The 133,066-nt window shown below is 52.2% G+C and overlaps 4 protein-coding genes and 1 long non-coding RNA gene across 11 annotated transcripts in view; 1 reads left to right on the top strand and 4 right to left on the bottom strand.

Moving 5' to 3' along the window:
* TMEM275 (transmembrane protein 275) overlaps positions 1–5,894 on the bottom strand; it is a 6,082-nt gene extending 188 nt beyond the window's left edge. The window contains exon 1 of the mRNA XM_051999803.1: positions 1–5,894. This exon is cut by the window's left edge and continues 188 nt beyond it. Within this exon, the coding sequence (XP_051855763.1) occupies positions 5,295–5,840 (546 nt within the window). The 5' untranslated portion in view covers positions 5,841–5,894 and the 3' untranslated portion in view covers positions 1–5,294.
* A 29,187-nt stretch (positions 5,895–35,081) lies between these two features.
* KNCN (kinocilin) lies at positions 35,082–41,196 on the bottom strand. Its single transcript, XM_051995274.1, has 4 exons — positions 40,642–41,196; positions 37,394–37,462; positions 35,708–35,782; positions 35,082–35,496 (listed from the first exon to the last, which is right to left on the bottom strand). Exons 1-4 carry the CDS (start codon positions 40,790–40,792, stop codon positions 35,387–35,389), a joined length of 405 nt encoding a protein of 134 aa, XP_051851234.1. The 5' UTR covers positions 40,793–41,196; the 3' UTR covers positions 35,082–35,386.
* Positions 41,197–54,835: 13,639 nt separating this feature from the next.
* On the bottom strand, positions 54,836–98,341 carry MKNK1 (MAPK interacting serine/threonine kinase 1). Of its 3 annotated transcripts, none has more exons than XM_051999802.1 (13): positions 97,535–98,341; positions 89,414–89,542; positions 83,101–83,202; positions 79,088–79,185; positions 76,866–76,945; positions 75,130–75,203; positions 73,683–73,787; positions 69,751–69,806; positions 64,002–64,097; positions 58,516–58,710; positions 57,663–57,827; positions 57,124–57,164; positions 54,836–56,088 (listed from the first exon to the last, which is right to left on the bottom strand). In XM_051999802.1, exons 3-13 carry the CDS (start codon positions 83,198–83,200, stop codon positions 55,860–55,862), a joined length of 1,239 nt encoding a protein of 412 aa, XP_051855762.1. In that variant the 5' UTR covers positions 83,201–83,202; positions 89,414–89,542; positions 97,535–98,341; the 3' UTR covers positions 54,836–55,859. The 3 variants fall into 3 exon arrangements, with proteins under 3 accessions (XP_051855762.1, XP_051855760.1, XP_051855761.1); XM_051999800.1 differs by having other exon boundaries at positions 57,124–57,167; positions 97,535–98,340; XM_051999801.1 differs by lacking the exon at positions 97,535–98,341 and having other exon boundaries at positions 57,124–57,167; positions 89,414–89,561.
* Positions 98,342–99,026: 685 nt separating this feature from the next.
* Positions 99,027–101,890, top strand: LOC127563375 (uncharacterized). Its single transcript, XR_007953952.1, has 3 exons — positions 99,027–99,337; positions 99,421–99,896; positions 101,370–101,890. It is a non-coding gene; the product is annotated as an uncharacterized LOC127563375 (long non-coding RNA).
* Positions 101,891–102,806: 916 nt separating this feature from the next.
* On the bottom strand, positions 102,807–118,739 carry MOB3C (MOB kinase activator 3C). 5 transcript variants are annotated; one of them, XM_051999794.1, is made up of 5 exons: positions 118,479–118,733; positions 112,257–112,403; positions 111,248–111,700; positions 105,472–105,674; positions 102,807–104,805 (listed from the first exon to the last, which is right to left on the bottom strand). In XM_051999794.1, exons 1-5 carry the CDS (start codon positions 118,696–118,698, stop codon positions 104,776–104,778), a joined length of 1,053 nt encoding a protein of 350 aa, XP_051855754.1. In that variant the 5' UTR covers positions 118,699–118,733; the 3' UTR covers positions 102,807–104,775. The 5 variants fall into 5 exon arrangements, with proteins under 5 accessions (XP_051855754.1, XP_051855756.1, XP_051855755.1 ...); XM_051999796.1 differs by lacking the exon at positions 118,479–118,733 and adding an exon at positions 112,542–115,061; XM_051999795.1 differs by lacking the exon at positions 112,257–112,403 and having other exon boundaries at positions 118,479–118,739.
* Positions 118,740–133,066: the final 14,327 nt, after the last annotated feature.

The raw sequence follows: 133,066 nt of genomic DNA, 5'->3' as shown, positions 1-133,066 counted from the left end.
AAATCCTTTCTTCCTAAAGTTCTCTTTTGACGAGTTGCTCGGTTAAGTTTCCTGAATACGCTTCTCTCCAAAGTCAGCTCTCTTCTCTGCTGCCAGGAATCCTTTTCCTCAAAGCTACTTCCTCCCTCTCTATATTCTTGTCTGTCTGGGAATGCTAGTATCCGTTCCTTGCTGGAGGCGATGTCTCCTACTGGTCAAGTAATTTCCCTTCAAAATAACTTGATGGAGGAGAGAAAAATTCACTCCTTATGTCTTCAAGAGGCTCATTCATAGGCAGCTCCCTACTCTGTTTCCAACTCTCCATCTCATTAATAGGCAGAACTGTGGTAACTTTTTGCTTAGGCAACTTCGTTATTCCCTTCTTGACTCAATCTGAGAGACATTCACATTTCATCCAAGGGTCACAGGGTGTTATACTTGATTAAAACTTAATCCTCATTGATATGTGACTAAATCCTATACATTCTATCAGCTATTGTCTGAGTTGGGATGGGAGTCAGTCTCCTTCCTTATGCATGAAGAGAAATAGTTTTTTAGTTCCTCTACCTTCTCAGCTATGCTAGTGGAGTGTTTCCTTTGTCCTCCATACTTGCTGAAATCTCTGGTTCTCAGTGGTGATTCCTACTAATCCTTGTTGCAATTTCCCAGTATTTTTGTTATGTGGGGGGCTCTTGAGGAACTCCTTTTATAATGATATTTTCTCTCCTTTTTTCAAGCTACATGACACACTTACTTAGGTTCTTTTGATTTACACAAGTATCTTCCTTGAATTTGGATCCCTTAAAATGGGTGCTCTTTGGGGTGTTAACCTAGCCACCTTCCCTCGTGCACTCTCCTTCATTTCCGTAGCTTCAGCTAGCCCTAATCTCTCTTAGGAATATTAGTCCCCTGTCTCTATTTACCTCCTGGAAATCAGTGCCATCTGGACTTTTCCTCAGTTTCTCAAACACAACATGGCCTGAGTTGAGTTCATTATCCTGCCTTGAACTATTTTCTCCTTCTGATATCATAATTTCCTTCTGTGGCACCAACATTAACCAATCTCCCACATTAAAATCAAACCAAACCAAGCCCTGGGGTTTACCTTTGGCTCTTTCTTCTCCCTCTATCTCATACAGTTTTAAGCAGCAGAGCCTTTCACTTGCAAACACATGAATACATTCATGGTGACTAACAGGAGAGAGACCCAGAATCATCCCGATGATTATATATTCCATTCAATATCTGCTTAATGGAAATGTCAAGCTCTTTATGGTTTTCACAGAACTGGCAAGATCCATCTCCTCTCTCCACCCCCACTTGCCGTCACTCTCTGTGTGTAGATTTGTTGGATTAGTCTCTTGACTCAGCTTCCACCTACTGGAAGATGATGCTTTTTTTCCTTGCTTAATTTTAATAGGCCCCCATCATATGAGTTTGGTATAATGGAAATGGGATACATGCATGGTTTCAATATTTATAGTTCTTTCTCATAACTAAAGGAGCAAAAAGAATAAAATAAAAGATATTTAAAACAACTAGCTGATAGGCTGCATAAATGTAGCTCTTCCCAGCCTGAGGTGGTCCAGGCTATGGGGAGGTCCAAATCTCACAAGTCACAGGGATACAGTTCAAGTGCTCAGACTCAGATCGCCCCATCAGTGTGTCCTCCTAGAAGTTCTCAAGCATTCCTAATAATATCTCATTTGCAGCCTTTCAGAAAGTCAATGTCATTCATTCGAGGGAGCTCAGGATCCAAGAAACTCATTCTTCTTCTGCACTGATTTTCCTCACTCTTTTCTCTGTTTGTGGCTGAGATCTCAGCCCCAACTTGCACCTGCTCTCCCAGAGGGCCGATTCCTCAAACAGGCTGAATAGAACTCTTGAGTTAAGCCTTGAGATTTGTTCATGACTTCTCAGAAGAAAAATTAAGCCATTCATCTCTTTTGTCCTTGAAGTCTCTTCAGTCATGCTAGTTGTGTTCTATATCATTTCTACGCTAGGCCTGTTAGTTCTTTTCTTACCTTTCTCAAAAGCAGAAGCTTGGTGGACAGGGCCTATAGATTTATGGCAAATCCCACTCACTCTCACGCCTTCCTTGACATCACGGAGGAAAGCAAGGAGATTATCTCACAATCAATTACTAACTCTTAGAGATGTCATCTCTGTAACATCTCTCAGAGCTTCCCCACACCCATCACTCTCCACTCCCAAGGCTTCCGCCCTGGAGGCCCTCAGAAGCATTCACTTGCACTGTAGCAGCAATCTTCTAATTGGGCTGCTTCAGTCCCTCCTGTCATGCACCCTTCATGCCTGACTAGATTAATCCCGTGCATTGATCAAGATCTATGTCAGAATTCTTTCCTCAAAACTCACCAGGGGCTTCCTATTGTCTGAGTTCAAACTCCTCAGTTTAACTTTCAAAGCCTTCCTCGGTTGGACACTTCACTTTGTCTCAGCCTTACCCTGGCGTACTCCTTGCTCCAGACTCCACTCTCTGACGAACTAGACTGTTCTTTGCTTTGGAACCCGCTTTAGGCTACTCTTTGCTTATGATTTGTTCCTCTGTCTGGAATGCCCTTCCCTCCTCTTCTTCATCAGTTGAATTTCTAATCCTTCTTTAAATCCCACCTCGACCGTCCCCCTCCAGGAAGTCTGCCACAGAGCTTCCTGGCTGGCAACCAGCCTCGAGATCTCATTCGGAATTTTGTTTTGTAACTCTAATGCATTTGCTGTTAAATATTGCATCTTCCCCACCTCTGTGCATGTGCTCATGTCATTTTCCAATTCAGAACTACATGTGCCCCTCATCTCTGCCTATCAAAATCCTTCTCTTCTTTTAGGGCTCACATCAGGTGCTGCTTCCTTTCTAGAGCTTTCCCTGTTTTGCTCACTGAACGGCTTTCCTTCTTCCTCGGCTATTCCTGAAACCCTTTCTCTTCTTTGTCTCCTTCTGGAACCCATCACCAGTATGCAGAGACAGCCTGTATCATGGCTGACAGCTAGGAGTGAGCTACCTCTCTCTCCAGTTCCAGCCTCCCAGCATCCACTTCCACAACAGCTTTGAATGCAGTCTTAAAATGTTTCAGCATATGCACGTTACAAAATTTTGTCAAGTAAGAGACGGAAAAGAGACCTGAGCATTTTGCTCATCCCAGGGAAAGAAGAGGGACTGAGAAAATGGCAGGTGAGAAACAGCAGCAAGAAGCTGACCTAGAGGACTAAAGAAGGAATGAGAGGTGGATAGAAGTCTGCTTCCGCCAATCAGAATCCCAGAATCTCAGGGGTGGAGGGGGGCTCTGAGGCATACAGCCCAAGTCTGAATTGAACAAGAAACCCCTCTAGTGCATGTCCAAATAATAACCCCCCAGCTTCAGCTTGAAGACATTCACGGAGGGGGAACGCCCTGTGATCTATGGGGCTGCCACAGCTGGATTTGGCAGCTCCCATTGTTACAAGTCTATCCTAACTTTCAGCCTCAGTCGACCTCTCCAGCTCCCCCTTGACTTCTGGTTCTTTCCTCTGAGATTGAGCAGAACACAATTAATTCCTCCTCTTCAGGACAGCCCTTCAGATACTTGAAGACAAGACTCTTGTCCCTCCTCAAGGCTTCTCGTGCTGATTGTTCCTTCAGCCATTCTTCCAATTCTTTCTGTAGGGTCTCTTCCCCTCTGGTTGCATCCCCTCCTTGCACCCTTCTGATTCCTCCTCTCCCCGACCCCTGCTCCAGGGAAGAGAGTGCGAGAAGGGCTTAGAAGTCAGGGAAGGGAGGAGGGAAGGTTGCGCTGTTCCAGGGATCAGAGCCTTACGTCTATGGAGTTGGGCCAGGGAGGGCCTTAATAGTTTATAATGGAGGACCCCCTCCATTGGGAGGAAGAAGAAAGGGAGATGATTCTGAGAAGGAACAGAGATCCCCAAGGGTCCAGGAAATACAACTTCCTTGACGGCAGGGCCCCATGGTCTAATGGCAGGGTGACAACCAAGATCCACAGACTCACTGTGATCTACTGGCCAGCTGGAGAGACGCATAGATCAGTTCGGGGATTAACAAAGAAGCTTCAGGACACAGAGGCCGGCAGGTTAGATCGGTCATGGACCCCCTAGATGTGCCAGGGAAAGTGACAATTCATCCTGGTAGAGCAGAGGGCAGGCAGATAGTTGTGCTTCGTCCCCTCCCCCACAAAGCAGCCTGTAGGATTCACAGAACAGTCAATGAGATCCATGGATCTGCTCGGAAGAGGGAGGGAAAACTCAAAGCGGTGACCCGTGGGTCACTCATTCATAGACTAAGAGACCCTCCCAATCGATGGGAGGCAGGGGTTATTAGACAAAGATGAAGAGCCGGATGCAAATCAATGGCCACAGAGGAATTGAAACGAGTATATCCACGGACTCTGATGGAGATGGATCTATGCAGTTATTAGCAGACCGGCAGAGAGGCAGAGGAGCCCCAGACTTGGGTGAGATCAAGTGGTCAGAAACCTGGACTCAGTTTCTCTGTGCAGATGGGACCACGGGTCCCCCATTTCCCTATAGAACAATTGCACTGGAACTGATGGGTGAAGATGGCCAAGGACTGTGTATGTTTAGATGTGGCGATATTCTCTAAGAACGTCTCTATGTACACAGAAAAGTCTGTATGGGTTTAACTCCTTCCCAGGCTCTGAAGGTTCCCTCCTCCAGGAAGCCTTCCAGGATCCTTACTCCAAGATAACCGTCCTCCCCGTGGGGTTTCAGGCAGTAGTCACTGTGTGACCTACAACCGCAGCTGGTCTTTCTGCTGGCGTCATAAAAGGATGTGGGACTGGATGGGACCCTGACTATCAGCGCTAATTTACAGAGGAGAAAACAGATTGAAAGAGAAAAGGCTTTGAAGACAAGACTCTCAGGCCCTCAAGGCTTCTCCTTTTCCAGCTAACTGATCCTTCGGCAGTGCTTTCTGTGGGTACGGTGTCCAGAGTCCTCTGACCCTCAAGCCTGGGGTCTTTGTCTCTCAGACAAGAGGTCCTGCCTCAGAGAGATAGGAAAAAGTTTTTGTGTCCAGTCTCTCTGCCTTTAAAAAGAGGAAGGAGTAAGGTGAAGTGAGGGGATTCACTTTATACAGACTCAGCCAGAGACAAGTAATAAATAGTAGAAATAAGTTTCTAACCCAGGTCTGGAGGTTCCTGAATAGTCCTAAATCACCAAACCACGTGGTCCCCCTGTTTCCTCTCGGGTGTCCAGGTCACTTCACCTCCCACCTCCGACATCCTTGGAGGGCCCTCTGTACAATGACTCTTGGCCAAAGTGCAGCTGGTATGTTCCCTAGGGCGGCCCTAGGAGGTGGAAAGCTCCTGAGGCAGGTTCAGCTGGACTCCCTCTGTCCCGGGTGCATCACCGGCTCCCACCGGCTCCTCAGGTTCCAGAGTGAAGAGGCCGCAGGTCTGAGGACCCCTTTCGGGGGCGGGGCTGGAGCGGCGGGAGGAGGCAGGGGACGGAATGGGGCTCAGCTGCACGGCTGTGGTGTCTTGGACCGTGTGTTCACTGGTCTCCATCTCAAACGTGGCCCGGCCTAACCGACCAGGGCCCGGCCGACCGCCCGCCTTGGCGTGGCGAGCCCCGGGAGCGGGCGGCCGACGGCTACAGATGCAGCAGGCCCCGAAGAAGCCCAGAGCCAGGACGAGCAGGACCGGGCCTATGATGATGGGCGGGTTGTGGCCCGGCAGGAAGGTGGCAAAGGCCCCCACCAGGGTGATGTTGATGCCCGCAAGCATGATGCAGAGGCCACAGGCACAGCACAGTGCAGGGGAGGGGAGACCAGCCGGGCGGGTTTTCCTCAGCGCACTGGGGGCCTGGCTGCCCAAGCTCTTCTCCCCGGCCATTGTCCTGGGAACACCAGTCACACATCAAGGCTCTTCCTCCCCTTCCAAGGCCAGGGGCTGGAGGGCTCCTGCAGCAAGAGTGGGAAAATCATAGGATCGCACAAAGATAGTAGTAACCTCAAGACTACCAGCAGGAGAGCTTCCCACCCTTTTTACATCATGGATACTTTTGGCAGCATAGCAAAGCCTGTACTCAGTATAACATTTTTATTTATTTGTTGTTTTAAAAACTTTTTATTTTTAAAACATATGCATGGATAATTTTCCACATTCACCGTTACAAAACCTTGTATTCCAATTTTTTCTCTCTCCTTCCTCCCCACCTCCTCCCCTAGATGGCAAGTAATTCAATATATGTTAAATATGTGCAGTTGTTCTATACATACTTCCACAATTATCATGCTGCACAGGAAAAATCAGATAATGAAAATGACAACACTACCTAAATTATTCTACTTATTTAGTGCCATGCCAATCAAACTTATTTTGCAAAAAGAAGATTTTATTTTACAGATTATTTTGCAAGATCTAGAAATTATTTTGCAGATCTAGAAAAAAATAGTAATAAAGTTCATCTGGAAGAACAAAAGGTCAAGAATTTCAAGGGAATTAATGAAAAAAAAAAGACCTAAAACTTTATTATAAAGCAGTGGTCATTAAAACCATTTGATACTGGCTAAGAAACAGAGTAGTAGATCAGTGGAATAGGTTCTGTTTATAGGACAAAATAGGCAATAACTATAGCAATATAGTGTTTGACAAACCAAAGACCCCGGCTTTTGGGATAGGAACTCACTATCTGACAAAAACTGCTGGGAACATTGGAAACTAGTATGGAAGAAATCAGGGCTCGAGCCACACCTAATACCCCATACCAAGATAAGATCTAAATGGGCTCATGATTTAGACATAAAGACTGATAATATAAGCATATTAGAGGAATAGTTTACCTCTTAATTCTGTGGAAAAGGATGGAATTTGCATCCAAAGAAGAACTGGAACTCATAATTGAATACCAGATGGGTAATTTTGATTATATTAAGTTAAAAAGTTTTTGTACAAACAAAACTAATGCAGACAAGATCAGAAAGGAAGCAATAAATTGGGAAATCATTTTTACATGTAAGAGTTCTGATAAAGATCTCATTTCTAAAATACAGAGGGAATTGATTCAAATTTATAAGAATCCAAGCCATTCTCCAATTGATAAATAGTCAAAGCATATGAACAGACCATTTTCAGATAAAGAAATTAAAATGATTTCTAATAATATGAAAAGATGCTCTAAATCACTATTGATCAAAGAAATGCACATTAAAACAACTCTGAGATACCACTACATACCTCTCATATTGGCTAAGATGTCAGGAAAAGACAAGGATGAAAATTGAAGGGGATGTAGGAAAGCCTAGACACTGATACATTGTTAGTGGAGTTGTGAACCGATCCAGCCATTCTGGAGAGCACTTTGGAACTATTTTTAAAAAGTTATCAAACTGCGTATACTTTTTGACCCAGCAGTGTTTCTATTGGGCCTATATCCCAAAGATATCTTAAAGGAAGGAAAGGAACATGTGCAAAAACGTTTGTGGCAGTCCTTTTTGTAGTGGCAAGAAACTGGAAACTGAGTGGATGCCCATCAGTTGGAGAATGGCTGAATAAATTAGGGTATATGAATTATGGAATATTGTTCTATAAGAAATGACCACAGGGTGATTTCAGAGAGGCCTGGAGAGACTTACAGGAACTAATGCTAAGTGAAATGAACAAAACTAGGCAACATCAATATCATACAATGATCAAATCTGATGAATGTGACTCTTTCCAACAATGAGATTATTGATGCCAGTTCCAATGATCTTGTGATGAAAAGAACCATCTGCACCCAGAAAGAGAGAGGACTGTGAAATGAGTGTGGATCACATCATGGCATTCTCACTTTTTTGTTGTTGTTCACTTGCATTTTATTTTTTTACTCATGTACTTTCTTTTTTTGATCTGATTTCTCGTGTGCAGCAAGATAATTATATAAATGTTTTATATATATTGGATTTAACATATATCTTAACATGTATAACATATATTGAATTGGTTGCCATCTAGGGAGGGGGTGGTGGGAAGGAGGAGAAAATCTGAAACAAAAGACTATGCAAAGGTCATTGCTGTCAAATTATCCATGCATATGTTTTGAAAATAAAAAGCTTTATAAAAAAAGAAAAAAATCAGATCAAAAAGGAAAAAAATGAGAAAGAAAAAAATGCAAGCAAACAACAACAAAAAAGTGAAAATACGATGTTGTGGTCCACATTCAGTTCCCACAGCCCTCTCCCTGGGTGCAGTTAATTCTTTCCATCATAAGACTATTGGAATTAACCTGAATCATCTCATTGTCAGCATCACATTTTTAAATACATAAAAATAACCAGGATTAGGAAAGAAACCAATTATATTGAAATATAGTTATCAAAATATACTAAAAAACCCCATGTTCATGGACCATAGTTAGATCTAAATCAAACTCATTTTGTTGAGGAAAAACCTGGGGCTCAGACAAGGGGAAAGAACTTGCTGAAGTTCACACTAGCAAATCTAATGAGGAGAACAACAAGAGGGCAGGATTGGGAGCCTATGTATTTGGTGGATATGATTTCAAAGAGAGGTCCTGGCCCCTACTTCATAGCCTGTGCAGGTATTTGGTGATTTTCCCATTTTGTCCGGTGATTGGTTGATGAACAAGGGACCTTCCATCTACTCAGATGGGCTGATGAACTAAGACTGAGAATGCCTAAAAAAGGCTCTGCTGGAGCCTCTGCATCTCAGAGGCATCCTTATGTCTTTGTGATCACCAGGAAGGAAGAGAACATGAGTTGGTATTGGCTCAGTCGCCACCCCTCTTCACCATGGAGAAAGCAGACAAGACACCTCATTGAGTAGCTGCTCATGCTCTGGGCTATTCCACTGGTCAATCGCACACTTCCACAAGTGGGATCAGCAAACTCCAAAAGCTTCTGGGACTACAGCTGTATTTTTCACCTTCCCCCTTACATAAGTAACTGGAAACTGAGTGGATGCTCATCAGTTAGAGAATGGCTGAATGAGTGATAGGATATGAATGCTATAGAATATTATTATTCTATAAGAAATGATCAGGAGGATGATTTTAGAAAGGCTTGGAGAGACTTAAATGATGACATTTATGTCTTACATGAGACATAAGTAAGCAAATCATAAAACAATGACAACAATGAGTTTTTAAAAAAATAAAGTAATATAAAATATCTAAAAAGCAAGCAAATCATAAAAGCAATGATGATAAGTTTAAAAAACTTAGAAAACTGTTTTGGAATAAGCAGACTTTAATCACTTTATCAGATAATGACAAAGATGGATAACAGATACATACCATCATTTTTGCTAAATACATATATAGTGGTTAACTTAGAATAAAAATAACTAAGATATGAGAATAGAATCAAAAGTTTCTTTATGGATGACAGTCACATGAATTCAGTTAATAAGTATATCAACAAAAAAGGAGTTTAGGAAATGACTGAATGATACAGATTTTTGGTGAAAATAGAAGTTTATGATAGATATTCAGAACCAGATCTATCTGAATTACCAGAGATTTCAGAAGCATTAGTCTTAAGGGACCTCAATTTAGCAATTAATGAAGATAATATGAGGACATGGATGAGACTGTGGATGACAACACTAAAGAGTGTAAAAATCGAGCACCTCCTGAATACCCACAAAGACATGACCTGATGATTAGATTTCTATCTGCTAAACTTGTTATCTTTCATGGAAAAATGACAAATCCCCAATTTATAAATGTCCAAATGTCCTGGAGAACTCAGTCGATAAACCAGGCCATCAGCACAGACTAAATTGGTTTGCTCGCTATTTCCTGAACATAACATTTATTTACAAAAAAATTTAGTAATAGCTTTCTTAGTAGATGTCATTAGCTTAAATATTCACTGTCTTCCCAATCTAGTCCATCATCCACTTAGTTGTCAAAGTGATTTCCCTAAATTGCAACTCCAACTATGTTACTCCTCTATCAATAAAATCCAATTGTCCCCAGTAATGTCTAAGATCAAATACCAGATTCTCTATTTGGCATTCAAAGCCCTTCACCATCTAGCATTCTATTTCTTTTCTTTTTTTTTTTTTCTGAGGCAATTGGGTAAGTGATTTGCCCAGGGTCACACAGCTGGGAAGTATTAAATGTCTGAGGTCAATTTGAACTCAGGTCCTCCTGACTTCAGGGCTGGTGCTCTATCCACTGCACCACCTAGCTAACTCCCTATTTTTTTTTAAATAATAACTCTTTATTTTCAAAATGCAAGTAAAGATGTTTTCAACATTTACCCTTGCAAAACCCCGAGTTCCAAATTTTTCTCCCTTTCTTCTCAATATACCCTTCCCCTAGACAGCCAAATAATCCATTATAGGTTAAACATGAAGCACCCTATTTTCTTTCCAGTCTTTATATACTTTACTATTAGTATCCCCAGCTTCCATATATACTTTCATCTAATGACAATCTTCGTTGCTCTTCCTTGAACCAGGCACTCCATCTTTTGGCTCCAGACATTTTTCCTGTCTTATGCTTAGGAGGCTCTCCCTCCTCATCTTCACTTCCTGGCTTCCCTCAAGTCTTAGCTAAAATTTTATCTTTTATAGGAGGACTTTCCCAATCTCTTTTAATCCTAGCACCTTCTCTTTGTGGGATATTTCTTGTTATCCTGTATATAATTATTTGTATATAGTTGTTTGCATGCTGTTTTCTTCTTCTTCCTCCCATTGGGGGTAAGTGACTTGCCCAAAGTCATAGAGCTAGTAAGTCTGAGGCCAGATTTGAACTCATTCTTTTTGACTCCCTGCTTGGTGCTCTAGCCACAGGGCCACCTAGCTGCCTCCAGCCTTTTTTTTTTTGTCTCACTAGCACTTACCATAGTTTGGCACATTGTAATTGTTTAATAACTGGTGCTTTACTAAATGATGATAGTTGACATTTAATTTAGAAGCCCCTCACAACCTGGTTCCAATCTCCCTTTCATATTTATGAAATTTATAAAAATTCAACCAAAGTGGCCTTTTTTCTGTTCTTTAGATGCAGCATTCAATTTCCCACATCTAGGGATGCTCTTCTTCCTTTGAGAATCTCTATTTTCCTTCAAAATTCAGCTCAAGAGCCATTTCTCCTGTAAGAGGCTCTTTCACGATTCTCACAGAAGCTCCTGCTACCAAATTATTCTGCCTCAATGTTAGAGAATACCCTTTCCCTCTCAGGTGCGACTCTGTGCTTGGAGCAACTCTGGCTGGACCAGCTGAAGTTCCACTTCCTAGATGGCTTTCACTTGATATCCTAAGACAGGAGAGGCAGTAGATAATTGGTCTTCTGAGGAAGTCCAAGATTCAAATCCTGTCTCGAATATAGACTGCCTAAAATCCCACATGTACAGGAAGCCTTTCCCAACTCCTCTTAATGTTAGTACTTATCTATCTTGTACCAGTTGCTAATCACCAATTTATCCTATCTATAACTTGGCTGAAAATAGTTATTTGCATGTTGCCTCCCCCCTGTAAGCTGTTTGGGTGGGGGGGAGAGGGAAGAGAGACCGTCTCTCCTTTCTTTGTATATTCCCGGTTCTTAGACTAGTTTTCTGCCATTTTTTCAGTTGTGTATCTGACTTTTCCCAACTCTTTGTGGGATTTTCTTGGCAATGCTCGTTTTACAGCTAAGAAGGCAGCTAGATGACATAGTGGATAGAGCACCAGCCCTGGTGAGACTTCCAAAAAACACCCCCAAAAGCTAAGAGGAACAAAAAAGACAGAGGCATTGAATGTAAAGGTGAAGAACTTCAAATGTAAATAATAACCTGCACTTTAGAAGACTTTGAGGTTTGAATAGTTCAATTGTTTGAAACCCAGAAAAGACAATGAAATTGCCTCTGAGTCACAGGCCGCATTCGTACTTTCCCCCTGGACATTCTCTGGCGTCAGATTCCAAAGGCAGGCTGGGAAGTGTAACTGGTTGAATCAGAACTGGTCAACATAAACCTAGGAAGAGTTCCTGCCCAATAATGGTTCCAAAGCAAAAAGGATTGTCATGGAGAAGCTTGCTCTCTCCCTTCTCTGGATTGGAGGTGACAAACCCAAGAGCTGACATTGTAAGGACTTTCTTAAAAAGAGGAGAGGTTTCCGCTATTCTTAGGTGGACCCATTGCCTTGGCTGGAAGAGAACTGTAGCACTCCACCTGAAAAGAGCACTCTCGTTGAAGACAGCACAGTACCTCCCAGCCAAGACAGTAGCAATGGGTGGATGAAAGACCACAGCTGTCTATCAGATGCCCAGGGATTCTATCAGATCAACTAGGTGGCTAGGGCACTAGACTCAGTATCAGTGGGCTCCCCCCCTCACCAATGGCTTCCTACAAGTACGAGGAAGACCTGAATTCAAATCCAGATTCAGACAATTACTAGTTGTGTGAACTTGGGCAAGTCTCTTAACCCCTGCCTGCCTCAGTTTCCTCATCTGTAAAAGGAAATTTCTCTCACCTATCTCTCAGGGTTTTTGTGAGGATAAAATGAGATAATATTTGTAAAACTCTTTGCAAACCTTGTAGCACCACATGAACGTTAGCTATTGTTATTAATATCATCATCAACTCCTTTTGTAGAGATGCCATGTCCTCAAGAAGGGCCCTGTAGCTAATGACCTTCCTGGCCATGGCCCAGCAGCAGCTGTACCTATTTGCCAAGTGTCCTGTCCAGATTGATGCAAAAAGCAGCTGCCCAATGGCAAATACCCTTCTAGGTCCCGCTCAGCAAGTGCTATGCCCAGCTGTTAAGGACCATGCCTAAGTGAAGAGCCAGGGCAATTCTCCAAGAGCCTCCACAGTTGTGGATCATAGCACTTGAAGGAGTTGCAAAACTGCCTTTACTAATGTAGCTGTTCCTTGTGGATCGGGATTGAAATAAATTGGAGGCAAGAGGGAAGAGGAGGGAGGTCAGAGAACGCAACTGCCTCTCAGTCTCTTTGTATCGTCATCCTCTCACATGAAGAGAGCCGTTCTACAAGTCTGAGTTAGTCCTCCAGCAGCCACTGTGTCACAACACAACATCCAACAGCAACCCACCCACTCCAGCTCAGTAATCGATCAACTTATCCATTGAGATGCTGTGCTCACTAGGGAGCAAGCTCAGCTGAGTAATGGGATGACTCCTTTCCCACTAGAACTATGCCCCAGAAAACTTCATTAGAACTCTCCAGAGAAAGATAGAACATAAAAATTGATGTTTTAAAGATAGGACTTGTAATTCCCTATATAGGCCCTTCACTACAATTATACTTTGTTAAAAAATTTTTAAAGTAAATTTTATTGGTATTTTCTGTTACTTATATTACCATAGTATCTCATGCATTCTTTCCCCACTCCTTTCCTGAGCGCCATCCCTTATGACAAATAGTATTTTTGAAGGTTGGGGGGGGAGTCAATACAACTGATCAGTATATTGAGAAAGTCTAAAAATATGTACAATGTACTAACAACTATGGACCTTCCACCTCCACCAAGGGTAGGTTGGGCTATTTTCTCATTCAAGTCCTGCTTGAATAAAAAAAAAAATCTAGGTTATTTTGTTATATCCACTTTTGATTTGTTTGAGATGTCATTGTTCTTTCCATTTACATTGTTGCAATGACTATGTACACTGTTTTCTGGGTTCTGTTTACTTCACTCTGAATCAGTTCATATAGATCTTTCTATGCTTCTGTATCTGTTACATACTATCATTTCTTCTAGTACTCCATTATATTCAAGAACCACAATTTGTTTAGTAGATGGGCATCTACTTTGTTTCCAACTCTTAGTTATCACAAAAAGTGCTCCTGTAAATATTTTGGAAAATTGTGGGCTCCCCCTCTCACCAATGGCTTCCTACAAGTACAAGGTACAAGTAGTCATCTAGCTTTGGCAATCTCACCTCCAACTTCATTTTACCAAAAACTGCTTTCTCCAAAGGCCCAATGATCTCTTAACCGATAAATCTGATGGACTCTTCTCAATACCTTAAGTTTTGTAAAGTATTCCACACACATTTTCTCATTTCATCTTCACAGAAACTCTGGAAGGAAAATAGGCAGGTCTTTCATCCCACCTTTCATCTGAGGATGAGAAAGCCAAATCTTCAATACAGTGACTTATACAGGGCCACAGAGATTCCTTCCACACTAACCTGTGCCCCAACCTAGGACCCAGGAGTCTACAGGAACCTGATCCAGAGGGACAGAACAGCTTCCTACCAGTTTATTTTAAGACCTGGCTGTGTTTAGGGATGGGACACCATCATAGAAAGAGAAATGAGACCCTTCCCCAGTGGGATCTAAAGTTTTTAGAAAAGACCAGGCTTCTCTTTCTGTCTCATGTTTAAAGTATGCTCTCTCCCACCACCCTGTTTTTCATGATTAGAGTATCCCTCAGATACTCCTCACCAATATTTTAGCTCCCAATATAACTACCCATAAACAAGAGCGGTACTCCCATAGGTCTAATCTCAGTCTTTCATGTTTCTGTTATTAGTGGAAAATGTATCATCCTCTATCTACTAGGAAGTCCTTGTGGACTGACAGGAAAAGAAATAACAGCAATCTCCAACACAACCCATGGGGCCTCCTCAGCCATTCCCAAATATTCTCTTAACTAGATAGTTATCTGTGAGTCTGGGTGGGTTCTTTAGTCTATTGTCTTTATAACCACAGACATGTCTATGGCTTCATGTCACATCTGTGACTTCATAGCAGATCAGGGACTCCTTTGGAGTAAGAGTCAGCTTTCTCCCTCACCTGGGGATTACTAATTTCTCCTTTTTTTCTTCTCCTTCTATCCTCCCCTCCCTATATACCTCCTTTGCCAATCTGTCAGAGGAGAAGCAACCAATCATGTCAGTCATAAAAGGAGAGAGGTGTGGCTTGTGACTTAGTTTTTGTGCTCCCTGAGAACATTGCTCCCCCTTTTTCCGCTTTAGAAGTGCCTAGCACAATGAATGTTTATGGCAGACCTCTTTGTAGTGACCAGAAACTGGAAACTGAGTAGATGTCCATCAATTGGAGAATGGCTGAATAAATTGTGGTACATGAATGTGATGGAATATTATTGTTCTGTAAGAAATGACCAACAGGATGATTTCAGAAAGGCCTGGAGAGACTCACAGGAACTGATGCTGAGTGAAATGAGCAGGACCAGGAGATCATTATATACTTCAACAACAATACTATATGGTGATCAATTCTGATGGAATTGGCCATCTTCAGCAATGAGATGAACCAAGTCAGTTCCAATAGAGCAGTAAAGAACTGAACCAGCTACACCCAGCGAAAGAACTCTGGGAGATGACTATGAACTACTACATAGAATTCCCAATCCCTCTATTTTTGCCCGCCTGCATTTTGGATTTCCTTCACAGGCTAATTGTACAATATTTCAGAGTCTGATTCTTTTTGCACAGCAAAATAACAGTTTGGTCATGTATACTTATTGTGTATCTAATTTATACTTAAATATATTTAACATCTACTGGTCATCCTGCCATCTAGGGAAGGGGGAGGGGGGAAGAAGGGGAAAAATTGGAATAAAAGGTTTGGCAATTATCAATGCTGTAAAATTACCCATGCATATAACTTGTAAATAAAAAGCTATTAAACAACAAAAAAGAAGTGCCTAGAACACTCACTAAGCCCTTAAAAATTCTTGTTTACTGACTGGTTAGCTGATTGTGGTGGCTGACTTTCTGTATAATTTTGGTCAAGTCAGTCTCCTCATCTATAAAATAAGAGGTCAGAAGTAATTGATTTTGAAGGTCCCTTTCAGTTCTGAATCTCTCAGAATGAATAGATGCTTATTCAGTTGGTCCTGACCAGTGACCTCTCCAGCTATTTACAGCAAGAGAATGCTTTAATTCCCTGGCCAAGTGCTCCAGTATGATTAGAGTGACTCTTTAATGGCATCCTTGAAGGATCTTGGATTCTAGGAATGATTCCTTCTAGAATTTTAAGGGCATCTTCTTGGAAATTAAATAACAGGACTGAAAAAGTCCAGGAATTATGAAAGTCAAGGAGAAGTGGGTGGGCGGGGAGGGCCCTGGTAATTGGAAATTGATTTGACTTCTTTTCACTGCAAAGCCTTCTCATCTGGAAGGGCCTTTCACCTGCCCAGAACTCAAGGCCATCCCCTATACAGCCCCAGCTGGAAGCAGTAAAGAGCAGAATTCTGGCAAATAGGAGTTCTGCTAAGTGTGAAAGCTTCTGGGCAGTCAAGAGCAATAAGGAACCCTTTCGTGGTGATGTTTACGTCCCAGCTCTTTCCTGCTCCTCTCTGGACTAGCAAAGAGAAACCAGGGGGCAGCGTGATTATCAAGTACCTAAGATTACCCTCGTTTATACACACCAGTACTCAGTGGTGGAGCTGGATTTGAATTGAACTTCTCAGACTTCAAAGGAAACTCTTTGCTCTGGATCCTGTGGCTTATTCCAGTGTTCAGCTTGTTCAGTTTCTTTTCAACCTCTCTGGGCCAGCCCTTTGGATCTCTCCTGTGGCACTTCTCATATTCTACATGGTAGCCTAGGCCCGTGTGTCTCCATTGTGTCCTAGTAGACTGCAAGCATAGTGAAGGCAAGGCCTGGCCTAATAGCCCCCTGGAGCTTCCTCTCTTTGCCATGGATTCAGTAGATTGTGGGCACCCTGAGGGCAGGGTTTGGGACTGATGCTTTACCTCTCCCTTCTCTTAAACCCAACACAGGCCCCTGAATTCAGCAGGTGTTGGCAATCTCCGAATCTCAACTTGGGAAAGAATTTATCCAAGTTATAAGGCTGAGCTACAGATTCAGTTCTGGAAAGAGTGTTACAGCTTCATTCAAATCCCAACCTTGCTACTTACTGTGTGACCTTGGACAAGCTACTGTAATCTTGGGGCCTCAGTTTCTCCATCTGTAAAATGAAGAGGTAGGACTGGACAACCTCTAAGATGCTTTCTAGATCTAAATCTGTGCCACCAGGAGAGTTTGAGGGCATCTGGATTATTGTTGTCAAAAGGTAAAACAAGGCTGGACTTCATGGAGTCCTTTCCTGGACCCTGTCTCCATGGCTTTCTCTAAACCTCTGGGAAACCTGGTTCTCTTTTTGATCAACACAGGGGTTGGGATCCACATCTGCCTCATCTCTCCTCAGGATTAGGGGAGAACAGGGGAGGGAGCTCTGGACTAGGAGCTGGGAAGCCTGAGTTTCAATCTGCTGGAATTCTGGATGATTTCCCCCTCTCCAAACCTCAGTTTTCTCTTCTGTAATTAGAGGGCCTTTCCAGCTCATTCATTCAGTAACTCCATCTCACTTCAATTCTGTCAAGATGGATGCATTATGAGTCATTCTAATTGAATGGGCTACACTGGCACTGAGCTCATATCATTCACTCCTTGGGGAGTATTAAAGCTGTTTTTCCCAGACTGAATCCCTGCTCCCTGAGGTCTGAGAAGCTGCCTGTACCTTCCTTGCACCCAGTGACTTGACCCCTAGGGATGATTGGTACTGGGGGAGAAGGCAGTGACCAACATGAGCCCTTTTCTGTATTCATTCTGACAGCAGAATTCAAATTTGAAGGCTGAAGTTCTGGCTTCTAATTATGATTTTAGGTTAAGTCACAATATTTTAAAGATTGAAAGCTGAAAGAAAGTTTCATTCTGTATCTGAGCAAGAATCTTTCTCTGTAACTCCTACCCTTCCTCTCTGTCACACAGGTCCACAGGCAGACTAAAAGAAGGCACAGTCAGTCTCTCCCATTTCTCTCTCTCTCTCTCTCTCTCTCTCTCTCTCCTTCTGTCTGTCTGTCTCTCTCTGTTTGCCTGTCTCTCTGTGTCTCTTTCTCTGTCTCTCTGTCTCTCTGTCAGTCTCATTAGTGAGAAACACAAGAAAGACAACTTGGGGAGAAACATGGAGATTTCTGAAGACCTGAGAGAAAGCAGCTCTTCTCTGAGGGAAAATGATTGACTGAACATTCCTTGATCACCATCTTTGGATGTGACTGGTTTTAGGACTATGGCGTTTATTGCAGAGAAACTGTTTGGGAACTATGAAACTATCGAATAATAGCTATTTGTGTCAGAAATGATAGAAATAGGAATTGGGAGTTATTCAATCTATGTTAGAAATGAGTCACTACTTAAAAAGCAGCCTTAATTTGGGGCTTTAGAAGCCAGTGATCAAAAATTGAGAAACCAATCTGAGAAATCAGAGAAGCTAACAAGAAAAACTGTTCATGCAGGATAAAAAATAAAAGCCAATGGTGCCAAGCACAACTGATGGCTGATATTGACAATAATGTGGTGAGTTGATCTGTTTGGAGGAAAGCTACGATGCTGGGAGCTGATCATCAAAGGAAAATCCCATGAGTTATAAAGAGCTGATTGATAGGGGAAGAAGGATAAATAGTGAGTGGGGTGTTTTTCTCTTTAGAATCATCTATAGGAAAGGGGGAAAGGAGCCTGCCTATTTTATTCTTTACTTCCTTCTATGGTTCTAGAAGGGGGAAACCCTTCAGGGTCTACTTTTCACTGAAAGCTTGTTATATTGCCTCAGCATCTTATTAAAGAAGTAGACCTGCGAAGCCCTGAAGATTCCAGGCTTAAGGCTTCTATTAGATGAAAGAGTAGAGTATTGATTCAGGAGGAGAGAATTCCATAAGGGAGTAGAGAGACCTGAAGAGGAGCTGGTAACACATGGTATAGACTGTTCTCTAAAGAGATGGCAGCATCTAGGCCTGCAGTCTACACTTAAAAATTGCTCTTGGCATATGGATGTCCTTCCTGCTTCACTGCTATTTTCTTCAAGTTTCTTTTTAATTTTCTTCCATGGATCCTGTGGGAATTGGGGAAATTGTGATCCAGGTTTATGGTTAAACTTTTATTCTTGTTTTTGTCTTTAATTTAATAAATGTTAAATTATATATTTTTTCTTTTTCTATCTTGTTTAATCAACATTTTATGTTGAATTGATGGTTTCGTTGAACTTGTGTATTTCTTTAAAAAAATTGATAGTGTCATTATGAATGATTTGTGGAAAATGTCAGAGCTTGGGAGTTAGTCATTAATGTAGACATGTACTGACACCAGGGTTACCCTCATGACCTTGAAAATGAGTTGCATTCATGACAATATCCATAACCATCCCTTTGGGAAAGCACCCAACTGCCAACATGAGTGCAGGGTGGGGATGATCCCAGCCCAGGAAAAGAGAGATCTTGGAGAGAGTTGAGGAGTAAGGGTCACATCCTACACTAATAATTTGAAAGAAATAAAAGAAGAATGGGCAGCTTAGAGAAGCAAGTGAACTCCCTTCTAAATGGAGCTCTTCAAGCGGGGACTGAATGACCATTTGTTGGGGATGTTACAGAAAAGATTTTTGTATTGATGTCTTTGAAATCATTCAAAGTCTGAGATTCTGGAATTTCTTGATGAGGCAGCAGTGGAAAAAGATGGATTGAAGAGTAAAGAAACTGGAAGTAAAGTGACCAGCTGAGAAGCTTTTACCTACACTTTGATTAAAGATGCTCCAGGAACAATGGAAGACCAAAAGAGGGCTATGACATCCCTGATTGTATGGACTTAGTCACTATCTCAGTGCCACTTCCCTCTATTCCTGCAAGCTCTTTCTCCTATTGATGAGTTCCTCCTGAAACCTCCATTTTAGGGAAGGCCCCAGACTAGCCATGTCTCAGTCTCTGGACTTAGCCATTGTGTCTCAATTCTGCTCTTGTGGGTCCCTTCTCCTATTGATGAGTTCTCCCCAGAACTTCCATTTTGGAAACAAACTTCAAACTATTCCTGATTCTCTGGACTTAGCCACAGTTGTAGGTACTTTCTGCTACCTCTTTCTGGTCCTACCCCATTCAGCTCTTCTTTTATGTTGTTTTCATTTACTTTGGACAAACTCCTTGAGAGCAGAGAATTTCTTTTTTTTTTTTAAACAATTCCTTTTTTTTTTTATTTTCATGCATGCAAAGATAGTTTCCAACATTTGCCCTTGCAAAACCTTGTTCCAATTTTTCTACTTCCCTTCCCCTCACCTCCTCTCCTAGACAAAAAATAATAAATGTTAAACATCAATTTTTCTCTACATATTTCCACAATTATCATGCTGCACAAGAAAAATCAGATCAAAAAGGGGAAAAAATGAGAAAGAAAAAAACCCCAGGCAAACAATAACAAAAAAGGTGAAAACACTATGTTGTGATGCACATTTAGTCTCCCTCTCTGGATGCAGATGGCTCTTTCCATCACAAGACCATTGGAACTGGCCTGAATCAGCTCATTGTTGAAAAGAGCCACGTCCATCAGAGTTGATTGTCACATAATCTTGTCATTGCTGTATAAAATGTTCTCTTGTTTCTATTCACTTCACTCAGCATCAGTTCATGTAATTCTCTCCAAGCCTTTCTGAAATCATCCTGCTCATCATTTCTTATAGAACAATAATATCCCATAACATTCATATACTGCAACTTATTCAGCCATTCTTTAAATGTTTTTCCCCTTAAATTTGTTGAGTTCAGTGTAATGCCCTAAGTAAATGCTTAGGAAATGCTCCATGAGCATGTTTCAGGGTGATGTGAAGACCTATTAGCCCTCTGACTGAGATCTGGTCAATATTGTAGAGCTCTGACTGAGGACAAGGAAGCTTGCCAATGCTCTTGGCACAGACACAGCCGAAGAAGTGGAAGTTATTAAGTATCAGGAGCTCAGGAAATTGAGGTCAGAATCAAACAGGACCCTACCACACCATAAAGAGGCAAGGAGGGAATAAAATTTGCCTATGACACAATGTCTTGAGCCCTGAGGCTAGAGGTGTGTAAGTAGAAGGCAGTAAATGCTGTGGGAAACATATAATGGAGCAAATGATGCCCAAGAGATGAGTCCAGAGGAATTATTCCACAACCAAAGGCAGAGTTTTAGAGAAAACCATGACTTGGTTACAAGGAATATAATAGTCATTGGGAGGAATGACTCAAGAGATTAAAAAATGGAGTTGTAGGTGAAATGAAAACTCCAGATAAATCAAAGCCTATAGGAATGAGTTAGAAGAAGAATAAATAGCTAAAATCAAAGGATTTTCTCCCTTACTCAATTAGTGAACCCCTCATGCCATTAAAATGAATCAGAATTCCTGAATTCCATGGGAAAAAGTGGTTCTCCATTAGAACAAAATCAAAATTTAGAAAAATAGAATAAATTTACTATCAAAGATATATGACTTGGAATAAGGATGGTTAACTTAGAAGTCACTAGAAGTCTCATGATTTTAAAAAGCCTGGATACCATATATCAAGAAATCTTAAATGAAAATTGTTCAGATTATACAGGATTTGAAAAATGGAAATTGCTTCACTAGCCATCCAATCCAACCCATACATGAAAAGAATCCCCTCTGTGACACATATGGCAAATGGTTGTCCAGTCTTTGAAGATATGATTAAAGATACTATTCCTTCCCCGCCTCCACCAGGGAGGAAGCATCTTGAAGCAGTTGCTTATATTTTGGGACAGTTAGGAAGTTTTCCTTGACATCAAGCTTAAATTTGGCACCAAAGAAATGGGAAATTTTAAAGAAGGGACTGGTTGAAAGCGAATGCTTACTTTTATTTATTTTATTTTACTTTTGTGAGGCAATTGGGGTTAAGTAGCTTGCCCAGAGTCATAAATCTAAGTTAGATTTGAACTCAAGTTCTCCTGACTGCACCATCTAGCTGTCCCAGTGCTTACTTTTAGGCATATTGAATTTGAGGCGACATCCAGGCAGGAGTATATTAGCAAACATTTAACAACAGGATATCTGGGGAAAATGCACACAGGATTCACTTTTATATTTAATCTGCTCTTTTAGCATATTTCCTATCACTTTAAAAATTTAGATCACTGGAAAAACAATGAATTGAGCCCTGGTTTTGTTTGCCAATTTCTGAGGGGTAAATGCTTACTGAATTTCAGCATACTCCTATATCCAGGTAAATATGTTCAGCAAGTAATAGAGGGAGGAGGAGGAGAAAGGAGGGGAGAAGGAAGAAGGGGAAAGGGAAAGAGAGTGGGAGTGCTATTAAGGCTGAATTTAACTATAGAGATTTGGAGCCATTTTTCTAGAGATCTGTGCTGCTGTCATTATATCCAAAGTATACAGATGGGAGCTAGATAATAGCACAAGTAAATGGACTCTAGTAGTAAGTAATGGTAAGCTTGGAAGGCAGTCTCAAGAAGAAGGCTCAGAGATCAATCAACCAACAAGCATTTATTTGGTACCTACTAGGAGTGCTGAACCCATTTAGGATGTTCTATTGCTCAGATAGACAAATACAAAAGTGAGATTGTGTATGCCTTCAGGGAGCCGACATCCTATCAGGGGAATACAATATGTTCAAAGGTAAGTAAATCTAGGATTTATGCAAAAGAAAAACCCAGTGATGGAAAAGGCACTCAGTCAAGTGAATCAGTCAAGAATTCTGGGAGGGGATGACATTTGAGCCAAGCCTTGAAGGAAACTAGGGCTTCCTTAAAGAAGATTAGGGTGTGAGGAAGAGTATTCCAAGGAGAGAGGATAGACTGTACAAAGGGAAGAGGCAGGACACGGAATTTCATATATGGGGAACAGAAGGAAGGTTAATTGGGCTGGAACAGAGTGCATCATGGGGAGTAATAGGCACCCAGGAAAGGGAGGCTCTAATCAGACTGCAAAGAGCTTTAAAAGTCAAAGAAAGAGGGTTATGTTATAGCCTACAAGTAATGGGGACATTAAGCATGAGAAGGACATGGTTAGCCCTGTACTTTAGGAATATCAATTCAGGGGCAGCTAGATGGTGCAGTGAGTGGATCAAGAACTGGGAGAACTCAGGAATCAGGACTTGAGGTCAAATCTGGCCTCAAAAACTTACTAGCTGTGTTACCCTGGGGAAGTAACTTAACCCTGATTGCCTCAAAAAAGGAGAAGGAGAAGCAAGGGATATCAATCTGGCAATTCCGTGTAGTAGGAAGAGGCTTAAAGCAGGGAGGCTACTGCAGTAGTTTAGGGCAGAAGTGGTCAGGGCTTGTACCAGGATGATGGCTGGGTGAAAGGGATTGTGAAGGCAGGTGCAGATGGAAGTGACAGGGTGTGGAACTGTGTTCCCTTTTGATCTGTAAAATTAACACTCTGAAATTCTGTCTCTTTTGATTCCTGACCACCCCCCGCAGACTCCAGAGAGTCTCAGAACATATCTTCCTGGCTGGGTCATTTCTAAGGCAAATCACCCCCACTGATAGCCAGATCTCCATTCAAATTCAGGCTGAAAAAGCCTTCTAAGTAATTTCAATTGGGAGATCCTGGTCTGATCATCTCCAACTGCCCCCAGCCCCCACCAAGATCTGCTCATAAAATAGATTTCTGTTTGCAATGTCCAAAGTAGCATGCCTTGCCTCTTTGGCAGAGCTGCCGGGACTCCTGCCCGCTGTGAAGACATTCTCTTCTCAGTGCCAGCCTCCATTTCCCTACTAAGACTTTGTTACTGAAGAAGTCAGTTTTTCTAGCAAAGCTGACTTCTCATCCAACAATAAACTTCCATTTTTGCCACTTAAAACTCTTCTGGTTCGTGAATTCTTTCACAAAGGACTTGCACCTCCCATCAGAAGGAGATTTCCACAACTCTCTGACTGCCACGAGAACCCCATCAAAAGGACATTGATTTGGAATAAGAAATCTTGGCTTTGAATCCTAGCTCTTCTACTTTTATGACCTATAAGAAGCTACTACGTGGATAGAGTACTGGATTTGAATTCAAGGAGATGAGTTCAAATCCTGCCTTAGATATTTACTAGCTCTGTGCCCCAGTGAAATTGTGAGCTCTAAACTTTGGGATCTTATGAGGTAAGACATGGCATTGGATTAAAAGTGAGGTGGGAGGTAGAGCAAGGCATTAAGGCCTGTTTCACTGGAAGGATGGTGGTGCCCTCCACAAAGACAAGGAAGTTCAGAATGGGCCCAGTTGAGGTGGAAGGAGGAAGGTGATAAATGTTCTTTTGGACATATTGGATTTCAAATGCCTTTGGGATATCCACTTTGGTACATCCAGCAGACAGTTGGAAATGTGAAAGCAGAGCTCGGGAGAGAAACTGAGGCTAGAATTAAATTCTGAGAGTTGTTTGCATAGAGATATGAATTGAGTTGATGGGAATTTATGAAGTCACTGAGAAAAGAAGATCCAGAACAATCTTGGAGGAATATTACAAGTCTTACAATAGCCACTGTGGGGAGTGGGAGAGAGTCTAGCAGGGAAGAAATAGAATTGCTATACAGAAGTGAGAGCCTGGCTAAGGTTGGCTAACACCAATCTGTGGATCCAGTACTCAGGGCTAGTTCACCAGTTCCTCCATGACTGGGTGACACATAAAGCAACACCACCTATGGGGGTAGGACTCTGAGCTGGGCGTCAGGCATATATACATACAGATATCTATACATATCTATATCTATATCTATACACACATCAGGCAGCATGCACACACACACATACATATTAACAGGTGCTTGTTGATTCCTAGACAGGGCTTTATACTGCTTATTGGATGTAAATAAAGTTCCCAAATGCTGATTAATCATCGAATATGTTCAAAGGCTGCAGATCTTTACAATGAGAAGATTGTTGGTCTTTTAATGTCCCTCCCAACTCCAGCCTCCACTTCCACTTACAGATACATGAGCCAGGGAATGGGGGAAGAGGGGGATGGGCAGAAGAGTCAGAGCTGTTCTAGGCAGATCCCAGGCCACAGGACCTGATTACCCCAAAATCTTCCCCCCCATCGGTAAATTATGCTATTTAAAAGCAAAGGGGGGTGGGAGCGGGGTGCTTTTGCAAAGAGAAGAATCCCTGGGTCGGGACTGCATTTCCATTTGGGAGATTGCTTAAACTGAGGTCTGCCTTCATGTGGAACGATTCTTCCCTCTCCCTCCCAGTGTCCTCCGGGGGATAAGCTGCCCGAGCCTCAGCCTTGGGGGGAATTAACGCCATGCATTCAACAGGTGGCCCGGCTCAGAACCTAGAGCCCGGTAAGAAATCAGAGCCCGGTGAGAAATGAGAGCCCAGAGCCCGGAGTGCAGCAAGAGATCGAGCGCAGAGCCCCGGGGAGGGTCAGAGCGCAGACCCCCGGGAGAGGTCAGAGCTCAGCCCCGGCTCAGGGCATCTCCTAGCTACCAGGCTTTCTGTGGTCCTGACTCCTTCTCCCTCTTGTCTGTTTCTCCCTCCCCATGCGACATTCCCCCCCCCCCCGCCCGCCTGCGGCTTGTGATTTGGGTCTATCTCGCCCTCCTCGCCCTCTTTCTTCCCACTGTCCCCACCCCCACCTCTTTCCCTCCCAATCCGCTTCCCTCACTTGCCTGGAGCCAGGAGTCCGGAGCAGCAGGTGCTGGAAGCGGGGCCTGAGCTGGGGCGGGGGTCACCCGGGAGAGAGGAGGACTGACGACCTGGCGCCCACAAGAGAAGCATCTCCGGGACGGGGGTCTGCACGCCTCCCCCTCTGGAGCACAAACTTTGCAGTCAGCGGGGGTGTGGGCCGAGGGGAGAGAGACGGGCGAATTTAAGACAGCGGCAGATCGACAGATATTGGGGGGCTTGGGAATTGAGGGGCATCGAGTCCATCACAGGCAGGAGTCTGGCTTCGCTCCAGGTTCGCAAGCCGCTTGGAGATCCTGGACTGGGCTCCTTGAGTGGAGGCAGCAGGCGGGGCTAGGTTCCGAGCCTTCCCTCATGCTCTGCTTTTGGTCTCCCCACCCCCTTTAGAAGAAACCATCCCTCTAGCACCGGGCAGGGGCCCGGGTGGGGGGCCTGGTCCGGGGGATTGCCGGGGAGGCGGGCCAAGCGGCTGGCTCCAAGATCAGGCTCAGACTCAAGGCTTCCAGGCGTCCAGCGGCTGCTGGCGCGGGGAGGAGCTGAACAGGCGGGCAGGAGGACTAGCGAGCGAACAAGCAAGAGAGGGAGGGAGCAAGGGAGCCACACGCAATTCCACTATTCCCAGGCGGGAAGAACATGGCGGGCCCACCCAGTGGGCGCCGACTCTCCGACCTAACCACCTTGCTCTCCTTCTTTCCACTTCTCCGGTCGCCCCCGCCCCTCATCTGAGCCAGTTGATAGGAGAGCACCTTTTCCCTCTCTTCCTCCCCTTCCAAGAGGGAAAAGGACCCACTTGTCTTTTTTAGCTCCTTTCTCCTTCCTCTCCACTCCTAACCTTCACCCTTAAGTCAGGAATTTCAAACAACCTTGCAGCTAAGTACTCGCCCAGTTCTTGCAGGCCTGGAACTAGGAGGTACAGTGAAACTCCTGCAGTGAATGACTCCGACTCCAATGCTGTGGTTTCAGCTCTGAACTCCCCACGTAGGGTGAGGAGCCTCCATGTATTTCCTGAATAGAATGGATCAATTCAAGGTCTATACCAAACTCCCCTGGAGCTGTCCATACACGAAGTGCTGAAATTCACCTCCACTACTAAGGGCCCTGAACTCCACAGATAACAACGGCTAACATTTCTGTAGAGTTTTAAGGTGTGCAAACCTCTTCCATCATATAGTTCAAGGTTTACTGTCCCCATTTTACAGGTAATGAAAGTGAGGCTCAGCAGCAAAGTAACTTTCCCAATGTTCTACACTTAGTGGCAGAACTAGGATTCAAATTCAGGTCTGATTAATTCCAAGTCCAATACTCCCAGCCTGAGATAGCCAACAGATTCCAGCAGTGACATTACTGGGTCTATATCCCACGGAAATTAGAAAAGAGGGAAAAGGACCCACAGGTGCAAAATTATTTGTAGCAGCTCTTTTGTGGTGGCAAGAAACTGGAAACTGAGTATATGCCCATCAATTGGAGAATTGGTGGAACAAGTTGTAGTATGTGAAGGCAATGGAATATTATTGTTGTATAAAAAACGAACAAGCCGATTTTAGAAAGGCGTGGAAAGATTTACACAAACTGATGCTGAGCGAAACTAGCAGAACCAAGAATACATTATACACAGTAACAACAAGATTGTGAAATGATCAATTTTGAAAGACTTGGTTCTTCTCGGCGGGTCAGTGATCCAAGGAAATTTCAATTAACCTTGTAGAAAATGCCATCTGCATCCAGAGAGAGAACTATAAAGATTGAATGTGAATTAACACATGCTACATTCGCTTACTTTTTCTTTTTTTCTCTCCTGTGGTTTTTCCCTTTTTGTTTGATTTTTCTTTCTCAACACAATTCATAAAGAAATATGTAATTTAAAAATTAATATACATGTATAACCAGAAAAATGAAACAATAAAGGAAAAATAACCAACAGATTGATAAAGGCAACTGGGAAGAGGCCAGGGGACAGGAAAAGTCTGAGATTATCAGGGGTACCTTCCCCTTCTTAAGGCATGGGCACTCCACTACACGAGAATTTTCATCTTCTTTTAGAATTCTCATCATCTTCAGCTGGTGTGTGTGTGTGTGTGTGTATGTGTGTGTGTGTGTGTGTGTGTGTGTGTGTGTTCATGTGTCTACCTCAGGATGGTAGCATCTAGACAGGGCATAGTCCAAGTATTCCACTTTCTATGTGGGGAGAAGTTCCCTTGCACATTAGCCAGGTCTTTGCACCCAGCATATCCTCCCAACTTCACACAACAAGGAGAGGCCATTGTTGATGACAATCCCTTTCATACAGAGGCAACTGTACACGCCTGACTAGGTCCAAAAGACCCTAAAATGTGAGAGGGAACAGGGATACAGATAGACCTTATCAAAAAAGACAGAGGGATAGTTGGATGCATGGACTGGATGGATTCAGAGGGAACATCTCCCTCCTTCAACTGTTGCTGAGTCATTTTTCAGTAGTGTCCAACTCTTCCTGACCATATTTGAGATTTTCTTGTCAAAGATGCTGGAGTGGTTTGCCATTTCCTTCTCCATTTTACAACCAAGGAAATTGAAGCAAACTGAACTAAGTGACTTGCCCAGGGTCACACAGCTATTAAGTGTTTAAGGCTAGATTTAATTTCAAGAAGATGAGTCTTCCTGACTTCAGGTCTGGCACTCTATCCACTGCATCACCTAATTGCCCCTCCCTCCTTCAATACCTCCCCCATGTGTTCCCAGCATAAGGAGGAGGCTGAAAGCATTGTGAATATTATGTACTTCCCCTACTGCTCTACTCACTCTATCTGCTTTATAAATGTTTATTGGCTGTAGGAGGGGTTGGCAGTCTAGAAATTCTATGATCTGTAATTCTTCAACTCTGAGTCTGGAAGGTTTTTTAGATTAAGCATTTATTAAGCTCTTTCGATGAGCCAGGCACTGTGTAATTAGATCAGAAGGCAGAACATAGAATGTCAGAGCTAAAAAGAATTTCAGGAATAAAGATCTGAGAACATACATAAAATACAGAACATATATAGAACATAGAAATCTGAGAACATACATAGACCACAAAATGTCAGAACTGGAAGCACATAAGCACAGGTTGTTGGGCTATTTTAGTGGGCTACATTAGGTGAATGATATAAAAAGAGGAGAGGACAGTGAATGTCTCTCAGGTGATGTGCTGCCTCCTACATGAAGACTTTCTTCATCCCTCTAGCTTCAAATAGACTCTCTCCCACACCTTATTTTGTATGTTCTTTATGTAAACCTTGGGTTGCTTACATACATGTATGTTGTTTCCCTGATAAGATTAGAAGATCCTTGAGAACAAAGACAGTTTTAGACTTTGGAACTCAAAACCTACCACAGTGCCTGCTTGCCAATGACTTGATTGCTCTAATCTCTTGGTTCCTCCAAGTAATCTTCTCTTAATAATAATAAATGTTGTCCATCTAATTGCAGGCATTTTTTATCCACTTGAATTTCCCTATATAGATAGGACACATTCTTTGGAGATATTACAGATCTTTTCTAGGAGTCTCTGCAGTTTCTGGGACTTGATGTGACAGCACAATGTCATCCACCAAGAGGAACATCTGGAAGACTTCACCATCTCTCTTCAAATTGGATTTCTCTCTCCCATGACAGGAGCAAACATCTTTGACAGATAAATCTCCATTTCATGTCTCACTTGATATTAATGATCGGAATGGTAATGTACCAGATTGCTACATCTTGTAAAGCATCTTGTATAATTTTGATTTGTGTCTAGAAGGTAACTCTTTGAAGCCTTTAAGAAAGTATTTCGATTGAATCAAATGCCTTTGTTTAGTGAGCCAACAACAATCATAGGGAGAGCCTGGGCTCTTGACCTCTTTCAGTTAATTGTGTGAAGGTATATGTGGCATGCCATAGAATATTACATCACTATTCTCTTCTCCTCCCTTATCAAGGATGCTTTCAATATGTGGGTATTTTTTTCTTATAAAATGTCATATAGATGAAGAACAGATAAATCAATAGTTATTGTTCTTTTGTTTATGAAGGGGGAAAGCTAATCATCTAAAAACCTAAGCTTTTTTCCCAAGCCTTTGGTATCTTCTCCTTCCAATCTCTTGACAATCAAACCATCCACACTTTCTCAACTTCATTGCCTCCAGCATAAACTTTTTCAGTGTGAATTTAGCTTCCTTTAGTCACTCTTCCCATTGTTTCTTTAGAGCCATTATTCCTTCTTCTATGCACAGTCAGGACTGTGATAAGAGAGTTTAATCTGGTTTAATAATATAATAATAATAATTACTAACAATAATAATAAGAGAGTTTAATCTTCACTATCTATGAACCATCTTTCCATAATAATAATAGCATTTAGTATTGATATAGCACTTAAGATTTCTAAAGCACATTTCAAATATTATCTATTTTATCCTCGTAAACTCTCTGAGGTTCAGATTCTATTATTATCCCCACTTTTCAGAAGAGGAAACTGAGGCAGAGAATAGTGAAGTGACTTGGTTAGGATCACACATTTGAATTCAAGTTTTCCTCATTAGAGATCAAGTACTCTACCTACTTCATTTCTCACCCTTCTCTTTAGTTGTTGAGTTTTCTATGTCTTCTGGCTTAATTTATAGTATGACACACTGGAATTCATGAATGAATAAGTGCTTAATATGTACTAGGCACTATATTAAGTTCTAGGTATACTAAAAATAGTCAATCTCTTCCCTCAAAGAGTTTATGTAGTAATGGAAGAGACAATATATATAGGGAAGAGATGACCAGAGAAAGGAGTTTTGTTCTGGAGAGGTAGAAAGTGTTGGGTGATGACAAGGTGGCCTATATGAGTGGCTGGGGAGGGATGGGGTAATAAACAAGGCCCGATGGTTAGATATAGTAGGTAAAGTGGGCTTGATGAAACATATTCAGCCACCAATTAACTAAGATGGATTCTAGGGCTGGAGCTCTGGAGATGAATGGATTAATGGAGGAATCAGAAGACCAGAGTTTAAATGCCAACAATGATGCTTTCTTACCGTATGATCTTTTTATTTTAAGGTCTCTTCATCTCCATTAGTCTCAATTTTCTCACCTGTGCAACGTGAGTCCCAAAGCCATAGATACAGGACTTTCTTCATTGGTGGAGCATAATTCCTCTGCCTGTATGAAGGGTAAGGTAAAGTTGATAAGAATGGGAGAGAAGAGGGCTTCTCTTTGTTCTCTTCAGGCTTTGCAGTCCCGCTGATTGCTTTTGCTTTCCAGTTTTGAGAGAGAAAGGATGAGCAATGCCAAACCCACTTCAGATTGCTGGAAGGAAAATTAGACTGAGAAGATAATGACTAGAAAAAGCTATCCGTCTCCATAATGTCCCCAATCCTAAATTTGCTACACTAAAGACTTTGGAGAATTTGCCCTTGGATGAAATCTGGGCCTCTCTCTTTGCTGAAATGAGTGACCTCTCTCCCAATGGGAAAATTTCTTTGCTCTGTATTGTCTCTGTCTACTTTCTCTGATATCTGTTTTTTAAAATAGTATTTTATTTTTCTAAATACATGCAAAGATAGTTTTCAATATCCACCTTTGCAAAACCTTGTGTTTCAAATTTTTCTTTTCCCTCCCCCGACTTCTCTCCCCAAGAGCAAGCAATTCAATCTAGATTAAACATGTGCAATTTTTCTAAACATAGTTCCATATTCATCATGTTTCACGAGAAAAATCAGATTACAAGGGGAAAAAACATGAGAAAGAAAAAAATATGAGCAAATAAACAATAACGAGGATGAAAATTTTATGCTTTGATCCACATTCAGTCTCCATAGTTCTCTCTCTGGATGTGGATGGCATTTTAAGTCCCAAGTCTATTGAAATTGCCTTGAATCACCGTATTGTTGAAAAGGGCCACATTCATCACAGTTGATCATCCCATGATCTTATCGTGACTGTGTACCATGTTCTCTTGGTCCTGCTCACTTCGTTTAGCATCAGTTCTTGTAAGTTTTTCCAGGATTTTCAGAAATCTGGTATCTGTTTTGCTAACAACTGGGATAAATGGGTTCATTTGCTACTCATTCTTGTATTCATTGTGAAACTGGTATTTTGTGGGAAGGAATATAAATCTTGAATATAAAGAATATAAAGACTTATATATAAGTCTTGAATATAAAGCTTGAGGTCTTACTTTCCTCCAAATAAATAGCAATCAGAATTTTAGTCTGAATATGAAAACTACATCTCCTAGATTAAGAAGATAAGGCATTGGATAGATGTAATTCTAGCCCAGTAGCCCCTCTCTCTGAGGAAAGCAGAACAATTAAACTTCTGGCCCCACACTCTTGATTCCTGGTAGAAAATAAAGTTTCCTTGGGATAACAGTGAGGGGAGGGAGACTAGAGACTGCCTTCCTCAAGCTTCATAATGTGGGAGACAGCCTCACTATACCTGTAAAACGAAGTTAGTTTTAGATTGTGTGATTCCTTCCAATTCTGGGTCTAGGATCCTTTCCAGTCTTTCTACTTATTGGACAGCAGACAAAGACCTCAAATTGTGATTATCTTCTGTTATGGCTTCTTTCAATCCATGCTTAGTACTCTAGTCAGGGCACAAAGTGAAATGAGCAGGACATTGGCCAGGTCTTGCCCTCAGGGAACTCCCAACCTATATAAGTAGATAAAATCTGGACACACAGAATATAACTTGGGCCAATGGACCATGAGATGGGGTCCAGCTACCTGCAATGTTTAGGGAAAAAAGTAAAAGTTGGTGAATCAAGGGAGGCTTCTTGGAGGAAATGATCCCTGTACTGATTATAGGATTTAGAGATGGACAAGATTATAAGTCTTTTAAGCAAAACATTTCCATAAAAGTTATGTTGTGGAAAAAAAACATATCTCTCCCCTCCCTCTTTCTTACCCGCCCAAAATCCCCTCAAGAAAAATAAAGTAATGCACCATTTTGTGTTCTTTTTTTCCCTTTTTAATCTGATTTTTCTTGTGCACCATGATAATTGTGGGAAAATGTACAGAAAATTTTCACATGTTTAACATATTGGAGACTAAGAGAGGAGGTGGGAAAAAAGGGGAGGGAGAAAAAAATTTGGAACACAAGCTTTTGCAAGGATGAATGTTGAAAATTATCTATGCAGTTGTTTTCAAAATAAAAAAGCTTTAATTTAAAAAAGAAGGAAAAAAAAGAAAAAAAAGAGTATGCTTCAATCTGCATACAGACACAATCAGTTCTTTCTCCAGTTATAGATAGCATTTTTTTTTTATTATAAGTCCTTCAGAATAGTGACGGATCATAGTATTGCTGAGAATAGCAAAGTCATTCACAGCTGATCATCCCACAACATTGCTATTACTTTGGATGACACAGGTAATGAATGACAAAGTCAGGATTTGAGCAACCCAAGTGCTTTTGTTGCCAACTCTGGACTCTTTCCGGAACTTCATTGTAACCATCTGGACCCCTTGGATACTGTCCAGTCAAGCCTATACACTCCTCCTCAGAAAAATGGGTTTAAAAAATATTCACAATGGAAAGAAATGCTAGATTTTATGTAGAAGTTGATGAAAATAAGGTACATTCAAACTGATGTCGAGAGAAACAAGTAGAACCAGGAATACAGTGTACATACTAACGGCAAGATTGTGTGATGATCAGCAGTTCTTAACGGTTCAGTGATCCAAGGTAATTCCGTAAACTTCGGATAGAAAATGCCATCTGCATCCAGAGAGAGAAGTATGGAGAATGTGTGTAAAGTCATACAAGCCATATTCACTTTTTTCCCTTTTCTTTTGTTTTCTTTTCTCTTATGGTTTTCCCTTTTGTTCTGATTTTTCTCTCCCAACATGATTCATAAAGAAATATGTATTTTAAAAATTAATGTACATTTATAATCAGAAAAAAGAAAACAATAAACAAGTTTTAAAAAATAAAGTGTATTTTTTCTCTTCCAAGTTTACAGAGCCCTGAAATCTATTCACAAATCCTTCAAGCACTCTGATCTTGACCAACTCCTTCATTTTGTAGATTTGGAGGCCCACATCCAGGTTCAGGAAGAACCTTGCCCATGACCTCAGATGCCACGGAGCAGAGCCATGCTATAAATTTGGGGCTTTCAGTTTCCAAATCTCAGGCTCTTCATTTCTCCAGGTTATTTCAAAAAGTGAAAAGGGGAAGGGGAGATGTTCTAAGAATAGGGGACATCAAAAGGGTGCAGGCCGGAGCCATCCTGAGTCTTCCGTGGCCATCTTAGTTTGAATGTACAATTCAGACCCTGAAGGTTTAGAAGTTTTAAAAGCCTTTGGGCTCAGCTATCCCACCCCCCAAATTTCACTGATTTAGACACTTACACCCAGAGAGAGAAAGGGATGGGGCCAACATCTCCCAATACATGAGTTGGAGAATTGAGTGTAGATCATATGGAGGACTAGAGAGGGGAAAGCAGCGAGATACCCATACAGTTTGTTCCATGCACACCTCGGAATTCCCTCACCATCCCCACCCTGACCCCTTTTTGCTCCCTGATCCCCTGGGTCTCCCCTGATTGTGACGTGAGTGAGTCCTGGAAGTTCGAGAGTCCCTGGGTCACAGACTTATTCCCTATCATACTGAAAAGTTAGCCGGGCAAGGAGATGGGCTTGAGATGGACTTTGAAGAATAAGCCCAATCTGGGCCAAGAATAAGGATACGTCTTTCTCAGAGAACATTGAATTTCAGGCTTAGAAGGGACCTTATTTGATAGATGAGGAAAATGAAGCTAAGAGATTTGGGGATTTTCCCAATCCCACAGACAGTATGTGGAAGAATGTGGAACTTGAACTTGGCCTTCTGACTCTCGATCTCGTATCCTGTGTTTAAATGTGAGAGAAGTCAGGGAGAGATGGTGGACTTCAAAAGAACCATAATCTAGTCTTAAAGTGATAATTTTCCAACATTTAAAAATGAAACCAAACAGTGGATCAAAAGAGAGTTAGGATCATAGAGGAAAAGAGTCTTTCCCGCCCCCAATTAAAAAAAATTATTTAAATTTTTGAGTTCTAAATTTTACCCTTCCCTTCCTCCTTCCTCTCCCCCTCCCCCACAGAAGGTAAACAATCCCCTATAAGTTATAAATATGCAATTAGGTACAACATTTCCATATTAGTCATTTTTTACAAGCGGACGAATAAAAGAAAGAAAAATGAAAGAAAGTGAAAAATAGCTCTTTTCAGTCTATATTCAATCCCTATCAGGTCTTTCTCTGGAGACAGATAGTGTGCTCCATCGTTAGTCCTTTGGAATTGTCTTGGATCATCGTATTACTGAGAACAGCTACGTCATGCACAGTTTTTCAGCAATGTTGTTACTGTCTACAGCGTTCTCTTGGTTCTGTTCTCTTCCCTGTGCATCAGTTCTTGGAAAGCTTTCCAGGTTTTTCTGAAACCATCCTGCTTGTCATTTCTTATAGCACAATAATAGTCCATTGCAACCATACTTTGTCCATTTCCCGATTGATGGACATACCTTCAATTTCTAATTCTTAGCCACCACAAAAAGAGCTGCTGTAGATATTTCTGTGTAAATAGGTCCTTTGTCTTTGAAATCCAGACCTAGCAGTGATATTAGTGGATCAGAGTTTGCACAGTTTTATAGCCCTGTCGACATAATTCCAAATAGCTTTCCAGAACGGTTGGATCAGTTCACTACTCCACCAACAGTCCATTAATGTCCCGGTTTTCCCACATTCCCTCCAACATCCAACATTTTCCTTTTCTGTCCCATCAGTCTCTCTGATGGGTGTGAAATGATACCAAGAAAGACAGTTTTAAAAGGAATCATACTGTGAGTCTGACAAAGAAATAAGAAAATGGGTTTGAAAAAAAAATCCAGATGCATCCTGGGTAGGGCCATAGGGGTAGAACGTGGAGATGTGGCGAATAGAGTCTGCCTCCTGCTGCCTTCCCGAGGTTTATAACTTCCAGGCTGCCTGTCCCGGGAGCACAGCCCGGGGGAGCCAGATTGGGGAGCCTGGGGGCAGATCGGGGGTCTCCGTCCTGTTCCCTTTCCTGGCGATGCATCCTCAAGCAGCAGCTTGTGCCACAGCTGAAGGTCCCTCAGCCCTCCTCGGCCCCTCGGCTCCCGCCGGCGTTGCCACTTCCAGGTTTCAGTTTCTCCAGGGTCCGGGTCACGGTGGAAAGACTGTTGGACACATGGCTTCTTATTCCTTGGGGAAGGGGAAACAAGACCAACATTAAAGACAGAAGAAGGATGGGCGATGATGGGAGAAGAGACAGCCTGGTTACGCAGGGGGGCTCCCAGAGCACGGGGAGGGAGTTCGTGGCGCCAGAGGCAGCGGGAGAGAGGCTTTGGGGCGCTGGGTCCCCTCTCTGGGCCGGGCTGGGAGCGGGGGAGGACAGTTAGACGGTCAGACTTACCTTCACTCTTCCCCCCACCGCTGGGGGCCCCTTCCTCTGCACTGCTCCCAGGCTGGGGGTGGATCCTGAGATTCCCTGCAAGGGGAGAGGGATCTCAGTTTGGAGGAGGCAGCCCCTTCCCCGATCCCCTGATGGAGGTCTCCCCATTGCCTTGGCTAGCCACTCCCTCACGGCGCCCCCGTCTGTGCCTGGCATCCATGACTGAACGGGGCGCGGTACCACCTGGCATCTGCCCAAGGAGGGGACCCTGCGGGTGAAGCACTGGCTCCGGGTGGGGAGACTCAAGTTCCAATTCAGCCTTAGACACTTCCCAGCTACGCGATCCTGGGCAAGTCAATTACTCTCTTTCTACCTCAGTTTCCTCATCTGTGAAAAGGAGCATGGTAATATCTCCCAGGGTTGCAATGAAACTAAGATGAGATAATATTTGTGAAACACTCTGCAAACCTTAACGAGCCACACGAATGGCAGCTTTTAGTTGGATGTTCTTGGTCTTCTTCTTCTTCTTTTTTTTTTTTGTGCAATGAGGAGGGATCAAGGATCAGCGAGGGATGGGCACCTGCAGGGAGGTTCCACAACTGGGAGAGCTGTGCTGGGTAGGAAGTGGGGGAGGGGCCAAGGGGAAGGGTAACGACTTTTTTCTAAATCTGTCTAAGAGTGTCTCTGGCAGGATGCAAGTCCTCGAAGGTATCCTTGTTGTCATAGCAACATTTAAACATCTGTGAAGACTTCAAACCCACACAGATGCAAACATGGGCAGCCTCACACAAACACACACACACACAAACACACTCACACAAACACACACACATACACACATACAAACACACTCACACTCACCCACACACACTCTCTCACATACACACACACTCACATAAACACACACACAAACACACTCACACTCACTCACACACACACAAACACACACACAAACACACTCACACTCACACACACACACTCACACACACACAAACACACACTCATACTCACACACACACACAAACACACACACCCACACACACACTCACAAACACACACTCTCACACATACACACTCACACACAAACACACACTCACACTCACACACATACAAACACACGCTCATATTCACACACACAAACACCCACACCCACACACTCTCACACTCACTCACAGACACACACTCACACCCACACTCACACACACTCTCACACATACACACTCACATACACAAACACACACTCACAAACACACTCACACACAAACACACTCACACTCACACACACTCACAGACACACACACTCACACACTCACACACACACACTCACAGACACACACACTTATTGACACACACACACTCACACTCACACACACACTCACACTCACTCACACCCACACTCACACACACACACTGTCCACAGCTGCCCGAGCTCCTGAGAGCTCTCGGTCCCTCAGTGAGGAGCCACAGATAGCCTGACGTCTCTTTTGCAGATGAAGCCACTGAGGCTTGGGCTTAAGGTCCACACGCAGCTGGTGATTACCTGGAGCTGCGTTTCCAGCCCGGGCTCCTGGTGCAGGGAGCGGCCTCTGACCACTGCCCTCAGCTGCTCCTCGTCCCCCCCAGCCCATCACCCAGCCTCGCAGGGTCCCCCATCGGCCCCATCACCGTCTCCCCCTCCCTGGGCCCCAGGGGTCAGGGGATACTCACCCAGGGAAGGCAGGAACCGATCCAGATTGAACCGGGAGTTCAGAAAGGGATAGACCAAGATGAGGAGCCCTGCCCGAGGGAGAGAAGCGAGCCCCCGTGAGCCCCGGGTTCCGCTCCGCACTCTGCTCTCGTCCCTCCCGGGAGCCTCGGGACAGTCACTGACCACTGGGTCCGCACCTCCACCCCCAGAGCAGGAAGCTGACAGAGAAGTGGGAGGTCCCCCTGCTCCCGGGGCAGCCCCTTAAACCCCAGCTTTCGGACTCCTGGCTGTGGGGGCCAGAACCCGGGGGCCGGGAGAAGCTGGAGGCCCCGGGCTTGGACGCTTGGAGAAGGACTCAGGTGCCCAAAGTGGGCCAGCAGCTGTTGGAGGAAGATGAGTCGCTGAGGGGGAGGAGTTGGTGGGGAGGATGGAGGTAGAAGACAGGGCTCGGGTCATTGTTGCCCCGGGGCATGACCAGCCTCCCCTCTCTGGCCCGGTGCCCTCTGCCTCCCGAAAGCCCGGCTTCTCCCCGCTGGCTCCGGGCTCCGAGCTTCTGCTCTGGAACTTCAGGGTGGACTTTGTGGGAATCACCGGTGAAGCTCTCGGATTTAAATTCTAGCAAGCCCCTGGCGCCAGTGCTTGAGGAATAAACAATTCCTTGGATACTCCTGGTCAGGGTCTCCCTCTTGACCCACACTGGGAGTGCTGACGTGGACTAGGGAAGGTCAGAACTGAGGCAACCCTGTGGCTGCCCCCCGTGGCTTTGGGGGAACCCCAGACCCCGAGGGGGGAACCCCAGATCCCAAGGGGGGCCCCAGACCCCGAGAGGGGGACCCCAGACCCCAGGGGGACCCCAGAACCCGAGAGGGGGACCCCAGACCCCAAGGGGGCACCCCAGACCCCGAGGGGTACACCCCAGACCCCAGGGGGGACCCCAGAACCCGAGAGGGGGAACCCCAGACCCCAAGGGGGGCCCCAGACCCCGAGAGGGGGACCCCAAGACCCCGAGAGGGAGATCTCAGACCCCAGGGGGGACCCCAGACCCCAAGAGGGGGAACCCCAGACCCCAAGGGGGCACCCCAGACCCCAAGGGGGACCCCAGACCCTGAGGGGGGAACCCCAGACCCAGAGGGGGGAACCCCAGATCCCAAGGGGACCCCAGACCCTGAGAGGGAGATCTCAGACCCCAGGGGGGACCCCAGACCCTGAGGGGGACCCCAGACCCCGACAGGGGAACCCCAGACCCCGAGAGGGGCAGCCCTGGCTCTCGCCTCCTCCTATCACTCTCCCAGGGCAGAGCTTGGCCCAAGTCTAGGCGTGGGAGCTGTGGGGGAAGGGCTGCTGGTCGGAAGGATCGCCAGGTCCCCGAGGCTTTCAGCAGGCGACTCTCCAAAGCTCTCCGCCTCAGGGCTGGCCAGGACGGCTCCGGGCCCCCAACCCCCCTGGGTTTCCGGGAAGTGCTATGAGCTGCCTCTGAGTCTGGACCCTCATTTTTGGGGGACACTGGGGGGGACCTTGCCTGGCGGAGGGTGGGGTGGGTGATAAAGGGCCTTGGTACAGACTGAGAGGGGAGGCTAGGAAGGGCCCGGGGTCAGCCCGGGGTGTTCCCGAGCTGAGACATGACAAGAGCTGGGTTTGGTTTCCGAGTCAGGGGAGGCTCACTGGGTTCGAGCCCCAAGGGAACGGAGGAGGACGGCGGGGAGAGCTCCCTAATAGTGCGGCGGAGGCCTGCTTGGTGGTGACCCCTCTGTCCGTGGGGGCAGCAAACACAGCTGGGTGGGCCTTGCTCAGAGGATTCCTAACTCGGGGGGCCCTCGGAGCCCCCTTCTGGCTTTGGGGAGACCCTGGGGCCTTCGGGTGGGGGCTGGGGAAGAGTTCGGGCCCCTCTGTCCTTTCCTGCGCCTGTGGAGCCTCAGCCTTCGGTTGCCAAGCTCCATCCTTGCCCCTGCAGGAGGGCACTTCCCTCCCCGCCCTCGGCCCAGGCTCAGCAGCTGAGAGATGGAGGCTGAGATAAGGAGGCGAACCCGAGAAGGGCTATTCTGTTTCCTTCTGGGCCAGGAGAACGAGGTCACGGTGACATTCAACACCGGGGAGCCAGCCCTGCCCGGCTGCTTCCTCTCTTCCCCCAGAGCTGGGTCACGGGGCTGGCCTGGGAGTCTGGCCTGAGTTCTGCCTTCTATGGCCCCCAAACCCGGACACAAACCAGGCCAGGAGGGGCTTCTGGGAGAGCCTCGGCCGGGGCTGGGAGCCCGGGGCCTGATTCTGCCTTCTGCTCCCCCCACCTGGGCTCTCGCTGCTGTCCCTGTCCCCAGCACTAACCAGGCCAGGAGGGGCTTCTGGGAGAGCCTCGGCCGGGGCTGGGAGCCCGGGGCCTGATTCTGCCTTCTGCTCCCCCCGCCTGGGCTCTCGCTGCTGTCCCTGTCCCGGCACTAACCAGGCCAGGAGGGGCTTCTGGGAGAGCCGCGGGCCGGGCTGGGCCTGGGCCCCCCTGAGCTTCCCAAGCCCCTCGAACACCTCCCGGGACGAGACACTGTCTGCCCCCAGGCAGCCCCTCTGCGGGATAGCTCTGCCTGTGAGGACGTTCTTCCCGGGGCCTAGCTTCAATCTACCCGGATCCCCCGGGTCTCCCCCCGCGTTCCCTGGCTACTCCGGCCGCCCCCGGCCTCTGCCTCTCAAACGCTGAAGGGGTCGGGCAGCTGTTTGGGACCGAGGAGAAGGGGGGTGGGTGGGCTCCACCTTTCCCTGCCCCCGCACATCTACTGTTCCAGAGGCTCCAAGGCCAGTAGGGAGGACTCAGGGTTCTCTCCCGCCTTCCTTGGGGGCAGCTGGGAGCACTGCTGCGGGGAGGAGGGGGATTACTGACAATGACCACAGGCTCTCAGCATCCTTGTGCAAGAGGAGTAAACTCATCCCCATTGCACAGAGGGTAAAACTGAGGCCCCAGGAGGATGAGAACCGGAGTCGAATGCAAGTCCAGGGCTGGGCCCACTGTAGCACGCAGCCTCCATCTTATGCCCAGGGTTTCCTCTGGTTGTCTTTTATAAACCCACCGAGTGGGGAGACGGTATCACAAGAGGCGTATACCTGTGGCCGGGCAGTGGGCTGGGGCAGGGGGGGCCTCCCTCCCTCCTCTGAAGGACCCAGGCCACCCTTTCAGCTTCTCCTCCTTCTCCCTCCCGGCCCCTTCTCCCCTCCCCAAATGCCTCGACTGCTCACGTCGCTGCTCGCCTCGTCCCCCTCCCTCCCACTCCAAGAGCTTCCCGCTCACCGAGGCCGGCGGCTCCGATGAAGATGCCCCCCACGGCCGCCGCCGCGGACGAGACGGACACCCCGATGATGATGCTGCCGGCCAGCAGGCCCAGGGCAGCGCAGGCCAGCTGCAGACAGCGCAGGTCGCGGCCGCTGATGGAGACGTCCATGTAGGGTGGACCCCCGGCTCCCGGCCCCTGGCTGTGGCACTCCCGGCCCCTGGTGCGGACACTCCCGGCCCCTGGTGCGGACACTCCTGGCCCCTGGCTGTGGCACCTCCTGCTCCCGGCTGCGGCTCAGGGCTCCGGTGACTCCCTCGGGCCGGGGCTGGGCTCCGGCAGGCCCCTCAGCATCCCTCCTGGCCTGCAGTTCTGACCCAGACCGTCCCGCCTTCCCCCACCTGTGCCTCCCCAGGGGCCCGGGTCCTCCTTTGCTTCTGACCTCAGCCCCCTTCCCAGAAGGCTCCCTTTGGCTTGCGGCGCTGTCCCGGTACCACTGAGACGGGGGTTCGGCTTGGGCCTTGGAGGGCCGGGGGGACCGTGTCTCGCCGAGAGCTGCCACTGCCTGCCTACTTCAGAGAGAGCTCAGGAATCCCCCCGCCCCCGCATCTTGTATCCGCTCCTTCCGGGGTAGCTGCCGGGGACCCCGTGATCCCGAGGGGGGAGGGCGGGGAGGAGCCCGGCTCACTGGGCTCAGGTTCTCCGGGAGATAAAGGCCGGGGCTGCATTATGAATAAGGCCCCGGCAACATGAGCTGGGGAGTGGTTGGGACGGGCAGGAGGGAGACAGCGCCCGGGGAGGCTGTTCCAGGAGGCTTCCAGGCCCTTGCTGAGACCAGGCAAAGAGCCCGGGATCGGAGGGGAGGCCGTCAGAGGACCTGGGCCCAAAGCCTGATTGTACTTGTGAGCTGTGTGACCTGGACAAGTGCCTTCCCTGTGCTGTGGCCCAGCTTCCTCCTCTGCAAAATGGAGGGTTTACATTACTCACCTGTCAGACTGGCTGGAGTGACAGGGAAAGACAATGCGGAATGTTGGAGGGGATGTGGGAAAACAGGGACACTGATACATTGTTGGTGGAATTGTGAACACATCCAGCCATTCTAGAGAGTGATTTGGAACTATGCTCAAAAAGTTATCAAACTGTGCATACCCTTTGATCCAGCAGTGTTTCTACTGGGCTTACATCCCAAAGAGATACTAAAGAAGGGAAAGGGACCTGTATGTGCCAAAATGTTTGTGGCAGAACTGTTTGTAGTGGCCAGAAGCTGGAAAATGAAAGGATGTCCATCCATTGGAGAATGGTTGAGTAAATTGTGGTATATGAATGTTATGGAATATTATTGTTCGGTAAGGAATGACCAGCAGGATGAATACAGAGAGGACTGGGGAGATTGACATGAACTGATGCTGAGTGAAATGAGCAGAACCAGGAGATCATTATATACCTCAACAACGATACTGTTTGAGGATATATTCTGATGGAAGTGGATCTCTTCGATAAAGAGAGCTAATTCAGTTTCAATTGATTAAGGATGGACAGAAGCAGCTACACCCAAAGAAAGAACACTGGGAAATAAATATAAACTGCTTGCATTTCTGTTTTTCTTCCCGGGTTATTTCTACCTTTTGAATCCAATTCTCCCTGTGCAACAAGAGAACTGTTCGGTTCTGCACACATATATTGCATCTAGGATATACTGTAACCTATTTAACATGTAAAGGACTGCTTGACATCTGGGGGAGGGGGTGGAGGGAGGGAGGGGAAAAATTGGAACAGAAGTGAATGCAAGGGATAATGCTGTAAAAAATTACCCTGGCATGGGTTCTGGCAATAAAAAGTTATTATTTTTTTAAAAATGGAGGCTTTGGAGTTCTAAGAACTCTCTCAGTTCTGAGATTTTTCTGATACTGTTCCAAGGTCCCTCTCAGCTTTTCTATTCCTTATTCCTCTCGGAAGGTCTTTTCCAGCCATTATTTGTTCCCCTGTTTTCAAGCCCCTTCTCAGCTCTGACGCCCTTCTGTTCTAAGCCCCCTCCCAGCCCTGACATCTCCATTCTCAGGCCCCTCCCTGTTCTGAGATTCTGTTCTAGGTTATAAATCTACCCATCTCCAAAGCCAACTGCCCCCTACCCCTCGGACTCCAGTATCACCTGCCAATTACTTTTGACACTCGCTGTGGACCCGATGGACTCTGGCAGGCGGCCCCTGGCAGGAAGATCTGTGTGTGTCCGGGAGGGAGCAGTAAGGGTCTGCCTTCCCACAGTAAGCTCTGCCTTTCCCCGCGCCTCCTCCCAAGGGCCTGTCCGCCGTCCTGGGCTCCTTGGATCACTGCTGTGGAGATGGCGGGGCCACCCCCATGGTCCAAAAGAGGAAGCAGCTTCGGGGGGGGGGGGACTTGGCCCAGGCCATGGGAGTGTCAGAGCTCTACCCCTATCCTCAGAGTCTAAATCCCGCCCGCTTTTCACCAAACCTCAGAAAACCTCTGCCTCGGATAATCCTGAGGACCTCCAAGGTGGGGGCCGGAGCTCCTTCGTGCCGAGCCTGCCTCAGTCGCAGAATCGGACGATTCAATCAGTATTTTAGGGGGAGTAATTTAATTATTCTATGAATAAGGCCTGAAAGTTATTAGTAAAAGGATGGTCATTTTGCCATCTCTTTTTAAAATATTATTTTACTTTTCCAAATCCATGCATGAGTTTTCCTCGCTCACCTTTGCAAAGCCTTGTGTTCCTAATTTTTCTCCCTCTCTCCCCCCACCTCCTCCCATAGACAGCAAACAATCCAATAAAGACTAAACGTGGGCCAGTCTTCTAAACGTATTTTCGCATTCATCGTGCTGCACGAGAAAAATCAGATCAAAAGGGAAAAAAACGAGAAAGAAAAAACAGCAAACAAACTAATGACAAAAAGGTGGAAATGCTGTGCTTTGATCCACATTCAGACTCTGTGGTTTCTCTCTGGATGTGGATGACACTCTCTGCCGCAGCTCTATTGGAATTGCCTCGAATCACTCCATTGTTGAAAAAACAGGCCAAAGACAATCGGCCGCAGACAATTGTGGACAATCGTGGACAAACGTGTCCATCAAACATTTCCTCAGGACTTCTAACCGTGGGACTCGTGAGAAAGGGGAAAAGGGAAAGATGGAGGGGATTTTGACAAAACTCAAACGGGCCAATCCCCTTTGAGAAGTAGCCCTTACACAGAAGCAGCTACACCCAAAGAAAGAACACTGGGAAATAAATATAAACTGCTTGCATTTCTGTTTTTCTTCCTGGGTTATTTCTACCTTCTGAATTCAATTCTCCCTGTGCAACAAGAGAACTGTTCGGTTCTGCACACATATATTGTATCCAGGATATACTGTAACCTATTCAACATGTAAAGGACTCTTGCCATCTGGGGGAGGGGGTGGAGGGAGGGAGGAGAAAAATCGGAACAGAAGTGAATGCAAGGGATAATGCTGTAAAAAATTACCCTGGAATGGGTTCTGGCAATAAAAAGTTACTAAAAAAAAAGGGGGGGGGAAGAGAAGTAGCCCTTACAGATAAAAAACTGCAGCAGAAAAAGTAGCTGCCTCCCTTCCTCTTGAAACATTTGATGCGGTTCTGTGGCTCTGGCGAGGTCTCAGTTCTTCTCCAGCTCACTTGTAGAAACGTCCTACAAAACTGGTCTTAACTTTGCCAGTAACCATCAGTCCAAATAAGGGTTTATTATAAACAGGACAAGGTTCTGGGGACACAGAGCCCGAGCAGTCCTCGTCTTTAAGGGGCTCACAGTCCGTGGGTGGCTTATGGGAGCCTCTGGCCTCACCGAGACAGGATTGGACAGAACCTAGTTACCTGTCAGACTCTGAATGGGAACAGCGTATTCAAAAGAGCCAGGAAGGTGAAGGGGCTGGCACAGCATTATGTACTTAAAAGGTGCATTATCATTTCTTTACTGATGACTCAGATCTGGTCAGCAGCCCAGTCTCTCTCCTATCTCTGTCTCTGTCTCTCTCTCTCTGTGTTTCTCTGTCTTTTTCTTTCTGTCTCTCTCTGTGTGTTTCTTTCTCTGTCTCTGTCTTTCTTTCTCTCTCTGTTTCTTGCTCTCTCTGTGTTTCTCTGTCTCTGTCTCTCTCTGTATCTCTCTGTCTCTCTCTCTCTGTCTCTGTCTTTCTTTCTCTCTCTCTCTCTCTGTGTTTCTCTGTCTCTGTCTCTCTCTCTCTGCCTCTTTCTCTCTCTTTCTGTCTCTGTGTCTCTGTCTCTGTGTTTCTCTGTCTCTTTCTGTCTCTCTCTGTCTCTGTGTGTTTCTCTCTCTGTCTCTGTCTCTCTCTGTCTCTGTCTCTCTCTCTCTCTCTCTGTCTCTCTCTCTCTCTGTCTCTGTCTTTCTCTCTCTGTGTCTCTATCTCTGTCTTTCTACTTCTCTGTCTCTCTTTCCCTCTATCCTCATTTCACTCAGCATCTTTCTAGGCCTTTCTAAAACCAAATGGATCCTGATGAGGTAATGGATTCAGTTTAATGTGATAATGGGAAATGAAATGGGGATAAATATAAAGTCTTGGTTACAGAAAATCAAATCCACAAGGATAAGATGAAGGGGGAGTGGACAGACAATAGTTTTGTTCTCAAAAAGAGAGCTGGAGATCTGAGGAGACCACAAGCTTGATATGATTAAACAGTGTGAAATGGCCGCCAAAAGTGTTGATGTAACCTTGGCCTTTGTGAAAAGGGACCGAGTTTTTGGGAGAGTTCTACTGTCCTCATCAGATTTAGGCAAGATATTCAGTCAAGTACTTAAGATGTGCCAAGCTTGGGATATGACATCTCTGTATCTAAGAGAGATTCACTGGTTAAACTCTGGACACTGGTGTTTAAAAAGGCCATTGATCCCCCGAGAGAGAGAGTGTCTGAAGAAGCAGCGGGGATGGAAAAGGGCCGTGAAGGCCGACTAGACACCCTCTGAGGTCCCGTCCAGCCCAGAGATTCAGCAAGAACCGGCCCGGCCCAGCTCTCCCTCAGGCCCGTCCGCTCTCCCTCAGGCCCGTCCTGCTCTCCCTCAGGCCCGGCCCCGCTCTCCCTCAGGCCCGTCCTGCTCTCCCTCAGGCCCAGCCCCACTCTCCCTCAGGCCCAGCCCCGCTCTCCCTCAGGCCCGTCCCGCTCTCCCTCAGGCCCGTCCCGCTCTCCCTCAGGCCCAGCCCCGCTCTCCCTCAGGCCCGTCCCGCTCTCCCTCAGGCCCGTCCCGCTCTCCCTCAGGCCCGTCCCGCTCTCCCTCAGGCCTGGCCGGCTCTCCCTCAGCCCCGCTCTCCCTCAGGCCCGGCCCCGCTCTCCCTCAGGCCCGGCCCCGCTCTCCCTCAGCCCCGCTCTCCCTCAGGCCCGGCCCCGCTCTCCCTCCCCTCCTGGGCCAGACATTCCTGGATAACAACAGCCTCGTCCCCGGCTGTTCAAACCCCCAGCCCCGGTGCCAGAAGGAGGTCTGATTATGCCTCTAATTAGGCAACAAATGACAGCCTGAGTTCCCGGGACTCGGGATTTATCCCCCGCAGATCCGGCGCAGAAGGAGGCATGGGAATAATTGTGCATGAAAAGCCCCTCTTATTTGCAGGCTCCGAGCAGAGACATGCCCCGCTCCGCCACACACAGGGCCCGGCCGGCGGCTGCGTCTGGGCCCAAAGCACCTTCCCCAGCCCCTCCCCGCCCCCAATCCTCCCAGCAGACCAGGGCCCGAGCCTGGCCCTCCCCCTGGCCCTGAGACCAAGGGGTTTGTGGGGCGGCTGGGCTGGGGCGCTCCCTATGAGCAAGGCACAGGGGCAGGCTTGGGGCCCGTCTAAGCGGGGAGGCTGACGGCTGCCTGTAACTTGTCTCAGGGCTCAGCAGGGACCGGGAAAGGGCTCGGGACCGTGGCCGGGACCTGGCTCGGGCTCCGTCTAAGGCCAAAGTGGGTCCGCTTTTGTCTCTCTCCTCTCTCCCACTTCCTCTTCGCACAAAGCTATCACTCCCCGGGCTCCTCCTAATCCGCACCAGCCACAATGAGCCGTGTTCACCAGGGAGCTGTTTTCGGTTCCTTGCTTGTCTTCTTAGAACAGAAAAGAGAATGAATCCCTTGCAGAAACATCCTCTAACAAAGGCTGCGAAGTTGCCAAAAAGCCTGAAAATGCTGTGGCTAATGCAGACAGAAAAAGGCAGTGCTAAGATGGAGGGAGCGAGCTCCCCGTCGCTGGAGATCTCCTTCTCTGAGAGCTGCCGAGACTGGGGGGCCCCAGGAGTCTTCGGGCAGGTCTGTTCAACGGCACCTTATTTCCAAGGCACAGTCTGGCATCAGCCCGTGGCGGGGCCTCTGGTGCCAGGAGAGCCAATAGCTCCCCCCGGAGAGTTCCCTCTGGCATTAGCCTTGGCAGGAAGGCAGGACCAGAGCTAGTCCCCTTTACAGAGGTGGAAACTGAGTCTCAGAGAAGGGAAAGGATTCTTCCAGAGCATCTGAAGGGAAACAAGAGGCCAGGTTTCCTGTGGCCAGGTGGGTGGAAGAAGGATAGTGAAGGCTGGCCTCTGGGAGGCTCACCTAAAGTGGGAGAGAACAGAGAGAGAGAGAGAGAGAGAGACAGAGAGACAGAGAAAGAGACACAGAGAGAGACAGAGACAGAGACAGAGAGACAGAGACAGAGAGACAGAGACAGAGAGAGAGAGACACACACAGAGAGAGACACAGAGAGAGAGACAGAGACAGAGAGAGACAGAGACAGAGACAGACACACAGAGAGAAAGGGAGACAGACAGACACACACACACACACACAAGGATTGGACATAATTTCAATTACCGAAGATGCTGAGACCTTTTCCAGCATGAGAGTTTAGAGCAAGCAAAGGCTTCGAGACTGGGGAGGGAAGTCTGAAGGCTGGGGTCACATTGTGCGAGATCCTGATGTGACGGTCCTTGTCACCCTCGACCTCTGAGTTCCATGGCTAGCGCGGGCAGAGGCGCTCAGTGGAGCTTGTGCCAGGAAGGCAGCATGTATTATAACGGCCCCCGGAGGCATCCCCCTGCCTCTGCTTCTAGTTCAGTAGCCCGGGAGGTATAACGCACACAGCAGGTTTGCACACAGGGTCCCTTGCAGGGAAGCTGTGAGGGGAAGCACTTTACAGACCAGCGAACACCAGACAACAGGAGCTAAGAAGTTATACAGGAACAGTGGGGGAAAGAGACGACCATTTGTCTAGATCTGTAGCAGACTTCGCTCTATTCTGTGAATTTATGTTTGGGGGAGTCACTTTCCGGGCTGGCTCCCCCGGAATTCACACCCCATTTCTCAGCTCTGTCCCTCTGCCTCTGGGGGAAGGGACTCAGAGAAAACAGACCCACTCTAAATCTTTGCTGGCTTGTTTAGGGAGGGAATGATCACAGGAATTAAGGCAAACATTTCCCATAATATTATAATTCTTAAATATGCATTCTCTCATGGCGCCCATAACATAGAAGAAATACTGGAGTGATTATTCTCACTTTATAGAGGAGGAGTCTGAGACACGCAGAGGGAAAATTACTGTCACTTGATGGAGAAGAGGAAAGGAGGCAAAGGAATAAGCATTTCTGTAATGAGCCAGGCAGTGCTTAATCCTAGGGACACAAACAGAAAAGGCCCATAGTCTCTCCCCCCAGGGAGCTTGGTTGCTAATGAGGGAGGCAATCCATACTGGGGAGGGACAGCCAGAAAAGGAGCACTTTGATCCGGAGAGTTACCGAGATGGCAAAGACCAGGCTGTCTGGGGCATTTCCCGATGGGAAGTCTCGAACTTCTCTGCCCGGCAGGCACAATCTGGGACTAAATACCTATCCCTCCCCTTTTCAAACTTAACCAAGCCCCCAAGTTCTTGGCTCTTTGCCCCCTAACCCCCCCACCCCCTTGCTCGCCCACCTTTGTGGCTTTGCTGAGACCTTGCCACTGCCTGGAATAGCCTCCCTCTCTTTTATTAGCTACTGAATTCTTCCTCATTCTTTAAATCTGATCTCAGATGGAAGTCTCAGCTCCTCCTCACCTCACACAGCATTAAGCTAGATCCTTGAGGGAAGCACCGGAGATGGTCTGGGTTTGTGTCTCAGCCCTGCCCCAAACTGGGGGCTCCAGGAGCCGAGCTGCTTTTCCCCCTCCCCTGGCACCAAGCATCCGGGGCACAGCCATGCACTAAACAAATGGCCTTTGTCACTGCCATGGCTGCTGCTTAGCTGTGCCCGCACCCCCAGGGGCTCCAGGGGCCAAAACGTCTCTGCAGCTGTCATGTGGAGGAGGCGACTTGCTTTGTGTGAGAGCCTTGCCGTTGCTGAGGGCAGAGCAGGATGGCAGGGAAACCCTCCTATCAGAGCTGCCCTGGGGGGAGGCTGCTCTCTCATGGGAGAAAACCCTGCTTCTTGTGTCAGGGGGCCAATCTGGGCTCTGCTGCTGTGTGACCTTGAGCTGGTCACAACCTCTCTGATTTCAGGCTCTCCCCCAAGGGGAGACGATGGCCTTGAGGATCCTTTCAAGTTTGAGGGATCGCCAGCCACTTGTGGAGGCTGCCATAAAGGGGTTCCTGTTTGGTACAGATGGAACTATTTGTCACTTAGGGCATACATCAGGACATTGGGGCTGAGTGGGAAGGGCAGATGGGGGGGGAGGGGGAGGGCTGCTCGCTTAGAGACCTTGCAGCTCATTTTACAGAGGGAGAAAATGAAATCCAAGGACGGGGAGGAAGGCAATGGCCTGGTTTGTCTTTAGAATCTGGGGGGGGGGGGATCTGTCTCCAACCAGCCTGGGGAGGCTTGGGTTTCTGAGCTTAGGAAAGAAGCCTGGAAAAAGAAGTGGGTGGGAATCGGTGGGGAAGGCAAAGGGCAGAGAGGGAGGGGGAGCAGCTAAAAGAAGTCTTGCTCTTTGGGGTAGGGAGGGGAGGAGCAAAGGGGCCGGTGATTTAGGGGGGATGTGGGGAAGGAGCACAAGCAGGAGGGCTCTCGCTGAGGCAGCTGGGAAGGAGGGAGGGTAGAGGTGCTCACAATGGGCCCAGAGGGGAGTTTGGGGGAGGTCACTCGGCTCTACTCATCTTCTCTGGGGCCAGAGGGGGTAGGGGGCCAGGGAGGAGCAGGCCATTTCTGAGTCTCCAGGGAGGAGTGTGGGTGGGAGACAAGACGGGCTCGGAGAGGCTGAGGTCCATTTGAGTTCTTTGAGGAGGGAGGGTTGGGGGGAGGCAACATGATTAATCCTTGGTTCCCCAAAGGAATGAGCTGCTTCCTGGGGCCATGCGGAGGATGCCGACAGCCTGGCCAGGCTCACGAGCTGGCTTCCACGGCAACAAGCTGCCATGGTGATAGGGATGCTGGCCTGAGGAGGGGAATCTGAGAGGATGCTGGAGATGTGTGTGTGTGTGTGTGTGTGTGTGTGTGTGTGTGTGTGTGTGTGTGTGTGTGAGAGAGAGAGAGAGAGAGAGAGAGAGAGAGAGAGAGAGAGAGAGAGACAGAGACAGAGAGACAGAGAGAGACAGAGACAGAGACAGAGAGATAGAGACAGAGAGACAGAGACAGAGAGAGAGACAGAGACATATAGAGACACAGAGAGAGACAGAGACAGAGAGAGACAGAGACAGAGACAGAGACAAACAGAGAGAGACAGAGAGAGACAGAGACAGAGAGAGACAGAGAGACAGAGACATATAGACAGAGAGACAGAGAGAGAGAGACAGAGACAGAGACAAACAGAGAGAGACAGACAGAGACAGAGAGAGAGAGAGAGACAGAGACAGACAGAGACAGAGACAGAGACAGAGACAAACACAGAGAGAGACAGAGACAGAGACAGAGAGAGACAGAGAGAGACAGAGACATATAGACAGAGAGAGAGAGACAGAGACAGAGACAAACAGAGAGAGACAGAGACAGAGAGAGAGACAGAGACATATAGAGACAGAGAGAGACAGAGACAGACAGAGACAGAGACAGAGAGAGAGAGAGAGACAGAGACAGAGACAGAGACATAGAGACAAAGACAGAGAGAGAGGCAGGTGCACAGCTGGCTGGCATCTCTCTAGTCCTGTCTCAGATCCCATCCTAAGCTTGTCTGGCTGCTATGTGACACTGCTGGCTTTTGTTGAGCTTCTGGTCCACTAAAACCCTCAGATCTTTTTCAGAACACCTCATTAAGCCATTTCCATCCTTGTAATTGGGAGAGAGTTTTTTTGAGCTCAAGTGCAAGACTTTATACTCTCCTTTATCCAGTTCATTTCTCGATTTGGTCCAATGTTCCGGCCTCTCTGGGCTTTCTTGGAGTTTGTTCAGTTATCCCTAACTCCAGGGCCAGTCGGTGGCACAACAGGCAGAACCTGGGACCAGGAGGACCCGAGTTCAAATCTGGCCTCAGAGACTTCCCAGCTGTTTGATACCTGGCAAGTCACTGCACCTGTTTGCCTCAGTTTCCCCGACTAGAACGCGGGGATAATAGCCTGTCCCCGCAGGGTTGTTGTGGGGACCCGGGGAGACAACTCCCTGTGGCCGGCACTAGTGGGCGCTGGGCCAGGGCAGGCTCCCTCCCTCCTGCCAGCCTCCGACGAGGCTCCTGAGGAACAGACAGAAATGCCCGGGACGGAGACAAGCCCAGGCCCCGGCGGTGAGTGAACCCCAAGTCCGACATCTCGCTGCCCAGAAGCGGAAACAGCCCCGGAGAGGGGAGGGAGCTTCATGGCCCGTCAGGTTTGTGGCGCGATGCTCTTTGGTTCGGATCCTCAGCATCGCTTCGGGAGGCTGGTGCCATCATTGTGCCCATTTTATAGATGAGGAAACTGAGGCTGGGAGACCTGCCCTGGGCCGGACGGGCATCTGAATGCAGGTCTTTCCAAGTGCAAGCACAGAGCAGGGTCCACAGCAACGCCCCCTGCCTGTGGCCCCCGGACTGAGGGCGGGAGGGCAGATCCTCTGCCTCAGGGCCGGCAGCACACTTCCCTGTCTGACAGCAGGAGAAACTGAGTCCCAGGGAGATTCGGACCTGAGCCCTGCGTGGCCTCTGGGAGAGGGGGCACACGCTGAGTGACGAGTCCTCCCCCCCAGCCCCTTCCCTGTGTCCCCAGAGAGCCTGAGTCCTCCCCAGTCCCCTTGGGGGGGGGCTGCAGAGACTCCCCTCCCCCACAGCTTTCCTTCCTGGGGACTCACCAGGTCAGAGGGAGGAGCATCAGTGGGCGGGAGAATGTTGGGGGACCGAGAGCCTCCCTGGGGGGGGGGTAAGATGTGGAGGAGAGGCCCCGGCTCAGAATCCTGGCCGGGGGGAGGGGCTTGTGCCAGCCAGCCCTCCCCCCATCCCTGAGGGGCAGCCAAGGGGAGGCAGGGGGGCTTCCAGAGGCCTGAGGGCGAGTCCTGCCGGAGGGAAAGCCCGAATTTTAGAGCCCAAGCTGCTCCCCGAGGCGGGGGAGGGGGGCGGGAAGCACTGGTCATCTCCACCTTTTGTCTTAGTTGGGCCTTTAGTTACCTTTAAAGGCCTGGGGTAGAGCCCTGCCTCAGACGGAGGCCCCGGACTGAGTTCTTAGCTTGGACAGACCGTCCCCCGCAATCACCGGCCGAGGGCCCGCGGGGATCCCCTCCCTCCTATATTCTCCCAACAAGAGGCTGGCTCCCGTCCCGATCCCCTAACCCGCCCTCTTTGGGAATTCAGCCCATCTTCTGGCGCCGGCTCTCGGGGAGCTCCTGAGCCTTCTCCTCCTTCCGTGAACTCTCAGGGGCTTAACCCTCTGTAGGAAATCCCCCCACAGACCGGATTAACATCTCTCTGCCACGTATTGGCTACTCCGGGAGGGCGGGTGGGGGTGGGGAGGAGAGGAGTGGGGGGGAGGAGGGGGGAGCACCTCCTGACAAAGCCCCGTGCTCCCTGGGCCCCGCGAGCATCTCTGCTTTCCTTCGGGCTCCCAGCAGCCCTCTCGGTGGCGCCGCCTCGCCCCTGTGCGGTGGGACGGGTGCCCCTCAGTGGGGGACGGCTGAATAAACTGGGATATGAACGTTATGGAGTATTATTGTTGGGTGAGAAACACCGGCAGGACGTGCACTGATATTGCATTTAATTTATACTCTAACATATTTAACATGTATGGTCAACCTGCCGTCTGGGGGAGGGGTGGGAGAGGAGGGGAAAGTTGGAACAGAAGGTTTGGCGACTGTCAGTGCTGAAAAATTACCCACGTGTATATCTTGTAAATAAAAAGCTATAATATAATAAAGAGCTGCCTCTTCTCCAAGCTTTCAGGAGCTTCCAGTTTTGTGCCGAGTAAAGCCCTGCTCCGGAGCCCGCAGCCGGCTCCTCCTGTCCACTCTGGCTTCGTCCTGCTGCCCTTCGGGCCGAGCTTCTCCTCCCCCTCTTGTCCCTTAGCTCCTCCTCCCGTCCCCGCCTCCGTCCCAGGGGGCTTCTCCCCGAGGTCCGGCTCAGGTGCCACCCTGAAAGCCGGCTCTTCCCGCTCTGAATCCCGGGTCTCACTTTCCTCTCTGTGAGGGAGACCCTAGCGGGACCCCCCCTCCCCTCCCCCAGAGTGGCCGCGAGGTGCAAAGAACGTTTGCTCAGGCGCTTCTCGCGGCCGAAATCCAAATGTCCGCATAATGTGCAACATCAACGTGTTTCATGGTCAGCGCGAGCTCCAGGCCACGGCCGGGTCCTGGTGCAGGCGGCGACAAGCCCTGGAGGAGCAGAGGTGGGTCGGCCTCCCCTCCCCCCGGGGACAAGGAGCACTCATCCTAGCATCCTAATGGAGGAAGGCTGAGTCAGGTGGGGCCTGCCAGGGAGAGCTTCCCGCATCCCAGGTTTTCAAGCACAGGCTGGCCAGTTATGGGGGAAGCCGGGGAGCAAGTTCTTGTCCATTTAATTAATATTTATTTAATATTACACTTACTTCTATATTTATCTATCCATATTTAATAACTAATGAATATTTTTTATTTATTCAGCAGAGGCCACCAGCAGTCTGTGCCCGGAGTGCTCCCCAGGCTGGCACTTAGTAGGTGTTTTACGGATCGAAGCAGCTGCCAGCCACCGGGTGGGGTGGAAGTGGGGGCCGGGCGCACGCTCCTATCCGAGCTCCGGGGCCTGAGAACGTGGGGCTCCAACTCAAGGCCTCGTAGTTCCCCCGACATTGGCCGAGGGGCCCGGAGACTGTAAAATAAGGCTTTGGGGTGTGTGTGTGGGGGCAGCTGGCGACAACCCGGAGGCCCAGCAATCGGGGCTGGGACAAGGGAAGGGGCCCGTTGGTGGGAGCCAGAATGAACGCTCTGGACCCGGATGGACGCGTGAATCGGACCCAGAAACGCGGGTGGGCCGCCAGGGACATTCTGCGGGGGGCCGCAGACAGTGGGGGGCTCTCGGCGAGGTAGGAGACCCCTCAGTCCTGTGGAACTGCTGACGGCGCCTGGCTCGGCTCCCCGGCCCCCCGAGGAGCGGGGGCTGTGACCACTGTGTTGTGATTGGGGCAGAGTGAGAGCAGGTGGCAAAGAGTCACCTACCTACCAGAGCAAGTGTCCACGTGGTCCCGGGCGCGTGCCCAGTGTTAGGTTCCCTAAGGGCGTGTGAGGGTGAGAGAGCGGGGGGACTCCCCGTTCCCACCTCCTCGGGATCCCAGCTCGTTGCTTCTCCGCTAGGACGGGATGTTTAACCGCCCGGGGTCGGGGCTTTAGGAAGCGGGACACAAAACTCCCTCACAAAACCGCATCCACATCATGCTTTTTAAACCGGCTCCCCTTTGACCCTTGCCATCCACCCGGCAGGGAGGTGCTATTATTACGCCCATCCCAGAGTTGGGAAAACTGAGGCAATGGCCAAGGGACTTGCCCACGAGCGTCTGAGGATGGATTTAGACTTGGGCCTCCCTCCAGGCCCAGCCCCTTCTTATTCAATGAGAGAAGCCCCTCTCCCTCCGAGGGGGAGCTCCGCGCGGCTCCTCCACGAACCTTCCTGCCGGACCTCCGGCTGCTCGCTCCCCCCATCACGGCCCCCACCTTGGCTCGTGCTCGGTCCTGTACGAGCGGGGTCCCCCGAGAGACAGGAAGCACCTGGAGGGCAGGGGCTGTGGCAGGTTCCTGCTGTGCCCCCCAGCCCAGAATCCAGTCCTCGCACAGACCAGGCAAGCGCCTGGAACTAAAATTCAAGTAAATGATTAAGTGGGAGGGCATCGAACATGAGACGTGTCCCTGCCCGCGACCCACCCCTGTCTCTGGAGGAGCCTTTAAAGCAGCAGGGAGGATGCTCCAACTGTACTTAAAATAATTTTATTTAAAACAATAGCTCAAAACATCACTGTCACAGTGTATAAAAGCCTTAAATAAGCTTCTTTATATTTCTTCATGCTAGTCATCCACACAGCACAACACATAAAACTCCACCGGCAGCTGGACTTCCAGAGGCTGTTGGGGGGACCTCATGCCCCCAGCCCGGCTCCCTCTGACGCCCCCCGACAGACCCGCGCTCCCCAGGGAGCCAATACCGGCCGCCATGATGGTCTGGTGGAAAATGTCTCAAATCCTACTTTAAAACGGAGTCGCTGAGGAGGGGGGGAAGCTTAAATCAAGCCGCGCGTCCCGGGGAGAAACCGGCCGGGCCCGGCTTGCAGGGAGCGCCCGCGGGCCCGTCGCGCGGGTTAGGCGGCCTTCCTGGCCAGGAGGGCAGGCTGGCAGGGGGCTTCCTTCTTCTGGGAAGGAGTTTAGCAGCAAGTACAAATAAACGGGGGAGAGGCCGGGGCCTCTCAGTTCCTTCACAGCGAGATAAGCGCTTCCCGTGCTTGGGGACGGGCTCAGAGTGGGAAGATGCAGCTGATTTCTTGAACCGGAAAATCAGACGGCCGCCATGGCCTCTGCTTCCGCTCCTGAGTGGGTGGGGGGCAGGGGAGGGGGTCCCAGCCCTCCCCGGGAGCAGGCCGGGCCACGGTGAGGGGGAAGGGAGGGAGAGGCCCGGCCTGGATCTCAAGCCTTCCGGACCTGGCTCCGAGCGGCTCTGGTGCTCGTGCCGAATGCAGAAGCCAGAAGAAATGACCCTATTAGTCAAAGTGACAAGTGACTGTTATCTTTTCCGATGACAGCCCCCTTGGAGAAAGCTTCATTCTCCAGGCCCCCTGGGGAAGAGCAGAATTACCAGAAGGGGGAGGCGGGGGAGAGGGAGATGGATTGTGCTCGGGAGCATCTGCGCAGACGGAGGCGGGCGGACGCGGAGGGCAGATGGCCGGCCGGCCTCCCCACCTGGGAGCCATTAGCGGAGGTGAGTGGCGCGGAGGCGGCTCGCTGTCAGAGGGCCTCCCGGCGGGGCTCGGGCTCTCCATGGCGGCTAGCGTGGGCCTCGGCGCGGCGCCGCGCCAGGCGGGACTTGGAGGGGGGGGAGAGCCGCATGGAGCAGAAGCCTTCGCTCAGGGCCTCCTGGTCCTCCCCCAGCTCGTGCTCTTCATGCTGGGAGAGCTGCCGGTTCAGGGCGATGGCCTCGGCTGCAAAGAGCGTGAGGTCTTTGGTGCTGCTGTTCCTGAGAGCCAGAAAAAGGGGGAGCTCGTCTCCGGCAGGACCCCCGCGCCACACGGCACCCCAGAACGCCTGCATCCGGCTGCCAAGGCCTTCCCCGGGAGCCTGGGCAAGCATCCCCTGCATGGTACTCAGGCCTGGAGCATCCTGGGAAGCCTCCTCTGCTAGGACCCCCTCCCCACCCAGGAGCTCCCAGCCCCCCCTCCTTCCTGGGTGCCGTATTAGAATGGAGGCTCCTTCTGGGATCCTCAAGGATTTGCAGTGTCCAGGAAGCATAAGCTACAATTTTTAAAATCTTGTCTGCTGTTGAAGCTAAATCCAAGTCCTTTGGGGGTGGGAGTGGGGGAAGGACGCTTGGAAATAGCCCAGAAGCATTCTGGGGTCTGTGGGGGGGAAAGCCTGGACTCCAGAAGTACAGGGGCCCCTAGGCCTGGAACCCTGGCAGCCTGGGCCTGCCCCCTCTCCAGAAACGGGGTGGCTCAGTATTAAGGAACAAATTGGGGGAGGGAGTGTCTAAACATGCTCAACGCTGAGGGGATGGAGGCTGACCTCCAGGGTAAGGGGCACCGGCTTGAAGGAGCGTGATGGGACATCAGTCTCAGACCTCCTACTGCCCCGCTGCCCCCAGCCTTCCGAGCCACTGGGGGATCACCGAGGAATCGTTCGTGGGTCAGGTTTGGGGGTGAATCCAGGTTTCTCAGCTGTGCACAGTGGATGCACATTTGACAGGGGTGGGGAGCTCCCTAAGCCGCATGGAGAGGAAGGGGGGCAGAGGAAGGAGCCCCTCCGGTTGGCTCCCATGGGTTCCTCGCTGGGACCTGGGGCTGAGCCGGCTTGCCCCTTGTTACCTAGAGAAGTCCTCAGGACACTAGGTCAGAGAGGAAGTGAGGGATGCCCGCGGGACCAGGCCTGGGCATTGAGTGCCGAGGAAGAGGGGAGAGCTGGGGCAGCTCATTCAACATCTGGGACCCTGCCCCATGTACTTCCCAGTGAGACCAGGGGCGGGGACCACGCTCGGGCCCATTCCGGGCCTCCTTACCTCTGGAGCACCTGCGGCGTGGGCAATCCCCTCTCCGGAGCCTGCTGAAATAGCAAGGACAGAGAGCTGCAGAAAGGAACTGAGCAACCCTCCTCCCCAGCACCTGGCGGGCACTACACGCCCTTGGGCACAGGGGGCCGAGCTCCGGCCCCGATGCAAGTTGAGCCGGGTCACTTCTTTATCTGATTTCTCTGGGAGCTTTAGTTGGCTCATCTGTAAAATGGGTATGGTGACTTTTGTGGCGCTCCCCTTCCTGGTGAAGGAACTGCGACATTCCATTTGTGAACAGTCTAAGAACCAGAGCCCCACTTTACAGATGAGGAAACTGAGGCACGGAGGTACTGCTTCACTTAGGGACTCTGCTAGATTCAAATTCAGAGCATGACAGGATTTAGCGCCAGAGAGGACCCGGGTGGCCATCAAGTGCATTTCTCTGGTCTTACTGAGGCCCCCAGGCCAAGGAGCTCGTGTTCAGGGTCCCACAGCTAAGAAGGGGAGAGTCAGGCCTCGGCCCTCCCCCCTCCCCCCTCGGCACTCACCCCCTGCAGCCAGGGGTGCTGCAGGACCTGGGCGGCGCTGAGCCGCTGCTTGGCGTCGCGCACGAGAAGCTTGGAGATGAGATCTTTGGCCTCCGGCGAGATGTGCGCCCAGTCCTTCTCGGGAAATTCGTATTTCCCCTGCTGGATGCTCTCAAACAGCCTGTCCTGGGGAGAGAAGAGCCGCTGACCTTCCTGCCCCTGCCCCGGTGGCCCGAGGGGAAGCGGGGTCTCACGTGGGACTGCGTTCTCTGCCCGGCTATGAGGAGCCTTCTCCGATATCGAGGGCAACGGGCGTCCGAGGCTCCGAGGAGACGGAGAGGCCGAGGGTACAAAGCATGGCGTCCCGCAGGCCTAAGTTCACATTCACCTCCGCCACTTACTGGGTGACCTCCTCACTCCTCCTACCCTCAGCCTCTTCATCTGCAAAATGGGGATTCCGGAGCAGCCGGTTCCCAGGGCAGCAGAGAAAATCACACCCACCCACACGAGTCTAGGGACGCCATCGGATCTGACGAACTCAGACAGGGATCCCCTGGAAGGCCGGCACAGAGCCTGGCACAGGGCAGGAGCTTAATCAGGGTTGGCTGCGTGCTCACCTGGGCTTTTTAAAAACATTCCTATTTCACACCACTCAGCCAGGCCTCCTCGGATGCCTCAGTGGCCGCCCTCGCCCGGCCTACCTTGGGTGGCAAGCACGGGGAAACTTGTGAACGGGCAGGCCGGCGGGTGACAGAGAGCCTGGTCTGGGCTGCCATCTGCAGGAGGGACCCGGGGGCAGCTCCTGCCGGGGAACGTGGGCCCCCACCCTGTAAAGTGCCGCAGCAGGGACCCCAGGACTCAGGCTGCGCCTCACCTGGCAGACTCGGCAGACCTCTCCCCGGTCCCAGCCGCAGTCGGTGCCACAGTGACCCACAAAGGGCGGGTAGCCACTGAGCATGATGTACAGAACCACCCCGAGGCTCCAGAGGTCACAGCGCTTGTCGTAAAAAGTGGCTTCTTCAGTGAACACCTCGACCACCTCAGGTGCCATGTATTCAGCCGAGCCGCACTGGAGGAGAAGGGGAGACGCAGGGAGGACTATGAGCACATATTAAGCGCCTACTGCACACAGAGCACGGGACTGGGCACAGAACACACAGAGAGCAAGCCTGACATTCTGAAAACATAGTATGTGCACCGAATCCCCCCCACCCCAAAGCACCCGCTGCGTCCTCCCCTCTTCTCTGCTCCCTGCCTCGTGTCAGCAGTGCACTCGTGGCTACAGGGATTCCCCAGAGGAGAACTTGGCTGGGGGGCCTCCCAGAGGACAAACCTCTGCTTCTGGAGACAGCTCTGAGCATCACAGGGAAGCTTTTCCTGATATTCAAATTGAGTTGTTTTACCCCATTCTCACTGCCCCCGGTCTGTGCCTCTGGGACCAAAGAGAACCTTGTTCTCATGATGCAGCCCTGAGAGTCCTTTGGACTAAGCTGAACAGCCAATCTTCCCTCGCCCTTCACCCTTAGGACAACCTCCAACTTAATAGCATCCTTCCTATGACTCAGTACTGAGTAGAGCTGAGCACCAGACTTCAGACCATCCCACAAGCCCCCATGACCAGAGGATGATCATGATACTCAGACTGCACTGGGGCTACTATAATATCCTGCCCATTCCTTTTGAACTTATGGACCACTGAAATCCCCAGATCTTTTTCAGAGGAACTGATGTCACATCTTCTCATCATATATATGTAAATTGATTTAGTGTTATTATTGTTATTATTTTTGGTTATACATGTATATATTTTTTAAAAAATTCCTTATGAATCATTTTGGGAGAGAAAAATTAGAAAAGAAAAAAAACCCAAGAGGAGGAAAAAAAAAAACAGAAGAAAAAGAAAAAAAAGTAAACATAGAATGTGTGATTTACATTCAGTGTCTATAGTGCTTTCTCTGGAGGCAGATGGCGTTTACCATCCAAAATTTATTGGGATTGCCGTGGATCACTGAACCACTGAGAAGAACCAAGTGTTTCATAGTCCATTAGGGCACAATCTTGCGGTTACCGTGTACGATGTATTCCTGGTTTTGCTTGTTTTGTTTAGCAGCAGTTGATGTAAATCTTTCCAGGCCTTTCTAAAACCAGCTTGTTCATCATTTTTTATAGAATAATAATATTCTAGTACTTTCACAGACCATGACTTATCCCACCATTCCTCAACTGATGGGCAGTAAATTGATTTTTTGAGCCCAAAGATATGACTCTATTTCAGCTCACTGGATTCTTCCCCACATCCTTGTCTGGCAAGATCTGTTTGGATCCTGATTATATTATTCAAAGTGTTGGCTTTCTCTCCCAACTCCGTCACCTGCAACCCTAATAAGTACGGCAGTGATGTTTCTATCCAAGTCACTGTTAAATGCACAGGGACAAAAACAGATCCTTGGAGGGACAAAGGTCCATCAATGACCATTCTTTCTCTTTCTCCTCTTTTTTTTTTTTTTGGAAAGGCAATTGTAGTCTAAGGTCACATTTAAACTCAGGTCCTCCTGACTCCAAGGCCAGTCAATGCACTATCGTGCCATCTCGCTGTTCCGACTAGTCTTTCTTAGATGTAGTCTAGATCAATGATTAGTCTAGATAAATTAATTATTGATGTAGTCTAGAATTCCAAGGAATGGGAACCAAGCTCATGGTCTACAGTTTACAGACGTCATTCTCTTCCCTTCTGTGAGCAGAGGTAAAAGTTGACCCACATTAGGAAAGGAACACATAGATTAATCATATTAAAAAACAAAATTGGCCCAAGTGATGCGACTCTCTCAAGAGGTTTCAATAAGGTTTCCCAACCATTTCTAAATGACAGTTTGCCTTCCTGTTGGGTCCTAGCCTTGGGACTCTGGTCTCTGTTTTGTCTAGAATCAGCCTTATAGCATGGGCTGGTCCTTTCTAGCCATGTCCCACGTATGCAGCCTCCCCTCTTGATGCCTTGTCTCCTCTTCTACTAGACCACAAACTCCTGGAAGGGACCATGCTTCTGATCTGTGTTTGTATCCTCAGTGGACAACACAGGGTCTGGTATACAGTAAGTGCTTACTAACTTAATAATAATAATTCACTTGAAAAAGCCTCTGAAAAAGGAAACACTAATTTATACTAAAACCCTTATAGGACAAAGGAATCGAAAGGCCTTTTGAAAATATGATAAAAAGTACCGACAGAGCTTTTTACACAAAGAAGAAACATTAGAAACTTTCGCAATAAATAGGAGAGTAAAGCAAGAATGCCCCCTTTGCCCTCCCTACCATCTGACACAACTAGAAATTCTAGCAAGTGGACTAGAGAGACAGAGGGCATAAAGGTGGGCAAAGAAGGGACAATGATCCCTATCTGCCGAGGATAACACTTTACACAAAAAATCCTACAGAATCAGACAATAAATAGCTTCAGTAAAGTGGCAGAATACAAAATGAAACCACAAAAAGCAGCAGCATTTCTCTGCAGAAACAGCAAAATCCAAGAGGAAATGAGAGAGAGAGAGAGAGACAGACAGAGAGAGACAGAGACATCCACTTAAACCAACACAAAATGTCTTCAGTTTCTTTGAAGTTGGTCTCTACTAAATACCTGTATTGACATGACTATGGACCACTCCTGGAAGGAGGAAGGGGGAGAGGAAGAAAGTGGGGAGGAAGGAAAGGAGGGAGGAAGGCAGGGAGGGAGGGAGGGAGGAAGGAAAGGAGGGAGAGAAGGAGGAAGAGAGGAGGGAAGGAGGGAAGGAGGAAGGGAGGAGGGAAGGGAGGGAGGGAGGAGAAAAGGAAAGAGGGAAGAAAGAGAAGAAAGGAAAAGTAGCAGGAAGAGAGGGAGAAAGGAAAGAAAGGAAAGAATTGGAGGTTTACTCAGTGCTCTTGGCTGGACCAGGCTAATGTAATGAAAATAGAACCTAGGTTTATTTCCACATTTCATGCTACACCAATCAAATTACCAAGGAGACACTATGGAGAGCTAGACAAAATAACAGAATGTTATCTGGAAGACAAAAGATCTTGAAGCTCAAGGGAAATCATGAAACAAACTGGAAATGAAGAGGAGGAGGACATGTACAGACTTCAAGCTCTACTAGAAACTATGTGATCCTGGTTAAAAACCCAGAGAAATGGTTTGGGGCTTTTCTGAGAAGATGAAAAATCAGAAACCTGATAACCTGAAAATACAAGTAATCTGAGATCTCAAGTTACATGAAGAAGATCTCCACATCTTCCCAAGGTCGGTCAGCCAACAAACATTTATTAAGCACTGACTATATACCAGGAGAGCTTTGGATTCAGCAAAAGGGCAAAACAGACACCGGCCTCTGGGAGCATCAGTGGACAATCCATAAACAGCCCTAATGAGCTGCTCCTGGGAGGGGCCTTGAGATGCTGCCTTTGCACAAACCAAAGGCTCTGTTTTGGGGGCATCCTTGTATTTAGACCAAAGCCAGACCAAACTGAGACTCTATTCAGATGTCAAGCAGCTGCCAATGAGGGTTATCTATTTTTTTAATGATATTATCTACGTCCCATGTATTTGGTTATTCTGTCTCTCAGGATCTGAAGCTAGAAGGAAGCTTAGACCCCCCCCCCCCAGTACAGCTCCCCCCGCCCCCACTCCAGACACCCTTGATTTCACAATTGGCCCTCGGAAACTGCTGACAGGCAACTCCCCCAATGAGCAGCCTCTGTGATGAGAGATGGGAGGACCCAAAGGGAGCCTTGGTTTTGGCAATCACAGCTCCTGCTGGGAGAAGGTAACCCGAGGAGACCCAGGTCAGCCATGCTTTCTTACAGGGACACACGACGGGTCCCTTGCATTGTTAAATATGTGGGGGAAAATGAGGGAGCTGGAAAATCTCTGAGAAGAACCTCCACAAGAAATGTGTCTCGAGGACTCTTAGGCCCCTCCCAGCAGCCCCTCCAGGAGGCAGACAACGGTGTTCTAGGCCAGCCTCCAGCTCCAGCCGAGGCGGCCTGCAGGGGGAGGGGCTTGCTGATGGTCTGCACTGGGAGCCGCCATCCTCCCCCCAGACCTTGCTGTCTCCCAAACTGCCCCATTTCCACCCTTCTCCCAGGCTTCCAGCCTCTTCCCTGTCCCTCATTTCCCATCCACAGCTACCACAGTACACAGAGCACAGGGAGTCAGGAAGGTCCAAGTTCAAATCCTGCCTCAGGTACTGAGGAGCTGTGGCAAGTCACTTCACCTTAACTTGGTTTCCCCATCTGTAAAATGGGGATAAATAACTGCACCATCTCCCAGGATTGTTATAAGGATCAAACAAAACATTTGTGGCACACAGCAGGTGCTTATTAAATGCTTATCTTCTTTACTTTTCCCTTTCCTTCTCCCCATCTCATGGCCCCCCTCTGGCTCGGGCCTCCTCATTCCTCACATGGCCCCCCATAACTCAGCACCTCCTCACCTCTCAAAACAGCCCCCTCTAGTTCAGGGCCTCTTCAGCTCTCGCCTGGACTTCTTGGTTCTATGGTTCACCTGCCTCCACTCCATCCTCCCCTCAGCTGCAGTGACTGGGGTCCCCAGCCCTGCTCCCCCCTCCCGCCCAGCAGCCCTATCACACCCAGAATAAAACAAAGGACTCTGGCCCTTCAGGACCTGCCTCCATCCACCTTTGCAGCCACTGTCTCCGCGACTCTCCTTTCGGATGCTCCTAAGGGGCCTCAGGTCACTGACTAAGCCCCTTCCTCCTGCCTCCCCCTTGCAGAACTGCTCTCTCCCTCCTGCTCAAGGACCATCTTCCCCACGAAGGCCGCCCGTCCCACCCCCCCCGAGTGCCTTCCCTTCCTAAGTACGCTCCCTTACTCCTGTTGCCCCCGACCCTCATGGGAAGCTCCTTTTTTCCCTACTTATGTCCCCAGCCCCAGCATGGGGCCACACGGTGCTCGTGGGCTGGGCGCTGAGGACACGCTTAGCCGGCCCCTTTGGGATCGAGGGGGGCCGGAGACGGCCCCAGCTAAGAGGGAGGGTCGGCCAGAGGCTGCAGGGGCCGGGGGCGGTGCCAGGGGCTGGCTCTCTTTTTGCTTGTAGCTGCACCCCCGCCCTGAGCACAGAGCCCGGCACCCAGAAAAGGCTTAATAAATGCTCGTGGCCTGACTGAGAGCCCGGCCCGCCGGCTTCAATAGCACAGGACCGGCGGGTGAGACCCGGACCTAGAAGGCACTAAGAGGCCCTTCCCGGCCTCCGGCCCCTCGGTGCTTTCCTCTGCCTTGTCAGCACCTTGCCTGGACGTGCTCCCCAAAGATGGCCGTAGTGGGAGGAGGGAAAGGGGATGACAACCCCGGGCCTGGCCCCCAGGACACTTACCGGCGTGGTCAGCTCCGGCGTGGTGATGGGGGTGCAAGAGTTGTTCAGCTTCACGCCGCTGCCCAGGTCGAAGTCACAGATCTTCACTGGGGACACCTGGAGTGGACGAGAGCGCGAGGTCACCGCCGGCGGCGGCCTCTCCCGGGCCCAGCCCTGGTCACCCCAAACTCTGGCCCAACTAGAGCCAGAGAAGCTTCTGCACGGAAGCCAAGAGAAGCTTTCACACCCACGTCTCCCCGAGTCCCAGCCGGGGCCCGCCCTGACCCGCCTCATGCCGGAAGATCCCAGGCCCGACCAGCTCAGCGCCCCAGGCCGGCTTCCCTCAGAAGCCCCAGAGCTCCGGGGGTCACAGGACCACACAGGGTCAGTGCTGGGAGGGGAGGGACGTGCCCAGCTCCACAGGCAGAAAAGCCTGTGACTGATGCCGTCCAAGGCCGGCTTCCTCCCTGCCCCAATCTTCACCTTCCCACAGGACACGCATCCCCCCAGTTATGAAGCCCCTGTTCTCCTCATCCTGACCCCAGCCCTCCCATCTCTTCCAGGGCCATGATCCAGAGGTCCCTCTCTCCCTCAGGGTCCCTGGCCCCACCTCTGATCTGTCCACAAACCCAGACAGGTTTGCTCAGTCCAAGGCAGCTTCCCCCGTCCATTCCCCCCTTGCCTCTGGTCTCCCCATCTCTGCCAAACTCCTGGGAGCAGCGGCCTGGCCATGACTCCCCCAGCTGCCCCTTCACACTGACCATTTGAGGGGACACACTCCCCCGCCCCCTCCTGGGCAGGCCCTTCTCCCCCACACCCCAGGAGTTCTTTCCACAAGGCCCTGGGCCGGCCCTCCAGCCCCCGCCCGACTCCTCCAAGAAGGGGGAGGCCGTCGCACGGTGGGGGGCACCGGAAGGCCGCTCTGGCTCCTCGCCCAAGGGGCAAAGGGCTCGCGGATCCTCCCTCAGCTCTAGCGGGACGGAATCCACAACCGGCCCCGGCCCTGGAAAAGGTGACCTCCTTTCAAGGGGACAAGAAAACCCGATTCAAAAACTGTGGGAAACCCAGAAACAGAAGAGAGGGCAAAGGCTGGCGGAGAAGGGCAGCAAAGTCAGAGGCAGCTGTTGCGGGGGCAGATGGCTGGCTCTGCCCAGGGTGGGCTGCGGCCATGGCTGCGCTGTAAGAGAAAGCGAGGAGGGCGGGCTCCCATGGCCAAAGGGAGACCACGATGCTGATGACAAAAGGGTCATGATTCTGAGGGAAAGCAGGCGCAAAGCCATCAAAAGAGAGGGTGCAGATGGGCACCGACCTCGGCCACTGAGCCCTGGGGGAGAGCAGAGAGTCTGACTCAAAGAGCGTGGCGGGGGAAGGGCGCCGGGCCTGGAGGCCAAGGGCCCGAGTTCTAATCCTGGAGGGACCATGTCTAGCCTGCGTGACCGCGGGCAATGGCTCCTGATGGGCCTCCGAGGGCCCTTCCATGAGACCAGGAGTGCTGCGAGAACGCTCCCCCCCTCCAGCTGCTAATGATGCAAAGGAAGGCGACAGCAGCTGGAGACCAGTGCCACGTGTGCCGCAGGTTTCAGACGGACGCCGAGGTGTTTATTCCTCGCTCCTCGGCTCAGAAACCAGCGGCTCTAAATGTGCCACCTGTTCCGTTGGACTGGCCTTACTGGCGGCCTGGTTTGTGCTTCAGGGAAGTTAGTTGGGAGAAAGGTTGACTGGGAAGTCATTCCCGTTAAGATCCACCCACAAACACAAAGCCCCAGGAAGAAGACAAGAGCCAAGGCAGGGAGAGGCAGGGGATGCAGGAGGCCGAGGGCAACAGGCTGGGAGGGAGGCGGAGGCTGGAGGCCGCCATCCTGGCCAAGGCACTCAACCTCCTCAAAAGGAGCGGAGCGTCCTCAAAGGCCCACCTGGTGGGGGGAGGGCTCTGAAAACCGTAAGGTGCTAGCTAGGTGGGAATTATGGGACTGTTATTGTTCCAATGAGGGCAGAGGCTGGGCGTGAGCCCGGGATCCCAGGGACCCCCGCCGAGACGGGATCTCCACTGACGCCAATCCCCCCATTTTATAGAGAAGTGGAAAGGGGGCGGGGGTGGGGAAAATGCCTTTTTTTTTTTTTTTTTTTTTAAGATTTAGGCCTAGGAGAGACATACATGAACTGACGTTGAGTGAGATGAGCAAACAAGGAGATCATTATACACTTCAACAACAATACTATATGAGGATCACTTCTGATGGCCCTGGCCATCTTTAACATTGAGATGAACCAAATCAGTTCCATTTGTTCAATACCGAATAGAACCAGCTACACCCAGGGAAAGAACTCTGGGAAATGAGTGTGGACCATAGCATAGCATTTCCACTCCCTCTGTTTTTGACCACCTGCATTTTTGACTTCCTTCTCGGGTTAATTTTACCTTATTTCTAAATCCAATTTTTCTTGTGTAGCAAGAGAACTTTATGGATATGTATACATATATTGTATTTAACATATACTTTAATATATTTAACATGTACGGTCTGCTTGCCACGGGGGGAGGGGGTGGGGGGAAGGAGGAACAGTTGAAAAAGAGGGTTTTGCCATTGTCAATGTTGAAAAATTACCCATGCATATATCTTGTAAATAAAAAGCTATAATAAAAAAAAAAAAGAAAAGAAAAAAAGATTTAGGGCTAAATTACAATAGATTTGGGATTGAAAATGCCATCCACATCCAGAGAGAGAACTATGGAGACTGAATGTGGATTAAAGCATACAATTTTCATTTTTTGGTTTTTTGTTTTCTCCCATTTTTTCCTCTTTTGGTCTGATTTTTCTTGTACAACATGATGAAAATGGAAATATGCTTAAAAGAACTGCATATATTTAACCCATATCAGATTAATTACTGTCTTGGAGAAGTGGGAGGAGAGAGGAAAGGACACAGGGAGAAAAAACTTAGAACACAAAGTCTTACAGAAACGAATATTGAAAATTAATTTTTTAGAAATTTGAAAAATACTAAAGATTCAATTGAAAATGATTAATTTCAATTTAAATAAATAATTAATTTTAGTTAATAAATTAACCAAAAATAGGGACTCTATTTTAGAGACAGTTGGGATTAACTGACCTGCCCAGGATCATACTGCTAATAAGTGTCCAAGGTCACACTGGAACTCGGAGCAGAAAGGTCAAAACAAAAATGTCTACCAGGGAATCCAACATCCAAGATAAGTAAAGCTAAAGAGAAAGCACCTCGCTGCCATGAGGCATTCATGTTACAAGGCCCAGATAACTCCACAGCCAATGACCTCAGAAAGTTGTCCTCAGAAAGCCAAGTGATCAAAGGATAGGGGTAATTATAAAAGAACAGCAAACTATTAACAACCATATAATATGCAAGAATGCTCCAAATCATGGATAACAAAAGAAATGCAAATCACAACAATTCTGAAGTCTCACCTAACAAAATGGCAAAGATGACAGAAGATGGGAAAAAAGGCACACAGGTATATTGTTAGTGGAGCTGTGGATCAATGCCACCATTTTGGGAAGCAATTTGGAATTACACCGAGTGACTAAAATGTCGAGATTTCTTTTCCCAAGAAGGTCATTGATAAGAAGAAAGTCTCCCCCCCCCACCCCCCCCCCGCCCCCAAATTTAAATTTTGCTAGCATATTTTGTGCTAGCAAAGAAAAGGAAATGGAGAAAATGCTCATTTACTAGGGAATGGCCAAATAAAGTTTGGAACAGGAATGGAATGAAATTTACTCTTTCTGAGCTGTAAGAGAAAACAAAGGTGATGATTCTGGAGAAGCCCGGAAAACTGACAATTTGGTACAAAGAGAAGGAAAACCTGAAGTAGTACCAGGAAAACTATCTATTCAATGACATAGCAAAATCCTGGCTGCAGGGAAAAGGCAGAAAAGATCCCTCCCCCATCCTTTGTGGAGGCAGAAGAGCCCTGGAGAGGAGCAGGACTGTTCTAATTTCAGACTTTTGGGATAGTACTCATGGGTTTTTCTTTTTTTTTTCTTCCCTATTTTTCTTTAAAAAATGTTATTTTTTTGTCCACCTGTATTTTTGATTTCCTTCACAGGCTAATTGTACACTATTTCAAAGTCTGATTCTTTTTGTACAGCAAAATAACTGTATGGACATGTATACTTATATTGTATTTAACTTATACTTTAACATATTAAACGTGTACTGGTCAACCTGCCATCTGGGGGAGAAGGTGGGGGGAAGGAGGGGAAAAGTTGGAACAAAAGGTTTGGCAATTGTCAATACTGTAAAATTATCCATGCATATGACTTGTAAATAAAAAACTATAATTTAAAAAATATTTGTTATGATCTCTGGGAGGGGGGAAGAAAGGATATTGGGAGAAACTCTGGTGACGTAAAAAACGAGCTATCAATAAATGATTACTTTTTCAAAAGAAATCCCTACAGGCTACATCATTGGACCAAAGTGGATGAAAAAAACTGGTTTCACAAGTACTAGAAAACAGCTAGAAATCAGTGTGTCTTCGTTAGAGGATGAGTCAACAGCACAGTGTAGGAGTCCACCCAGGCCTAACTGCAGAGAGATTAGCCCCTGTCACCTGAACATGTAACGTCCAGTGACGAGGTGGAGGATCCCTAGGGTGGACACTAAAGAATCATCCCCCATGAGCTCTAGCACAAAGAACCAGGGAGATTTAGTCTGGAGAGAAGAGTTATGGGTTTGTGGGATTGCTCTTTAAATATCCCAGGCAAGAAGTCACATGGGAGAGGGACCAGGCGGGGTCTGTCTGGCCACAGGGCAAAATCAGGGGTCATCAGTGACAATTATGAGGACACAGATTTCAGCTCCAGACAAAGGGGGCAAAAAGCAGGTGGGGTCCCAGAAGGCCAAGGGCCTGAGCCAGAATGAGGGCTCTGCCGCTTACCTCTCCTCTGAGCCTCAGTTTTTCCACTTGTGGGAAGAGGGGCTCGGATCCACTGCCTCCATGTTCACTTCTAGCTGTGGCTCTCTGCTATTGTGAGCTATTATTGGGGCTGGGATCTGGACCTTTATTCTCCTAGTTAATCACTGGCTAGAGAGGTGGGAAGTCCCCCAGGCCAGCAGTCTTCAAGCAGAAGCTGAATAACCACTTGATGACAGGATTCATCCCCCTGATAAAAGCTGGCCAGAAGCTGGAGATCTAATTCGGTTCTGCAACTCTATGATTCTGATTTTCAGCTTTTAAATTACAGCACGAAATGAAAGCAATCCTCTGGAGCTAGGACTTAAATAGAAAGATGATGCACTGATTTGTTATTCTTTACTGCTGTAATCAGACAAGTCTGGGAAGGAGATGATTCACTAATATCACCCCATATCACAGATGATGAAACCGAAGTTAAGCACCTTCCCAATAGTCACCTCGATAGCCCAGGAGACGGGCCTTGCATTTGTTTCTTTTTTCTCTTTTTTTAGGTCTCGAATTTGGATCTTGGTACCGAGGCAGGGCTATATCTACCAGATCTATCAGGCCTACAGCCCTAAACACACAAGGAAATGCTTCCGACCAGACTCAGGTTTTCTTTCTGGAAGAAAGCCTGGGAAGGGTTTTCGAGCTGCCACCTCAGAAAGCATCTATTTTGTGCAGATCGGACATGTTTTTAAAACTTGACCAGCTTGCCTCCCCACTACTGAGAGTGAGCAGGAGGAGGGGGGCGCCACACGGGGCGAGCTTCCTCCCGGACTCTCGGGGCCAGTAGCAGGCTCCCCCCTCCCCGGCACGGAGGCCCCGAAGTACCTCTGAGGGGGATTCACAGAGTATGTTCTCCGGCTTCAGATCTCGGTGAGCGATGCCTGAAAGGGAGGGAGGGGAAGAAATGGTTAAGATGCAAACAATTATTAGACATTCCACACACAATTAATTTTTTTCAAATGCTGCTGCTCGCAGATTAATTCCCAATTATGGTACATTAAAAAATTAACGAGCTGCAGGAGACAGAAGTAAGCGGGGCCACCGGGAGGGCCGGCTGACTCGGGAGCCCGCAGAAGCCCGGCCTCCACAGCCAACCGACTTCCAGCCATCCGCCTTTGCGCGCCGCCGTGAGGGAGGACAAAGCGAGGGCAGTCGGAGCCGGCAGCCCCGAGTGCTCCGAACGGCGCGGCCGTGGTAATTAGGTCCTCATTTAGAAGCTCTCGGGGGAGCAGCGCGGCCTCCCCTCATTTCTTCTTGTATGGCCACAGCCAAAGCTTTCCGCCACGCAGGATGCCCTGAATTTCCAGTGCACCAAGTGTTAACAAGTCTCCTAGGGCTCGCTTAATTCCCCTCCCCTCCTGTGGCCGCAGAACCAGCTGGCTGCTCGGGGGAGGATCTGTCTGAGGGGACACGGAAAGAAAGGCCTCTGGCGTCTCCTGGTACAGAACCAAGACCCTTCTTTCCCGCAGGAGCCTCCTGGCCTGGGACAATGTTAATCGTGGGCCGGCTACAAGGGCTGCCAAAGGCGCCCCGGAAGGCCGGGGGCCTGACTCCCAGCTCAGGGCGGCTGAGCTCTCTCCGCATGAGAGCCAAACACAATCCAGGATGTGGGTGGGCAGGGGTCTCCGGGGTCACCTGCTCTAAAGCAGAGGCAGCAGGCCGGCCTGCCATCACTGTCATGGAAGCCAACTGGAAACACAACTTCCTTTTAGAGAAGTTCCTCCCCCTCAGCCCTGGTACCGCCGCTTTTCAGCACCCTTCCCTCCCAAAAAGTGGTCCCTGCACACCCGTGAGTGCCCCTCGCCAGCGGGGAGCGTCCCAGAGCTGGCTCACTTCATCCAAGCCACCTAATTGAATGAAAACCCAGAGCAACCAAGTTCCAATTTGCCCAAATGGAGCTGGGCAACCGGTGCAGCTCTAAAAGGGAAAGTACTTTCCCATTATGGCTAATGTTTCCGAAAGCGCGGGGGTAGCCTCGCCTCCACCTTCCCGGGGCCGGGCGACGGGCCAGGGACCCCCGGCCGGAAGCGTCGAGAACCAGTGGGCAGCAGCCCGCCTTCCGCCGATTTCCCAGAGGCTCTGCTGCAGCGTGGCCAGTGCTTTAAAAGTACAGACCTTGTTTCCAGGCTGACCATGGAGGCCCCATCCATCTTTGCAGAGTAAAGTTATTTATCAAGCTCCGAGGCTCAGTCGGCAATCGTTTTTCAGCCACTTCGTGGATCATGTGATGGCGCAGGCGGGTGGTGAGGGAGCGAGAGTTCCTGAGACGCTCGCGGCTGCCCCCTCGGTCCCGGCACACACCTGGAAGCTGGCCGGAGCGGGCCCCCCCACCGGGCACCTGAGGAGGCGTGACCCACTTTGGATGGACAGCAGCAGGTGGGGAGACGCTGTAAATCTCTGTCAGGCAGGGGCCCCCCACACACATCCCAGCCCTTGGATGCGGAGCCGCGGCCATTCATCACGGCTGCCGCTCTTCAGACACCCGCTCATTGGCATTCTTCTCCCAGGTGCAGATCCTGCCCCCAACCACCCCAGCGTCCGGCCTGTGAGTCACCGAGGGGAGGACGTGGACAAGGAGGGAAAGGAGAGGCTGGAAGCAGGCTGGTGTGTGCGCACGGCTGAGGCCGCAGGGGAGCCCACCGAGACCCAGCGCGCGCTCTCCAGTCTTTGTGCCTCCCTCGGAACTGCACAAAGGCATCTATCATTATAATAGGTCCGTTTCCCCCATGATTCCAAGGAGCTGGATAGCTCGGGGGGCAGAGCGCTGGGTCTGGGGGCAGGAAGACCTGAGTTCAAATTCCATCTGAGACACCTCCTAGCTGTGTGACCTTGGACAGAAGTCCCTCAACTTGTTTACCAGTTTCCTCAATTGAAAAATGGGGATAATAAAAACCTCACAGGATTGTTGTAAAGATAGAATGAGATAATCTTTGTGAAGTTCTTAGAATGTAAACAGGAGGCACTAAATAAATGCTCCTTTGTTTGACTATAAGGCTCCATGAGGGCAGAACCAGGAGGGACTTTGTAATGACTCCATCCAGCCCTGGGGCCTGGCAAAGGAGGCCACGCCCCCAGGGCCCAGTGTTTGGGAACTGAACCTTTGCCTTCTCCCGGCTAATTGATTGAACCCAGGAGAGGGGGAAAATGTTTGATGTTCTGGGTGTGGGACGTCCAGAAAACAGTGACACAGTCCCCAGCCTCCAGTGTCAGGAATGGAAGAGGATTTCATTGTCTTGTAAATGGCTCTTTCCTGCTGCTGTTACAGCCCGGTCTCAGCCATCCCTTGGTCAGTGCTTGTGCATACACGCGCCCCTTCCCCAGCACTCACACACACTCACTCACACACACACTCACAGACACATTCTCACAGTCACACACATACGCTCACACCCACTCACACAGTCACACACACACACACATTCACAGACACATTCTCACAGTCACACACACATGCTCACACAGTCACACACACAGTCACACTCACACAGTCACACAGTCACACACACACTCAGACACATTCTCACACTCACACTCACACAGTCACACACACTCACACACACACACTCACACACATACGCTCACATACACACACACTCACATACACAGTCACACTCACACATAGTCACACACACACTCAGTCACACATATACGCACACACACTCACACTCACATTCTCACAGTCACACTCACAGTCACACACACTCACACACACACTCACACACATACGCTCACACACACACACTCACATACACAGTCACACACACACATACGCACACACACACTCATACAGTCACACTCACACACACACTCACAGACACATTCTCACACACTCACAGTCACACACACGCTCACACACAGTCACACTCTCACACACTCCCACACATACACACACTTCCCCCCTACCCTCCCCTGTTGTGTGTACCGGAAGCTCCCCGCCCACAGCAGGAGGCCGGGGTTCTCCATCTCCTCTCTCCAGCCAGACGAGGGGCTGCTGTGGAGGTGGCGGGTGGGAGGACTCTGGGACGAGGCCTCCTGGGGGACATCAGGGGTGCCCCGATGGAGTCCGAGCCCTGCCCCCCTCGGCCGCCAAGTCAGTCTGTGAGATCTGCTGCTGAGCCACATCTCCCTCCTCAGCGCAGCCAAGGGCAAGAACCTCTGACAGGGGGATGGAAGCCATTTAAGAAACAAAAGCCGACTGAGAGAAGGCTGCGCCCAGTGCGCGAGAAGCCCGGGCCGTGTCTGTGAGCACGATGCCAGAGACGACCGGCCCCCCAAACGCTCGCCACGTTAGAAGCTGGCGCGCCTTTTACAGGACGAGGGCTGCGGATGCCCGGGCTCTCTTGTTTCCCAGGCCCGGGCGGGGGGGCTGCCAGGGGCGGCCCACAAGAGTCTGAGAAAGTCCCGGCCCAGGGCCCCAGACGCGCCAGTTTCCTGGTTAGAGCATTTTGTGTGAACGAAGAGGCCACAGCTGCCCCAAGTACTGAGGGGGCCCCAAGAGCTCTCCCCGACAGGGGGCTCTGCGAAGGGGTACGGGCCACTCGCTGGGTCCTGGGTGGGGGGAGTTACCCACAACTGTAACTGCCCTCTGATCACTCCCCCGGTCACAGGCGCTTAAGCAGAGAGAAGGAAAGAAGAGCCTTTGGGCCCCCTTAGCTCCAGAACGCCCATCCGCGCCCCCACACGTCTGCCAGGCAGTGAGGCCGGGCCGGGCCCTCGGAGAGCCCCGGCCACGAGCGCCCGGAGGCCCGCGCACTCACCCTTCGTGTGCAGGAAGTCCAGGGCAGAGGAGACATCGCGGACCACGCGGCTGGCTTCCCGCTCGTTGAAATGCTTTCGTTTTTGGATGTGAGTCAAAATCGAACCTTTGGCGAAAGAGATAAGGGACCCGTCAGCGCCAAACAACTCGGTGATAAACGTCACAATCTGCTGGGATCTGTCGGCGCCGGGACGACGATGATATGGACGCCCAACGTCCCCAACCATGGCTCAGTTTAGCTCAAGAAGAATGAGGCCCCTTTAATGCGAGGAGCTGCCAGGGCGGGCCCCGTCCCAGCCACAGAGGGCCTCCCTTTGGAAATACCGGAGCGAGCCCCTCCCACAGGATCCGGGACAAGATGGGAAAGAGCCCTGTTTGCGGTCCCTCCTCCCCTGCACCTCTCGGGGCATTGTGCTGAGTCACGTCTCTGACTGGGGAAGGCCCGGGCCCCCCCCCCCCACCGGGCACAGAGCCCAGGCTCCCGGGCCGAGTGGGGCTGGGGGGCTCTCTGTGCGGACAGGGATTCAGCTGGAGTTCCTGCGGTCTCTGGCTGGCGCTGACCGGTTCCCTTTCAGCACCATTCAAACCTCTCCCACGATGGGGGGCTGAGCCAACACCTTTATCCCTCCCGCCTCGGCCTTGGCCCAGACCCTGGCAGAGGCCCCTGGGAGGGCAGCGAGCACCTGTGTAGGGGGCCAGAGGCCAGAGGACAAGTCCCAGGTCCTGAGTGACAGCAGCCAGCGGCCCCCCTCAGTGCCTCAGCTTCCCCCTGACGTCCCCGAGGACGCCTGGGTCGGGAAGTGTCACTGCCCTTGCAAGTTTACAGACTGGTGGCCAGTCGCTCGGCTGCTGCGGCCCAAGCCTGAGAGGTCAGCTCGATGCCCGGAAGCTTCCCACAAAAAACAGCTCGCCCGGGGGCGGACCGCAGCCCTTCTCACCTCTGCTAATTCTCACTCGGGCACCCCGAGGGGCTCAGAGTAAGGGGGGCGAGGGCGAGAGCAGCTGGCTTCCAGAGAGCCGCTCCCGTGGCAGCGGGGCCAGATGGCGGCCAAAGGGCCGGCTTCCTCCTGGCAGCTGGCACGCTGCTGGTCCCGCTCAGCCTTGGCAGCGAGCCCCGAGCAACGAGGCTCTTCCCTCCTCCAGTGGGTTTTTCTGGCATCGCCAGCGCATTCAACAACTCCCACCCCATAATTAATTCTGTTAAGTGGTGGGTCTGTCAAAGCAGGGGACTGGGAAATTGATGACTAAATTTATCTATATGCGATTCCTATTATAATGAAAAGGCGCTTATGGAATGCAAACGGCTGCCTTTTAAGCTGCACAAACGTTAATTGTCCCCCCCCTTCTCCCAAACCAAGGGCAGTCCTAAAGTCCTTCATCCGTTCCAGAATCCTCCAGGGCCCGGGGGAGCCGTGATGGATCATCGCTGCCCGCGGCAGCAGCAGTACCTCCTTGCAGCTTCTCGAAGACCAGGTAAAACCTCGCCTCGTCTTCAAAAAATTCAATCAGTTCCAAAATGTTCCTGAAAGGGAAGAGAAAAAAGAAAGACACGATGGGGAAAATGGCAGCGACCCTCCTTTATGGCTGCAAAGACCCTGCCGCGGGTCAAAACTCAAGCTGGAATGGGCAAACTGGCCGGGAATCGGCGCTTTAGCAGGGCCGGGGGGCGCGCCGGCTCCGGGTCACCTTATCTTTCCATAATGTTGTGTCCCCCGTGCTTTCCCGCCAAGCCCGTGCTGTCAAACCCCAGCCCGAAAATCCGCCAGGTAGGGTTATAAAAAGTCCCGGTCACATCAGGGCCCAGAAAACCCAGAGCGGCCGACGGTAAGCAATTGCGGTTAATAACGTGGAATAGGAGGCGCGTGTCCTGGAGGCAAGTATAAAATAATTACTTGCCCTCCTCCTCTCCCATAAATCACGGGGCAGTATTTACATGGCCTGGAGAAAATGGAAACATCTGTCAAATAGACTGGGGGCTGAACGTGGCGCCGCCAGCCCCCGCCGCTAAGTGCTGCTTAATGAAAGAGCGGGTGCTCGCGGCCGTCGGTACTTGTAGCGCTCCCCGGTGAACACTCGCCGCCTGCCCAGCATTACACGCTCTGCCAACAAGGTCGTCTTGTAGCTCAGCGGGGAGACCGACCACCGGCCTGGATTCTGGGCCAGGGAGGGGCGGCGAGGGGGCGCTCCCCCCGTCCTTCCGAGAGCGAAACGAGCTGCGTGGAGTTTCCAACGCCGGCCGAAGGAGCTACAGGGGCGGGCCTCCTAACGAGGCTGGGGATGGCCACGGTGTGCCAGGCTCAGCACCTGCCACCCCTGCCCTCGAGGAGACGCAGGAGCCCAGACGGGACTGGCGCCAGAATGAAGGGGAACGACAGAATCGGGGGGCAGGGGGGAGCCCCTGACCATGGGCACGGGGGGGGGGGGGAGAAGGCTGAAGAAGGGAGAGGGGCGGGTCAGAATCTAGTAGGGAGATACAGGACACACACACACACACACACACAGAGACACACACACAGACACACACACACACAGACACACACAGTCACACGGAGACACACACACAGACACACATATGGACACACACAGTCACACACAGAGACACACACAGTCACACACACACACACAGACACACACACACACAGTCACACACACACACCTGCTACAAGGCAGGACGGCATAATCAGTGCTGGTCAAAGTCTGAGAAAGGAACAAGCACAGCACACATGAGCCCTCCTGAAGCCCTTGATCACAGACGGACCGGGGACGCGGGCGTGCAGTAATCCTGGCGCTCCCATAAATCACGCCCTTTCTCGAGGGCCCTCACAAACCGCTTCTCCCCCCAAACGGTTCGGGGGGGCGGGCGTGTGAGCAGAGCATGGGCCCCGGGGCTCAGGGTTGCCCCTCTGCGAGAGGGTTTGCCGCACAAATCAGTCACTGGGGTAACTCCTGCGGCCGAGGAAGGAGGCGCGGTCCTTCAGCGGCACCAGCTGCTCTAGGGACGAGACCCGCCTCCGTCTCTGGCCTTCCAAAGCCTCGTGACTGTGGGCAGGTCACTTCCCCAGGGATGACGCTCAGAGCGTTAGGGAGCTCCCGGGACGGAAAGTTGCCTGTCAGACGCTTGGGAAACTGTCGCTCCCACTTCCCCCCGACCCGCGGCAGGGGCAGCCGCTGCTCTCAGACTCACTTGTTGCCCTGACACTGGTACAACGTCTCCACCTCCCGAAACACCCTGCTCCGACTGTGTCCGGCTTGTTTCTCGATGATCTGCAGAAAGAAGGGCGTTGGTCAGGCCCGAGCCCCCGGGCCTGGGCTCGGGATCGAGGCGGCCGGGACGCTGCAGCCGGACGGAGCCAAGGGCTGGCCAGCTGGAGTCGAGGCCGGCTGCAGCAGAGGCAGGGGGCTCTGCGAACCCTAAAGGACTCCCTCTGCCCACGGCGGCTGTGGTCTCCCCTCCGCCCTCGATCCCTTCGCCCACGTGCCGGGAGACAAGGACATGGAGGAGAAGGCAAAAGTCTCCTGGCCCCAAGGGAGAGCCCGGGCAAGGCTTAGGGACTGGGGTTTAAAAAGAGTCTGAGGATGGTGTTTCTACGTAAGTGCAACCAAATCAGCTTCCTTTGGAGTCCTCGTTATTTTATTTCATGCATTAAAAATAGGAAGCTGCGAAGGGTCCCTGGGCCCCTCCAGAGCCTCCGCCCAGAGGCTCTGAGACATACTCAGGGAGGGAGAGCACAATGGCGACAACAGGGATGAGCCACGACAAAGCCCTCAGGGCAGACGCGGGCCTGAGAGACAGGCGGGCGTCCCGGCAGCTCCCGGCACACTCAGAACCCACAGACATGACGGGGGCGCAGCACAGAACCAGAGGAAAGCCCGGGAAAGGCTGCAAGCGCCAGGCTGTCTCGGGGGCGGGGCGGGGGGAGGGGGGAAGGGGGACCCTGAGCTTTCTTAAACCAGGGATGCTGTGATCAGATCTGGGCCGGCTGCGGGAGAACAGGTGAGGGAAGAGGAGCCAGAGGCAGGAGGCCCAATCAGAAACCAGAACAAGAGGCCAGAACAGGGGGAGCCCCGGCCCCTTCCTCTTGGCAGAAGTCATGATGAGAACACCCGTCTTCTCCCCTCCTCCTCCCTCTGCTCTCCCCACCTCCTGGCCTCCTGGGTCACCCATGCCTATTTCTCACCTCTCTATGCTCTCCCACTAAGCCTGAAGACGGCCTCTCCTCTCCTCTCTCTTACTTGGCTCCCATCTCTCCCTGTCTACTCCTCATAAATACATCTATGTCTCCTCCATTCTCAAAAAAGCCTTCACTTGACCCATTTAATCCTGCTATCACCCTACATCTCTTTCCCCTTTGGTTAAACAACTTGATAAGAATCTCAAGACTACTGTTTCTTTCTTTCCTTCCTTCCTTTCTTTCTTTCTCTTTCTTTTTTCTTTCTTTCTTTTTCTCCTTTCTTTCCTTTTTTTTTTTTTTTTTTTTACAATGAAAAGAACACAACAAATATTTATCTGCCTTCCAGCTGTCTCTCCCAACCTCAACCCTGGCAAAACCAAAAAACAAACAAAAAATCCTTCATGACAAACACTCAGTCAAGCCAAACAAACTCTCCCATTAGCCATGTCCAGAGATGTTTCACTGCATCGTTCGTGGTCGTTGTATCCCTTAGAGTTCCTGAGTCCCTCAGAGCTTTTCCCATTTTCACAAAGATGCTGCTGTTCCTGTATAAACTGCTCCCAGCTGCTCCCTTCCCTCTGCCTCAGTTCACAGAGGTCTCCCCTGGCTTTTCTGAATCCAGCCCGGTCCTCGTTTCTTAGAGCACGATCAGAGCTAGGACCTTTACTGACCCATCGACGAGAACCTTAGGGTTTCCGGTTCCTTGTCGGAACGCCTCTCACCTGCCTGTCAGCGCTCTGCGACCTGACTCGAGACTTTGTTGTTCACCTAAACCTTCCTCTGCAGGGCTAATGAGTTATAGGAGGAGGTACAGGAAGTCCATTTTTCCTTTTTTTTTTTTTTTTTTTTTGCTGAGGCAATTGGGGTTAAGTGACTTGCCCAGGATCACACAGGTAGGAAGTGTTAAGTATTAAGATTTGAACTCCTGACTTCAGGGCTGGTGCTCTATCCACTGCACCAACTAGCTGCCCCAAGTCCATTTGTTTTTCTTTGTTTTTTCCCCCCCCGAGGCAGTTGGGGTTATGTGACTTGCCCAGGGTCACACAGCCAGAAAGTGTTAAGTGTCTGAGACCAGATTTGAACTCAGGTCCTCCTGATTTCGGGGCTGGGGCACCATCCACTGAGCCATCTGGCTGCCCCAAGTCCATTTATTTGTCAAAGGGTGCAGAGGCTGGTCCAATAACGGCTAGAAGCCTGTTTACAAACCCACACCTAGGCCTGTGGGAACCCTTACCTTTACTGCATATTCTTTGCCATTCTGCAAACTCACAGCACCTTGAACTTTGGCGTAGGCGCCTTCTCCAAGCAGCTCGGAGGTCAGTCTGTATAAATCTGGCAAGGACACAGAGCAAAGGCCGTCAGCCGGTGGACGGGCGGGAACTCCCCCTCGGGCCGAGCTCCTCCTCAGGCAGCAGCAACCCAAAGATGAAATCCCGCCCCTGGCGGGCCCCTGGGGCCGGTTCTGCCTCGGTTTCCTCATCTGTAACATGAGGGGCCTGGTTTGGTGACCAGTAGTAGCTGGGCTTTAACGGGCAGACTGTGCAGTCTGCCACGACGTGGCTGAGATGCCAGGAGGGCTGGTGGTCTGTCAAACACACAGCCTGGCGGTGACAGAGGGATGGACGGGCAGGGCGTCTGGGGGTGCCGCTGCAGCCCCCGAGTCAGACCGGGCCCGCCTGCAGGGCGACACGCTGACCCCCACAAGCAGCAGGAGCAGCCGGGGCTGCCTTCCACAGGCCCAGCAGGCTCGCCGACCCCCGCGTCTGCCACGTCCTCTCTTCTCTAATTTGTACCTCCTGGGGCATCCTTACTTGGAAGCGGAACTTTCTTACCAACAATTAGATTTTTATCACTCTGACTCATGAAAACCCCAGCTGTGCTTGCACAAATGCCCTTTTCTAGCAGGAAGCCCTTGATCCCTTTTGCTGAAGGAGCAAGGCCTGTGGGCAGGGAAACGCTTCTCGAAAGCCTGGCGCGTGAGCCGAAGCGGGCCCTGCGGGCACCCGTGGCCCCGATCCAGCTCGCATCCTAAACTGGGGGCTCGAGATGACGTCATGTGTATCTCCTAAAGGACTCAGTGGTCTGGAGTTAGTCTCTGGCAACAGCCAATCACAGTGAGGGGGAGGAAGGTTATTCTTGTCTAAATAACAGAAGGCTCAGCTTGAAAAAAATCAATTCTCTGGTCTGTGTACAAAGCGGGGAAGCAGGGCCAGAAGTGCTCAGGGATTACCGTCATTAATGGAATGAAACAAAGGGGAGGCCCCTCTGTCCAATTAACCCTAACCAAACTGCTTCCCCAGAATCTCCAGCCCTCCGAGCAGGAAGTGACCTCAGAAGGCTTCTAGAATATACTGCAAAACACCTCCAGCAAGAGCCTTGCCTTCAGGAGGAGGGACGGGGACCTCACTACCTGTGCCTCTCCGCGACCCCACCCCCAGGATGGCTTTCACGTTCTCCCGATGCCCCGAAGAAGCACCTGCTGGGAGCGTGCTCCCTGCCGAAGAAGGAGGCAGTGAGTGTCGGGGAGGGAGACCATCTGGGATTTCAGTCCCGATCCTGCACCAGCTGCTGTGCAACTGCGGACGGCCACGTCTCCTGCCTGAGCCTCAGTCTCCCCATTTATAAAACTGAGACAATGGGTCATCCCAGTCCTTTCTCCCCAAGTAACTGAGGATCTTCTGGTCGGAAAAGACAAAATCACTCAACTTCTGAGTTGGAAGGGACCTGAACGTCATTTGATCCAGCCGATAACTGAACTCCATACGAGGAGCCTCCAGAGAGCTCATCGCCCCCTCCCAGGGACAGTTCTCATCACTTGGGGGGAGCGTCCCCTGACCCCAATCCGTCTCTTTGGGGCTTCCCTTCTATGTTCCTGCTTCAGTTCTGGGGCCAAACACAGCAAGTCAAAGGGACCTATTAGTCCAGTCTACCGTGGCTCATTTTTAAGATGGGGAAAGTGAGGCCCGAAGGTGTTACGTGCCTGAGGTGACCCAGGGAGCAAATGAAAGAGCTGCAACATGAACCCCAAATTACTGACCAGCCTTCTTCTCCCTGGACCATCTCCGATGCTTCTCCTGGGATCAGGCTGTGATCCCATGCCACCTAAATCTATCCTTTCCCAGCCGTTTCCTTCAGCAACTATAAACATGATACCACCTAAGCCGTTTCTTGGCTGCCGGTGCCCCTGGCTGTGACTCCTCTGAGCATGTCCAGGATCTCAGTATTATGTCCAAAGGGCTGTGGTCCACTCAGGATGGAGGATCAGCCTTCTGCCTCATCCTGGACACCGGGGTTCTCTAGGACCCCAAAGTCACCATCCTAGCACACTACTGACTGTGAGAGCCCCAAGATTTTTCTCTCTCATCATTTCTCCTGCATCTTAAACTTAAGAAGTTGTTTTTTGGACCCATAAAAACCTTAAGTCACCACTATTAGAATTCATCTTATTCAATTGAGCCCCGTGTTCTTTTGGAAGCCCCACTTGACCGTCCAGCGTGGAGACTTTCCTTCCCAGTATTGGGGCATCTAAACTCAACGAGCCCGACAGCTACACCTTACCCGGGCCACTGATCATAACAGGAGGCCAGGTCAGGCCTGGGACCGGGGGAGCTGCCCCGGAGTTCACAGAACTTGAGGTTGGAGGGGCCGGCAGAGGTCATCGGGCTAATTCAAGCCCCCTAGTGATAGGGCTCAGCCAATGGGCTAGCCAGCCGCTGCTGGAAGAGTCCTCACCGCCAAAAAGAGGGCCCAGCCCTTCGGCCTAGGATAAAGAAACTCACTTCTGAGCAGAGCCAAGAGTAAGAGCAAGATTACGTGAGGATCGGCTGCAATGGACGTGGCTCTTTTTAACAAGGAGGTGATTGAGGGCAATTCCAATAGACTTGGGAGGGAAAGAGCCGTCCGCCTCCAGAGAGGATCATGGGGCCTGAGTGTGGATCAGAGGGAGGGAGAGAGAAATTGTGGAACACAAGGTTTTGCAAGGATACATTGAAAACTATCTTTGCGTGTACTTAGAAAAAAAAAAAAGGAAACCCACTTCCTCCCTTCTAAGGAGCAAGGGACAGGCAAATGTGGGCTGGGCCCGTCTGAAGTGGCTCCCGGGTGGGCGGGTTTTGCTTAACTGTTTATTCTTGTGGTTCCCACAGCCTGCACTTCTCAAGTGTTTAGGTTTATTGAAGCATTTTATCCTTTATCTGGCTGGATCCTCAGGCAGTAAGAGAGATACTATTATCTTCAGTTTACAAACAGGGAAATTGAGACTCAGAGTCCAATAAATGACCAGCCAGACTCTTAGGCAGGACTCAAACTGAGGTCCTGCTAGCTCCAGCCGAGGGCCATGCAAGAATGGAACGAAAGGCTACGGTGCAGAAGGAAGGGATGAAAAGCTGTTTATCAAGTGCCTCCCTGCTATGCCCCAAGACAAGCCCTCCCGGGACTCAGCTTCTCCTGGGGGAGACCGTGCACGGCCAGCACGATGGCCAGGGGCTCGCGGATGGGGAAGCAGCCCCAGGGCCGGGGCTGGACGCACTCTCCCCGGAATCGCCCATCGGAGGGTCCCTGTGGCCACCACGCGGAGGAGACCCGGTGCCCTCAGGGAGGGGGCGTCGTGGCCCGGGAGCATCGCTGAGCACATGGAAAGGCTCCAGGGAAGAGCTGAGGCGGAAGTGGTGACGTGGAGGGCACACAAGCCTTGGAGTCCAGGCTTCGAGTCCCAGCTCCGCCCTGAACTGTGGGACTGTGGGCAAGCGTGTGCCAGCTCGCGGGCCCGTAACCAGCCGGCTCCACTTCTTCATGTCCTCCTGCTAACTCCTCCCCCCCAGCCCTATCAGGACCACCGCAGGGAACAAGACACGAGGCCTGAAGTCAAGGAAGACGGCCATGAAGGAACTGTGCCAGTGTCGATATCCCCCAAGGGGGAAACTGAGGCAGAGAGCGACAGTGACCAGGCCCTAGATGTACAGTGTCAGAGCTGAGACTGGAACTCGGTCTGACTGTTCACCGACTGCTGTTACCATGGCAACCTCTCTGGGCTCAGCCCTCCCCCAAACATCCCGTCTCTAAGGGCCGGATGGATCAGACCGGTTCCGCTGGGCCCCGCGGGGATGACCCCTTGTGGGGCCGGCCTGTCTCGGGGGAGGGCGGACCAGGAGCTTGGGCAGCACCGGCCCTTCCTGGTGGTCGCCACGGCCCGGGAACGACTGGGGGCGACGCTACATCCAGGCTCAGAGACAAGCGTACACGACTGACCTTCAAACCTTTCGGGCAGGGAGTCCGGGGCTCGGGCCTTCCGCTTCTTCTTTTTCCTGGCGCCGCTTTCGGAGATGGGAAGGGGCTGGCTGCTGCCCATGTCTAGGAGGGAGAGGGGGAAGGGGAACCAGGTCAGGGGGCTGCGGCCCTGAGAAGGGAAGCCAGGGAGCGCCCAGGGAAGCTGCCCCAGAAACAGCCGCGAGGCTATCAGTCCGCTCTGCCCCGAAGACAAAATGAAAGGCAAAGCCATGGGGAAGATCGTTAACGGAAAAGGATGGAGCGGGATTACAGAAAGCTGGGGAGGGGGCTCAGCCGGAGCCCCAGCCGGGGCCAGAGCGGCCGCCTCCCTCACCAGCACCCGAGGCGGCAGAGAAGGAGGGGCTCCGCCCGGGATCTGGAAAGAGGAGCCTGAGGGGCGGCGGGAGGGCCCAGGCCCCGCTCCGGGCTCGCCCACTGCCACGGGCAGAGTTTGCCTCGGTCTCCTGGTCTGCAGAATGATCTCGCCCTCCCTCCCTCTTCAAGGCTGTTGGGGGACAGATGGGGTTTGGTAAGTCTATGACAGATAAAACATGGGGCAGACTGGACTCCCTGCATTTCCTTCAGCCCTAAATCCTATGATCTTATAGGAAAATGCAAAAGTAACCGGGATCCAGGATAGGCAGGCGCAGGCGAATTATTTAGGAATAAATCTTTCCCATAAGGAATGTGGAGGGGAAATACGACGCCCCCGCACCCCCTTCTCTTGGTCACAGCATAGAGCAAGCTCAGCTTATAGCTCAAGTCCTTTCACTGGGGAGGGGGAGGGGGACGGGGGGAAGGAGGGGGAGGGAAGGGAGTGGGGAGCTAGCACACCCAGAGAACAAGGCCTAGCTCAGGCCCCTGAGTGCTCCAAGTCATTACTGTCCCTGCTCAGAAAAGCACCTGGAGACTCTCTTTTTTGTGGAGAGACAGAGAGGCAGAGGCAGAGATAAAGAGACAGAGAGACAGAAATAGACACCAGAGACAGAGAGACAAAGATAAAGAGACAGAGAGACAGAGACAGACACAGAGACAGAGACAGAGAGAGATAAAGAGACAGACACCAGAGATAGAGACAAAGATAAAGAGACAGAGAGACAGAGACAGACACAGACACTAGAGACAGAGACAGGGATAAAGAGACAGACACCAGAGACAGAGAGATAGAAACAGACATCAGAGACAGAGAGACAGAGACAGACACCAGAGACAGAGACAGGGATAAAGAGACAGATACCAGAGACAGAGAGATAGAAACAGACATCAGAGACAGAGAGACAGAGAGACAGAGACAGATACCAGAGACAGAGACAGGGATAAAGAGACAGACACCAGAGACAGAGAGATAGAAACAGACATCAGAGACAGAGAGACAGAGAGACAGAGACAGATACCAGAGACAGAGACAGGGATAAAGAGACAGATACCAGAGACAGAGAGATAGAAACAGACATCAGAGACAGAGAGACAGAGAGACAGAGACAGATACCAGAGACAGAGACAGGGATAAAGAGACAGACACCAGAGACAGAGAGATAGAAACAGACATCAGAGACAGAGAGACAGAGACAGACACCAGAGACAGAGACAGAGATAAAGAGACAGATACCAGAGACAGAGAGATAGAAACAGACATCAGAGACAGAGAGACAGAGAGACAGAGACAGATACCAGAGACAGAGATAAAGAGACAGACACCAGAGACAGACAGAAACAGACACCAGAGACAGAGAGACAAAGATAAAGAGACAGAGAGACAGAGACAGACACCAGAGACAGAGACAGGGATAAAGAAACAGACACCAGAGACAGAGAGACAGAGACTAGAGATGAGACAGATAGAGAGACAGACACCAGAGACAGAGACATAGATCAGGACAAAGTGACTCTGAGCCCAAAGTGGGAGCGATCAAGAAAGCAGGAATGAGTCGGAGAGGTAGAGAGAGGGAAATAAATAAACGCCAGCACCAGGAGCCAATCACGGGGCTGCTCTAAGACTCCACAGCGAGGGCCTGGTTAAAGATAAATGACCCGCAGACCGTAGCCCGCACTGATCCAGAATGGAGGCTTAACACTCTTTGCCTGCAGTTGGAAATAATAAGATTTCTTGAAGTCTCTTTGTCCAAATCCCCACCTGGGCAATGAAAGCTCTGCGTCCTTCGGAAATAACGGCCCCGGCGCACTGATGGGGCGGGGAGAGAAGGCCGTCTCCGGGACCGACCTTCCATAAACAGCGGCTTCGTTTTTTTCTCTGGGCCTTTACAATGGAAGCCGGCGAGCGGCCCCTGCCCGTGCGCCGACCAGAGGCGAGGTCCGCGGCCCTTCTCTACGGGCCCCCGCTGAAAACTATCAAGGAAATGGCAGCTGCCCGGGAAGATTGATGCCCGCCGGCGCTTGTGCGGACTGTCCCCGGGCATGGCGCAGAACGGCTATTCGGGAAAGACGGCCCGAATGTGGCGCTGGGAAATCCCCCCGTGCTCGGGTCTGGACGCGCAGCAGTCAAGTGCCTGCGGCTCAATCTGGGTGAGGGTCCAGAGGGCAAAGTCGGGCCCAAGTACAGCTCAGGCTCCATTATCCACCTCACGGCCAGACCCGCGACCTCGGCAACCAGCTGCACGGAACAGCCGCTCCAGCGCGGGAGCCCCCGGGAACGTCCGCGTCTGGGAAAGCTCCGGGAGCGTGCCCCGCTTCCCCGATCCCTTCCTTCTCCGGCACTTATCTCATGCCAATCATCTGCAAGGCCTGGAGGAGAAAGTCCCTGCCCTCGGGGCTCCCCAATCCCTGCCCAGGGTGTCCCAGCCACGGCTGACACGGAGCGGGGGCGCGGCCAGGGGGGCCTCCTGAGGGTCCCTTGTAAGGTGGGGTGACTGGGCTCGGGGGTCAGGGACGAGGAAAGTCTGGGGCCCCTCGGTCTTGTTCTCAGCACAGCAGCGGCAGCTTCTGCCTCCATCTGCACCCAGGATGGGCTCTGCAGGGGGCCGAGGACCTGCCACGGAGCCGGAGACCCGGGGTCCCTCAGCCCCTCTGACGGAGGAGGGGAAGGACGGCCTGATACCGGGGGCCACAGGACGGGAGCAGCAGCTGCCAGCCTGCCCACGGGGCGAAGGTCACTGAGGACCTGCTGAGGGTCTGAGCGTCTGCCTCCTCTCTGACACACACACTCTCACACACACACTCACACACACACACTGACACACACACAGACACACACACAGACACAGACACATACACACACAGATACACACACACACACACTCTCACACACACACACACACAGACACACTCACAGACACACACACACAGACACACACACAGACACACACACTGACACACACACAGACACACACACAGACACACACACAGACACACACACAGACACACACACAGACACACACACAGACACACACACACTGACACACACACTCACAGACACACACTCACAGACACACACACACACACACACACAGACACACACAGACACACACACACACACACACAGACACACACAGACACACACACTGACATACACACACACTGACACACTCACACACACTGACACACTCACACACACACAGACATACACAGTCACAGACACACACACACTGACACACACACACACACAGACACACACACAGACACACACACAGACACACACACACAGACATACACAGTCACAGACACACACACACAGACACACACACAGACACACACACACAGACACACACACAGACACACACACACAGACACACACACAGACACACACCCACACACTCACAGACACACACTCACTCACACACACACAGACACACACACACACACTCACACACACACACACACACACACACTGACACACAGACACACACAGACACACACTCCGCCAGCCCGGGGCTGTCCCTGTTTGTCTCAGAGCTGGGGGGACGCTGGGAGTCTCTGGGCTCACCCCCTGCCCGGAGCAGCCCCGGGGCCCAGAAGTTCTCCCCAACCCTAGAACAGCTCGGCGGGGAAGCGCCCGCTGCAGCCGAGGGGACCCGATGACGGCGCCTGGGAGGGATGGAGGCTCAGCCGGGAGTAGCGGGCAGGCGCCGCCCATTCCAGCAGGGAGACAGCCCACGGGCCCCGGCTACACGAGAGTGGGGTGGGCCCAGGGAGAGAAAGGTGGTCCGGGGAAGCCAGGCCCAAAAGCAGGGGGCAGGGGTGGTGGGGAGGGGGGTTCTAGAGGCAGGAAAAGAAAGATAAGGGGGGGGAATCGGCCCCCTGCTGCACCCGCTGACAGTCTGCGGGGAGGGGGAGCTTCTCACAGCTCTTCTTTCTCGCCAGTTCTGTGAGGCAGCCAATAAGCACTAATTAAGCACCAGCTGTGTGCCGGGCACCGAGCTGAGCCTTGGGGATACAAAGGAAGGTAAAAGCTGTCCCAGCCTCAGGGGGCTCGCAGCCCGATGGGGACGAGAACCGGCGGGCCAGTGTGCGAATGCGCTCCAGTCGGGAGCCCTGCGGCTCCTGTGACCGGACACTGAGGGGCCCCAGGAAAGGCTTCCTGCAGGAGGAGGGCAGCGGGCACTCGGGGCAGGGGCACGGCCAAGGGGAAACGCCCCGAGCCGGAGACGGGCAGGCCCCTCAGGGGCGGGGGGGGGGGGCCTGGACCCGTGAAGGAGGCCAGGAAGTGGGCAGTGAGGGCCCCGAAGGCCGCAGCGGGCTCTCCAGGCCCGGGGGGCACCAGTGCCGTGGCCAAGAAGAGGGCCCGGGCAGCTCAGTGGAGGCCGGACTGCAACAGTCCAGGGGCCGGGCCCGGGGCCCCCATCAAGGGGGTGACAAGGTCAGGAGACCGGGGCAAGAGGCAGACAGAGAACGGGCCTGGGGGCGGGCAGGACGTGGAGCCTCCACACCGAGAGGGCTCTGGGGCAAAATCCAGCTCCCAGCCTCCAACAGCAGCCGCAGGAGAGCCCGGGGGCCACCCCAGAACCCAGAGCAGATCGGCCCGAGGGGCGGGATCGAGGGCGGAGGCCCAGCAGGAGGGGAGCCCGGCCCTGGGGATGAGGGGCCTTCACAGAGCTACGAGAACCAGGAGAAAGGCGAGAGGGAGACTGAGTGAGAGCAGCAGGGAGCAGATGGGCGGTGCCAAGGGCTGCAGCTGAGGAGGGGGAGGGGGGAGAGGAAGGGGAGGAGAAGGAAGAGGAGGAGGAGGGGGAGGTGAGGGGGAGGTGAGGGGGAGGTGAGGGGGAGGTGAGGGGGAGGCGAGGGGGAGGCGAGGGGCAGGTGAGGGGGAGGCGAGGGGGAGGTGAGGGGCAGGTGAGGGGGAGGGGAAAGAGAGGGGAAGGAGGGGGAGGGGAAGGGGCAGGTGAGGGGCAGGTGAGGGGGAGGTGAGGGGGAGGTGAGGGGCAGGTGAGGGGGAGGCGAGGGGGAGGCGAGGGGCAGGTGAGGGGTAGGTGAGGGGGAGGCGAGGGGCAGGTGAGGGGCAGGTGAGGGGGAGGCGAGGGGCAGGTGAGGGGTAGGTGAGGGGGAGGCGAGGGGCAGGAGGGGGAGGTGAGGGGCAGGTGAGGGGAGCGCCCTCCTCCCAACTTCAGGAAGATTCGCACTCGCAGGATGGAGCTGGGCTCATCAGGAGACTGACCAATGAACCTGGGCCCGAGGGACAGAGTCGGAATACTGACGTCCACCCCTGGAATCAGCCTTAAGCACAGAAAGCCTTACGGGGAGGGACGAGTACAAGTGGTCCGGAGCTTTCGGGGAAGAAAGAGCTTCGTGCTGGCAGGCCCAGGCGCACCTGGCGACGGGGAAACAATGGGAGGCAGGGAGCACCAGCCCATTTTACAGAAGAGAGAGCTGAGGTTCAGAAGAAAGGAGGGACGGAATCGGGAGCCGAGCCGATCAGTGCCGGGCCTGACCCTGAGTCTCTTTCTCAAGCAGTTTCCTCGGGGACGGGGCTGGAAGGATCCGAGGGGACGCTTCTGGCTGCAGGCGCTGCCCGCGATGGGAAGGAGCCCAGGGCCTGGTCTGCCAGCTCAACAAGAGCATCCTCAGAGGGCTGCACAGCAGCTAACGGGGGCCGAAGGGCTCTGGCCGCAGCCACGCAGGGGCCGAGGGAGGAGACGGGGAGCCCCTGGGGAACATCGCTGGGACCCCCTGCAGGTCCCCATGAGGAAGGACACAGAGAATGAGCGTGCGGCTCTCGGCTGTCTCCTGGGTAAGCCGAGCCTTCCTAGTGGGTGGGAGCCCCAAGCCTCCTGCCCCCCACCGCACTGGGGCCGGAACAAGCTCCGCTCCCTTTAAGCCCCCGAGGAGCGCCTCACCCCCTTACCCGGACTTTCTCTCCGTTAGGCGAAGACGGGGAGCGAGCAAATCCGTTTCTCCGCCGACCTCGCGCCTGGCAGGGCCGTCCCGTTCTTCTGTGGCTCTGGGGGGGCTTTCATGGGTCCTTGTAATTCACCTGAAAAGGGCAGTGAACATTCAGGTCCCATCGGGCCGGAACCTCCCCTCATGCGGCATCTAGGAGGGACCGAGAGAAAGCGCGCGCTGGGGTCCCCGGCCCCCGGAGGAGCGGGGCTGGCCCGAGTCACTTCTGGGCCCCTGTTCTGAAAGAGGCTCCTCTCCGCCCGCTCGGCTTCCTCGGCTCCCAGGACACTTTGGCCTTTCCTTCGACCATGAAAAGCCCTCGCCGTGTCTCTCCCCTTCTCACTCGAACAGGAAGTCCCTTTAGTTATCTGGCAGGGGTCTGCACCTCCCTCTCCCCGATGCCCGTGGGCTCCCGCTCCTTCCCACTTCTAGCAGCTGCAGGGAGCACCGAGAATGAGTCACAGCTCCGGCCGGGTTTTCTGACAAAGCCTGTGACTTCAGGGGGACGGGACTCCCTCCCTCAGTGCAGCTCTACGCCCGCCCTGCAGCTCAGAGAGGCGCGCAGCCACACGGCTAGTGAGTGTCGAGGGCAGGGCTGTTCCCAGCTCCGACCGCTGCCCCACAGCTGCCCAGATCTCTAGGCGGCTTCTACTTTGGGCCCTGCTCAGGTCCCAGGAGTGAAGCTGCCGAATGGAGTCTCTTTTTTTTTTTTAAAGCTTTTTATTTTTCAAAACCTACACGTGGACAATTTTTCAACATTAGCCCTTGCAAATCCTTGTGTTCCAATTTTCCTCCCCCCACGCCCCTCCCAGGTGGCAAGTATATGTTAAACATGGTAGAAATATATGTGAAATCTAACAGTGCACACAGTTATTGTGCAGCCCAAGAAAAATCAAATCAAACCAGGAAAGATGGGAAAGAAAAAATGCAAACAACAAAAAAGGTGAAAACGCTACGGTGTGAACCACCCTCAGTGCCCACGGTCCTCCCTCCGGGGGCAGGCGGCTCTCTGCGTCCCAAGACCATTGGAACTGGTCTGAATCATCTCATCGTTGGAGAGAGCCGCCGAGTGAAGTTTCAAGCAGAGAGTGCCAAGGACTGAGGGTGACGCACGTGACTTTCAAAGGGAAAAGGGGCAGGGAGGCCGAGATGAGGAGTCATAGCATAGGGACCTAAAGCGTCCGGCCAGTGGACCAAGCCCAGCCAGCCGGCCTGGCACAGCTCCTGTGCATCAGGCTCTGCCTCCTCTGCTGGATCCGCCAAGTCACCCCTCTACCTGCAGCTGCCCCCCAGGGCTCCGTCCCGGCCCCTCTTCCCTTCTCCCTCTGTACAACTTCACCTGAGGATCTCAGTGGCTCCCGAGAATTTAATGATCACTATTTAGAATTTAGAAATAGAATCACTATTTAGAATGCAGTCTAATCTAATTCTCACACTGCACAGGTGGGGAAACTGAGGCTCAGACATGGGGGACGAAGGCCTGCTCAAGTTCACAGAGCTAGTTGGAACAAGGGCTGGGACAGCTCTGGGTCATTCTGGGCTCATTCCATTCCCAGGGTCTTTCCTAAGAAGATTCCAGGAGTCCAGTGATAATAGCAGCTCCAAGATCATGGAGGGATCTGGCTAAAAACATCCAGCAGAGCTCATTTTCTCCAACCGAGAACCACCCGCACAAGGAGACATACACAAGGTTCACTCAATTTAATGTAGGGAGAAATAGCCTAACAATCAGAATTATGGCAGAGGGGAATGAGCTATCTCTAAGGTAGAGGGTTGCTCCCCACTACTCCCTAGGGCCCTTTTGGATGCTGGATGGTAACTTGGGGCTGGGGGAGGGAGAATGCCGTACACATAGGGATTCTTTGTCAGGAAGAGATTGGACCTGTAGTCACTGAAGTCCCTCCCAGCGGACAGTCTATGATTGTGCCCCGAGCCAGAGTTCGGGTAATTCGAAAAAAGGCCTTTTCTTCCCCTGAGACGCCCACCCAGTCCCCAGAAGTGTTCACAAGTGACGCCGAGAAGAACGGGGGATGAGTCCTCAGACCAATCCGAGGCGGCAGCGAGGACGGCCTCCTGACACAGTGATGGCCACAATTAACGTCATCCCTCCATTAGTCACATCCTCCAAGCAGCCAGACCAGAAGCTAAGAGAGAAGCCAGAGGCCCATAAGTAGCTTGGTTTTCTAATAAAAGACAGACAACAGCTGGAGATCAAAGGGTCCAGCTTGGGGACTCAACCCAACTCACGCTTCTGGAGGACTTCAGGCGCCTAAGGGCTCACACAGTGCTGGCGCATAGTAGGCACTTAATAAACAGCCCAGTGAGAAGGTGGTGCAAGTATTCTCATCGTTCTCATTCTGCAGATGACAAAACGAGTCTCAGGGAGGTCGGAGAGCTTGACCTAGATCCTTCTGGCTCTCTGCCCAGAGCTCTTCCCGGCAGGACATGGGGCCTGGCAAGGGGGAGCCCAGTGGCTTGATCAAAGCTGAGCAGCTCCCAGTCAAGAACCCACAAAGCCCCGGGCACGGGAGCTGTCCGCAGCACCAATGGGCTTTTATGAGTTGCCTCAATTGCATGAAATGGAAGAAGATCCATCCACCCACTGACCTGCCCGGGTGCTGAAATCTGCCCACAGCCCACCTCCCAGAGGCAGGGACCCCGGGAAAGGGGAAGAGCGCAAACCCCTCTGTTTTCTATCTGGTGCCAGAAAGTGGCAGCCTGCCGGGCCACGGGAGTCGTGGGCTCTCCTCCCCCTCATCCCACACCGCCCGAGCGGCCCCTCCTGATCCCGGCCACAAGCTTGGATCCCAGATCCCCGGCACTTCCAGCGGGTCCAACCCCCGATCCTACAGACAGGACGCCGAGCCCTGGTCGGGGCCGAGCCAATCAGCAGCAAGTATAGGACAAGAGCATCCCTATGAACTATCTGTACTTCTGCACACGGGATCTGTCCCCACAGTGCCTCAATGAGCCCCCAAACAAGCCCCTTTGCCCAGAATGTTGTCGGCTTAGCAAATCCCTCCCCAGCCTATAGAAGCCAATGCTACCTCCTCCAGGAAGTTTGCCCGGATCCCTCTAGTGGGGAAAAACAGGGAGGCTCCCAGAGCCCCTTTCTGATGCCCGCATCCCGGGATCCTGGTCTGGCCAGCTTCAGAGCCGTGCTGTAGTTTGTGGTGGCAGGGTCGGGTCACAGCTAAGTCTTACGGCTCCTCCGGGCCAGCACAACGCTCGTTCTTCGGGAGGTACTTAAAAATGTCTGCAAAGGGGCAGCCTTGAAATCAGGAGGACCCGAGTTCAAAGCTGACCGCTAGCTGTGTGACTCTGAGTAAGTCAACCCCAAGTATCTTCCACACATCCCCCCCTTAAAAAAGCAAACTTCTTTATAGCTGGACACCTTCCACAGAGCTGAGCAGCACCTCAGGAAAGGGATGATGGAAGGAAAAACAAGCCCAGCCAGCCCTCAAATCTAATCCTAAGTCATCCTCAAAATTCAAGAGAAAGGTAAGGGGGAGGGGAGAGAGACAGAGACAGAGAGACACACAGAGACACAAAGACAGAGAGAGACAGACACACACACACACACACACACACACACACACACACACACACAGACACACATAGAAACAGAGACAGAGAGAGGAGAGTGATTAAGCACCTACAAAGTTCTTTGATCCCCTTTGACACTGTGCCCCGAATGAAACAGTCCCTGCTCTTAAGAAGCTGCCATCCTATTGGAGAAAGCAGCCAAGTCCGACATCTTTGTTGTATAATATAACAAAAGTGAACACAAGGTAACTGGGAGAGCAAAGCTGGGACTGGGAAGGGCAGATGGAGAGGCCATGGGAGACATCCGGGGAGCGGAAGGGAGCCAGCGCGGAGGCCGGGAGAAGTGGGGCCCCGGTAGGGCTTGCTGACCCGCTGGGGAGCCAGAGAGGCCTTAAGGGGCGTTCCAAAGGGGCGGGTTTGGGGCCAAGGAGTGGGGTTCTGGACAAGCCTAGGAGGCCAGTCCCAAAGTCCAGTGAGCAGTTACTGATGAGGAACTTCAGCTCAGGAGAAAGACGAGCTATCAGCCCACAAGCATCGATTAGGCGCTTACTATGTACCAGGCACTGTGCTGAATGCTGGGGATACAAAGAAAGTCAAAACCACGGGCCCTGCCTTCAAGAAGTTTACGGTCCAAAGGGGAGAAGACGTGCAAACCCCTGTGTGTACAAAGAGAGGGGAGGAGCGCTAGAGAGATGATGGATGGATGGAGGTCGGTTCAGAGGGAAGCCAGCCGGGGAGGGGGAAAAGTCTAGGAAGAGGCTCCCCCAGAAGGTGGGATTGGGGACGATTCTGGAGACAGAGGAGGGAGCGAAGGCCCAGAGAGGCCCAGGGGAGCTGGGTCCCGGAAGGCTTGGAGGACAGGAGGTGGAAGAGGAGCCAGGGCCAGGGCTGGGAGTTGTCTGCATAATGGGGGAGCTAGAGAAGTGCCGGGAGATAGGAGAGAAAAGGGAAAAGGACTTTGGACAGAGCCGTGGGGGAGGGGGAGAGGAGGCCGAGAAGGGAGGGCCAGAGGAGGAGAAGGGATGGTGGATGGTGGGGGCGGGGCTGAAGAGGGCAGAGACCAAGGGATGTGGCTGCCTGGGTGAGTGGTGAGAACTGCCTCAAGGAAGGCTCAGGAGAGGGGGGAGAAGGGGGGGTGCTCAGAAATGGAGGCAAGGCCCAGGATGGAGGCTCAGGGGACGCTGGGGGAGTGAGCGGGGAACTGAGGCTGGAAACTGGATCAGAGGCAGAAGATGCTCTGAGAGGCAGCGAGGAGGGGGCAAGGGAGGAGAGTTCCTGCAAAGGAGCCGGTGTTGGCTAGTGTAAAGGGCTCTCTCTCCATCAGAGACAGAAGGAAAAGAGGAAATAGTGGGGGCTGACCAAAGCACAAGGAGGGCGGGAGATGCGAGAGGCAAGTTTCTGGCTTTTCAGTAAAACACAAAATGCGGAACTCAGCAAAAAGGAGGGAAAAAAGGGAGGCATTCAGAAATGGAGGCAAGGCCCAGGATGGGGGCTCAGGGGACGCTGAGGGAGCGAGCAGGGAACCGAGGCTGGAAACTGGATCAGAGGCAGAGGACGCTGTGAGAGGCAGCGAGGAGGGGGCAGAGGAGCCCGTGTTGGCTAGTGTAAAGGGCCCTCTCTCCATCAGAGACAGAAGGAAAAGAGGAAATAGTGGGGGCTGACCAAAGCGCGAGGAGGGCGGGAGATGCGAGAGGCAAGTTTCTGGCTTTTCAGAAAGACATGAAATGCGGAACTCAGCGGGCGGAGGGGAGGGGATCCTGCAGGAGGCCCGAGGAGGGACACACAGGCCTTGGGATGACCAAGGAGGTGGGCTGGCCGCCTTGCCGCAGGGAGAGCCCACGGGGATGACGAGGTGGCCCCGAGAATCCCTGACTCCGGTTCTGCGCTTGGTTTGAGTTTGTTTTTACAACTACAGTCGCAAAAGCTCTGGACTCTGGTCACCGGCTCTCAGAGCTGACATAAAGCAACCGCGCATCGCAGCAAAGCCTAGAAACCATCTCAGAAAGCTCGACAAATGCCGGCCGATAACGGAGCCGCAGTCCCTGGCAGACGGCGAGAAACGCCGAGCCGGGCCCCCTTAATGCAGGGAAAAATGGAGAAGATGACGACTCCGCCTGGCTCCTCGACGCCTTCGAGTCCCTCGTGCCCGGCTCAGGGCACAAGCCAGAGGGACACCAGACCCGAGGGCGGCAGCCTTCTGCGGGCAGCCCCCAGCAAGGGGGACGTAAAACGGGGGCCTCTGCTCCCCTTCGCTCATTCAGGGCGCCCACCTCACAATCTGAACGGAGTCTTCCGGAAACTCCAGGCCACAAACGGCTCCCGACTGAATGCCTCGGGATTCACAATCCGGGCTCGATGGGCGACCCCGACTCAAGCGTCTGAAGGGCGGCACAGAGCCATGGGTAGAGACCCGAGGTTACGCCGCGTGACCCTGCGCAGGTCGCTTCCCCCAGTCCGCCTCAGTTCCCTTGTCTATGAACTAGCGGAAGGAGGACGTGGAGAACCGCTGCGACCTCTGCCAAGAAAAGCCCAAACGGGGTCTCGGAGCGACAGACGCGCCCGGGGAAGGCCGGACGGCCCCGAGGAGAGCCTGGTCCCCAAGAATCCCGGCTGGCGGAAGAAGCGGAAGGCTCTCTGACCCAGAGGGGACGGGTCGGCAGCGACGGTTTGGTATTTTTAGGGCACATCCTCGCCGGCCTGGTACCTCACTGCCTGGCAAGGAAGGGCTGCCACGTCAAGGAGCCGGTTCCTCGCCCGCTTGGCTCGGGAGGCGGCATCAGGAGGAAGAAGCCGCAGGGATAAATTTAGGTCTGACAGGAGGAAAACCTTCGCGCCTCTAAGTAAGAGTCGGGATATTTTTAGAAGCCGGCCGCGTCCCCAGGCATGTTTCCACGGGCTGACGAGGCCATGGGCACGACATTACGCCCTCTTACCCTCGCCCTCCCGCCCGCTTGTCCCCGCCACGGAGAGCAGCCTCTTGTCACAAGAAACGTCCCTCTGTCGGCTTCTGAGCCCGTCCAGGTCCCGCCGAGATAAAGCCCGGAGGGGCTGCCAGCCCCGGCGTTCCTCACTATCGGGCCCTGCAGGGCCGACTCCGGGCCGGTCACCGCGACCACGTCTGGGGCATCCGTGCCACGTGGCGACCACAGGTAAAAGAGGAAGAGGCTCCAAAGGGGGGAGCGAGCGGCTGGCAGGAAGAGGCCACAGACAGGCCCCCTACCACTTCCCCCGCTCTGCACCGGGGAGTGAGACCGCTACCAAGGGAAAGGGGCTCCCGGGCCAGGCGGCCACTCCAGAGAGGGAGCTGCTCGCCCCCGGTTCCGGCCGGACGCCCCCCAGCAGGAGCCAACCGAGAGCCCGCGGAACCGGCGGCTGCCTAAAGCTCGGCCCGAGCCCTCTCCCTGAGGTCACAGACTGGGGCCCGTGAACAAAATCCCCTGGAAAGGGCTGGAGGAGCCCACACCTGAAGACCCCCCAACCCCCAGACAGCCCCATCCCACCGGGCACAGCTGCAGACACGAAGTTGGTCCTGGAAGACCCCACGGCACTGGCTCCATCCAATGGGCCGCTGGGACAAATGGCGGCTTCCCCTCCCCGGGGTCTCCAAGCAGAGGCGGAGGAGTCTCTGCCAATCAACAAACCCTGCGGTCCTGTTCCACCCAGGCTCTCTCCCACAACCGCCCGGAAAATACTTCCAGCCTGAAGCGCTGGGGCAGCGCCGTGAATAGGGAATCAGCCCTGAAGCCGGGAGGTCCTGAGTTCAAATCCAGCCTCAGACACTTAACACTTCCTAGCCGTGCGACCCTACCTCAAAAACAAAAAGTCCAACAAAAAACAAACAGGGCAAGACTGACCCACCGCCTCCCCTGCCCCTCCCCCTCTCCCCCTCCAGGGGCGACCCTCTAGCAGGGCTGTCCTTCCCCGCCCCCTCCTCCAGCCCACTTGGGTCAGGTCTTCTTAAAGGTGGCCCTCGGAACCCAAGGCAGCGCCCACGGAAGCGGCCCCCCCCGCCCCTTACCTGGGGCTCCCCCAGCCCACCTGAGCCCGGGCGCCCGCCCCAAAGGGTCCGTCCCAGCCAGGGACCGCGCTCCCGTCCACACGGGCGCCTGACCCCCAGCCGGGGTCCGCCCCCTGGAGCTGCCTCTGGGGGCAGCAGTCCTTCCAGCTGGCGGGAGCCCCGCTTCCTCCCTCTCGCTATCTCCCGGGCAACTCCTATCCCGAGCTCTCCGGGACCCGCGCTGGCCACCACGTCCCGAAGGGGCTTAAAGTGGGAGGAAAGCGGCGGGCTCCTGCTCTTCCCTGATGCTCCCACCCCGCCGCTGACGCCCGCGGAGCCGGGGGTCCTCCAATGCCCCCCGCGGAGCCGGGGGTCCTCCAATGCCCCCGGATCTTTTTCAGACCACCTCCAGTCTTTCTGTCAGCGTCCCTCCCCTCTGGCAAGTTCAACTCCCGCCCCTGCCCTCTCCTCCCCCACAAGATCCTTCTTCCCACCCCGAAACCCCCTTCCCGGGCTTCCCTCCTCCCGAAAGTCTCCCCTCACCTCCGCCTCCCTCTGGGTCTCCGGCGGGATGCTTAGGTCTCCCGGGAGGGGTCACGGCTCAGCTGGGACGCCGGAAGCGCAGGGCGGAGCGGGGGCGGAGCTGCGCCTGCGCGTTGGGCCTTTTGTAGCCGGCGAGGTGCTCCGGGCAGTTCGAGCCTGCGCTCTGAAGGCCTCCAGGCCCCTCCCTACCTCTCCTGGGAACCGCCTCTCTCCTAGAATGGGTGGATCGGAGCCGAGGCGGGTCTGGGGCGTGGCAAAGGAATGGGGCGGTGCAGACAGAGGAGCGCCTGCGCCCTTCGGGGATCTCCGGGGAAGGGGCGGAGGCGAGGGGAGAGGAGTAGCGGGCGCCTTGGGATTGTGATAATGGGGGCGGTAACATCACGCAATAAACATTTATTAAGCACCTACTGTATTCCAAGTACTGTGCCTGGATTCAGGAAGAATCCCCTTTATGAGTTCAAATCCTGCTTCAAATACTTAACTCACTGGCTGTGTGACCACGGACATTTCATCGCTGCCTGCCTCAGTTTCTTCATCTGTAAAATGGGGATAATAAGAGCACCTCCCTCCCTCCCATTTAGGCTCCGAGGAGCTGCTGAATTTCAGCATTGCGTGTTCCAGCTTAGAGAGCGCTTCCTCGGTGTCGGGGCGCCGGGGGGGACAGTTCTTGGGGGCGCGTCCCGCGCAGTGGTTGTAAAGGGGGTGGCAGCTTCCCACGGCTGTTCCCGCCTCCCCAGGGGCTCCCTGGTGGGGTCCTTGGCTCGGCAGCTGCCCTTCCTTAGAGCTCCGGCTGTCGCCGGCAGGAGGACGGGGGGGGGGCAGCCTGAGGGCCGGCGTTCCAGGCGGGCCGAGCCCCATCCTGCTGTTCCTGGTGTCAGTGACGGCCCTCGGCGTTTCCTCAGTGTCTAACAGCGGCAGGGGGGAATCGGCCCCCAAAGCCGCGACCCCCGCAGATCCCTGCTTAGTCCGGCTCGAGCTCGGACCCTCGCAGCTCGGGCTCCTCTCTCCCTCCTCTCAGGGGGTGACCCTCGCCCGGCATGTTCCCCTCCCCTCCCGGGATCCCAGGCTTTCATCGGCCACGCCCACTAACGAAGCTTTTGGGGGGGGCGGCTCCCCCTCTCGGTTCCAGGCTGGGGGCCTGGTCTCTCCCCTGACGGGCCCTGAGAACTGGGAAAGAAGAGACATTCAAGGCCAGAGGCCTCCATTTTCTTGGTGAAAGAGAAGAGAAAGCCCATGGCGGGGGAGGGGCAGCATGGGGCTGATAGGGGAGGGAGGCTGGGAGGGAGGGAGGTCGGAGGGAGGCGGGGAGGGAGGCCGGGAGGGAGGCCGGAGGGAGGTCGGAGGGAGGCCGGGAGGGAGGTCGGAGGGAGGCCGGGAGGGAGGCCGGGAGGGAGGTCGGAGGGAGGGAGGCCGGGGGGGAGGCCCGGAGGGAGGTCGGAGGGAGGCCGGGAGGGAGGCCGGGGGGGAGGTCGGAGGGAGGTCGGAGGGAGGCCGGGGGGGAGGCCCGGAGGGAGGTCGGAGGGAGGTCGGAGGGAGGCGGGGAGGGAGGCCCGGAGGGAGGTCGGAGGGAGGCCGGGGGGGAGGCCCGGAGGGAGGTCGGAGGGAGGCCGGGAGGGAGGCCGGGGGGGAGGTCGGAGGGAGGTCGGAGGGAGGCCCGGAGGGAGGTCGGAGGGAGGTCGGAGGGAGGTCGGAGGGAGGCCGGGAGGGAGGCCGGGAGGGAGGCCGGGAGGGAGGTCGGAGGGAGGCGGGGAGGGAGGCCGGGAGGGAGGTCGGAGGGAGGCCGGGAGGGAGGCCGGGAGGGAGGTCGGAGGGAGGCGGGGGGGAGGGAGGCCGGGGGGGAGGTCGGAGGGAGGTCGGAGGGAGGTCGGAGGGAGGCCGGGGGGGAGGTCGGAGGGAGGCCGGGAGGGAGGCCGGGAGGGAGGCCGGGAGGGAGGTCGGAGGGAGGCGGGGAGGGAGGCCGGGAGGGAGGTCGGAGGGAGGCCGGGAGGGAGGCCGGGAGGGAGGTCGGAGGGAGGCGGGGAGGGAGGCCGGAGGGCCTCGCGTGGCTTCTGGGAAGGGTGTGGCAGAGACAGTTCTCAGGAAACTGAAACAGAAAAGCAAAAGGAGACGCGAGGGGTGAGACCTCAGGGAGCCGCCAGTGTCCGCGGGAGGCAGGGGGCACCTTCCTTGATCGAAGAGATTGTCAGGAGACTGGCAGAGAGGAGGGAGATGATGAGGGGCCTCCAACGCTAAACAACCGGTTTCATGTCTGCCCTGGAGAGGAGAGGGAGTCACGGAACTTTCCTGAGTGGGAGGAACCCGCGTTTTAGGGAAATTACTTTAGTGGCAGCGGAGGAGGTGACCAAAGCGTTACAGGCTCGGGGTGAGAGTGACCTATGCAAAGTCAGAGGTGGGGAGGGGATTAGGTTGTACCTACTATGTGCTCGAGACTGTGCTCTAGGCTTTTACAAATATTTTCTTATTTGATCCTCACATTAGGAGCTATTATCATCCCCATTTTACAGGTGAGGAAACTGAGGCAGACCAAGGTTAAGTGACTTGCTCAGTAAATGTCTGAAGCTAGATTTGAACTCAGGCCTTCCTGGCTCTAGGCCCGGTCCTCTAGCCACGGCCCCACCAACTAGGAGTGATTCATCCATCGCTTGTACCCAAAGCAAAGATGAGGGAACTCCCGTGGACGGGATTCGTATTCCTCGGCCCTCCCTGATCCTCCCCCATCTGTCTCATTACCTCTAAAACAACTTCCCCGGGACTCGCGTGTGAGGGACAACGTGCCTCTTGCTTTGAGGAGGAGGGTGGGCGGTCGTTTCCCTAATTCCGTCCCTGCGAGACCGTCCCAATAAATATTCCCGGGTAAGAGCTAATCGGGACCCCCTGGACGACTGCTATAGGAAGCACACCAGACGGGGGCTCGACTCTGGTCGTATTAGGAGCCACAACCCCCCATTTATTCTTAGAAGTCTAAATGTCCTCCGAGGGACCAACCTCCGGGATGAATGGGGGTTAAAGCGGGACTCCAGCTGGGCGCGATTCGAACCCGGGCCTCCTCCGCTCCAAGTGAGCCTGTCCATCTGTGGGGTCCCAGAAGCCTTCTCCAAGATAATCTCGTCATTTGCTTTTCTAAGTTTCCGTTTCCCGGAACCGTCTCCTCTCAGCCGTCCTGCAACATCCTTCCAGGAGTAACTTGTGACACCACAAGACCCCCCCCTTCCTCCCGCCCTCCTCCCTCCTCCTCCTCCCGCCCTCCTCCCTCAGCACAAAGTAAGTCATGAGGTTCCGGCCAGTGCTTTTCCGTTGGCCTCCTTTGAGGTTTAAACCCCTTGGCTTTGGGGAAGATGCTGCTACTTCTCCTGCTCCCCAGCCCTCGGGGGCCGGGGGTAGAGATGGGGGGGACGGCCCCCTCACAGCCACGGAGAAATGACTGCGGACTCCCCGGCCCCTCCGTGCATTCGTCATAGTGGCTACAGAGGAGAGAGGGGCAGCTATGGGGCAGAAAGGTCAATTCTGCTTCCAGTGCTTGCTGGGCCAGTTAGAATTCAGAGGCCCCAGGAGAACGCTCCAATTCTCCGTGACCCCCTGCTCTGAGGGGACAAAAGGGGGGAGCGTTCCCACAGGCGAAACCCCAGATCCTTCTGTCTCTCCTTTCTCTCACTCCTTCCTTCCCTTTCCCCCTCCCCTGCTCTCTTCCTCCCCTTTCTTTTCCACTTCTTCCTCCATCTCTCTATTCCTCTTTCCCTCATTTTTTCCTCTCCCCCCTCTCCCTCTGACTCCTGTTTTCTTAGTCTCTCCTTTCCTCCCTCCCACCAACACCCTCTTTCTCTCTGTGTCTCATTAGCCAACAAGCATTTACTGAGGACCCACTAGGTGCCAGACACCGTGCTAAGTGCTAGCTATACAAAGACAGACGAAAGACAGCGCCTGCCCTTAAGGAGCTTCCAGTCCCAAGGGGGAGCCGATGCAGAACAGATGGATTCCAAGAAGCCATTGTCAGGATACAGCGGGGAGGCCCTGCAATAACCAGGAGCAGGAGAGGCTTCCTGAAGGAATTTGAACTGGGACTGAAGCAGGGAGGCCGGGATGAGGAGGGATGGCGTCCCAGGCAGGGGGCACAGCCCGTGACAATGCCTGGAGCTGGGAGACGAAAGCGTCTCATTCGGGCAAAAGCAGGAGACCAGCGGCACTGACTAACAGTACTTGGGGGATTGGGACCAGAAAGCTGGGGAGGAGTAACAGCGGGCCTTAGGGGCCCCTTAGATTGGGGGATCCTCAAAGGCAGGAACCGTATTTGCTTTTCTGATTCTTGCACAATGCTTGGCACACAGTAGGTACTTAATAAATGTTTATTCATAGATCTAACTCCAGAGCCCACAATCAGTTTATTGACTGACTGAAGGATTTAATTGATTCTAGAGGGGATGGGAGGCTGGACTTTATGAAGGAGGGGAGCCGGCTCAGACCTGCCCTTTAGGAAGCTCATTTCCGTAACTGAGTGGGGAGTGGATTGGAGTGGGGAGAGGCTTGAGGCAGGCAGGCAGCCCCTTCCCCACAGCTATGTAAGGAAACAATGGCCTGCACCAGGGGGTCCGGGAGGAGAAGGGGACATATTGTCCCGGGCGGGGTCGGGGGAGCTGCCTTCGGGGTGGCGGCTGTTCCGGCTCCGCTCAGTCCCAGAAGGCCACAGCTGTTGGAGGATTGAGCTAGTCATGGGTTGGGAGACTTTCCTAGAAAAAGCCCAGCTGTGCTCCAGGGATGGCTGGAAGTGTCAGGGATGTGGTGGTTGGGGGGGGGGGAATCTTGGCCCCTTCCAGCCCCCAGCTTCTGGGGCTTGGGTTTCCCGACACCTCCCAGAGGCACTTCCAGGCACCTTGGGTGGGGCTGGCTGAGAGGCCCCCTGAGCCCTGAAGAGGGGGAGCCTGGCCTTAGCCCAGAGCAAACGGCACTGCTGAGTCCCCCAGCCTAGAGCAGGCCCCCAAAAGGGATGGGGAAGGGCCAGTTCTGGCCGGTCTGGAGCCTGCCTTGGACCAGTCTTGGGGACCAGACCAGACTCCGTTCTCCTTTCTAAATTTGTCCCCCACAGAGCTCAGAAGCCTTAATGGGCTCAGCACTCCTAGGGGAGCCCGGGTCCTCATTCTTCCCAGCACTTGTGGAGGCCCAGAAGTCGGAGCCCCGGGACCCTCTCGGCCTCAGGCCCAGCCCGGGCTAGGGCCTGGAGCCAGGGCTCTCCCCCAGGGTGTGGTAGTTGTTGCTTTTTAAAACTCTGGACATCAAAGGAGCCCATCTGGCCAGACAAAGGCCTCTTTCTTCTTTATTTTTCTTTGTTTAAAATAAAAACAATCCACTCTTTCCCTTTACTTAAAAAATAATTTCCCCTTCCCAGTGGATCAGCAGTGAGCCCAGCACAGGGAGATTCCAATCACTGATTGATCACTGGGTGCCGGGGTGAGGTAGGGGGCGGAGAAGCCGAGGCTTCCCAGAATCCCCTCCAGACTCAGACCGTAGCTTGCTGCCCTCCCCCCTCCCTCACTTTCCCCCACACCTTCCATGCTTTCAGAATGAAGTGTTCCTGGGAATGGCAACAGTCAATGAGGCTCAGGTCTCAGGGGGTGGGGGGCGCTCCCCCACACTTGGTTCAGAATGGCTCGGCTCTGGCCCCGGCCAAGCTTCCATCAGAATTGACAAGGTGAGTTGGCAAAGGAGAGCCTGCATTCTGAGAAACGAAGGCTGGAAGCTTCCTGCGGGCAGGGGCTGGCTTCCTCTGTCTCACCCCCACCCCCCTGGCAAGCTTTGGCTCAGAGATGGGGGCAGGGGGGCTTCAGAGGCGAGTGGCTGCAGGATTCAGTGGCACCCGTTTGAGCATGGAGTTGGATGGCAGCGGGGGGAGCTCGGGATTCTCTCCCATCCCCCAATTTTGAGAATATTCCTATAAAAGTCATGTTATAATAGAAAACAAATCTCCCCTCCCCCCAAAAAGACCTCTCCCATTCTCCTCCTTTGAGACCCTAGGTCTTCACTGAGTGAAGGAAGCATGGGCATGAAAGCCCGGAATGACTGAGAGGGAGGACACGGGAGGAAACATCCAACATCCTTCCTCCTTCCTCCTTCCTCCTTCCTCCATCCTCCATCCTTCCTGCGCGTTCCTCTCACTGGTATCCCTTCAGTTTCAGGCTTAGAGCCCCCTTAGAGCCCCAGAAGGGCTGCCAGAAGAGGCTGGATCTGCTCCAGCTTTGGGGAAGAACCCAAGAGCGGTCTCTTCAGTCCAAAGAGCTTCTCGAGGGCTGTCCTGACAGCCGGAGAGTGGCTTTGGGCAAGGGCTCCCGGGGGATGGCTTCCACCTTGCCGAAAAGCAGCAGCAGGTCTCGTTACACGCAAGCAAGGCCTGTGATTGATCCCCAAAAATGCCTTCTGGAGGTGGGGGAGGGACGGGCCCTGAACGAGCAGCAGGACCTCCACCCGTCACAGGAAGGGCTTGGATCCAGAGGATGGAGGAGGTGACTCCTGTAGGAATCAGCATTGCGTGGGAGGCCTTCGGGGGGTCAGGATCAGGGTCCCAGTTGTCCACTGAGCTACCTCTTAATCCTAAATCCTGAGGGTCCTCCCTGGGGAAGGAATGGGGGCCCCCAAAGTGGTGAAATGTTGTTCCCTCACTGGCCCGTGTGCACGAGGCCCTCGGCTCTGATGCACGGGGTCGGGGAGTCACACAGGGATACACAAGCACACAGGGGAACCGGTCAGCCAGACACCCTCAGCCCCCAGCTCTGTCCTTGGCACACCACAAGCACTTAATAAATGCCTTGATTTCACCAACAGAGCCTTGAAGGCAGGTGATCTCACAGGATGCTGTTCGGGGCCCTCTTAGTTCCGGCCCAAGAATTTCTGGTTCTAATCCTACCCAACGTCAGCCTCCCTGCGGCCGCTCTGGGGCCTTGTCTGGCTCAGGGGGAAGGTGAGGGGGGTCTCCTGAAGGAAACTTCAGCTTCGTGACACCCTCCCTCCCAGCAGTTTCTGAAGTGTCCCTTTTCGGCCTTTCTTCCGATTCCTTCCCGACCTCCTTCCAGCAGGAAGGTGGGGGTGGACTCTAGAAAAGAAGCTCTGGTAATTGGGGGCCTCGGGGAGGGGCCCCAGAGGAGGAGAGCGGCTTGGGTCTCTCCGTGGCCACAGTCATGGGGGCGATGGCCTTTTCCCCACCAAAGTCCAGGACACTCCAGGCCAAAGGTCAGCATCTTCCCTGGGCGCTTGGGGGCTCAGTGACAGATCCTCTCGGTCATTTCTCTCTGGAACGTCAAAAACAGGGACAAGGGTCAGGTCTGGGGATCCAGAAGCTCCTGGGCCCAAAGCCCGTTATTCCTGCTCCCACCCTCTGCATTCTCCCCCCCCCCCCGCATTCCTCTCGGGGGAAGATGGCCATCTTGTCCCCAGGGGCAGCTCCCCAGTGAAGGTCTGTGGCCATAAAACATCCCAGGATGGCTCCCTGCAGATAGCAATGGTCTCTTCATCCCCATTTATCTACTTGGTGCCATCAGAATTTCATCCGTGAGCTTTCTTACAGCAACCCCCACCCCAACACCAGCAAGTCCTGCACCTGAGACAGAACCACAGAACGGGACAGGTCTGGAGAGGAGGCCCACCCTCCCTCAGCAGGCAAGGGAATGGTATTAAGGAGCAGGACGGCACAGAGCCCAGAGAGGGGCAGAGCCCTCCCCCGGAACAACGGGGCTCCTGCGTTAGCCTTGGAAGTGAGTTAGCTGGAGGCAGTGGGCCTGACGGGCAGGAGGCCCAGGTATAAAGTGTGGCTCTGGGGCCCTCACTTTCCCCCTCCATGAAATGGGAATAATAGTGAACTTGGGGTAAGGGGAGGCTTGCAAGCCTTAAGGCCCTGGAGAAATAGACAGGATGGGTACGGAGGTCTGTGTAGGAGCAAGGACGGAGACCTCTCTTACCAGTGGCTCTAGCTCCCGGTGGTCCACGAGGCTGAACTCCTGGATAAAGTAGTAGAAATGCTTGTAGCACGTGTTGACGTGAGCCTCGGCCCCCATCGCGATGATGCCATCAAAATGGTGGATGTAGACGTGGACGAAGACTCGGAAAAGGCGGGTCAGGATCTTGGTGCACACCTGCTGGAAGTTCTTGGGGAAGGGGACTCCTGCAAGTGAGGAGGAAAGAACTGCTCAGAATCTAGACCCCTGGAAGCCTGACCTGCACATATCTGGGTCTCCGGACATCCAGAGCCTTAAGACAGGACATCAGGGCCCTTGGACCTCCGGACATCCAGAGCCTTGGGCATTAAGACAGGACATCAGGGACACTGAATCTCTGTATTACAGGCCCCTCCTGTATACTCCATCCCCATGTCCAAGCTCATTTCCCTGGAGAAGAGCCAGGATAGTGGGGTCTCCGCCCCATTCTGAACAATGAAGAGAGGCAGAAATTCATTTCCCATTAATGTCTCAATCAGAGATCATGTCCTGAGCCTTCCTGCCCAGTCCACTACTCACTGCCCCTCTGGTCCTGCCTTCAGTTTCATCCTGATAGCAGAGAATAGGGGCAGCTTGGCTCAGTGGGTAGAGCCCCAGCCCTAAAGTCAGGAGGACCCGAATTCAAATCTGGCCTCAGACACTTCCTAGCTGTGTGACCCTGGGCAAGTCACTTAACCGCAATTGCCTCAGCAAAACAAACGAACAGAGAACGAAAGAGAAAGAATAGTGTAGATAAACAAGGCCTGGAAGAAAAAAATCATGTGCTGATTTGTCAGTGAAGGCCCCACTTAGACCTCTGTTGCCAAGGCTAAATTTTCTATAAACATCTTTTCATTTACTCCAGGCTGCTAATGGCTTCCTCCCAAGTATGGTAGGAGAGCATGGATTTGGAATTTGAAGGGACCTCAGACGCCTTCTCATTTTAAGTTTGATTTTTTTTCCCAAATGAGATGTAAAACAATTTTTAACATTTATTTTTTAAAACTTTAAGTTCCAGATTCTCTCCTGTCCCCCAATTTTGAGAATATTTCTATAAAAGTCATGTTATAATAGAAAACAAATCTCTCCTCCCCCCAAAAAAATCCTCAAGAATAAGTAAAAAATATGGTACGCTTCAATCTATATTCAGACACAACCAGTTCTTTCTCTGCATAGAGTTTTTCATCATAAATCCTTCAGAGTGAGCTTGGATCCTAGTATTGCTGAGAATAACAAAGTTACTCACAGCTTATCATCCCACAGCATTATTACTTTGTATACATTTCACTTTGCATCAGTTCATGGAGGATTTTCCAAGTTTTTCTGGGGGCATCCTGCTCATCATTTCCCACAGTCCCTCATAATCACCTATTATAACTTATTCAGCCATTCTCCAATTGACGAGCATCCCCTCAATTTCTAACTCTTTGCCCTAAGAAAAGAGCTGCTATAAATATTTTGGTATACACATGGCCTCCTAATTTTATAGGGGATGGAACAGGGGCTCCGAAATGGGTGAAGGTCACAATCAGGCAGGGAGCTCATGGCAAAGCTGGAACTTCCAAATCCAACACTCTTCCCATCATACCCACTGCTTCCCACTGGGGCTGTAAGCAGACATGATCAGGCTCAAGGAGAATAGCCTTCGTTTCAAACACGTGCTGGATGGTCCCAGAATTACTTTAAGGGATGGCTTTCCTAGCTCCATACTGCCCCTTGTGGTTGTAGCCCAGAAAGCCTCATCCTGCCATGTTTTGGGCTAGCCTGGGGCTGTTTCTCGTCATGGGTAAGTCCCCTCAGTGCCCAGGACAGACCAGGCCACATTCCGGCTCACTCCCATCATCTATAAACAGACAAGGTAGAGCAGGAACCTGCCACAGGGTTATCTGTGTTAACTTAGCCCCACACAAACACACAGGACAAAGCCATCAGACTCTGCACCTTAAGGAAGAAAATCCCGGGAGGTAAACCATGTCATCCAAGAAAAGGAGAAAAAGGTGGGGGTTCTGTCTTTGCATCTCTAGTGCATGGCACACAGTAGGAGCTTAACAAGTGCTTTTGATTAATTTGCTCAATAACTCCGTCTCCCACAATCTGCTGCTGTGACACTGTATGGGATAAACTCACTCTGATTTCTCAGAACAAAACTGACCAATGGAATAATCCCTAGCATAAGGACCTCTTCTTGCAATGAATATGGTTGGGGAGTAACTGAGCCAGACTCCAGGCTCCCAAAGCAGAGCTGTTTTCTCCATCTCATTCTTCTAACTCCGCAAATAAGGATGTTGAAGTCCTGAAAAAAAGCGAGGAGGAGCTCTCTCTCTAGTTTGATCCTATCACCCAATATTTTTTTTTTTAGCTTTTTGTTTTCAAAATATATGCATAGATAGCTTTCAACATTCACCCTCGCAAAATCTTATGTTCCAAATTTATTCTCCCTTCCCTCTTCCCACCCCCTCCCTTAGACGACAATATATGTTAAACATGTGCAATTCTTCTATACATATTTTCTCAATTATCACGCTGCGCAAGAAAAATCAGATCAAAAAAGAAAAGAAAATGAGAAAGAAAACAAAAGTCAAGCCAACAATAACAAAAATGGTGAAAATACTGTGTTGTGACCCACACTCAGGCCCCACAGTGCTCTCTCTGGATGCAGAGGGCTCTCTCCATCAAAGTCCGCTGGAATTGGCCTGAATCATCTCATTGTTCCCAATATAATTTTTTAAAAATATTTTAAAAATAAATGCTTATTGATTTAGATTTTTTTACAGCACTGCAGTTTCTTCCATCTTTCCTCTTCCCAGAGAGTCATCTCATAAAGCAAATAACAATTCTTCAAAGATTTTTTAAAAAGAGAGGAAAAAACCTAACTGATCAAAACATTGGAAAAAGTATGGAAATATGTACGATGGGTGATGTTTCTAAACTTCTTGCCTCTGAAAAGGGATGGGTGCTTCCAATATGATATGAAAATATTATTCTTTAAAAAAAATCATTCTTGTGACCAATATATATTAAGTGTTTGAAATGGTTGCCACCCTTCAATATTGGCAAACTGGCAATTGACACCATAAAAGTCTTCGCCCCATTCACCAGATGGAAAAAAAAATAGCATTTCGGAGTCTCTTCTCAGCTCATTTCAAGTTGGCTTCTGTCCCTGCCACACCATATTCTAATCAGTGGCAAGAAAGTTCTTCCTGCTATCAAGCCGAAATCTCGCACTGTAAGCTCATGAGCACATGGGCAGCTTTCTCAAGAATCCAGCTCCCAGTCAGGGGAGATATGCAAATAAAGGCTGGATAGCACCTGCCGGAGATGCCATTGGGACTGGATGACTTCAGAGGTCCTTTCCAAGGGGGGATTCTGGGGCTCTGTTATCGCCTAGCGAAGCAGCTACACCCATAGTTTCCTGGGGAACAATGTTATCTCACGGGTGTAACAGAACACCTATATGGAAAAGGTGAGGCGCAGGGTGACTGACAGAGGCCCATGATTGGTTCAAGACAGGAAGGGAGGTGAGAAGGCTGCTGCAAGGGCCCCAGAGCTAGCTGGTTTGCAGTCTGGGAAGAAAAGAGACTTGGAGATGGCTTTCTGGGGCAGGGAGGAATCCAGGAGAGAAGAGTGACCCGTTCAGGGGCCAGGGGCTGGGAGTAAGACCCTCCTCCCTGCTTGTCCCTGGAACTCGGGCGTCATGAAGCTTGCCTCCTCTGTGACTTGTTTTGTCCAGTCTCAGGAAGAGAGAGAACGTAATTTAGACCCCAAACACGTGAGATGCTGAACCCTGCAGAGTCTGGGCCCCGTGCCATAGGTCTGTAATTTAACTGACCCATAGGAGCTTCTTCTCTGGTGTGGATGGGAGGCGACTCTCAAAGGCTCTACCAGGGACTGTGAGTCAAGGTCTGGGGGCAAAGCGGATCTGCTGTCTCGGGTCAGAATCATGAAATCTGAGAGCTGGAAGGACCATGCAAGAGGGAATCTCTGCTGTAACATACCAGCCTCCAAAGATGGGGAGCTTATTTCTTCCTGATATGACCCAATCTACTTTAGCAAGTGAGATAGCCCAATCTGCTTTAGGAAGTTCTGAGATAACCCAATCTATCCTGTAAGTCATCAAGATAGCTCAATCCAGTTTAGTAAGTTCCAGCCTTCTCTGGAACTCCAGAGTTCCAGAGAAGGCCCAATCCACTTTAACAAGTTCTTGAGATAGCCCAGTTCTACTTTGGGAGGTTCCTGAGATAGCCCAATCCACTTTAGTAAGTTCTTGAGGGGCCCAATCCACTTTAGCAAGTTCCAGAGATAGCCTACTTTAGTACATTCTTACTGACTTCTAGACTAATTTAGCATCTTCACAACATCCCTTCTCACTTCATTGTTCCTAATTTTCACCTCAGGGACTTAGCAGAAGAAGGTTGATTCTTCCTCCATATAAAAGCCCTTCAAATGTCCAAGAGTGCTTTCATGTCTTCCTGAAGCTTCTCTTCTTCAACTTAAACACTCCCAGTTCCCTCAACAGATCCTCTTAAGACATGAGTTCAAGGCTATTCCCCATTCAGGCAGCTGTCCTTAAACTGTGGTGCCCAGAAATGAACCTAGTCTTCCAAAGGAGGCCTGACTCTGGCAAAGGATGGATCCCAGACCTGCTGGTTCTACGCCCCTCTGGCACACTGCCAGGAATTGTAACTCCCCCAGGAAGCTATGGCTCTTTCTCAGGCTCATGGAGCAAGTGCTGCAAAGTACTTTGGAGGTCACTCAGGTGGCCTTAGGGATAAGGTAGAGGTCCAGACAAAGGCAGCAGCTTGACTAAGGTTACAAGATGAGCAAAGGCACTGACTCCATTCCTCTCACCACTTTGGTTCTCTAGGCTAGATCCTCCTTGTCCCTTTGACATCATGGCCTCATCCCACTCTGCCCTTTGCCATTTCTCGACTTTCTCAAGTTTTTCTTGAGATCCTAAGCTCTTCCTCCCCCATGCCTTTCCCATGTCTTCTCCATCCCTTATGAGAAGGGTTGCTTTTTGAGGGGATGAGCAGAGACTTTGAGATTCTCCAGGCTGGAAGGAAGCTCCAAGTTCCTCTGGACCCACCTCCTTCTCAAGGTAGGACCCTCAGGGGGTTACCTGGTGCTCATGAATATCTTTAGTGTTAGGGAGCTCTTCCTGGCAAGACCCAACCCAGTCCAATGGTCCTGCCACAATATGAAGGCCAGGTACTGGGGAAAAGGGAGTCTTTCTATAGTCGTGCCATAGAATGAGAAGGGCCTGCATCAACACAGGCCACAGGGAGCCCCTATATCCCAGAGAGGGAGCTGGGCTGGGTGGGCTACAGGGTTGAGGCCCCATAAGCTACTCTGCCTGTGGTATCTCTCCTTAGGGGATCCCCTTTATCCCCACCCCCAGCAGACCAAGATCGGGGACACCTCAGCAACTGGGGTGGGTTGGAGATATTCAAGGCCTAAACCACAGCCCCAGCTTCTGGGCGGAAGAGATAAGATGAGAAGGAGAGTACAATCACTGTGTTCTTTCCTCCCAGGATCCCCAACCCGCCCCCTCCAGGGCCCTGTCTCCTACTCAGGGACTGTCATTACAATCCTACTCCCAGGGAGCTCCCTCGAGCCCAAGCTCTGTGTCTCTACTCAGGCCACAGGCTCGGCTCCCGGGCCCCCCGGCGGGGCCTCGTCCCCACTCCCCCTGCATCTGCCTCCTCCTGCCCCTTCCCCAGGCTTCCCGACAGCCCCTCCCCCCCGCGGCCAGGGCACTCACCCACTTGGGTGGGGAAGACGGCCTCGTTGTTGATGAGCCCCTCGATCCAGTCCATGAGCAGCGCCATGTAGCGGGGGGCGGGCAGCTTGGCGGGCCGGCGGTACTGCTGCTCATCCTGCCAGCGGTACTCGTAGCGCGGGCCGCCCGACATCACGGGGCAGCTGGCCTCCGAGCAGCACTCGCCCATGGTGCCGTAGATGAGGTTGATGCGGTTGAAGAAGTCCACCACGTGCACGGCCAGCCAGTCGTTGATGCTCTCCCCGGGCGGCAGCCGCACCACGGCCCGCAGGTCCAGGCCCGACTTCAGGGAGGCCTGCGCCTTCTTGTAGAGCTCGAAGCGCTCGGTGCCCGGCTCGAAGCGCTTCCGGGGCCTGAACGTCTTGTCCTTGTTGAACACCTGCTTCAGGCACAAAGCCATGGCGGGGGCTGGGCGGGGGCGGGCGCAGCTCTGGCCTAGAGAACAGACAGAGCCGTGATGGCGATCCCCTCCTCCCGGACGCCCGCGCCCCTCGTCCCGGCCCGCCGCAGCCTTGGTTCCCTCCGCTGTACAATGAGGGGCTTGGGGGGATGGTCCCCGGGATCTGGGAGCCTGGGCTCTTCCTACCTCCTCTCACAGTTTTCCCCCAGGAGTATCTGCCTTCCTGTGTCCCGTACTGACCTCCCCCCGAGCTTTCCCCGGGAAGCTTTCCTGCTTGAATTCACACTTGATGTTTCTTAAGGGCCTCCCACATGCGATCAAGGCCCATCACTGTCACTGCAGCTTCCGAGCCCTCCCTGCTGCCCTTAGCGGGTCCTCTAGGGCACCGGCAGGTCTGGGAATGGGCCAGGCTGGCACCCTGCCTCGGCCGCGGGCTCCGTGCTTTCTCCAGTGCCATATATGGCAGGGTTAAGGACCAGGGCCACGGGCAGCCACCCTCGGCACTGCTGGGCCGGGATACCGAGCGTTGCTTCCTGGGGAGTGAGAACCTGCTCTGCCAGCGGGGCCTTCCCAAGGCAGGGGGCTGCCCACCAAGGCCTGGCTGACCACAGCTGCCCCGTGCTTTGTGTGGGTTGGCAGTGGGACACTTCCTCCTGGATATCCCGTCGTCCGGCCGGGGGATTCCCAGGGCACGGGGGAGGGACGTTCTGCCCAAAAAGCTTTTTCCGGTTTTTCTGGCTGAAAGAGGAAAGAGCTCGGCAGGATGTGTGGGCTGCAGACTGGGGAGATGGGGGAGAGGGGCCCGAGAGGAGAAGCCGCAGAGGGGAAGGACTGAGCTCCCCACAATGGGGGACGGGGGGGGGAGGATGGGCTCACCCAGGATGGTGCTAATTCAGCAAATTCGTGGCAAAGCCCTGCTCGGCTCTGGGGGCCAAGAGGAGGAATCGGCTGTCCCCTTTCTTGCCGAGGACAGTGCTGTCTAGCGGGGCCAGAGGAGACAGAACCAGCCACGGCAGGGACGAAGGCCCTTCCAGAGAAATGGCCCCTGGTCCTAGGACACCTGATAATGCAGCCTCCCCGAGCTTCTGCTGGGAGACCCCGGGGGAGGAACCGCCATCTGTCCACTTTGGAGAGAGCGCTCTGCATGGGGAAGTTCTGCTTTCAGTTCTAGCTCTGGGGCCGGGAGAACAGAACATCCCCCTCTCCACGAAAGCTCTCCAGGGCCTCTCTCAGGGCTTCCCCTCCTTCCCCAGCCTCCTCTTCTCCAGGCCAGACACCGCCGTCCCTTCAGCTGAGACACCTGTTCCAGGAGAAAGCACCCCCTGGTGCCCCTCCCTTCGGGCGTGCCCCCCCTTCTCTGGGGTGCCCAGGGCGGAACACCTGCCGCCTGGCCGGAGGGGAGAGTCCCTCCTCCTCCCAGCCAACCTTTGCTTTCTTGGCTCTGACAGCCCACTGATGACTCACAGGCAGAATCCTGATAAGCCCCGGACTCTGCCCTCGCTCCCACCCCCTGTAGCATCGCCCGTATTTGTTGCTGAGCACTTCCAGGGCTCTTTTTTGCAACTCCCATAGGGCCGATGTATCATCTACGGCTCTTTCTCGGTGCCCAGGCTGGCAGGGGCACCCCATCTCTCCCAGCCCGTGAGCTCTCCGAGCAGGGACCGAGGGCAAGCGCAAAACTCATCCAAAGTGACCTGGTTTCACATAAACTCACACCATTCTTCAGCCTTGACCCACTGGTTCAGCCCCGGGCTCTGCTCGTCATGGGGGCTGGGGAGGAGGAGAGTGGCTGACTCTGCAGAGGCTTTCTGCAGACACAGCTGCTGCCTCTGGGGCTGGACAGGTCACTTCCTTTATATATCAACGGCTGACCCATTCAAAGAAGGCTCTCTTTAATCCACCCCCCCAGCCCCCAGCTCATATTCTTGGGCAGAGGGAGGACCCAGAGCCAGCCCATGTGGATCAAAGTCCAAGGCCCAGTGGCCTTCCAACACAGAAGTCTTCTGAGCCAAGGACCTTTAAAATGCTTCATGACTAGTCTTTCTTTCCTTTCTAACCTTACACATTCTCCTACCTGTCCACATACTCCTCCTGCATCCGCAGCCATCCAGCTCCCACAGCTTTCTTGCTGCATTTCCCACCTCCTTGCCTTTGCACGGGCTGTCCCCCCTGCCTGGGATACCTCCTTCCTCACCCAGGCCTCCTAGTTTCCTTCAAGACTCAACTCCAGCCTCGCCTTCTGCAGGAGGCTTCTCCCCGTGCCCTGGCCCGCTGATCCTTCCCCTCTCGGGCTGCCTTCCTTCGGGGCCCTTTGTGCATCTGATAATTGATTTGTTGTCATCAGAACGTGAGCTCTTCGAGGGCGAGCGATGATGGGTTTTTGCCCTTTTTCTGTATCCTCAGTGCTTATAGACTAGGTGCTTAATAAATGCTTGTTGATAGTATATTTTTAGCTGACATTCTCCATTCTAGTTCTGTGCCTTCACTTACAGGCTACGGACGGACATGGGATAACAGTTAAAAGCCATCGGCCTGTTGGCCGATGGCCAGGAGACCAGGCCGAAAGGGACTTAGGAGCAGGGAAAGGAAATGGCATGGAAGGCCCTTCCCGATCGGGTTCCAGTCGGCCTTTCCAGCCTTGTTTCCCTTCAGACACGGTGCTCTGGCCAATCAGCTTTCCCCAAACCTGGCCCTGCGTGGCCCAGCTCCAGGTCCTGTCTGGATTGCACTCCCTCCTCCTCAAGCCCCCTCTCAGAGGTCCGAGGGCTCTGGCCCCCCTGAAGAGCCGCTGCTCCTCTCCCGGGCCTCCTCTCTCGAGGATGTGGGTTCTCTGATGTCCGGGGAGATGGCAGAGGGATGGGTCTGACTCCTAGTCAGCACCCACCAGTGCTGAAACCATGGCACGGGGCAGGGGGCGTTGTCAGGGGCTCAGCTCACTCTGGTCCTTCCTCTCTGGGGGCCCAAAGGGCATGGTGCTGCTACACTGAATACGAGGGGAGTGGGGGACCTCAGGCTGGTCTCTCACGGGGGACACCCGGCTCCTTCCCTGCATGGCTGGGGCCATCCCATGGTTCTTAAGCAAGTCAAACCCCGGATGTTTCTCTCTACAGAATCCTAGTGATTCAGGCTGGGGATGGGTGTGGGGGTCTCACCCACTGGTGGCCCCCTCTTGTGCCTTAGAACTGAAGGGCCCTTAGAAACGGCCTCGCGAGGCCCCTGCTGGGAACACACAGAGATGAAATGTTCAGGGTCAGGCCACTGATAGGCTTGTGTGCTTTGAAACATGGAGACCTTCAGCAGTACTGACAAAGCACTTTCCGAGCTAGAGTAATCATCCTCGCTTTTCTTGAGGTTCGGGGCTGTCGGGACTGGTCTGGAAACCAGCTCATCTGTCCTTCCTACTCAGAGGCCATGTCTGTCTGTCTGTCTGTGTCTGTCTGTCTGACACACACACACACACACACATACACACACACACACACACACACACACACACACACACACACGAGCTGCTATCTAAGAGACAGCCCTGAACCTCTCCCTTCTCTTCTCCTTCCCTCCCAGAAAGGGGAGATGAATCCGTGTCAGCAAGCACATCCAAGCCCCCCCGGCCCTCTCCCTGGGCAATTTCTGATTCTCCTTCAACTCACGGTCAGGAAGCAGCTCTGTTTTCCCTGAACAAAGGTACAGACACTTAATAAAGGGCCAGAGACGGAACCGAGGAAGCAGGGAAGAGGTCCCAGAGAAATGGGCCCTGAAGGGGCCTCCCAAAAGAGAAGCTGCCCTCCTGCCTGGAGCAGGGGGAGGGACTTGGGATGAACTTGGGCTCTGCTGGCTGCTTCTTTTTTCCTGCTGCTTCAGACACAGGACCATCCGTGGGCTGCTTTGGGCAAGGCCACATCCGGGATGATGGGGAGGGGGCTTGAGGGAGGAAGGGGCAAGAACAGGAGTCAGGAGCTTGCCTGCCCATTTCTCTGAAGCTTTGAAGTGAATAAGCTACTTTCCCCATAAATCTCTGAAAGGTAGAGTGTGGAGACTAATTATCTCCATTTTACAGCAGGGGAAACCGAGTCTCTGAGCGGGAAAACTGTCCTTCAGTGTCAGAAATGGGTCTCTTTCCTGACTTCTGGAGATGACTGGCTCTGGAGACTGGACTCAGGTGAGAAGCCCTTGAGCAGTAGCATCAGCCCTCCCCAGGACAGGGGCCGGTTCTCCTGCAGGGTAGGGGGATGAAATGGCTCTAGCCGTTTCAGCTTAAAATACCGGCTCCTATGACCCAACAGCCTTTGTGTGAGCAAGGCCCGGAGGAGGGGAGCTCTCCAGAGATGGCTCTCATTCTTATCTCTGAATCCCAAGTCTAACAGAGCTCATGCAGGCGAGTCTGGGGAAGGTATGGCCTTCTTTGTCCTCAGTTTCCTCCTCTGTAAATTGTAGAAACCTCCTGGGCTGATGGCAGCTCGGGATCTCCCTGGGGATCTGGGAGCTGAGGGAGCAGACAGCTTTTGTGCAAACAGGAGAATCCCTCGGTTTCCTGCCTTCAGCGGCCCATCCCCAGCTTCACAGAATCACAGAAGTGGAGTTGGCAGTAACCTTAGGAGTTGCTGGTCCAGCCCATCCAAGAAGGGATCCCCGCTGGACCATTACAGACAAGTGAGCATCCAGCTTGTGCCCCAACCCTCGGGGGAAGAGGCACTCCCTGCATCCTGACTCAGCCTCCCCGGTTCTGGGAGAGCCTCACTCAGCCCCCTGGCAACTCCCTCCCCCCACTGCTCCCTGCTCTCCTCTCCCAGGTCCCCCCAGGACAACTTTGAGAACTCAGATCGGAGGCGTTGCAGAGAGGACTCTGTCCCCTTACTTCCCTTTTACCCCCCCCCCACGTACATACACCCCCTAGGCAACTTCTCCAGCTCTCCAAACACTGAACTTTCCCCACTTGCGATCCCCTTATCCTCGATTCCCACGATCCTGATGGCATAGATTGCAGGCGGACACATCAAGCATTTGCTGATGACAAATCCTCATTCTGTGACCCTCACATCTCGTTATGAGACCCCATACGGGGTCGTGAACCACGGTGTTGGGCTCTAAAGGCCCGTCAAGGCTTCTTCTTCTTCTTCTTTTTTCTTTTTTTAAAAATAATATTTTTCAAATCTATGCAAAGCTGGTTTTCAACATTCCCCTCTGCCAAATTTTGTGTTCCGACTCTTCTCCCACAAACCCCCCCAAGGCAGCAGACGATCTGACATAGGTTAAACATGTGCAATGTGTCCGTGTTCATTGCGCTGCGCAAGAAACACCGGATCAAACGAGAAAAAAAACAGGAGAGAAAAAAGCCCCAACAACAGCAAACCAAAAAGGAAAAACAAACGGGGAAATCCTGCGCCTCGGCCCGCCCGCCCCCTCTGCATGTGGAGGCAGTTTCCATCACGGCGCTGCCGGGCTTCGTTTGGGAAAACCTCGGACCGGGCCAGTCCCTGCTCTTACTTAGCCTCTTTCCCCAGCTGTGCCCGAGGCTCCCCGGCTCTCTCAGCCCCCCCAGCTCTAGCAGTCACCATGAGCGCCAGGCCAGGGCCGGGGCTTTCCCCCCAGAAACTCTGGGACCCCAGAGAAATCACGTTCTGGGCCTGTTCCCCTTTAGGAGAAGGGGACCGCGAGGCTGGCCCGCCTCCAAGCGCCGGGTGAAGAGGAAGCTGTGTCCCCCCCAGCGCGGCGCCTCCTCTTGACCCCCTTGCTCTTACCCCCCCCCCCTTTGCTCAGGGCATTTTTGGGGGGAGGGGCACTGATTTAGGCTCTGTAGGACCGGGGCTCAGGACTTGCCTGCTGGAAGCTTCTTCGTGCTTAGGCTCCTCCTCCGGACTAGGTGATCTCTAGCAGCCAAATGATCCCCGCTCACACACCTCCCGGGAAGGCGCCGCCCACACGGAGGCGCGGGGAGTTGGGCGCCCGAGTGGTTTAAGCCTCAGAATCACGCCCACAAACCTTCCCTTTTCTGCGGGAAAGCCCGAGTCGCGGCGGGGACTGAAGGTCCTCCTGGTGGGACGCACTGGTAACCGACGCCAGACAAGCCCGCGTTCCTCTCCGGGCTAAGGGTCCGACTGACAGACGGGCGCGCCCGACGCGCGGCCCCTGGGGCTTGGAAAAGGGACCTGCCAGAGCCGGGACTGGAAACCCGGGCCTCTGCCTCCAGCCCGGGGCTCTCCCCCCGCCCCTCGGATCCCATTCTCCGGGTCTCAGAAAGGGGGTTTCCTGAGGAAAAAAGCCTGGACTCCCCCGCGCCCCGAGACCTAGAAGAGCCTGTTTCCTGGCCCGGTCCCTGGCTCCCCTCTCAGACCCCTGCTCCCCGGCCCGGTCCCAGGTCCCTCTCAGCGCTGCTCCCCGGCCCGGTCCCTGGCTCCCCTCTCAGCGCTGCTCCCCGGCCCGGTCCCAGGTCCCTCTCAGCGCTGCTCCCCGGCCCGGTCCCAGGTCCCTCTCAGAGCTGCTCCCCAGCCTGGTCCCAGGTCCCTCTCAGACCCCTGCTCCCCGGCCCGGTCCCTGGCTCCCCTCTCAGACCCCTGCTCCCCGGCCCGGTCCCTGGCTCCCCTCTCAGAGCTGCTCCCCGGCCCGGTCCCTGGTACCCTCGCACAGCCCTGCAGCGGGGCCCCTGGGCGCGCGGTATCCGGAGCGGGCTCGGGTCGGCCCCCTGAGAAGGGTCCGGCTCAGGACGCCTGGGGCCCCGCCCGGCGCGGTGGGGGGGGGGGGCGCGGAGCCCTGAGAGAGCCGTGCGAGATTCCGGCGGGGGGCGGGGCCCCGGGGTGGGGTGCTAGACTTACTCACCCGGCAGGGCCCGGCCGGGCGTTCGAAGGGGCGAGCCGGCTGTCCGTCCGTCCGCCCGCCCGGGAGCTCTCTCTGTTCCGCGTGGGGGACACGGGCGCTGGAGGCAGCTGCGGCCGCGGCTGCTGTTCTGCTCGTCCAGCCCCGAGGAGGCTCCGGTCCCGGGGATCTCGACCCGCCCCTCCTGTGGCCCCGCCTCCGCCACGCTGCCAGCCCGGCCCATGGGCCTCCCGCCCCCGCCCCCGCCCCCGCCTCTCTCTATTCTCACTGTGCGTCTAGGGCGGCTGGGGGCTGCTACTCACTGCCCGAGCCGGGGCTCTGACCCTGACCCCGACCCTGACCCTGGTCCTGCACTGGCCTCTGATCCTGCCGCTGGGCTGGGCGCTGACCCTGGTCCTGCACTGACCTCTGACCTTGACTCTGCACTGGCCTCTGACCTTGACTCCGGTCCTGCTCAGAGGCTCGGGCTTGGCCCCAGTTTGAGCCCCACCAAGGGCTCCGAAATCAGTGCCAACAAGAGCGACATTTCTGTGGCCACTGCTGTGAGCCCGGCCCTGTGCTGAGGGCTTTTTACAAACTTCCCCACACACCTGGCAGGTCGGCGAGATTATTATCCCCATTTCACAGTTAAGGAAACCGAGGGAAGTTCAGGTAAGTGACGGGCCCAGGACGACCCGGCCAGTGTCTGGGACTGCATTTGTAACTGTTCCTGCCTCCAAGCCCGCGGCTCTGAGCCGTCTCACAGCCCGAGTCCTGACCTCGGTCTCAGCCCGAGCGCGGGTCCTGTCCCTAAGCCCCACACTGAGCCCCGAGTCCTGTCCCTTGGCCTTGACCCTGGTCCTGATTCTCCACTGGGCCCTGAATTATGGCTTCCCTCAGCCACAATGAGCGGGCTGTGAGCAGCCGAGCTGGCGCCCCCTGCAGTAAGAGACTGGTGGTTGCAGAGGTGGGACCCCCTCCCCCTCCCCCACCGCGCGCTCCCAGGAGGCCGCAGTCGCTCCGCACGGTGCCGGCTTCTCCCAGGGCCCGGCCCCAGCTTCCGCCTCCTGTCGGGCGGCACTTGGAGTCCTGAGGGCCGAAGGCGGATCTGGGCTGGGGGAGGGGGTATTTGTTGGCCCTAGAACCGCAGGTGAGCGCCTCCCCTCCCTTCTCTGCTGAGCCACCCTCTCCATCCGCAAACCGGGGGCAGCAGCCGGAGCACTGCCCCCTGCCGGGGACCCGGAGCCGTTTGGCGCACGTTGCGTCCGGTGTTACGGCCTTCAGAGGCGCCCTGAGAGCAGGGCTCAGGGGGGAGCGGAGGGAGCCGTGGGGGAGGGGGCAGGAGGGGGAGCCCAAGGGGGGGCAGCAAGGGGGGAGGGGGCAGGAGGGGGAGCCCAAGGGGGGCAGCAAGGGGGGAGGGGGAGCCCAAGGGGGGCAGCAAGGGGGGAGGGGGCAGGAGGGGGAGCCCAAGGGGGGAGGGGCAGTGCCCTCTGCGCCAATCTCTCTGGTCAGACCAGGCCCCCAAACCTTGCCCGAGACGCGCCCCGAGTCAATCCCGGAGCAGACTAAGGCTGCAGAATGCTTCCAGACGGCGTCTCATCTGTCCTCACACTGAGGGCCGGGCTCGGGGTCACGCGAGGGTGGAGGAGGAGCCTGAGGTTGGGAGAAAGGAGGCGGCAGGTGGGACTGCCCGCAGACTGCCCGGCCGCCCTGACGGACTCTCGGCCACACTCTGCTGCTTCCTGGGCCCCGGGGCTGTTCAGGGAGAGAGCGTCCTTAGCCCCGGAGGCCTCGTGGGCCGCTGGGGAGGAAGGAGGGCTTGGGGCGCCGCGTCTGTGCCTCGCAGGGGAGTTAGCTCAGGCCCAGGCCTGGCCTGGACGTGTCACAGGGCACTGGTCAGGGGCCCTAACGGGGACTCAGTCTCGGGGGGCAGGGGCAGGGGGGCCCAAAGGGGACGTTTCCTGAATGCGGATCAGGGGCTTAATTTGAGCAGTCTCGCTATCTGGGGGGAGGGGGAGCCCAGTGCGTCTGAGGAGATTTGGGGGAAGCCGGCTAGTCCCTTCACTTTTCCAGCTCCCTTGGATGTAGTTGCATGAAGCCCCCCCCCTCTCTCTGTCTCTGTCTCTGTCTCTCTGTCTCTCTCTGTCTCTGTCTCTCTCTGTCTCTGTCTCTCTCTGTCTCTCTCTGTCTCTGTCTCTGTCTCTCTCTCTGTGTCTCTGTTTCTCTGTCTCTCTGTCTCTCTGTCTCTGTCTCTGTGTGTGTGTCTCTCTCTCTCTCTGTCTCTGTCTCTCTCTGTCTCTGTCTCTCTCTGTCTCTCTCTGTCTCTGTCTCTCTCTGTCTCTGTCTCTGTCTCTCTCTGTCTCTGTCTCTCTCTGTCTCTCTCTGTCTCTGTCTCTCTCTGTCTCTGTCTCTTTCTCTCTCTCTGTCTCTGTCTCTCTCTGTCTCTGTCTCTGTCTCTCTGTCTCTGTCTCTGTCTCTCTGTCTCTCTCTGTCTCTCTCTCTCTCTCTCTCTCTGTCTCTGTCTCTGTCTCTCTGTCTCTCTGTCTCTCTCTCTCTCCCCTGAGGCAGTAACTTGCCCGGGGTCCCACAGCCAGGAAGTGTTCAGTGTCTGAGGCCGGATTTGAGCTCAGGTCCTCCTGACTCCAGGGCTGGGGCTCCGCCCACTCTGACACCTCGATGCTCCCCCCCCCCCCCTTAATCCTTAATCTTGCTTCTTTCCCTCTGCTGACCACCTCCCCTTTACCCGGACAAAAGCACTTGTCTCCTTAGATCGGGATCTTCTCGAGAACAGGGAGGCCTCTGCACCGTGACTCATACTAATAGACACCAGATACTCCAAGGAGCCCAATGGAGTCTTTGGGGTCAGGATGGGAAGGTGAGGATGGGAGGACAGGACAGCGGGGTCCCTTCAGAACTGACTGATGGGAAATCCAAAATGCCAACATGGAGGCCAGTCTTCTTTATTTATTTATTTATTTGTTTGTTTGTTTGTTTGTTTATTTAATATTTTTTAAATAACTTTTTATTGACAGAATCCATGCCAGAGTAATTTTTTTACAACATTATCCCTTGCACTCTCTTCTATTCCGATTTTTCCCTTCCCTCCCTCCACCCCTTTCCCTAGATGGCAAGCAGTCCTTTATATGTTAGATATATTGCAGTATATCCTAGATACAATATACGTGTGCAGAACCGAACAGTTCTCTTGTTGCACAGGGAGAATTGGATTCAGAAGGTATAAATAACCCGGGAGGAGAAACAAAAATGCAAACAGTTTACATTCATTTCCCAGTGTTCTTTCTTTGGGTGTAGCTGCTTCTGTCCATCCTTGATCAATTGAAACTGAGTGAGATCTCTTTATCGAAGAGATCCACTTCCATCAGAATACATCCTCAAACAGTATCATTGTTGAGGTATATAATGATCTCCTGGTTCTGCTCATTTCACTCAGCATCACTTCATGTCAGTCTCGCCAGTTCTCTCTGTATTCAATGGAGGCCAGTCTTATGGCCCGTCTGACGTGGCCTGCTTAGGTCTGAGCAGCCCGTTATAGGGAGGATGTGACAAACTGGAAAGAGTCCGGAGATGGGACAAGATGACAAAGGGGCTGGAGGCGAATGTGGAAGATCCGAGGGAGGTGGAGAGCTCTCCTGGAGGAGAGAAGGCTGGGGGAGGGGATGGGGGTGAAAGCTGCACTCGGGGTCTGCCCGGGGGACGAGATTAGCTCGGTTCTGCTTGGCCGGAGAGTGGGGCCTTGGAGCTGTACAAAGGCTTAGCTCCTTTCTAGGTCTTTTCCAACTCCAAGATTCTGTGATTATAAATCAGGAGATGGGGTCCTAATCTTGGCCTTGATGGTAGCTTGGATGTTTCATTTCTTTGGGCCTCAGTTTCCCCATTTGTAAGGGGGGGCTTGGAGCTATAGAAAGTCTTAGCTCCCCCCAAGGTCTTTTCCAGCTCCGAGATTCTGTAATTATAAATCAGGAGACGGGGTCCTAACCTTGGCCTTGACACTAGCTTGGATAAGTTTCGTTTCTCTGGGGCTCGGTTTCCCCATCTGTAAAATGAAAGTACTTCCAACAGTCATGGTCTGTGACAGCCCCTGACACACATTCTCACAGCTGCCTCCTCCCGGCTTCTCCCCAGCCCTGCTTGGCCCAGCCCTTCCTCGACTTTCCTGCTCCATCTCCATGACCTCCTGTCCCTGAGGACTCAGTGCGAGTTTTCGGTAGGATTTTAGGGCAGCTGGGAGGGGATTTAGCAATCATCCCGGTCAGTCCCATTGCTTTAGAAGGCAGAGGCCCCAAGTGGCCAAGATGTGTCAGTCTTGGTGCCTTCTGGGCAGGCTGGGGCTTCCGGGCCCTAGGACTCTAGCACCAGCCCCCGGCCTCGGGCTCCGTCTTCCCATGGCTACAAGGAGCCCCCCAGACCCTAGAGTTAGACCCACTTCTTCCCAGCCGACTCTGTCCAGGAATAGAAAGGGAAGGCAGAGGTAAGAAGAGACAGGAGTCCTGAGGCACACGGTTGTCCCGGATGAACCAATGGGCCCAAGGGAAGGGGGAAGGGCCGTTTAGGGAGGGCCCAGGAGAGCAGCAAAAACCCGTCTTCTATTCCCTTTTCACCATGTGCTCATCTCTCAGACTCACTGCTCGCTCGCAAAGGTCATCGTGGAATCCACGGCCTCCCCAGGAAAGGTGAACCTCCTCACCTTGGCATTCAAGGCTCTGTACGAAGGAGCACCAACTTTCCTTTGTTAGCTGTCTAAAAGTGGACTAAGGAAGACTCGAGTTCAGATGCTGCCTCAGACACTTGCTAGCTGTATGACCCTGGGCAAGTAAGCTCACCTATGCATGGGATAATAAAGCATAATACTATACGTCATTTTATAAACTACAAAGCATGATCTAAATGCGAGCTATTATTATTATTTTTTAACTTCATTCTCATTTCAAATATATCCTCCGTTTCCCTTCCTCATCCTTTGTAATGAAGAATGAAAAAGAGGAAAAAAGCAGTTCACCAAATTCAAGGAGTATAACTGAGTTGGACAGTGTATGTCCCATTCTACACCTGCAGCCCCTCACCTCTACGGATAAAAGAGGGAAGTGCATTTTCTTCCCTGTTCTTTGGGAATAAGTCTGGTTTTTAGAAAGAGTTCCATTTCTATTTTTTTGTTCTTTCTACCCAGAGCACTTGCCTCCAGCCCCCTCATCAGAGGCCCTCAGACGTCTCACGTCCTGACAGTTATTGTCTTTAAACCTCATTCCCCCCTCACCCCCCACCCCATCTCCTTCCAGACGGCATGGGTATTGATCCTGCTGTACCCATTGAGGAAGTCCGACCTGTTCCTGCAGGGATCCCTGCCCTCTCCTAGGTCACCAGCGTCCCTGCAGGGAAGGAAACTGTGATAGCAGCACAAGGGCCTCAAGATTCAACAAGCATTTATTAAGCACCTGCTGAATGCAAGGCCCAGTGCTAGGCCCCTGGACATTGAGACAAACCCAGAGAACAGACCCCTCCCTGCTTTTAAAGAGCCCGTTTTGGGGAAGAAGGATCGGTTCCTCGTAGGCCCCAGGAGAGATGGGGATGAGAGGGAGGATCTCAGGAAGACCGTTCCAGCACAGAGCCTGTGGGGGAGGAGGATGGGGAGACACCAGATACAACCTGAAAACAGATAAACACCAACCCTTTCAGAGTAATTTGAAGGGGAAGGGCCCTTCAGAACTAGGGGAACTGGGCCAGGGCTGACTGAGTTTGAAGGAAGCTGGGAGCTGCTCCCTCCCGGCCCCCCTTCCCACTGGGGCCCATACACCAGCTGGTGGGCTTCTGCAGAGGCCTCTGGGACGTAAGGCAGGCAGCTGGTACAGGGAAGGGAGCTCGGCTGTGGACAAATGGGGCCATTTTTTTGGGATTTAATGCTGTCGACATGAAATGGGATCAGAGTGTTCAGATTCAGGTTCTCCATCTACTTCTCGGGGTGATTGTGAAGAAAAAGCTGCTAGCCCTTGGGGTCCGCAGAAATGAGAGCTGCGGGGTCTGAGTCCCATCCACTTGGGGGCACAGACACAAACGTGGGGCTTCAGCCTCCCGGCTGGAGTCTGGCCCCTGTGACCGCCCTCATCCAGGGCAGCCACCGGATGGAAGCCATTAGCCTCTCAGCCACCTGCCCAGTGGCAGCTGCTTTACCCAGGGGTCTGCTGGGAGGGGGAGAGGGAGCGGTGAGGAAGGAACCCCCCCACCCAGCTCTCCCTGTCACAGGGGCTCTGGCCCAAGCAGAATGGGAGTCACCGCTCAGAGATGAAAGAACAGAGACCTGGGGCTGGAGGAGCCTCCCGTGGACGTGGGAGCTGACCCGGGAGCTGCCCAAGAGCAGTAAATGCTTTGGCTTAAAGCACAGTGTCTCCCGAAGCCCTCCGTGACTCACGTGGGGAGGGGGTTCCTGTCTCAGGAGGCTCTATTACAAGGGAACGGGGATGGCCAGCCCAGAGAGACTGGTGAGGACATGATGATTACCTTGAAGTGTCCGAAGGCCTTTTTTCCTTATTATTTATTATTATTATTATTTTTAATTTAATTTTATTTAATAATAACTTTGTATTGACAGAACCCATGCCAGGGTAATTTTTTACAACATTATCCCTTGCACTCGCTTATGTTTTGTTTTTTCCCCTCCCTCCCTCCACCCCCCCCCCCCAAGATGGCAAGCAGTTTTATATATGTTAGATATGTTGCAGTATATCCTAGATACAATATATGTTTGCAGAACCGAGCAGTTCTCTTGTTGCACAGGGAGAATTGGATTCAGAAGGTAAAAATAACCCGGGAAGAAAAACAAAAATGCGAATAGTTCACATTCGTTTCCCAGTGTTCTTTCTTTGGGTGTAGCTGCTTCTGTTCATCATTTATCCATTGAAACTCAGTTAGGTCTCTTTGTCATAGAAATCCACTTCCATCAAAATATGTCCTCATACAATATCGTTGTCGAAGTGTATAATGATCTCCTGGTTCTGCTCACTTCCCTCAGCATCAGTTCATGTAAGTCTCGCCAGTCCTCTCTGTATTCATCCTGCTGGTCATTTCTTACAGAACAATAATATTCCATAACATTCATATACCACAATTTACCCAGCCATTCTCCAATTGATGGGCATCCTTTCATTTTCCAGTTTCTAGCCACTACAAACAGGGCTGCCACAAACATTTTGCGAAGGCCTTTTTTCCTGAGACAATTGGGGTTAAGTGACTTGCCTAGGGTCACAAAGCCAGAAAGGGTTAAGTATCTGAAGCTAGATTTGAACTTGGGTCCTTCTGATTTCAGGGCTGGTGCTCTATCCACCGCGCCTCCTAACCGCCCCTTGATCTGAATTTTCTTGCGTAACATGAGAAACCTGGATGGATTTTTAAAAGGATTGCCCATATTTAACCAAATCAGATTGCTTGTTGTCTTGAGATGGGGAGGTAATGGAGGGAGGGAGAAAAACTTGGAACTTGAAGTCTTGCAAAAATGAATGTCAAAGATTATGTTTCTATATTTGGAAAAATAAATTACTTGGAAAAAAATCTTAAAAGACAAAAAGGGGGAAGCTGGAAGAGCAGCTGGAAGAGCATCTATCCCAGAAGGGCTCCCCAGACAGTAAACATCAAACGGCTCTTGGACGACACTTTCCACTCTGAGACTCGGGTCACTTCATATAACTGATGTTTGCTGGGTTAAATGCAATGGGCGGCACGACCCCTTTGTGCCCTTGGCAGCCACGGGCCCTAGGAGTGAGTTTCCCCCTAATCATTAGCAGGGACAGAGAGAAGGGTTTGAAGATAGAGAATAATGGCGGGAAGGAGGAAGGTTTGGAGTCCTGGGCATTGCCTGGGGAGGGTGTGCTGGGATACTCTGGGCAATCAGAGCTGGGAAGGGAAAGTGGGCCTAGTGTCGGAAAGGAGAGAGCTAGAAACTTCACTCCCGCTACAGGTACCCGAGGCCTCCGGAGCCTCTAGAGCCGAGGAGGGCTGGAGATGAAGTCTCTGCCCGTTGCCTTATCTTCCCCCACCCAGCCATGTCCCTTTTCCTGGGGAAAGTCCAGCTCACTGGCTTGAGAGCAGCCCCCACTTCTGGCCGGACTCTGCCCTTTGGGACCACTGGGCTGATGGAATTGGGGGGGGGTTTGTGGGCTAGGGTGGAACGATAGTGTGGTCTGCTCATCTCTGCCAGCGTGTCCTATCACTCCTGCCATAGCACGTCCTTCAGCTCCTTATCGATGCTCCTTCCTCTCGGCAGGCTCCTTATCTTCATGCCCTTCCCTTCCTCCAACTCCCCAGACTCTGGCCCCCCCATGGCTGGCCTGGCCCCATTCTCCCCCCGGAAATTCCACTTCCCTGTTGCTGTCCCTCCCGCGAGGGAAATTTCTCCCCTAAGAGAGCTGGTCACGCCTGGAGGACGATGAGAGGAGGGAGGGGCGCTTGTCCTGTCCCTCTTTTCCCTCTTTCCAGGAGAGAGAGAGAGAGAGAGAGAGAGGAGAGAGAGAGAGAGAGAGACAGAGACAGAGAGAGACAGAGACAGAGAGACACAGAGAGAGAGAGAGAGAGAGAAGAGAGAGACAGAGACAGAGACAGAAGAGAGAGACAGACAGAGAGAGAGACAGAGACAGAGAGAGACAGAGACAGAGAGAGAGGCAGAGACAGAGAGAGAGACAGAGACAGAGAGAGAGAGACAGCGAGAGTGAGAGACAGAGAGAGACAGAGAGAGAGACAGAGACAGAGAGAAAGAGACAGAGAGACACAGAGAGAGAGACAGAAAGAGAGAGACAGACAGAGACAGAGAGAGAGAGAGACAGCGAGAGTGAGAGACAGACAGAGAGATAGAGAGAGACAGAGACAGAGAGAGAGAGACAGACAGAGCGAGAGACAGACAGAGAGAGAGACAGAGAGAGGCAGAGACACAGAGAGAGAGACAGAGCAAGAGACAGAGAGACAGAGAGAGAGACAGAGCGAGAGACAGACAGAGAGACAGAGAGAGAGAGAGAGAAAGAGAGAGGGAGAAGCAGAGAATAAGACTAATATCATTGTTTTGGGAACTTCCCAGAGCAGGCTGGGAGAGACACCATGGACCTGGGTTGTTCTTGGTTTTCAGTTACGTCTGACGCTTTCCGATTCCTCTGTGGAGTTTTCTTGGCAGAGAGATTAAGTGCTTTGCCATTTCCTTCTCCAGCTCATTTTACAGAGGAGGAAACAGCCGGAGTTAAATGTCTTGTCCAGGGTCCCACGATGAGTGAGTGTCTGAGGTTGGGCTGGACTCGGGGCTTCTTGAGTCCATCCCCTGGGCCGCCCGCGGACCCAGATGAATCTCAGGCAAGCGAGCAGCAGGTACCTGGGGATGGCACCGGAGAAATTACTGCTTCCCTGGGCGCTCACTTGGGCGCGCTCTGGGTCACTTCTGCCTTATCACTGAGCACGGCTCTCTCCTCATCTTCCACTTTAGCAGGAGGTTTTCCTTTCAAACCCAGCGCAGGGAGATGGGGGGAGACGAGGGGGCTGAAGCCGCCTCTCGCACCCACGTCAGCCCGCTCGGGAACCGCCAGATTTTCGGTGTGAGCGTCTCTACTTTGCTGTGGATGCTGCAGGTCTGGGCGTCACTTGTTTTGGGATTGTCTAAGCTTCAGAAAGGGATGGAGAAAATGTTAATAACATAAATTTAAAAGTCCCCCAGAGTCTTTTATTATTATTAATAATTATTACATGTTATTTTTATTGTATATCAAACATTGACCAGCACAGCCCTGGGAGTGTGGGGTGAGCGTTGGCTGGGCCCGTGGGCCACTGGGGGTCACTGCTGGGGAGCCACGTGGGCCCCCAGACAGAAGCAGAGGCTGTTGAGTAGCTGCCGTCTCCAGGAAGTGAGTCTGGGGGAGAAGAGGGACCTGTCGCTGTCCCCACGCACATTTATACGGCATGAAAGGCAAACTCTGGGGCACTACCACGAGGGCCCTGTGACAGGCTGGGAAGGAGCCCCGATCGGCAGATGCAGAACTGCTGGAGCCGTTCCAACCGCTGAGACCACAGCTGGATATTCTGTCCTTCCAGTCTCCTCTGGTACCTTCTGCCCAGTGTCTCCCTCTTTGGGAGGGAGACAAGCCTTTCCCTGAGGTTCTAGTTCTTGATCGGGGTTCCATGGCTCATGGGATTTAACCGGAGGGCTCTCCTGGCCTCGGATTCCGCGTTCTCTTTACTCCTCCCCTTCTGCTTTCTTTGTTGTATTTTCTATTTTTGTCCCACCCTACTGCATTTCTTCCCCCCCTTTTAAATAGTATTTTTTCCCAATTACATATAAAGGCAATTTTGAACATGCATTTTTAATATGAAATTTTGAGTTTCAGATTTTCTCCCTTCCTTCCTCCACCCCTCCCTCAGATAGTGAGCGATTTAATATGGGTTATGTATGTGCAATCATGTAAAACCTATTTCCCTATTAGTCATGTTTTTACTGTTGTTTTAAATCCAATTCTTTGCAAATAAATGTGGTTAACCATTATTGATTTATGTGTTTCATTACTCAAATAGAACCGAGAAAAACAATAGAAGGGCAATGAAAGAGACAGAGGAAAAGAAAGAAACAGAGGCAGAGATGACTTTTTAAACTGATCCGTGTCGATTTCAAAGTCCGATTCTTTTTGTACAGCAAAATAACTGTATGGACATGTATATATATATTGTATTTAACTTACACTTTAACATATTTAACATGTAGTGGTTGACCTGCCATCTGGGGGAGGGGGTGGGAGGAAGGAGGGGAAAACTGGAACAAAAAAATTGGCAACTATCAATGCTGAAAAATTACCCGTGCATATAACTTGTAAATAAAAAGCTCTAATAAAAAGAATCTAAAAAAATAAATAAATAAAAATAAACTGATTCGTGTCTGCCAGGGGAGCTTTCCTGGCTGGGAGCTCGGAACTGTAGAAGAAAGAACTATTGATTTTGGCAGCTTCCAGAAGAGCAGGGGAAGGAGATCTGGGGCTGGAGAAGAGCGTGAGTGAGTTGGAATTGGGGTGAGAAGGGACCCCCTCAACCATTTCATTCTCCCATCGTCTTTCTGTGGTGGGTCCGTTATTGTTTGTCCTTGATTTTCGAAAGGGACCAATGATATCGTGGGTGATGTTTCAACTCTTCTTCCCAGAGGGAAAAGTAGAGAGAACGTCATACCCAGCGAAGAGAGTAGTGACCTTTGTGGCCCCCCTCTCAGCCCAGCCGAGCACTCCTGGCATCACCCTCCTGACTCTCACCTTAGACTAATCCAGGCGCTCGGGGTCTTGGGTCACAATCCTGCTGAGGAAGCTTCTACTCTCCTCCTCCCCAGAAAGTGGGAAGAGCACACCGCAGGCCAGACTGGCTCTCCAGGGCAGCCAGGAGGTGGGTCCGGGGAGTTCCTGGCTGCCAGCAGACACCGTCTCTAATGACCCATGAAACCGGCATCGCTGTGTGGGAAGGATTCTGACAGAGAGGAAAGCACGGGCTATGGTGACACCGGAGCCATGTCAGCAGAGGGAAGGGCTCTTTAACGGGGGATCACAATTTACCTAGATTTCTGCAGGGTGTTTGATAAAGGCAGGGCCGTCTCCACAGCATCACTTGCATCTTCCTTTTTTCTTCACTTTCCCCGTCTCCTCTCCCCTGAACTATAGTGACGGCTCCTCACGGTTTCACCCTCTGCACAGGTTCTCCTCCCTCTGCACAGCTCTAGCAGCTTCCTTTTGTCTTTATGGGATAAAATACAGACTCCTCTGTTTGACTTTTAAAAGCCTTCACAATCTTTCTAGGATCATCACTACATGCATCTCTCTTCCTCCCTCCTTCCCTCTTCTCTTTTTCTTTCTTTCTCTCTCTCTCTCCCTCTTTCCCCCCTCCCACTTTTCCTCTTCTTTCCCTCTCCCTCTCCCCATTCCCCCTGCCTCTCTCTCTCATGCCTTTTAATCTTTTAAAAATTTCTTTTTCTCCCTTCCTTCTTCCCTCCTTCCCTTCCTCCCTCTCTCTCCCGCCCTCCCTCCTTCATGCCTTTTATCTTTTTTTCTGCCTTCCTTCTTCCTTCCTTCCCTTCCTTCTTCCTTCCCTTCCTTCTTCCTTCCTTCCTTCCTTCCTTCCTTCCTTCCTTCCTTCCTTCCTTCCTTCCTTCCTTCCTTCCTTCCTTCCTTCCTTCCTTCCTTCCCTACTCTTCCCTTCCCTTCCCTTCCTTCCTTCCTTCCTTCCTTTTTTCCTTCCTTCCTTCCTTCCTTCCTTCCTTCTTCCTTCCTTCCTTTCCCTCTTCCCTTCCCTTCCCTTCCTTCCTTCCCTTCCCTTCCCTTCCCTTCCCTTCCCTTCCCTTCCCCTTCCTTCCTTCCTTCCTTCCTTCCTTCCTTCCTTCCTTCCTTCCTTCCTTCCTTCCTTCCTTCCTTCCTTCCTTCCTTCCTTCTTTTCTTCCCTTCCTTCTTTCTTGCTCTCTCTCTCTCTTTCTTGAGTCACCCCTTAAGTCTCTGTCCTTCTTTGGCTACAGAGTCCTGTGGGTACTTCTGGGTTCACTGATTAGAGACCAGACTTGACAAAACGGTGAGTGTATGGAAGAGAGGAGCCAGTTCTCCTGGGGAAGGGCTTTGAGTTCCTATAAGGACTGAAGGGGGGGGATATTTAGTCTTAGAAAAGCTTTGAATTCTCCCTCCTTAGAGGCTGGATGATCACTCCTTGGGGATGTTGCAGAAGGATTCCTGATCAGGTCTGAGCTGGGCTGGCCCCCGAGGGTTCCAGACAGTTCAAAGGGATCAATGAAAACAGAAAAGGATGGGTACGCACAAAAAATATTTATAGCAGCTCCTGTTGTGGTGGCAAAGAGCTGGAAATCGAAGGGCTGCCCATCAATTAGGAAATAGCTGAACAATTTGTGGTATATGAATGTGATAGAATATGTGCCACAAGAAATAAGCAAGATAGTTTCTGAAAAATCTGGGATGACTCCTATGAACTGATACAAAGCGAAGTGAGCAAAACCAGGAAAACACTGTACGATGATCAGCTACGAATGACAGCTATTCTGTGGATACAATTATCTAAGACGGTTCTGAAGGACTCAATGATGAAAAAAATATTAACCACCTCCAGAGAAAGAACTGATAGGGTCTGAATGCAAACTGAAGCATCATTTTTTCACTTGCTTTATTTTTCTTACTTTTCTTTGGCAACATGGCCAATATGGAAATGTTTTGCATGATCTCACACGTATAATTGATATCACATTTCTTGCTTTCACAATGGGGAGAGAGAGAATTCAGGACTTTAAAAAAAGAAAAAAAAAGAAAAGAATGTTAAAAATAAACCAAAAATTGGAAAAAAAAAGAAGTTTCCAGGAAAGCGCGCAGAGTTGAGGAGGGGCCAATCCCAGAGGGCCTTGCAGCTCAGTGACCAGATGGTGAGCAGGCTTGGTCCTTGAACCACAGCTCAGAGAGGAGGGAGGTTTCGGTAATAGTGCAAAAAGAAATCCTTGTGTTAAGAGACAGTTTTTCCCAGGATATGCCTGTGTAGGTATCAGTATCAGGACAAGAGGTCTCCAGCTGTACTTCTGATGACCCCAAAGTGCTACCCAAAAGTGGGGGGACAGTGGCCCAGTCCCACAGATTAGGGGCATTTTGGACTCAGTAGCCTTGCCCTGGGTTCTTGAGGAGTATGGAGATAAGATGAGGAACATGGAGCTGGACTGCGCAAAGTGGACTTGGGGGCTATTCTTCTTTGGGGCACCCTGAGATAGAAAGCCACAGAGATGGGCAGAGAACCAGGGCAAGTAGGAGCAGCCTGTAGATTTATTGAATCTGGCTGTTCAGCTAGTGCACCAATCATAGTGTCCCTGGAGACCCCACTCTTGAACCCCCACAAAAAGAAAGAATTGTGAGAACTCTCATTCACAGGACTTTTGGCTCAAGATGTTCCTAATTTGTTTTCTCCCAGTTTATAAAGGAGTCTTAGATTCTAACAATGTCAGAGCTTATAAGCATCTTAGAACAAAGAACAGAGAATGTCAGAAGCTAGGAACCTAGAACATGGAACATCAAAAGTAGGAAAGAATCTAGACTATAGAGCAGAGAATGTCAAAACTGAGAGGGACTTGAATATATAGAAGATAATGTCAAAGCTAAGAAGATAGAATATGCAATCTTGTGAGGGTGGGAGGGAACATAGAACATAGAATATTAGAACCGGAAGGGACCTTAGAACAGAAAATATAGAACTTGGAGAGACTCAAGAACATAGAGCACAGATTGTCAGAGCTGAGAGGGATCTTAGAACCTAGAACATGAAATGTTAGTGGTGAGGGAGCTTAGAACACAGAATACAGTCTGTCAGAGCTGCAAGGATCCTTGGATATCTTGGAGTCCAACCCCCTCATTTTACAAAGAGGGAATCTAAAATCCAAAGCAATGCACTGACATGCCCACCAGCCACAAGGCTGGGACTAGGACTAAGTATAATATACTTAAATTTAGCAAAGCTTAAACTTTTTTTTATTGACACCTTTTGTTAATATAGTCTAACTTTCCCCTAAGTTTGATTCCTAATTAAGGGAAAGAAATGGGCATTTATTAAGTGCCTACTATGTGCTAAAAATT

Source organism: Antechinus flavipes, chromosome 4 (assembly GCF_016432865.1).
Source record: "Antechinus flavipes isolate AdamAnt ecotype Samford, QLD, Australia chromosome 4, AdamAnt_v2, whole genome shotgun sequence".
NCBI classification, from domain to species: domain Eukaryota; kingdom Metazoa; phylum Chordata; class Mammalia; order Dasyuromorphia; family Dasyuridae; genus Antechinus; species Antechinus flavipes.
The sequence above is the reverse complement of the archived record's forward strand: the minus strand, read 5'-3'. Positions and strand labels throughout refer to the sequence as shown.

Excerpts from the sequence above, each read along its gene's own strand:
- MOB3C (XM_051999794.1), bottom strand. The coding sequence starts at position 118,698 with ATGGGCCGGGCTGGCAGCGTGGCGGAGGCGGGGCCACAGGAGGGGCGG. Across the intron at positions 112,404-118,478 it reads GCCCGGCCGGGCCCTGCCGG|CCAGAAAAACCGGAAAAAGC; the intron begins GTGAGTAAGTCT and ends TTCCTCTTTCAG. Across the intron at positions 105,675-111,247 it reads CGTCTTCCCCACCCAAGTGG|GAGTCCCCTTCCCCAAGAAC; the intron begins GTGAGTGCCCTG and ends CCTCACTTGCAG.
- KNCN (XM_051995274.1), bottom strand. The coding sequence starts at position 40,792 with ATGGACGTCTCCATCAGCGGCCGCGACCTGCGCTGTCTGCAGCTGGCC. Across the intron at positions 35,783-37,393 it reads TCGGTTCCTGCCTTCCCTGG|GGAATCTCAGGATCCACCCC; the intron begins GTGAGTATCCCC and ends CTCCCCTTGCAG. Across the intron at positions 35,497-35,707 it reads CGGTGGGGGGAAGAGTGAAG|GAATAAGAAGCCATGTGTCC; the intron begins GTAAGTCTGACC and ends CCCTTCCCCAAG.
- MKNK1 (XM_051999800.1), bottom strand. The coding sequence starts at position 83,200 with ATGGGCAGCAGCCAGCCCCTTCCCATCTCCGAAAGCGGCGCCAGGAAA. Across the intron at positions 79,186-83,100 it reads CCTGCCCGAAAGGTTTGAAG|ATTTATACAGACTGACCTCC; the intron begins GTCAGTCGTGTA and ends TGTCCTTGCCAG. Across the intron at positions 56,089-57,123 it reads ACGCCGCAGGTGCTCCAGAG|GAACAGCAGCACCAAAGACC; the intron begins GTAAGGAGGCCC and ends TCTGGCTCTCAG.